The sequence below is a fragment of the Zosterops lateralis genome (genome assembly GCF_965231275.1).
Source record: "Zosterops lateralis genome assembly, chromosome: 2".
Lineage (NCBI taxonomy): Eukaryota > Metazoa > Chordata > Aves > Passeriformes > Zosteropidae > Zosterops > Zosterops lateralis.
This window is the reverse complement of record NC_139763.1, coordinates 73,709,985-73,828,196: the sequence shown is the minus strand read 5'-3', so window position 1 is coordinate 73,828,196 and position 118,212 is coordinate 73,709,985. Positions and strand designations below refer to the sequence as shown.

Genomic DNA, 118,212 nt, shown 5'->3' with positions numbered 1-118,212 from the left:
CAGTGCCCTCAAATGCTTTCCCCCCCACAGCTCCCCATGAACCTTGTATTCCTGCAGGGTCCCACTAATGCCCTGGTGGGGTTCACCCAGGAACCCTGAGCTGGCCACTCTCCTCTGGCAGTCCAAGAGAATGGGATGGGGCTCCCTTGGTGTAGGTGGAGTGACTGGGATCCTACAACCAGCATTGCCCCTTGATTCCTGTGGGGATCCTCTTGAGTCCAGGCTTCAGTCACCAGTGGGCCACTCTCCGCTTTCTTTAGAGACAGGTCACTCTGTCTTTATCAGCCCTTACTGTCAGGGCTCATTGTCTAAACTCTCCACTGGGATGGTGTAGCCTCAGCTGTGCACACTGGCAGCACATTCCTGTCCCTTCCCTCCCTGGCTGGCAGACCACCCAGCCCCCCACTCATCCCAGCCTTTGGGGCAGCAGGGAACCCTGTAGAAACTCTTAAAAGCCAAGAGGAGGAGAAGGAGGAAGAGCAGGAGAGCCTTGCCTTCAATGTTCATATCAGAATTATTGCTGAGCCTGAGAGCAGATTTGTAGCACATTGACAGAAATAGTTTGTGACATGAGAATCAAGCGCAGAGAAATAATTTCTGTACTGAAAACACCTCTCCCATGCAGGGTCACAGAATGGCTAAATTCTGAAATATTTAACTTAATGGAACTGGCAGCAGCTACCGAGTACTTGTCCTCGAGGAACTGCTGACATTTGCAGTGAAGCCACAATGAAACCGACAAAGTAGGGCCTGGAGCAAACCTACTATCAAGGAAAAATCACTACAGACTGCATTGTACATATTTATAAAACACAAATTACGTCCAAAACCTTTAGGCCTTGTGTGGCAACCATACCCTAAAAGAAATATTCAACACCTTTAACCAAAGAGTCTTCCCCTTTGGACACCAGTGGGTCAATTAGTTTAGCTTGACAGTGGCCCCAGCACAGCGACATCAGTAACTGATCTTGGGAGCAAGTGAAATCATGCGAGCATGTCTGTGAAAGGGAGAGCTGGCTGCCTTCCTCTGATGCTGCTGCCTGCTCAGCCGGCAGACATCATGCTCCAGTGCCTCTTACACTTGGCAGGAGCCAAGGACTCTTCCACTGGGAAGTGGCCTTGAGCAAATGCCAAAGATGAGGCTCGATGCAGACGCAGCCCCTCGCTCAGCCTCTTCCCACATCAGACTCTGGAGAGGGAAAAGCCCCCAGTATGGCTGGTGCCTTAGGTCTCCCTCCAGATGTGAGTGTTTGAGGATGTCCAGTGGTGTCTGGACTGAGGCTATGTCCTTAGGCATGTTCAGGTATTCCAAACGCAGGATATGGAGAGATGCTAAATACTGAGGGAAAATGTATCATAGTCTCTGCTCCTAATATAGAAGTTTATTGGGATAATCTGAAGATGGGATGCAAGACTACAGCTTTTGCTGGTTTCTTAGACCTTTTCTAGGTTATTTAAGACATCATCATTAGGGATGGTGCTGTGCAGGGCCAAGAGTTGGACTTGCCGATTCTTGTGGGTCCCTTCCAACTCAGCTTATTCTGTGATTCTTGATTCTGTAATCATTGTTCCAAAACATTATGTTTATTCAACTGTCTGAGTCATCTGCTTTTATCTAAATTTCTCCAGCTGTGATAAACATTGCTATCCCTCATCCAGTCATGAGCTACATGTCTTTGTCACAAGGGTTGAATGCTGTGTCCTGAAGCATTCTCCTGGAGCAGTCAGTCTGCTCATGGCTTGGACAGGTGAATTCTTTGCTGAGTGAAAACTTTTTGCTGGTTGGATGTGTGGGTCCAGAAAATGGATGGGAATAGAAATAAATCCAACAGGTGGCTGATCACAAGTGATGTTCCCCAGGGATGAGTTTTGCAGCCAGCTCTGTTTAATATCTTTACCAATGATCTAGGTGAAGAAATTGAGACCCCCTCAGTCAGTTCACAGATGACACCAAGTTGGGTGGGAGTGTTGATTTGCTGGAGGGCAGGAGGGCTCTGCAGAGAGATCTGGACAGGCTGGATTGATGGGTCAAGACCAACTGTATGAGGTTCAGCAAGGCCAAGTGCCAGGTCCTGCACTGAGGTCACTGCAGGCTGGGGGCAGTGGCTGGGAAGCTGCCCAATGGAAAAGGACCTGGGGGTGCTGGTCAGCAGCAGCTGAACGTGATCCAGGGTGTGCCCAGGTGGCCAAGAAGGCCGATGGCATCCTGGCCTGGATCAGCCATGGTGTGGCCAGCAGGACTTGGGCTGTGACCGTCCCCCTGTCCTGGGCACTGCTGAGGCCACACCTCAAATCCTGTGCTCAGTTCTGGGCCCCTCCCTGCAGGAAAGACATTGAGGGGCTGGAGCGTGTCCAGAGAAGGGCAGCGGAGCTGGGGAAGGGTCTGGAGCACAAGTGCTGTGAGGAGCAGCTGAGGGAGCTGGGGGTGTTTAGCCTGGAGAAAAGGAGGCTCAGGGAGAACCTTACTGCTCTCTACAGCTGCCTGACAGGAGGGTGCCTCTTCCCTCAAATAAAAATAGGGCAAGTAACAATGGCATCAAGTTGCACCAGGGGAGTTTTAGAGTGGATATTAGGAAAACATAAAGGGCTGTCTAACACTGAAAAAAGCTGTCCAGGGAAATGTTGGAGTCACTATCTCTGGAAGTACAGAAAAGATGTGTAGATGAAGTGCTTAGGGACATGGTTTAGCAGTGGACATGATGATCTTAAAGATCTTTTGCAACCTAAACAATTCTATAATTCTACATGGATGTGCAAGCCCCTGGCAAGTGGTTGAACCAGAGATTTCCTGAGGCCTCTTCCAGCCTGAATCACCCCATTCCCTAGTGTTTTTATGGATAAAAATGAGAGGAAGTTGATAGGCCCAACTCAGTGAGATTGTTTGGGATGTTTTGTAGATGCACAGGCTGATCTGCAAGACATGAAACAAATCTGTTTGCATGGGTTATGGCAGCCCCACTGTGTGCATATAGGTGTGATTGCACTTCTGCATGTGGCCCCCAAAATCACCAGCCACCTCCCAGCCCCCGTGTCTGCTGTGCTGGGGGGAACAGTTATGTTTAGGATGGGGGAAAACACCAACCACTACCCTGACCCAGCACACCAGCATACTTAGAGAAAAAACAAGTGGTGCAAAACAGGCAGCAGAGGAAGCAAACAAATTTGCCAAATATCATAGAGTAGAGCACGAGCAGAGCTGGAAATGAGATGTCAACCACCAGGTCCTGGGACCACATATGTCCCCAGAAGGAAAGGGTGTGAAACAGCAGCTATTTCACTAAATCCAGTGATTTGAAATTTTGGATAGAGAGACACCTTCAGTTTAAAGGTCATGCTTCATTTTCTGGATCTATAATCTATTTTGCTTGAACTCTACAAACTCATTTAGACAAGGATTAGATGGTACATGACTTCCTGCTTCCTGATTTGGGTAGTGCTGGAGAGAGAAAACTTGCAGGGATGAAGCAGTAGTATTCATGGGATTGATGAAGAAGAATGGAAGAGCCCCCCAAAAAAAAAAAAAAAAAAAAATCCCAAACAACCACCAAACCAAAAAATTCAAAAAACCTTCAAAGCAGGCTGAGAAGAAATTGCTCTAAATTTACATTAGAGTAATCTCTGAAATTACCTGAAAGGAATGATGGCTAGCACTTGTGAAACAGAGGCAGGATGTTCATTAACAATGAGAACATGAACCCTGTGCGACAGAAAGTTCAAGTAGTAAGGTAATTTGTCAGTTTGCTTCATTTTCTGTCTTTGACAGCAGTAGATGAGTTGTCATAGCCACTGTTTCTTCCCTAACTCAGTCATCTTTTTATGTTATTCTGTGATGTTTTGGTACTGAGCCAGGGCAGAAGAAGGGGCTCAGCACTCAGGGCCACCCTCACCCCACTGCCTTCTCACAGAATGTACTGGATTTACACGGCAAGGATTTGGTAGCGTGGGGCTACAGAACAATGAGTGTATGTGTGTGGGTGTGGGGGGGATGTGTGTGTGTGAAATGCTTCCCTGTGTCCAACAGAGCCAAAGCCAGACTGCTCCAAGATGGTCCCACTGCTGGTCATGGCTGAGTCCAGCAACTGGGATAACACAGTTAAGAAAGGTGAAAAAATGCACAGTGGTAGTTGGAGAGAGGAGAGTATGTGAAAGGGAGAGAATGTGCTCTGCAGACACCCAGCTCGGTGCAGGAGGGGCAGGAGGAGCTCCAGACACAGGAGCTGAGATTCCCCTGCAGCCCCTGGTACAGATCACAGTGAGGCAGCTGTGCCCTGCAGCCCCCAGAGAATCATGGAGATGCAGAAATCCACCTGGAGCCCATGGAGGAGACCCACAGCAGAGCCAGGGGGATGCTTACTGTGGTGCTTAGAGTTGCATCTGACACTCTAAAAGGGTTCAGTACAATCCATTTTGGATCTTACCAGCATTTAATTCCCTCACTGTGTGCTTGCAGGCCAGAGGCATTGCAGACAATGATTGTCCCCATTAGTGCTCTTTTTTGTGATTGTCACAGAACATGCCTCGTGCAGCAGCAGGGTGTAAGTCTTGTAAGACAGCAGTGCATTCCAAATTGTGTTGGGTCTACATCCAGCTTATCTGCCATGCATTTAAAGCTGAAAGCACTCTAGCATAAGCTACAGCTCAAAAGCAGACACATAACTCACTTCACATCGAAGCACACTTTGATAAACTCTTTCTTCAGACAGCAGAGATAAATGGCTTGTAGGAAGATACCGTTTGTAGGACAGAAAATTTATGTTGCAGAGACTAGAGCTTTTCTAAAGCTTTATTATTGATGCAATGAATCAGTATTTGCTACTCAATGTAATCTTGGCAGCATGGCAATACCCTTTTTACTGTTTTGAAAAGAAATGGAAATGCAGAGTAGCTGTTTTATTTCAAAATAGCATCATGTCAATCAGTCTTTTTTGTTTGTTTGTTTTGAAGGCGGTGTATATGTAGGGCTGTTAGATGACAGGCCTCAAAATGCATACAAAGTATTTTACCTTTAGAAGGTGACTGTTACAGACCAGATTCTGCATACTACTGTTTTCATTAAAATTGCTAAATATGAAAAAGAATCTGCTAATATTAAAGAAGAAATCTTGCTCTCATTCATTGGTTTATTCCTTTCCTTTCCTTGCTCCCAATCTTTGTATGTTTTATCCCACAAGATCTCTCTTCACCTCCATATTGTTGACTGAATCCCATTAACTGAAAACATCCTCCTACCACTAGATGAAGAGAAAAAGGGTAGGAATTCTTGCTTGAGAATTACTAGAATTTATGCAAGTCAACAGGATGATGGCATACTGTAGGAGCAATGCCACTCAAAGTGGAAGAAAAATGCTTCAGCCCTTTCTCACACAAGATTCACAGTGGTATCATTGGGACTTCCACTTCAGCAATACCTTGTAGAACTGACACATAAAAAAATTCAACAGAATATAAACCATATTTATGACATAACAAATAATATTTAATATATAGCATTGAATGCATACACATCAATACCAGTGCCATAACAACAAAACAGAACTTGTAAAATTAGCAGCAGTTTTTTGCAAGTACAAAAATACACATTTTTTTCAGAACATATATAATAGCAAAATTTAACAGGATATATTATACAAACTCAAAGCATTTAGATAATGCATTACTTTAATATATTATATGATGTATGACACAGACAGTGAGACCGAGTGCACCCTTGGCAGGTTGGTAGGTGACAGGAGGCTGAGAGGGGCAGCTCAGACAACAGAAGGATGAGATGCCACCCAGAGGGGCCTGGACAAACTTGAGAAGTGGGCCCATGAGAACCTCAGGAGGTTCAACAAGTCTAAGTGCAAGGTGCTACATCTTGCCCTGGGTGGGGACAGGTACAGACTGGGAGAAGAACTCTCCCTGCTGAGAAGGGCTTGGAGGTGCTGGTGGGTGAGAGGCTGGCCATGAGCTGTCAGTGTGCACTCACAGCCCAGAAAGCCAAACGTGTCCTGGGCTGCACCCAAAGCAGTGTGGGCAGCAGGGCCAGGGAGGGGATTCTGCCCCTCTGTTCTGCTCTGCTGAGACCCCACCTGCAGTGCTGCATCCAGCCCTGGGCTCCCAGCACAGGCAGGACAGGGACCTGCTGGAGTGGGTCCAGAGAAGGACCATAAAGAACATTAGAAGAATGGAAAAACTTCCGTGGGGAAATGCTGAGAGAGTTGGGATTGTTAAGCCTGGAGAAGAGGAGGTTTCAGGAAGACCTGACCTAGGCCTTCCAGTACCTTAAGGGGGCTTATAAAAAGAAGGGAGATGACTTTTTATATGGGTAGATAGTTGCAGGACAAGGGGCAAGGTTTTAAACTAAAAGAGAACGGGATTAGATTAAGAAGAATTTCTCTCAAGAGAGTGGTGAAACAATAGAACAGGTTGCCCCAAGAAGTTAAGGATGCCCTAGCCCTGGAAGATTCAAGGCTGGGTTGGATGGAGCTTTGAGCAACCTGGTCTAGTGGAAGGTGTCCCTGTCTCTATGGCAGGGGGTTGGAACTGGACGATCTCAAAGGTCCTTTCCAACCCGATCTACTCTGTGGTTTTATGGTTTGGATGTTGCATAATAAAATTACACGTGTTCTGCTTGCAATAATACATAATGCCATTTACAGCAATGTTAAGAAACTATTCACAACTTAAACATGAACAGAACAGCCAACAAAGCACAATAAATGAAACATAGAGTTGCAAGGTGTTAGTTACAAGATTCAGCATTTCCCTTTACATATTTTTGGGTTTTTTTCTTTCTTTCACAGGGTGAAAGAAATAACTACACCTATCGAACATACTGTATAAACATACAGAAAACAACACACTTACTCCTTGGAGGACAATGAAGGTAATATTTATCAGTTTCAGAACAGTAGTATAATACCACAGTTATGGAAGCTATGCTGACTTTGCACGCTACATCAAAAGCACAAAGGACTGGGACTCACATCTGCAAGGCTCAACACTTGAGTAGTCATGGAGAGAGGCCCAGCAGGCAGCCCGCTGCCCTGGCAGGGTCAGGGAACAGGACACTGGCCTTAGTTCATCCTGGGTCTCTTCTAGATTTTCAGGAGATTTCTGTTTGCTTGCTTTTCAGCATTTTTTATTATTCCTACAATGTTCTTGCAAAGCTTTATACTGGAACATTACCCAGTTTCCTATAAAAAGAAAACCTGTGAGTCCAAGGACTGCTCAATTAAATTTGAACAATCTGGATGTTAAACTTAAAATGAACACACATCAACACCAAAGGCATTTTCTTTATGGTGTTTATTTTAAGCATTAAGATTCCTCTGCAAAAAGCTTTGGTCAGTCTCTTCAAACTTTGGATTGCTGTAATGCTTTTCTAGACCTCCTCTTTGATCATGAAGTCTGTCTCTCCCAGTGACTTTCAGAGGCAATGGCTGAAGATCAGCCTTAATGAAACAGCCATCAGTAGGTTTCAGGGGTGCTGACCTGCTGCTGGGCCCCACCAAACCCCCCTCAGCCCCAGTGTCAGTAGGTTGTGGAGATGGTGGCACTGTGGTGGACGGAAGGAAACAGTCATCAGCCACAGCAGCAGCAGCGTCTTCGTGTTTCTTTAGCAACTGGAAAGTGCTATCGAAAGGGTAGGAGGTTTCACTTAAGGTTAACAGAGCTTGGTCTGAAAACTGGGAGAAAGCACTGTCCAAGGAGCAAATGGATGACACAGATGGAGATGTCCCAGAAGAAGACTGGCTAAAAGAGCTAAATCCTGAGCAAATATTTAATCCCTCTGGCGTGGGAGGCAGGAGACAATGGGACAGGTCTTTCCTTTCAACGTTTTGGTTCGTGTGGTCACTTTTACCAACGTTAATCCCTATAAACAAGCCCTGATTGCTGAGCTTTTGCCTTTCCACCTGCAACAACCGGCGCTGGAAGAAACACTCATCATCCTCACAAGACAGGACAACGTCACAGCTGGCTTTGCGCGTCGCCTTCTCCCGCCCAGCATCGGCGTGGCCGGAACTGCAGGTCTGGCCAACCGCAGGCTCGGAGGAGCGCCGCTGCCTCCTCACAGTCTTGGGAGCACCTGAGGTAGCTGCTGATGGGAAACCACTGGAGTAGGGAGACTTGTTTGAGTTTTCTTTCGAGGAAAACTTCAGGTGCACGTCAGCAGAAATTGCCAACTGCTTCAGTTTGGTTTGGCTTTGGATTTCATCCACCTCCGTCTGCTCCGAATCGCCATCGCTCAGAGTAAAGACAGACTCCCTGCTTCTGTTATCCTGACCATGGGTTTTAATCCAGTCGCTGGAGGAAGAGTCAGCTTCATCATTTGCCTCATTTTCCAGGCTGTCATAGGAAGAGTCATTCTGATGGAGAGAAGCAACATCTGCAAGGACAAACCAAGTGTTAACACATCAGTGACTGAACCACCCTCTTGACAAGCAGCTTCTCCCCTTTTTTTTTTTTTTTTTTCCTGGCAAGTATCCTTTAATTTCAGGAGCATTTGGCCTTTAAAGATTCTTCAAGCAAAAGTACTAATCATTTCATTAAAAATTACTGTCTTAATTTTGAACTGGAGAAGCTAAATTGAGTATTAAGCTACAGTTCAGTCAAGAAATACAGGATAGTGGCACAAATAAGGATTAGGGAGTTTGCTCTGTGGTTTTGCTTTGTTGTTTTTTGGGTTTTTTAATGGATAGTAGCTAATCCAGCTGTAAACAACAATTTACATACATATATTGAATTGGTGATTTGTTTAATTTTTCTTTTCATTCTTGGATATTGAAAGCAATATTTAACCTTTCTTTCCTTCTTTTAGACAAATGAAGAGAACAGGGCATACTTCTTACCTCTACTTCTTCCAGAAAATACAATATTTTTAAGAGCAACACTGTGATGTTTTAGGCTCAGTTTAAATAGCCAGCTCATTTGCACTGAGCAGTGCACACCTGGGCCCTATCCTGTATCTGCAGTAATTGGAATTACATTAAATCTCTTTTGCTCTGGGTTAGACTAATCTGCCTTATCTCACATTTGCAGCAGACACAGTTCATGCACGGGCAGTCACCATGCCTCAGTGCCTGCCTGAAAGCTCTTTCAGCTGCTGTAACCTGTCGTGGGACTGAGCTCTCCCTGCCAGCACATCCCAGCACAGCAGAACCCATGTGCTGCACTGCTGGGGAAGGGGCAGGTCAAATTTCACCCAGTCTCAGTGGAGAGCATGAGGAGTTTGAAACAGCCACACTGTCAGACATGCTGACACAAGTGCCATTATCACTTGCAGTGCAGGCTACTTGGGACAAAATTTATCTTACAAAAATGTTGCTTTAGAAATTACTTTAAGGAGAGACACAAAACTCCAGTCAAAATCAGAGGGCTGAAGAGAAAAAAAGCATTAATGATAATCTGGAAAGCTCTGTCAACTAGTCTGCCAAACAGTTTCAGTCACCAGATCCATTTTTCTGTGCTAGCAGCAAAATCTGGATGTCCCATTGAAACTCTGGAGATCTTGCTCTTTTGATAGTGAATAGACACTTTCAACCCTAATGTAATGGTGTGACAGCTGTATTATGACCATTGTTGATCACTGACCTCTTGATATTTTGGGAAAACACAGGCTCATGCAAAAAATCTCGATTTGAGAGGAAACCCTCTCCAGATTTTTTTTTTTTTTTTTTTTTAAATTTTCTTTTTTTTTTTTTTTTTTTTTTTAAATTTTCTTTTTTTTCCCCTCCCTCCTTTTTTAACCAGAGAGATTCAGATGACTGGTATAGGGGCAAGAGTATTTATGAAAGCATCTTGTGATATGATGCAGGTCTATGGTAAGTTGAATTAGTGATTATGACCAATTCTTTGGGGAATTGAATGGAAAGAGAACAGCAATATCTGGGAACACCACATGAAGAAGGAACAGCATTCTTCCGTGGAATATACCAATCTTTTGCCTGGCTGAGTTTAGCTGTCTTAATTGGATCGAAACATCAATGTGCATTACCTGAGCTGTTCTCTCTCTTGCATGTCATCAGTATTTCTCCAAAGAGGGAGGTAATTTCATCTCCAAAAATCCTGCAGCAATTCTCAATGAGGAACTGTACCAGACTAGAAATCTGCAACAAATCAATGGAAGAGAGACATCAGAACTTCTATTATTCAACTCAGGACAAGCTCACCATACAGATGTGGAACAGGAGCAAACTGTCATCCATGTCATCCATGAAGGCAGCCAGGAACTACTCTCTCAGTCTCCTGGGCCCAATAAATTGTCCTGGTATACTTCTTTGTAAACATCTTTTCCACTCTACTTTGTCCTATTTGGAGGTCACCACAACCAGAAATCTTCTTGATGAGAGAATCATTTTGCTGATACACTGGGCATTGCTTTATGGCCTCTCTCCCCTTCTTCCAGGAAGATTGTGAGAATGGATTGATGAATGTTGCTGGAGCCCTGATAAGAGGAAAAGTCCTGATCTGAAGAGGTACTGAGTGTTCTCAAGTTCCTAACCAACAGCCTGGTTGAATGAGATCAAAGTTGGTGTGGTTTTCTGCTACACCAAAGTGTTTCATACCTTTTTAATAAATTCACTTTCTATATCAGGAGTGGAGGAAACAGGAGGCCAGAGCAGGCTAGGTGCAATGCAGACAGCCAGATTAAAGGCATTCATCTGGTTCTCTTCAGACCTCATTTCTATCCCATGCAGAACTCCAAAGATGTAACGTAAGAGAACAACATTAGCTCTGGGGAGAAGCTCTATTAACCTGAAAACAGATGAAAACAGAATTCTTCACATTAATGACCACTTCCCATAGATAGATACACACAAGTCAAGATAATGGAAATGCAGAAACATGGTAACATGGTCCACTAATTAAATCAGGGAGGGTGTCAAAGAGATGTTCTTGTTTAAAAAATATAACTGTAAGTTGAATGTTTGTGATTCTGCATTCTGGGATATACATTTATAGGAAAAGAATGTAGAGAATATAAATAACTACCTTTGGATGCTTTTTATCTTCTCTTCATTATTTCCTTGATCCAGCACAGACACCCACTTATCACACAGCTGGGATGATAAAATACTGCCTGGGATGTTGCGAAGAAAATCCTTATCAAGAGAAAAGAAGAACAAAACACGTGAGCAGCTGTTTTGGGGCATGTGAGGGAGTAGGAATAAGATACACAGATACAAGAGGATGTATCCACGGGACAGCACTCCCTGGCAAGTATATTGTTACACACAACCACCAAAATCAGAAGAAAATAATCTGAGATAGAGGCACTTTAGATCATGGTTAAAGTGAATATTTTCCAGTCTTTGCATACCCTTTCCTGTCAAAACAGAGGTATTTGAATGCTTCATCTGATATTGCTAAACTAAAAAATCTGCAGCGAAACCAGTTATTTTGATGTTGCATAATGTCTGTCTTTACTTATCTGTAGTCCCTGTTTCTTCTCAGCTGACAAGCTCAAATACCTCCAGACCATAGGCACTCCAAGGCATCCCTACCTTCCTTCCCCTAATCAATGGAGTACTTAAACTAGTCATTGATAGTTTTGCTATTCCTCTTTCCTAACACCTCAACCATGGGCATGGAAACTGTTGCAGTTTAGGAAGAAGGGCCAAATCCTAGCTTCCCAAAAAATCTAGGGTGAGGGAAGCTATGATGCTTTTTTTGCACAAGGAACACTGGTTTTGACATACCAGACTGTAACAAAAGAAGATGCATGGAAAAAATAATCCAAGTATTTATGGCAACACTACAAACTCACTAGGATCTGCAGTGTAGGGTATACTGATGTGTAAAGAGACAGGTCTGCCAACGTGCCTTTTAAGGTTTCATATGCAGAGACAAAGAGAGTAACAGGACCAGGCTGCAGCAGAGACCTCAGGAAAGCGGTCAGCAAAATAAGCTGCTACTCCTCTTCCTCATCCTAATTCAGTGGAAGCATCCTTTGGAGATCCTTAGAAGGTTAAAGTGCCAGCTCATTCTTGTTAATTCACTCCACCAATTCCTCTTTGGGCATTTTCCTGGAGAAAAGCCTTCCCTGGTTGTGCACAGGATCTGTGCTGCTCTCACCCAAAAAAGGGAGACAGGAATATTCTTCATATACCTTAAACAAAGATGCTGTCACAAATATGGATTCACGGGCCAGGTCCACTTCAGTGCCTGAATCAAGCTTCTCCTTTAGCTCTTTGAATGTTTTTGCACTTCCAGAGCGTCTGAAAATACCCTTGGTGGAAGGCCCTTCTTGGTAAAGGAGGGAAAGCATGTCCTAAAAAAAAATTAAAAAGGCAAAGAGGATTTTTCATAAATATATTTTATACACTAAAATGTAGTTTTGCCATTTTTGCCACAGCTGAAAACCTTTTAGTCCTAAAAAATATCAGAATTTAAACAAAAGTCAGGGTTCACCCTCCAAAGCCCTGTTTTGGGGCTCTCATTTTGGAAAACATCCCCTCAGAAATACTGTTCTACCACTGCTAAGCACTAACTTTCAGCATGACCTTCCAGGACCCAAGCAAATTTCAGCCAAGTCGTTTAAATAAATAAATGCTGTGGCATGGGAAAAGGAGAGTGATCTATCTAATTCAAAGCTTTGCACTTGACAGTGGCCTCAGCCAGACACTAATTTGCAGGAAGATATGAGACCCTCACTGCTCATCATTGTAGTTAATATTATCACCAACCACAGGCAAAGCTCTGTTTCACTGTTGATATCAGAAAAAAAAAAAAAAAAGAGATTTTTTTTATCTAAAGTAGAAAGTGCTTTGTTTGTTAATATACATCTGCACTTCTACAGCAGATCAGAGTCAGGTTTTTACCCCCTTTGCTGCTTGTGAGTGGTATCAGACTGCAAGCAGCTAAGGGCTGTCAGCAGGACCAACTCTGAGGCAAGGTGCTTCTGCTTGGGAGGTCACTCCAAGGGGGATAAAGCTCAAATTGTGGCTTGCCTGAAGCCAACGAGGCTGCATAGGACTAAACAAGTAGGCAGCTTATTACAGAGAAGGGAAAACAAGCAGATTCCTGCCTAGCTTTTAAAATAACAGGAGGGACTGATTTTTTGTTGTTAAATAATAGAGGAAAACAAGGTGAAAAGGAAATGCTGAAACTTCTCCTGAGATAACATGCTCAGGATATTTGCCAGATGCTTAGTTCTCTGCAGTCTCCTGAGGGCCATCTTTCAGACATGCAGGTCAACTCTTGCAGGCCTGCTCCAAGCAATACAGAATTTGTCATGTTTATCTCTTTGAAAGGGGAAACACGTGCAGACAGTCTCTGGGATTATGTGTATGCATGCAGTGGCCTGAGGACCAAGTTATCAAAAATGATGGCAAGAAAAGGGACACGCAGGGGTCCTGGGTCCATCATCATTAAACTGAATTAGTGAACAGTAATGGATAAGGAATGGAGTTTGGGGACTTTCCTAGTCTGGGCTGTAAGGTAGGTCTTCCTGACACAGCAGTGCAAATAATTCTCACAGAAGCTAATACGTTTGTTTTTATCTTTTAATGTTTATTTCTCACTCCTGCAGAAGTCCAAGATCAAGAATTCATGTAAGTGCAGATGCATTGGAGGAGCATCTTCATGGCAGTAGGACTCATGCCAGCATTTTCATTCTCTTTGCAGGAATTTAGAGTTCTCCCATCAAAACAGGCTGTCCCACAGCACAGGATGTTAGCACATGAACAAACCCTTTGAAAATACATTTTGAACAAAATAGTCACAAGATAAAAATGGGAAGCCCCTATTAAACTAGCAAACCTAGATGAAACTACATGAATGAAGCTAAGGTGCAAGACAACTCAGTGTGGCAAGGGCTAGAAGAGAGCCTTTCAGCTGTGAAAGCAAGCTGGAAGCTCTGAAGCAGTTATTCAGCATGCTTGCAGCACTCATCCCTGATATTTTCTTTCTCTTGCAGGTAAATCCCATTCAGTCCCCCAGTATTCTATTCTATGGAGGTGCTGCATGAATTCGGAAGTAAGTTATATTTTGTGGTATAAACACAGTGTTTAAAATTCAAAGCACGAATTCTACCAAGCTGTGATTCTATGCTTAGTAACTCTGGGGATTTTTTCAAATAAAATTTTACTAATATTTATGTTTTGGAAAATTTTCTGAAATGCAGCATTGGCTCATCTCTTAAACAGAGAGAAGGAGGGATCAGGTGATTACAGTCATACTGAGTCCATCTCTGGAGGGCTTATTTAAATAACCTAAATAATGAAAATGCACACTTCTCCTTCAAAAGAAAACACTATTAAAAGACCTGGAAAATCCTGGCATGATTCACTATTCAGGCAGTGATAAAGCAGCACATCAAGCACCAGCTTAGGAGACAAAACATCTTTTCCTGTCAACTGGTGTGACCCTACTGATTGCAGTAGGGTTCTGGCAGTTTCTTTCAGCCAGAAGTCAGGCTGTTAGGATGAAGGGGCCAATCCTGCAGGGCTCATTCCCACTCCACAAATATTTCATCTGCTGTACGGACAACAGGGCCTTCTAATCACCAAAAATGCCACATACATGCCTTAATTATGCCTACGAATGGGCTCTAGGAAAACCCTTTTTATGGTCTTAGGCTGGCTTTGAGAGCACCCACAGCACCAGAGCTGCCTCAAGACAAGATGAAAAGATGATACTGTAGCCTCCACATTCCCACCTATTTTTTGCAGTGGTGCTGTCAGACCAAAAATGAGGACTCAAAAGTGCTTGCCTGCCCTGGAATGACTTCAAGAAAGGCTCTGAAATTGCCTAGTTATGGGCAGGTGGCATTTTTATGCATGTGTGGGCTGCCTATATGAGACAGTAGATGAGACATTTATGGATGTGGGGATTTGACAGAGATCTTGGGAGTGGTTTAAAAAGTATGTGTGAATGTGGCATTTATTTACACTGTGTAAGTGAGGATTAGGAAACCAGCCTCATAGCATGGGCTATAAAAGAGAAATACCCCAGAGCAGCAGACTGGTCACACACATTTCTCTAGCTGTTGTTAACTGGGCCTGACCACAGTATATGTTAAAACCCAAAGTTCTTCCTGGGAACCACAAATGAGGTTTCCCTATGGAAACTCTTCTGGTTCCTTTGCTTGGGAAATTTCAATGTTCCATTTACAAACACATCCTCATTTACTACACAGAGAAATTCCACCACTCTATGACCCAACTCTGAGCCTGGGACTCACCAAGAGGGGTTTGGGTAGGTTGTCATCCTCACAGATGGTTGTTAGTAAGAGGCCAAAGAGCTTCCCAGGAGCAGCAGATGTTGAGGAGAGGGGTGCATTGTCCAAGTGAGTGCCTGGGCCACGCCAAAAAGCCCAATTTATGATAGATCTTTTCCTTTTAAATGACTTTTGGCTTAAGTCTGGGGAAAGAGAAAGGTGTTTATTACGAGAAATGCATTTCAATTCTAGTTCCAGTATTTGGGTTTTGGTGGTTGCTATGGTTTCAAAGGAAAAAATGTCATGAACTCAACCAACTCCTTGCATCCAGCTAAGCCTAATCCACCATGTACATACATTCCTCTGTGTGTGTGTGTGTGTGTGTGTGTGTGTGTGTAGAATGTGTTGCCTTACTCATGCCCTGAAGAGGATAACCAGGATCTGCCCTGCTGGAGCAGTGTCAGCACTCTCCACCAAGTGCAGGATGGCAAATCTCAGCCTGCTGACTTCACATAGATCTACACTCTGCTAAACAACTCATTTTTCACCCACAGGTGCAAATCCACTGCCCTCACCTCAGCATGCTGTCCAGGGTAATCCTAGCTCTCCTGACAATGTGGGAGACTCTCCCCACAAGTAACACCAGAGAATCAACTAATGAGGCATTTTCAGGAAAAGCCTTTGCTCTCTTCTCTGCAATGCAGGAGTATCATCAGTGTCCTCACTCCAAGCATTTGCCAACCATGGCCCAGGGATGGTGCCTGCCCTTTAATCAATGCCTACCAGATGGCATTTCAGTATGCTGCCAGCACACTGATGGGCTCTGCTTGTCTGCATTGTAACAGATTTCATGAGATACAAACAGACGCACACTAACTGAAACTCTTGTTTGGAGTGTGGAGAGAAGGAAGTACTGCTATTGGGACACAAAAAGGGTTTTTTTAATATGACCTTCCTCAACATTGGCCACTGTGAAGTCTTCTTAATAGCACAGGTTACTGCTAAAGAGAAAAGGAGTGCGGTCTGTTTATGACAGAAGTGCTAACCGGGAAAATCTTTTTCTGATATATTTTGCCTTTTTTGAGGTGTTTTCAAAGCCAGTCAGCATTGATTTAGTTGCTTACCTACCTACCCCATACAAATTTTAATTCATTAGCTGGTTCTTCCAAACATTTTACTTTCTACTGTTGTGGAGGCCAGAACCAAGGCTTGCAGAATTAAGGATTGTGGTACAATACCAGATTTTTCTCTCCAATATTTTATTCTCTCCTATACTTTATTAGAATTGGGTTTTAGCTCAAAGACTGATTTTCATTATACGTCATTCCATTCCAGATCATGCTCCCTTAGGGAATGGGTGGAAGTCTTTTCATTAGATGCTTACAGGATGAAAAGTTACAGTTTAACTCAAAATGTGAACATATGAATGTGAAAGCCAGAAGTAAAATGCTTTTCATAAAAAATAATGAGGATGGATATACATTTTAGGCAGTCCAAACCTTCAAGAAATGTAGGCCTAGCAGTGTCTAAGGTTTTATTTGACACATCGTGTTTTGGGAGAGCATAACTGACCTGGAACTTTCAAAATGACATTTTTTTTCTTTCAGATGAGCTGGATATTAGCACCTGAATAAGGTTTGGTTCACAAACTAAGGTTTGCCAGCGTTCCAGTGACACAATGGCAGATACATACCAGTGGTTTTTTCTGTAAACCCCATAGGTCTCAGTGGAAGCAAAAATTAAGATGCTATTTTGCAGAACAAGGAATAGCAGAAGTGATTTAAAAAAAAAAGTCTTAAAATTAGGAACTCTTCCCTATCTCTCACTGATCGTTCCCCTCTTAACAGCCATGTCTCAAACTGAAAATGTGAACAAGGAGTCATTGCAACTAACTGCAGCTCTCTCCTGGGACAGGAAGGAAATCTTAGCCAGTGTTCTTCAGCATACCAGGACAGAAACCAACAACTGATGTGTGGCAATGAAATGCCCTGCCACTCAAAAACTAATATTCACTGAAAACCAGGGAAGCTCATCCTTTTCATACCCCCTTTTTAAGGGTGTTGAGAAGTCTTAAGCTGAAGAGGAGATGAGAAGGGCTGGATGTACACTTTTCTTTCCTTGAAGCTGTGCAAAGTTATAATACTAGGAGAAGGCCAGACTCCTCTCAGCCAAGACAGATGCCAATTATTGCTCTGCAGAAGTACTTCCATACAAAAACCTCATGGCCTTGCCCTGGTGGATTATTCTAAACCAGAATCAGAAAAAAGTAATACCACTTTGTTGGAAAATTTTGGTCAGAGCTCACAGGAGCCACCTCTTCTGCTCATATTTTACATGAAGGGAATGTCTATACATAGTTAGTGTCCTAGCCATGGAAATGGCATTTCCTCTCCTTGAAACTAATCAGAAACTTCTAAATAAATCTTCAGCTCTATTTAACAATGTGCTCATGAGCATAATTTAATGACTATGTTTAACTGGTAGGTGACCATTCTTGTTACATGCTGAAAGGCTGCAGCAGAGGCAACAGAAACACTCCATTTCTTCCACATAGAAAATTCTCCTGTACTTTTTTAACCATCCTGCCAGGACAGTTGATGCAATTACACCACTACATTTGGTGTCCACACAGCTATTTATTTGCCATGAGGGCCAGCTGTCAGTCATGCCTGCCTGTCAGCACCTACACTGCTGTCTGACTGTGGTGCACACTGGTGGAGCTGAGCAGCTCCTTGCTGCCTCCAGAAGGGACAGTATGTCCAGCACATTGTCCAGTGGCATGTCCAGTGGCATCCCACTGCAGGGAATGGATGGGAGGGAGGACAGCACAGCATGTGGCAGTGAAGTGTGGGGTTACAATACTGCTCTTTGTAAATTCACCCTGGATGTGGCAGTGTGCCCAGTGGGTACCCAACACAAATTTTGGCTTGCTGATTCAAAGATCAAAAGCCAGATTATAGCCTTGGCTTGCATGCAGATAATTTTTGCCATTTTCCAAACCCAAAACAGTCAGGAAAAAGCACAAGGAACAGTGTTGTATATGAGATAACCTGCTTTGCAAGCAATTACACCTATACATTGCTTTAACAGGTTTTGTCTGATGAAAGAGAGAAAGGCACATGGACTAAAAGCCTCTTTCTGCCATTTAGCACAGTCCCTGTGCATGACCTGCAGGCTGCCCCAGGCTTCTGCTGCCCCAAGCCAGGCTCACACAACTCCTGCAGCCTGCACAGTGCTGATGATAACACATCTGCATTAGAACTCTACAGGCATGATTTGCATTTCTATTTTCTTTTGCCAGTCAACATCAGCTGCCAAAGCAGGGCCTGTAAACCTAATTACACCCCTTTGCTAGATTGCCTCATTCTTAAAATATGCCATGAGGTAATATATGATACAAATTACTGGGAAGGGGGTGGATGAATGCATGTGGAAAGGAAATTAATTTATATAAAATGTAATCAATTTCCAGAATAATTTGCAATGGACTCTGGTATAGCTTCACTGTATTTAATTTCTAAAAACATTACAAATATATTCTATTCATATTCATATATTGTGGGAGATCTTAGGTATTGGGGAGTGCCCAAGATAACAGCATGGATGTTATTTTTTCTGTGATGCAGTTATTAATGGTGAAGTAGGGCAGAGTTCCTAATTGAGCTGAATATGCTAGTGTGTTAAGAACAACAAAAACACACCATGGGATGTATCCTTGCCCTAACTCTAATTCCCCAATCTTGTCACTATCTCCTTATTTGTTTTCTCATGAGCAGAGTGCAGTCATTGCGTTGCTAACAGACTACAAAGCAGAGAGCAGGTGCTCGTATTTTTGCAGCATCCAGGCCAAAGGCAGAAGGAAACATTACTTTCTTTGTTTTACTCAAAGAGCACTGAAATAAAGTTCTATTTACTCACCTCCTCAAGGTACCCAAGTGCCTGCCTAGACTTTGCCACTGGAGGGTCCCAGTGAGGTAGGTGTGTAGTCCAAAGTACCTTCTTGAGATGAAGGATGCTGCCAAATGTTGCATGGGAATTCTGTGCCAAAGTCAAGCCTTGACTCTTGAACCATGAAAGCACTCTGCCTTGTTACAGAGCACAGCAAGGGCTACAGAGAGAAGCTCAGCTAATAGACTCACAAAAATTGCAGGGGAGAGATCCTGTCTTTCTTTTGCTGATTTTAGAACAATCACTTGACAGGCAGCTTGTCAAAATGTAACTTACAAAGATGACACATACACAACAGCACACTCAGATCAGTGAGAGCTACACTGCAAAATCCCCTGAGCAGCTGGAAGATACACCTGCACACTCCTCTCTGCTTCCGACTGCGCCCCCAGCCCGGTACATTTGCCTTCTGTGGCAGAGCCAGGTGGCCAGGCTGCGGGGAGAGATGCTGGGGTGGGAGGACAACGTACCGTTCAGCTGCTGGCACACGGCCACCTGGCTGGGCTTCAGCACAAACTGGCACTGCAGCTCCTGGGGCAGCTGCTCCGTCAAGAAAGGGCCCTGGAGCTGCCTGGGGCAGGCACAGGGCTTTGATCCATGGGGCATAGCGTCACGAATGTGGCTCATTTTAATTCCAAAGGGATATTCATGTCCTGTTCAAAGAGAAATCGTAATAATCTCTGTTGGATTGACTGGAGACTTGCAAAACTCCATCTGCCCTGGAGAAAAAGCAGATTTTGCTTGCTGGCCCACAGCACTTTCTCAGTAATCTAAGAATTTTTGCTTTTCTCCATATTTGCACGGGCATAAATCATACACTGGCAGATAGGGAGTTACCGTGTTCGGTGTAGTTAAACAGATGTAAAAGTAAAACCAGATCTATTACAGCTGTATCACATAAAAGCCAGTCAGAAAAAAATAAAAGTGACTATTTCTGAATTCAGTGTTTATTCTTTCTACTGCTTTTATTTGGCACTGGAAGTTTAGGTACTGCTTGCTCGTGTCATTCTGGAGAGCAATGAGCTTTTCGGATCAGTCACGTCAAATTTTTGCTGAGCATGCAAAACCAAAAAATTCCAGTGTGGAAGTGATCTTCCCTCCCTTATCATGTTAAGTCCAACAGCCATCAGCTCAGTCAAATGAGACACAATTATGGTTCCTGTCTAAGGCTGAAACAGGAAGGAAACATTAATCACAGAGCTGATGCAAATGAGCTGTGCTTGGCTTTAACCAGCATCTTTGGGGACTACACAGAGGCAATTCATTTCTGGAGGAGCTTACACAAATGCCACCGGAAAGATGCTTTTCAGACTTGTCTAAAGACCTGGTGGATTAAATATATTAAATGTGGATGCAATGCTAAGATGTTTTAGTTAGACTTGAACACAAGAGAGTGGAAGAGATGTTAATTGAGATTACAGGTAGTATGAAGCTATGGCACAGTCGAACTCTGCTTCTGATGTGCACCTATGATAAAAGTTGCGCTTATCTAATAAACCTTAGCATAAATATCAAGAGCAGCATCACTTTCATATCAGATTCTTCTTTTCCAAGAATTGCAACTTGAATTTGCAGTGAGAGTCAGTCATTTCTGAATTCTCTGGTTCTATGTTTAAAGCCATAGGTGTGATTTATCTGAAGAAGATACACAATAATGGTCAGAAACCCAAAGTCTGGTATGTTTCAAGGGCAAAACAGTTTGTACTCTCTATAAGGTGCACCAGTTAGACATTTTATTATTATTAATGTTGTCTGACTCCAGTGGAGCATTTGTAGCTAAGGCTGCTTTAAGAAGGAATGCTAAGATTTACTGGGAATAGATTTGCAGGAAGAAAAAACAGAAAATCCACAGGTTTTTCTTGTTCTAATCATCTGCAAACTCATACAGCACAAGTAATACTGCGCTTCTACAGGGAAATGTTCTTACTAATGGAAAGGGGTTTGTTCTTAGTGAATCATGGGCCAAAATCAAATCACTCCATCCAATCACTTCTGAGATTTGTGTTGATTCCTGGTCTGGAAATGTTTTGAGAAGCATTTTTGAAAGTTAATAAGCACTAATTTGCTCCTAATTAGAGGGGAGCTGTCAACCAGAATGAGAAACACCGGATTGGAAAGGACCCCTTGAATCAGTTAACTTGAGTTGTGGAAGGAAAGATCATTTCTCAAAACTTTGCTGAGTTTTGCTGAGGAAGGGAATAAACAATGCTACGGAGGTAGGAAGAAATATGGGAAAGCTGGACAGCCTCCAGAAGAAGAGGTGACTGGAGAGGCCAACTCTGCAAAAACACTGGGGCTCATGCAGCTAAACTGGGGCAGAAATAAATGAACTTCTTCAACCTCTTAGTGATGACACAAGCAGACAACTGCTCTTCAAAACAAAGGATCAGCTTTTCACTAACTTCCCAGACAGGCAAACTCGCATGACAGGGAAGTAAAAGAAAAAACAGGAAAAACAAAATTAAAGAGGAAACTTCTCTCTATTTCTTGCTTCCTACAGCAGTAGTAAATGAGTGAAAATTGAAAAGCAAAACAATGGCAATAACTTACCAATAAGAGGGTAAGGAGCATGTTCTCTTCCTGAAATCACCCATAGCTTGTAGTCTTTTTCAGAGCCCTTTAAAACCAAAATTAAGAATCAGTTTGTCAGCCATTAAGGACAGGTGCTCACATAAAGCTTCTCACATTATAAGGACAATCTGCACCTTGCCAGCAGGGTCAAAGGAATCCATCCCCTTGACTTTTGCAATGCCCAAGTCTGCCACCAGCAAAATTCCTGCAGTGTGTCTGTCATGAACAATGTGGTTTATGTGACCTGGGTTCAGCTCTGAGCAGTGAGAGGTGCTGGAGCCCATCATTTCTGAAGAAAAAGGGGGAGATTTGCACCCAGTTCTTTCCCTCAGACAGGAGTGCCTCCTGGCAGCAGAGGGATGGATGTCAGAGCCCATTTCACTGCTCTGCTCCACCCTCTCCCCAGCTTTTGTACATGTCTAAGCAGAAGGAGCTCAGGCTGGTGAGCCAACAGCATCCTGTGACTGACACTGGAGTGCAGGGCAGGAGCACATTCACCTGAGACCTGAGCCCACCCCAATGGTGCCCAGGCAAGGATGGCAGCCCCAGGCTCCTGGCACTCAATGCTGCCACAAAATCTTGTTGTAGGGCTGCTGTCAGCATTTTTGTGCAGCCCTTATGCATGGAAGAGCTTGGGACTGCTGGATGGTGTTTTAAGACTACTGAACCCTCTTTAAAGTGTACAGCTGAAAGGATAAATTTACATTAAAAGAGACAATTTTCAAAAGATTGAGGAATGTCATAATTTTTGGGAAAAGCTGTGAAAACCTCTGATTTAAATCAAAACAAATTAAAGCAAATTCTAAATATTGCCTTTAGCATAAATGTATAAAAGAAAATATAAAGTGGATAAATACACTGCATTAAAAGTGATCTATTTTACCTTAAATCCCTTTTTGGTGACACTACTAAAGCAGGATAGTTAAAATCTACAAGTTTTCTGGCTATAAAAAATGATAAATACCTCAGGTCAGCATTTATTTACATCCAAAGTTAATTCCCACCTCCTTTTAAACAGACTTGCCTACTATCCTGCTTTTTCTGGACCTTCACCCACTGTTCCTAAGGCTTTTGTAACTCTTCCTACTTGCTGTATGCACCTGATGTAATGCTGATACACCCAGTGAAGGCTTTGCAGTTTGCTCTCTTGACTGCCAGAGCTTTCTGGCCCATATTAGCACTGCTGTTAAATCAGCTAGCAGGGGGCACAAGGAAAATAAATAGGCTTTAGAGACATTTCTGATGCCTCGGGGCAAGCAGCCAGGAGCAAATAAATACAGCTGAAGAGCACAAGAAAGGGTATTTGCTTTTCCTTTCACATACATATATGAAAGGGTTTGTTGTTGTGAAGGGGAAGCAGAGGAAGAGCCAGTAAGCGTGGTTCCAGGGGGCAGGCTGCTCATCCCCAACTGCAAATGCTGTCCTTTATGGCTTTATGAGGCCATTTGTCAGGATAAATGTGACTGTCCCAGAAAAGTCAGCAAGTGCACTTACAAAGCTGGGAAACCCAAGGCCCTTCCTTCTGCCCCACTTGATAATTTGGAACAGATGATCAATGTCATTTTGCACGAGCTAGCTGTCATTTTATCAGAGAAACCACAGAGGAAAAAACCCTGATGTGTTAAACCAGAGTGAACTCAGCCAAAGTAATAGCCCCATTAATCACACAATATGTGAAATGTAGTTTTTGTAATTGCCATTGAAAAGTCATGGAGCTCCTTTCAAGTGGTTCTCTGTGGATAGAAATAAAAAACCTCGATACAGCGCGTAAGGCAGAGCTTCCTTACAGCCAGAACAATCCTACCAGGGGGCTGGGTGTTTGATTGATATGCAGGCTACAGCTTAATTTATTTAGCTTGTTTGATTTTATTGCTAATCTTATGATATGCCTCTAATGAAAAAAAGGCTTTCTGCTATAAAGAAGCAGTGAAAAAATGTAGTATATTACTTGGGCAAATAATTCTGCAGGCAAGATTTTACATCTTTCAGATGGCTTTCATTCTTTTTCCACTTGAAATAAAAATGTAAAGCAGAGGAAAAGGTTGATTGTGATACGTACAAAAGAACACAATGCTGAAACCCAAGCAACTCCTCCTCCTGCTAATCTCAGACAAAGTATTCTCATTAAATACTACCATTTTCCTGTTTTTTACTGTACACTAAGTGAGGAAGTGCAAATGACACCCATAAAATGGGTAAAAATGAAGCACATCACAATAAACACTTGCAGTTATAATTGCACTTCATCTCCTGATTTTTGGTGCAGAGCAGGGGAGACAATCTACAATTAAAATCCTAATTTTAATTCACCTTTTATCCTTTTCACCTTGCAATCCCTCTATCGACTCCAGAGATTCCTTAATTAAATGGACTACTGGATTCTGAGCCAGGGCCCCAGCCCTGGTGTAAATGAGATGTCTGAGCCATAACAAGATGGGTAGACACAAATTGCTGTGCCTGGGAAATGCCAAGCTAGCAGAATAGACTCCTGCATTAAAAGCATGTATAAATTAGGGATAATGGATGCTGGGGAAGACAAACTCTGAGGTTACTCCAACTTTTGCTGTGTGTCTCCAGAAGCCCCAGGGAAGCATAACAGTGGCATTTTGCTCATTGTATTTGACTCTTCACACTCAGGGCTGTGGTAAGGAAAGATTTTCTGATTCCATGCAATGAGATCAACATATGCATTACAAGTGAAACATTTTATAAAATCCTGTTACCCAAACAGCAAGCTGTTAGACCAGTAAAAAAGCTGCCATCCAGGAGTTTCTACATGATCACTGGTTTTGGCTGGAGCAGTGCTGTGAAATACAGTGAGAGAGCCAGAATTGTCCTGGCACTGATCCTCTACTACACCTGAGGCATCACCTAGTCTGGCTTAGGGCAAAGGAAGCCAGTTGAGGCAGTACTTGATCTAGCAGGGATCACTGCATCTATCTCGTACACTACCCTGTATTATCATAAGTCCTGTAAAAGCCTTTTTCCAAAACAGTTTCAGGACACTGTTTAAATTGGGCACATTCAGATTCCATGCAATCACTTAGTCACATTCGTATCTCACATAACTCCAAAGGTCCATGGATATTTAGAGTACCTGACTGGCACACTTGAGAGCAGTGCAATCTGAGGACACAGCTGATCATGCATGCTTGCACACTCTGAAACCAATTAACAGGCAGGGCAGCAGGCTTCTTGTTCACATTGAAGTATGCAAAGGGAGCTCTATTGAACTCTCACTTCTTGTGTCAAGATATCTCCTCTTAGACATCAGCAAAAGAGATTTAAAAGCAACTTGAAACATGACTGATCCCTTACAGGGATGAGAGGCTTGCTGGAAACTTTTAAGGCACTTGATAATCTCTGGAGGTCTATATGTTAACAAGGCACTTCTGCTGCATTTCAACAACTCTGAACTACTCTGTTAAAGGATTTAACTAATGTTCATACCCTAAAACTTGGAAAAAGTGCATGGGAAGATCTGATTGTTAAAAGTAACTACAAAGAAAGACTCATTAAAACTGGTGCAAGGACTTACATTAATTCCCAGCTGCTGCAGGGCCATCAGAATTACATCATTTGCTGTATCAACATTGGTTACACTTAGGGTTTTTGACTGTGAACAGAAAAAAGGAGAAGGGGAAAGTGGCATTAAAAGTATGGATTTGCAAAGAGTATCTGAAGTGCTGTAGCTCTGCATAATTCATTGTTAGAAAAAATTAGAATATCCTGTTAAAATTTTACTTGATAAATAAATTATGCTACATAGATAAAGGTCCAGCTGAGACCAAGGTTTGATTCCTCTGCTTTGTCACATACTTTCCTTATTTGCTTCCTGCTTCCTCAACAGCTCCATCAGAAGAGAGACTATTACAATTACTGGGGATGTGACTTGCGCATTAAAATATGTACGAAGTCAGAACCACTAACTGCACTTTTAGACTCTGCATAAGGGAAGCATAATGATTTGATTAATTTAAAAGCATGGAAGTGTCCTTTGAAAAATGAAACATTTCAGGGAGTTTTTTTCAGTGAAATATCAATTGTTAATTTCTGTCCTTTTCAACTCAAGATCTCCATGGTAAGAAAGTGTTGTACACAGGCTGTTCATCCCCATAACCTTTCCCACATTCTATATAGATTTCTCAAAGCTAGATTTGGCTTAGTACCAGAAGCACTTCCTCTTGGTAACGTTCCATCCATTTAAAACACAACCTTTCCAGCATCCTCCAGAATCTGCTGATAGGAGCATGGAAAAAGCATGGAGCAGCAGAGACCTCACTTTCTAACCAGCTCTGGTGACCAGCACAAAACGCCAAGCTTTGTGTCAGCCAAAGTGCCACTTTCCACAGACAGTCTTTCCAGAGTGAGATTTCAGCACCTGCTGCCTGGCACCAGTGCAGTCCTGTACTGCTGGGCAGTGCTCTGTAGCTCAGCTCCATGGGTTGCTCCAGTGCTTGCAGCACCACAGCCACGCTGGCCTCACTTCCCAGCCAACTCCCACACACACCAAGCACAGGTCACTGAGCCTGGCTTGGCCTCCAAGTCTACACAGCTTGTGGATTGCAGCTGGTTCACAGCCAGACTAAAGCCTTGGCAGAACAAAGGCAAGCCCACTGCAACAGACCACCCAGGCCCACATGATAGCCCAAAGAAGGGAAGGTAGCAGAGCTGGGACAGGGATGTTTACTGCCAGTACCAAGACAGTTTGCCACACGCTAACACCCTTTGTAGCATGTCAGTTTGATGCTGGCCATAAGATGTTCAGGTGAAACAAACCCCTGACATTTTGCATTTAAAAAAGATCTGAGCTGTACCTTTGTGTAAGACCCTGACAATAACAAGCTGCCATGGCAATGAAAGGAAAGTTGTGGGAATACTGTGTATCTTGCTTCAGGACAGATCTGAACGTTCATACCATAAAAAATTTAACATTTGCCTGAAGCAATGACATCTGGCTCTCAGGAGTAGGTCAGCACATTTGCATAGGTTTTGCTCTTGGCTAGAATATAGTTTGTGCCTTGTGTTCAGCCTTCCCTATTGTCCAAAAATGAAATAATTCTTAGGCATCTCCAGCTGCTGGAGCACAGGAACCACAGCACCATAAGAACTATGTGCATCACAAAATTTCCATCTGCTCCTCCTCTGTTTTATTACTGATAATATCTAGACTACCATGTGTCATTCCTAGGACTGTCATTATCAAGAGACCATATATGGCACAAGAGCTAATTATAGCTAAGGAGAAAAGACACTGCAGAAAGCCCCAATAAACCCCAGTACAAGACTGCAACACCTGAGTGCATGTATGATTTATAGACTTTTACACCTGAGCAGACCTTGATCTGCAGTCCTGGATTTGAACTGTTGCAACAATTACTATTGCTTATCACCATTTGTCTTAGCAACCTGGCAATTCTATAATTGTTTACCTTAATAATGATTCTCTAGGGAAAAAAAAGAAAAAGGCAGACTCCTTTATGCTTACATTTATGCATATATAGAATTCTAAGTGAAGAGTCATTGTTGGGCAAAGACTTACAGTGAAATCTAACTTCTGTGAAAATTTCTTATGCCCTTACCCACGCTCCTTAGGATTCTGAGCTTGAAATACAGATGTCACAAGCACAGTCAGAAAGAAAAGATAAAAAGCAGAGGAAGAATGGATTGATTATCACTGAATGTTACGGTATCTCTACAGAACTGGGTATGTATAAGAATTTAGCTTAAATTGGTTAAAAATTATATAGTAAAAAAGGTAAAAATCATGCTATGGATGACCTTCCTTTACCATATATTCTTTGCCTATAAATTCACCAACATCAATTATTCAATGATTAACATGCTTAAGGCAATTTCAGGGTGTTCTGATATACTGCTTTACTGACTTAAGATCATTATAAACAATAAAACAACTGCAACTTCGCAGAATTTAATGAAGGCAGTTGTGGGGTTAGATAAGTTTTACAAGAAAAAAAAAAAAAAGGGAACATTGTACTGACATTTCTGGAGATGCTTATGCATAAATTCTGCTAGAGGTGTTTCTTGGGACTTCATACTGTACAGGCTTTAGTTCATGTGCCAGAACCCGTATTTCTTACCAAGCACCCTACCTTTAAAACAGAAATAATGTATTAAAGACAGAGAGCAAACATTTCAGGACTGTCTATCCCAAGCCTTTTCAAGGGGCTGAATCCTTAAAGGAGATTGCAAACCAAAGGAAACCTCTCAATATCCAAAGGACTTGCAGGTGAATAGCACTCATAAGTGATGTGGATTTAGACCCCTGTTTAGCTCAAGAACACTTACGTATGCAGAAGTTCCCACATCCTTTGCAATTATCGTCAGAGGAATGCTTTTAGGATTGTCCTTCTCCTTCTCTTCTCTTATTCGACTGACAAAGCAAGTACAAAACAAGTAAATCTTTAATATTGCACACATAAATAGCAAGACATAGATTTATACAGCAATCAAGCAGTAACTTGGTAAGAAGATTGTTTGTAGATGCACTGCAGTGGAAAGATCTCTGAGGACAAGAAAGCATCCAGCAGTATCTAAAAGGGATGCTGACTGGCCCCCAGTAATGCCCTCTTGTACTGAAGTTCATTGCAGAAATCAGAGTAAGCAGCAGAGAAAGAGAAGAGAAAAAAATCAAGCCAGAACTACTCATCATTGTGACACCTCAGTCCGCACTACAGACTCCTTCTGGAATCAGTTACAGCAGTACAGACTAGTTCAAAGGAGCAAACAGGAGAACAGTGAACTAGAAATCATCCCAGCAAGGATGATTTGAACAACCCAGGTACTCTGAAGAATCAGGTAAAGACACAAGCCTCAACCAGAAGAACTGGGCGACCAGAAAACAAAACCATTACTAGCAATTTTCTGTCCAAACACTGAATGAAATAAGACAGCTCTATTTATCCAAACCCTCCCACCTTACCCTCCAGCTTTGGACATGTTTTTTCAGAACAAAATACAGCCAGCCTTGAGCAGCAGACAGGTTAGAGCAGAGGTTTCTGAGCTGGACTTGCTTGAATGCCCCCACCATGGAAAGAGCTCCAGGCTCAACTCGAGCCATGGTGGCAGAGGCTCCTGCTGCTGTGTTGGGAAGGAACAATGTGTGATAGGAATTGCTCCAGTTTTCTGCTGAGCACAGAGAAGCAAATCCCTCCTTGCACAGGGATTGTTACATGAAAGCACACAACATCTTCTGAAGGAGAACACATGAGATTTTTTTTTCCTTAATATCACTTTGAAAGAGCTTATCTATCATGATGGCATGGGCGCCACAGCTTGGGAATCACTGGTCTAGACCAGGACTCTTTCCAGTGTATTTAAAGACCTTATAATAAAGTACCTTTGCAAAAAAGACAGCCATGTTTCCTTTTGTTCTGCAGACCTGAAAGAATTAAAACAGGACAAATCAGCCACCATTCTAATACCAAAATAGTCCTTCTACAAACCACAATGGAGTGAACTGTCTCTTGGTTGCAATTTCATAAATACCTACAAAAACTAAAAGGTTTATCCAGATTTTAATGAAAAGTCTGCTTCCCTGCAAAGTCAACTGAAAAGTCTACCAGAGAGATCAAAAGCCCCAGTTATCAGTTTTTGTCACAGAAGGTAAAGCTTTACCAGTGAATTTGGTAGGAAATGTGTTGACTTCTTAAAGTAATGTCCAAATAAAAGGGGAGCGCACTTTAAAAAAAGAGCTTAATTCAAAAGTTTAAAGGTATTTCCTCAGGTGCACATATTTCTTTCCACTTTTACTATTCTAATTATCTTCTTATTTGTTACTTGTTTTATTAGAACATCACAAAGTACATATAAGCCCACAGCAGTTAGTAGGGTTTAACTTCGGACATTTTGAGGCTTATGTCATCTATCTTTATCTCATGTGTATACTTGGAAGGATACAAAGCTGTCCAGGAAAACATAGCTAATAATATGACAGTTCAAGGAATCTAACATAATTTTGCTTCAACGTTTTTGATTTAAATCCTGTCTCAGCTCTAACTGCTATTCTCACTGCTCCTTTTGCAAATCAAGTTTTTCAAATTTCCACAGCAGGCATTTAGGGAACTACAAACCTACTCAACAATGCTGTGAGGGAAATGCACTTTATAAATGTTACAAATATGATTCTGATTTGGTTGTTTCAGTTCTGCTGGACAGAAATCTATGCACTCATGCATGGCACTTGAGATTTTTCTGTGTACCTCCAGACATCAAATAATTTCACTGCTGTAAAATCTCTGGCTCTTTTTGACTGAAACCATTGCTTTCCTATTCAACTACTTTCAGTTATCTATAAAGGATCACATACTGTCTTTAGATCAAAGCTCCTGTTTATTGGCAAGATTTCAATTGAAAATCAACAGGAAATTTAATCTCTGTTTCAGGACTATTAAATATAAAAAACCTACACAGCACAACCAGCTCAAGAGAGTGCAGTTTGTAGACAACATTGTCCTTAGGTACAGACAATGGGACACAGAAATTAAGCCAGATACTTCAGCTTTTGCTCTGTGTTGATAAAGAAGAAAATGCCTTTTCTAAGACTCAGGGAAATTAATGTAGCTAAGCAGCTGGCATTTCAGGGGGATGGTGCCCTCCCTCATCCAAAGTGACGAAAGAGCCTCCTGCTGAGACTAAAATTATCCTAATCACTGAAATTACCTCTACAGCCCTTATGTGTCTTACAGTCAATGCTGCAAAGACAGACCAATTTTCTTTCTCTCTCTATTAAAATTCAGAGATTCTGCTTTAAGAGGGATTTTGACATTTTCTCTGGCACAATTAAATTGAAAAAGAAATAGGACAAGGTCAGTGTTTCACTGTATGTTTCTTGCTACTTCCAGTACATGGCCTTCTGTTTAAAACTGTCTTAAGAGAGTGCCTTTGATCCTTCCATTAGCTTGACTGTTTAATATTTGTCGTTCATCTTTTTAATTAGCCAAGGTGTTTGTCAAGTTACACAAAAACCAGGTAATTTCCACTGAGCAAGCTTGCAGCACAGAAAGTGCTTTGCCAAATCACATATTTTCTCCATTTTTAAAATTATAAGCAGGATGGAAAATGAGGTATGGGGGGCAACTTGCTCTGAGCAGAAGAAATTTGTTTAATAATCAGCAAGTTCCTGCTCCCCACATTCACTGTTGCTGAAATTAATCTATGATAGTGTCATTACCTGTCAGCCTAGAAACATTTAGATAACTTGTTAAATAAAACACATCTCAATTCTTACCTGAAATTGGCCACACAGTTTGTAGTGGGCCAGCCCAAAACAAAGGACCGGTCTGGGTCTGTGCTACCTTCACAGACTTCTTCTGTACAAAATGCTGTCCACATCTCACAGAGACGTGCTTGGCACTTCAGCTTGAAATGAGAGTGTGACCTGCAGATGGAAATTCACAGGTGTGTCACACACATGAAAACGCAGAAGACAGATTTAACAACTAGAGTTTGTTTTTCCTTCAAGCACACATGAGCCTTGCACTGGAACTGATGGAAGAAGCACTTCTGCTTCAGTTAAATAAAATGTTTTATTGGTTGTATATAAAGCATATAAATTTTTCATTTAAATGGGCTCAACAAATCTCTTGTTTTTGGGATAAAAAGATTGCCTGTGGCATCCCTGGACATCCTCCTTCTCAGGGGAAAGCTGTCCATGTCTAGAGTTGCCCTCCAAATCTTGCTATGAGGCAAAGGTTGCCACTTTTATTTGACTCTCAGTGACTTTAACGCCATTGAGAAGTCCACAATACAGTTTTATTGCTTAGTCTCAGGGTCTAAAATGATGATGAGCTTTAAGTAGTGACAATTAGGCCAGGGCAAATAAGGCAAACCTGAAGAAAGAACAAGCAGAAAATTGCCGTTTGTGTTAACTACAGCACAGGTCACCACACAGCCTTCACAAACTTTCTACATGGTAACTTTAGGACCACATCACTTGGAGAATGAGCCAAGACCTTGCGCATTCTCGAAATATTTACCCATCTACAAGGAAGAGACATAATTTTCCCAATTTTAAAAAAATTTGGCCCTTCCAATGTTTTTGCTACTAAACAATTGAGAAAAGGTCAAATTTACAGAATTTCACATTTTAACTTCAACACTTTCTTTCCAATAGATTTCTCTTTATAAGTATCCTTCTTTGTAGGATTGGTGAGCACTAGTGCTATGTAAGATACAAATGAAAACTCCCAGAGCCAATCCAGTTCTGTGGCACTGCTCAGCCACTTGCTTCAAACCTTGCAGAATTACCTGGGCTGTGGTTTTCCTGGGCCAGCAGGGAAAGGCTGGAGGAAAAGCATCCTCTCCCTGAAACCAAGAGCATGTCAGCTCACCACTGTGCTGCAGATGCAGATGGGGACAGTGTTGGGCACCATGGTGATTAGTGCTCTACAAATAAATATGCCAGGTAAGCAGATTCTTAGGGCTTTGGTACACTTGGACTACCTTCTCTGAGATGAGCCTTGTTTACAAGGTATTTGATTTGGGACAGACTGAACACAGTCTGAAACATAAAAGCACTTGAACCTTGTGACTTTAAAGAGGACATAGATGAACATGTCCGGTCTGAGTTTTCCAGCTGACATTGTGCTGGGTGTGGTGGGATAGTGCAGCACATTTAGAGGAAGGCCAAGAAAGAACCATCAGTACACATCAAACCTAAGGCTATGGTGTCTCCTGATCAGCTGAACATTTCACCTCTCTACCCAATCAAAGAGAAACTTAAAGAACAGGAGCATATTTCAACATGATTGTTAGCAAATCAATTTATGATGCAACAAGTAAGGTCTTCTGTCAAGAATACAGAAATAACTGTATTCTGACTGACCATAGAACAAATTGTGAAAACGTAGATTTACAAAAAGCACAGCTATGAATTCTAATGTAGATGTTAATAAGTGGATGTCTGGTCTGACTCCACCAAATCGATCTGTTCACCTTCCCCTTCTCCTCAACCTCTTTGCGCCATTACCCAGTACATTGAACACTCTACATGCTGGTTCATTTTTTAAATATTTACAGTCCATAAATCCAGATCCCTACAGTGCCAGGAGCAGGTGTCAGCAGGGTGTTGGCAGAAACACAAGGATGTTCTCTAGTCTGTATTCTTACCCTGTTTGCCATGCCTAGTCACAGCTTTCAGCTATTATCAGTATTCAAGTGGCCTGGTTTCCAAAGGTGCTGAAACAGTAGCCTCCATTGACATCTAAAGAGCCCGAAGTATAATTTTATCCCTATCTGCCATGTCCTTTATGCAATCTATGGCTTCTCAGCATTTGTGAAACATGGGACTTCTATTTAAAGGCCAAAGCATTACCTTTAGAAATGAATGTATTGCTGACTAATGAAGAAGAATGACAGAACATTTTAAAAACGGGTACAGTAACAATCTAATGTATATTGTTTATTTTTTAAGGAAATCCCCTAGCAAATGTTACTGTAAATATCAGACAGATCTCAAATCGACTGAAATCAACAGAAAAATCATGAAGACCAATGCTGTAGATATTCACACACCCCAAGTTATGCCACCTCTGCAGAGTACACACAGTTCCTTTTGCTTACAATTGGATACCTTGCAGCCAATAATAGAGGGAAGATTAATTTCTCTCTAGATTTGCTAATCTCCTTAACTGAACCCTCTGACAAAAGCACTTATGGATCTACTGTGAAACTGCTACTGTAACTCCATATAAGCACTCAGCCATTAATTTCTATGTCTAGCCACTTTGGGAAAATACCCTTACAAGGCATCTGTATGTAAGCAGGTGCACATCACAAAGAAGGAGAAGGAAACCATTTCTCTGTGTCTCCCACACAAAAACTTACATGAAACACCTTCATCATTGAACTCACAGATCCTTGAAATATTTACTCTGCCAAATAAAAACATACACTCTCTGTAAGAAAGCTAATCAATATTAAAAAAAAATAAAAAGAGTATAACATTTTACATACTTAACTTTGGTTTAGTTAGAAAAACTCTTCCAATAAATGCATTTGTGACTTAACCCTCACATAAAGGTAGTGAAGGACAGGGCAGCAGAGGAGCACAGCATGAGAGTGTCATCCTTATTTTTTATAAACTGGTATAATACATCATAGGAAACCATAGGAATTTGTATTTCAGAAATTATTAGAAAGTACCAAAAAAAGGAATCCACAGGCCCCTTGTCCAGAGTCACATATGGAGGAGTTATGGAGAGGACTTACTTACCCCTCACAAATTCCAATGGGAGCAATGCCAGTTTGTTCCCTTTAAGCAGGAGCTCAGTGCTGTACAAGCAGTTTACTCAGCAAGCTCAGAGGACACAAGATACTTGTTCTCTTTAGGAAAGACTTGTACCCATTTGCTGGTCATACAAAGCCTGATTGTACATGAGCTCCATTTGTACAGTGACTGGTCACCTGCAGCTGAGCTCACACCCGCACGGGGCCCAGTTGGACTGAAGGTACCTCAGGGGTTCATGTGCCCCAAGCTGAAAAACTACTTAAGACAGAATTATTCACAAGGAAAAATTCTGAAGTTAAGTCAGATTCAGTTGTATCATTAATTCTCTCCTGGTCTTACTGCTTTGACTCTACCAGCTATTAAACAGTCAATAGCAATCAAGAGTCACGGCCAAATAGCAATACACACACTTGGGTTTTCCTTCTAGGAATCAGCATTGGCATTTTAGTGGGAGACAGCTTTAAAAATGCTGATTTTTAAGTAGTATTCATTAGTGACAGCTCTGATGCTTTAATTGCTGACAGGGCAGCTGTGGAGAGAACATCCCAATTAGTTCTTCAAAATACATGAAGTAAAATCACTCAAAATACTATTTTTACCATTTCTAGCAAAGACTTGCTCCCCCCCCTCCCCCCCCCCCCATTTTTCACATGCAAAAGCACAAATTGTTCTCTTCCACCTTTTTTAAACATTGTATCTCTTCACCACATTAAATCACACGCTGTAGGAGCTGTTATCACTCCCTGGGGACCAGATTTTTGTGTGGTTACACCAACTAGTGCTTTCCTATGCAAATAGTCCCACTGGGACCCAGCCAAACCTGCAGCAATCTGCAGCTCAGCCTGGGGCTGTAGCACAGCTTGTGCTCAGCAGGCTGACCAGGGAGGGGGGGCTTTAGCCCTCCTCACTGTACTCCTCTACAATTTAGGAGCTAAGCCAGTGGACAGAGAGTCTCTCAAGAGCAGGACTCCCTTCACTCACTATCAATGATCTTTCAGCACAGGTGAGTTTGCCACAGAAAGGAGCTGGTTTTGCCTCAGTGACTGTAAGAGGAACCCCGATACCTATGTAAGTTGCAAGTATTGCAGTTTACAGCTGAAATTAGGTGAGATGCATTCTACCTTCAACCAGCAACAAACAAAAATCAATACAGTAACAATGCTGTTGCTGTTAGTGCTGGTAGGATACCAAGATTTCCCCTAAATATCCTTATGTTCTCCACCCACCCATAGCAGAACATGTCTTGTGTAAAATATCCTCTGTGTTGTCACACCACATCAAGTGAGGGAGTTCAGCTGGGGGGGTTATATTTACTATGTGTGATTCAAACAGACACAGCTCGGATTTCTATGGAAAACACAGATTTCATCTGGCTTTTCCCAGAGGCCCCTGAAACAATTGCTTAAGCAAAACGACACATTGCAAAAGCCCAGGATTCACATTGAGATTGCCCACCCTGTGAAACCACAACACAGTGCCTAACAGGCAGTGAAGCTACATCAAGATTTTTTATTATTATTTCTCCATAACCCATAACAACAAGTGAAAGCACCCTCTAAAATTGCCTTAAACCACAAATGCCGCATGAAGCTGGCATGCTAGACACAGCTTGTAAATGTGATTTAATTGTGAATGGTAGAGTGAATAATCAGAGCTCAACAGCAAGCCTGATTACACATGAACACTACCCAGACTGCTCAGCATGGCTTCCCCTTCCCCATGCTCCTTCTGGCACAGGACAACCTACAGAGACAGATACCGCAGTGCTGCCTGCAATCTCTATTTTTATACAGCTGCTCATCCCTGATGTGTATCAAAGCAGCTTCCAGGTAAAACCTCTTATCCCTCTACAACACAACCACTGGTGTCATCCAAACCTCACAGGACTGAAGATGACCTGTCTAAAACAAGAAGTTGAGGGTAGTACATTGGACATAGCTGAGTGCCACTGAGTCTTTTGTGATGCTGCACTCCCAAAGTGGAAAAGATGACAGAAAACAAGAAATATATCAAAGAATATCTGGTACTTCCATAAAATGCTGCATCCTGAAATTCCTCTATGGCTATGAGGTTTTCAAAGGTCCCTGGAGAGGTCAAAATCAAACATTTCCTTATGATTTAGGAAAGATTTGCTACTAAAAAAGCATTCTGGAAATCCATGCTATGTTCCACTGAAGAAAAGGTCTGCTCTGCAGGAGCAGTGTCTGAGGGGCCATACTTACTTGGACTTGGCAACAACCAGAAGGTCTGTGAAGAGGAAAAGGTGTCGCTCCTGGGTTTGCAGACTCGTCTTCAGCTGCACGTGGCCATCCAGGATGAACGTCCGGTTGTGGCATATGAAAGACTGCACAAGGGGCCATGCCTCTGGGCTGATGGGGGACAAGCAACCTTCCCTGCAAAAGGACATAAAATAAATGGAATAAAGGAAAGCAAATCAGCTAATTGCCTGTGAGTGAGAACCAGGCAGTGACTTCCCGTACCTGCTGCCAAAAAGTAATTTATTTGACCACATTCCAGTGAAAGATGAGAGGCGCTTACAAGATAATTCAGAAGTCAGATTCTCACACAAAATCTGCTAGGGACAGTCCTCACTGAACTTTTACAGCCCAAGATCTAAAAGCTGTAGCATTTAGCATGAGTAGCATTTAGCAAAGGACAATAATATAGACACAGCCCTCCCCGTTTTTGCTATTCGTATTTGTTTCTCTTGGTACTGAAGTCTTAGAGAAAATATTTCATCTCCTGTAGGCCACATATGCATGATGAACAGACAACTGCACACCCATCTTAATCAGAAAAGGACTCACACTCAGGGTTAAAAGCCATTTATAGAAATTATTCAGAAACAATGACAAATATAAGGTGTTACTGAACCTTGCTAGAGACACACCATGTACTAGATGCAACATAAGAAGGCTGCTCAGCCTTTCTCTCTCCCAGCACACAGCCCACAAGCACTGAAATAAGCTCCTGCTACAGGAGGTTGTGTGTTTGGTTGTGTGGCTGGAGCACAGCTCTGCTCATCTGAGGCTGCTGGGTAATCCAAACCGAAGTCTGTGGGGGAAAGGAAATAGCAGGCTCTCTCCTAGGAGACACTGATCTTTTCTAAGGAAGTATTGAATAAGTTGCAGCCCAAGGTGGAGACATGATTCTCTCAAACTCTGCTGATCTAACTGTTCTACATAAAGCAGCTGAATAGTTATTGAAACAGAAGTAGATTTTCTCTAGCATGATGGTCAGCTTACTTACCTCGACAGAATACCCCTACTTTCTGAGCCTTGCTCTAACAAATGAGTATCTATATGGAGCCAAACCAAATGAATGTGAGGGTCTGAGATGAGAACACTCCTTCTTTAGGATTCCCTAGAAGCTAGTACCAGGTCAGGCTCTCCTTGGAAAGCCAGAGGCACAGCCTCAAGTTCTCACACAAAGCTGAGAGAACTGAACCTAGGTCTCCTATACTCTGGTGTACCTTAAATAATGAATTTCTGGATTAAATCCAGGAACCATCAGTATCTTTACTCATGATTTTAAAATCCAACTTTTCAATTATTTGCTTTCCCAAGACATGCCTCCAAATGAACCATTTCCCTCTGGCAAAACAAATCAGTTCAATTTTTATTCAAATGTATTTACTTTATTTTTTCTTGTTAAAAAAAATTAAGCCAGCACTTATCAGGCAGGATCAGGTTGGCAAGGGCAAACTGAAGGGAGCAGATTTGCAATTCCAGTTTATTCCTGATCCCACTGGAATAGATGACAAACACCTAATGACTTTTCTGGGAGAAAAAATTGAGCTTATATGGTGAAAGACACAAAACAAACGGGGGGAATGAAAGACAACAAGAGCAAGCACAGGAAACCTTCAAAGAAGGTCACAAACCTTGTACATCTCTTAAAGCCTGGATGACTCATGACCCTTCTCTCCTTGATACTAGTGGCTGGATTATGCAGAAAGTTATTTAGGAAATCCTGACAGCTGGGAGAGAAAGGATAAGCTCTAAGATTGGCCTACATTAGCAGGACACACTTTCACTGATGTATAAGGAGCTGGTGAGGACCTCTACCTGCTGGGAAGGGCCTTGGATTTGGCCTTGCATTCCCCTTTCTGGTTGGGCATCTTCAGTTCTTAAAAGAATTCCTTAATTTACTTTGTCTTAGACTCTGTCTTAATCTTGTCTTTCATTACCTACCCCTGCAGGTAAGACAGAAATAAGAGGAATGACTTACAGAATGAATAATGCAAGCCTAAGTTATTTGATCATTCCTATGCAGAAGGGGTGTCCAGGAGTATGGAGGTTAAAGCAGAGGGAGGAGTTTTGGTCCAGCATAAAAGGGTTACACACTGTGTGCCCAGCAACAGGAGCCAGGGGAACAAGAAGCACCTCTCCTACCCTGTCACTCCCATGGGACTAGAAATTGCCACCTCACCAGTTCATTGGTGTGCGTTGGATAACTGGGACTCCATTTCATTAACTCTCTAGCAGCACTTGGCACAGAAACTTAAGCAGAATTCAGGAATGCTGATGAGTCCACCTGTGTGAAAACCATCCACGGCCTTTGCCTCAAAGATTAAATCAGGGATATGCTCACCTGTACTTGAACCCAGTAACAAGAATTGTGAGGGAAATCCTTTCCATGTTACACTGCTGTAAGCATTCTTACAATCATAAGGTTTGGATTTTATGTCTCCATATAGGCAATTCTGTTTGATCATTCCTATTTGTACGTTTTCTACAGCATGATTCATAACCCCAGGAGCCTCTCAAATTAAACTAAGCAAAATCTCTGCCAAGTTGGTACACAAATGAAGGTGTAGTAAGGTTTAATAATGCCAGCAGGGTCAAGCAAATTGAACTGTCTTTTGAGTCAGTGCCTTTCAAATACATCTGCCAGCTGAACTATAATAAGCACTCTTACATACACTAATATTAGACCTTACCTGATAAGCCTTATTGAAAAAAAAGAAAAAGTAGAAGTGCCAATATTTTCTTCAAAGTGAAAAAAAAATCAAAGCCATTAATTTAGCCAGAATCTTTTAATGCCCCAGGAACAAGGAACATGGAGGAAATTCATGTCAGCAGTGACAAAAATGTCTTTTGGAAAGCAGGCTTTTGATCCTCTCAATTAATGTTTCTTTGTTACAAGACATGAATGAAACCCAAGTGTTGTTACATTGAAGAAAATGCAGATCAGCAATATCCTCAGGCATAGGGATTTACATGACAGAGGTATTTTTTCAGCTCAGTTTTTAATGGCTCAATGATTTTTCTGACCATTAGATGGGTCTAATTTTGAAAAAGTGCTAACTATATAAATACTGATTCTTTGAAAATTCCTTTCAATAAAATTAGGCAAAACTCAGGTCAACATGATTTCTGATATAAATAAAAAATGAAAGTCAGTGATGTAGGGCTCTCCCTGCCTTTCCTGTGTTTCTCTTAAAATCATTTTATGATTAACACATGTAAAAATCCCACACAGTAACATCATTCCATTTTGGCAGGAAAAAAAAGTTGTCATCCAGGTTTGTTTAGAAGGAACTGTGAACTGGTGCCTGAAAGATGAGGTTAGATGAGGATCTGTAGAGCCAGAAATCAGTCATGTTCCATTCTGTGAGGAAGCAAGGCTGACACTGATGTTTCAATGGCATTGCCATTATAAACCTCTAGTATTAAGTGAACACTTTTTTCTAAAAGTACTATTTTGGCGGTCTGAAATTTCCATGTGGGATTTTAACTAAGGAGAAAATTTCATAATTTGAGGGTATCTACAGAGGTATTCTTGAGCTCTTCATGAAAAGACTAAAATCATTGTGCTGGATTAAATCAGTAGAAAGATAATTGAAGATTTCTCTCTAGATGTTTCCAGAACATAATTTTTTATACCTCTTACTTTTCAAATTAATCAAAATAGTCATTCTGTGCCTATTCAAAAGGCATTATGATTTAAAAGACCACTTCAATTTTGTAGGTGAAACATATGAGGATGAAACCTACATGAGTCAGCCAAATACTGAAAAACACATCTTGATTGCATTCAGTGTGAAAGCTAACATCAGAGCTCACCTAATTGGTCCTGTATCTACCAGAAACCACAGAAACACAAAAAATACTTCTCTCCCCTGAAGAGCTTCTTTGGGGTTTCCAATAAAACTAATACCTGAATGGCATTGCCCACAAAATGTTTATTCTTTGTGTTAATGGAGACGTCAGCTTTATTGTCTGTTTATAGTGAAAACAATGAAAGAAAATAAACTTTTTGAAGGAGAATTTACCAATCCATGCTAAGTGGTTATTAAACCCATGATCCAAATGTCATTTATTCCAATAGGAAGCTTTCCCCTGATTTCAGTTGATGATGACTTCAGCCTATGACTGATTAGATTTAGGTTTAGATTAAGCTCTAAGATGCCTTAGGGGGAACAACCTGTTCCAAGGTAGATAAGCTGGAATGAGCTTCTGCAGGTACCTCAGCTATATGACATCCCTCTCACAGACAGCTCATGCTCCATCCTAAACCTCACTCCATTGTTTTGGTTGTTCTCTGCCAGAACTTTTCTCCACTGATGATCTCTGCAGCCACAGAAGTCGATTTCCTCTTAAGATGCAGCACCAGTGCTCTCCGCACAACTGATACCTATAGAAATAAAATGCCATTTCTCTTTTTAAGCTCTGAAGTTCTTCTCAAGATATAGGTGAGAAATTCACCTTTTCATCGGCAGAGCAATAAAATGACAGCTATCCAAAAGGCTGAAACCTGAACCAGCCCAGCCACGTGTGAGGCTGCACTTGGTCTGCCAAACACATACGTAATACCTTTCCACATTCCTCTTATAGTGAACAACTTGGCCCATACTCATTTCACAAATAGGTATAAATCCTGCATGCCTCCACTAGTGCCAAAGCTCAAGTAAGGAAGGACCAGAGGTTCTTTCCAGTTTTCATACAATCAATCATAGAAACATAAAATATCCTGAGGCAGAAGGGACTCATGAGAATGATTCAATCAGAGTCTCAGAATAGCCTGGGTTGGAAGGGACATTTAAAGGTCATTGGGTCCAACACCCCTGCAAAGAGCAAGGACACCTTCCTCTACATCAGGTTGTTCAGCATCCTGACCAACCTGACCTTGAATCTTTCCAGGCATGAGGTATCTTAACACCTCTCAAGGAAACCTATCTTGCAGGCCACCTTTAGGTACTGGAAGGCTGCTCTAAGGTTGCTCCACAGAGCTCTTCTCCAGGCTGAACAGTTTCAATTCTGTCAGCCTTTCCTCTTATGAGAGGTGTTCCATCCTTCTAGTAATCTTCATGGCTTTCCTCTCCCAGCTCCAATAGGTTCACATTCTTTCTGTGCTGGGGATCCCAGAACTGAACACAGAACTCCAGGTGGGATCTCATCAGAGTGGAGCAGAGGGAGAGAATCCCTTTCCTCGACCTGCTGCCCACACTGCTTTTGATGCACCCCAGGACACGCCTGGTCCTCCTGGCTGCCAGGGCACTGCAGACTCATACTCAACTTGTCACTGAGCAGGACTCCCAGATCCATTTCCCCTGAGCTGCTTTCCAGCACCTCACTCCCCAGGCAGTCTGTACATCCACGGTTGCCCCATCCCAGGTGCAGAATCCAGCACCTGCCCTGGTTAAACTTCATGCAGTTGGTGTTTCTAATTTCCTATGTCTCTTTGCAAGGCCTCTCTGCCTTCCAGGGAGTCAACAGTTCCAGTTTGGTGTCATCACAGACTGATGTAAGTGTACCTTCAAGTCCTGTGTCCAAGTCCTTTATGAAGACAGCAAAGAGGATCTGCCTACGGGCATAGAGCTTGCAGCTTGCAGCATAAATCTAACCTTGTTTTGGCTACAGGCTAGAGAGGCCACCAAGCAGAGCACCTGCTAACCTTCCTCACGGTGTTCAGAGACATCAGACTTACTTCGTATTATCTCAAAGGCCAGTTTTAGATGGCTCTAAAGAATAAGCAATTTATCTCTTAGGAATAATAAAGGCAATGAACTTTCAACTTCAGCATCTCTCAGTAAAGCATGTACTTTACCATTGCTGAATCACAGCTTTGGGCTAGAGCATCCCACTGAGAGAAGCAGGAGCTATTCACATCCTTTCAAGGCTAGTGAAAACAGCAGCTATCTGCACCATAAGAAATGTCTACAGTTCAGCCCACATTACAGATTTTTGCCAAAATGGATTATCAGCCAGGGAAAATACGTCATTTGTGACCAGCAAAGATATCCCAATAAGCAAGCAAAATCTACAAGGTAAGTTCCTCCACTTTCTTAATAGAGCTTATATTGAAAATCAGGTAACAATACTTGCACTTTTTTCTGTGCCTCCTACTCCAACCCTTAAGCTCCTAAAGAGTCCTGTGAGAAGGAACTTCAATAGGAGCTTAATAGATGGTTTCCTTGTTTTTTTGCTAATGAGGCAGGAGCCGCTAACTGGAGCTTGGAAGCCAAGATGGTTTACTGCTGGAAATCCATTACCACTCAGACATATTACCCATACTGTGGCTAGAGGGTGTTTTGCATTCAAGGTAATTAACTTAATAAGGTAGTGAGAACAATTCTTTAACCAAAAGCAAATAGTTCCAATTTGGTGTGCAAGAACTCATCAAATAAGATGAGGTGAGGTGGAACAAAAACCCCAACCAAATCTGTAACTCAGCAGTGAGTACTAACTCACCTTGCAGCACTCCTTGTAGTGCACCAAAGGGCAATGTCAAGACTTCAGGACTTCAACACATAGTGAATTTCATCATAAATGGTCATCTGGATGTGACTTGAACTGTACTCTAGCCAACTTGACAAAATCATCACAGACTTTGCCAAAACAATCACACAAAACAGATCATTGGGTTCTGTACACTAAAGGAGTAGAATGAAAAACTAAATGAAAGAGCTTTTCTCGTACACTGGAAACAACTGCCCGTGCTCGGGCCTGAACACAGGACAATGGAAACAGTTCTGTTCATGCTCCCAATAATTTAGTTTCTGTTATGCTGGCAGCTTATTAAAGTGTAAGGCTTGAAGAATCACAGGCTAGAACAGCCATTAAGAGAAAGGAGGCTACAACTGCACTACACCCATTTACAGACCTACCTCCAGAATCTGTCAGCAAGGGGCTTTGTCTTTGAAAAACAGCTGAGGAACAAGCAACGCCCTGTGTAAGTTCTTGATCATTCCCTCAAACCAGCTGTAGATGGAAAAGGGAAGAAACAGGGAGATACAACACATTATTCCTCAATAATGCTATCTATCCGGAGATGTCCTTGTGATGGCTTCTGGCTTGGCACAAACTATCTATAAATGGAGTAAGGAGCTGAAAAAAGGGACGCCAACAGCCATGCCCATTTCCCATGACTTGCTCAGTCCAGCCTGCTCCATCATCTCCACTGCCTGTTCAGCACCACCATGCAAACCCTGCTGGCCTCAGGAACGAGCATTCACAGCTCCCACTGCCATGAACAAGGTAACTCAGACAAGGCTCACCCACACAGAGCAATCTGCAGCTCAGAGCCCTACTTAGACAGGCAGATATTTATAGCTATAGATATATATAGAAATAGAGATATAAAAACCTCTAAATTTTTAAAGGTGCTAACTGCTCCTTTCTGTCACTGCCTCCAAACCACAACCAGTGCCCTCAGCAAGTCACCCACACGCTCAGGATCTACCCACTTCAAATCACTGTGATCCTCAATATGCACTTCATCTACATTTGTACTTTATTGCAATAAATAACAATTATACTTGGAAGGCAAAAGAAAGCACAAAAAGTATGAGCTTGAAGGTAGGAGTGTTTTCCAGGAAGGTGATAGGTAAGACGTGGGCCGGCACAAAGTCAGTACGCAGTTGTAAACTTACACGGAGTATTTATAGAAGGGACTTTAATAAACAAGCATAAAACTCCCTTAATCACATGGGCTGCCAACCCATTTCTGAAAATCTGCTGTCAATTGATCCCTGCTATGCCAAGGGAGCTTCGTTCTGAGGATGCTGGGCATGTTTGCATGCTGTTATCTTTGGCAAATCTTATGCAGTTGAAGCAGCACTTTGTGAAAACAGTGCAGCATTCCAGAAATAGCAGGTCTATTTTCTGCAGCACTCCTTTAAAGTCCCCTAGGCTATTACCGTTGTGGGTATGGTAGCTTTTGTACCATGAAACAAGTGAGATCTGCTTGGTTTTCAAAGAGCACTAGTTGCAAAGTTTTACAATGCCTGATTCTACTTTACAAGTGTCCTTTACTGGCTGCAACTTCTTTTTTACAAGTAATGTATTTGAACAAATAGGGAGCAGCCACCTCTCACCCTGCATTTTCCCTTATGGACTGTGCCCTTGGATCTCATAGGGAGTTCCTCTGACCCGGGGCACGGATCAGCCTCAGTTCACAGGACTGTCCTCACTCTACACAGGCAAACAGCTGGACCTCAGAAAATTATACCCAAGGTCAAGCAGTGAGCCCCAACAGGGTCACAAAGACTTCAAACCAAAATGTGCTGCAACTCATTCTCCAGCACTGCAAGGGCAAGCACAAGCCTGGACAATGAAAGGAAGAGGTATATTAATTGAGATTGGGAGCAAGTTTTACTCAAATAAATATGACAAATGGACATTTAGGGCAGAAATCATGGCTAAAACTTATATTTATGAAATTGGATATCACTCCTCTGCTTCTAAAACTCAGTGTGCAGATTTTAATGCAATATATCTTGAGAAAAATATTCCAACTTAAATTATAATAGGATTCTAAAAACTGTCTTGTGTCATCTCTGCATGATGTCAAAACCTTATGAAACATAATAAAAATAATTATGAAGAATAAGGTGGTTTGCACTAAATGTTTCAGGTGCTGAGGCACATAACAGACTACTTTTCTGTAGTCTGGCAGTAAAATATCACATAGCTGTAGGGTAAAATGCATCATTAAAACAAAATCTTCACAGTTTTCAGGATGGAAGCTTGGCAGCTTAACTGTAAACAAAGCTGCACTTAAGTAATTTTTACATAGCCAAAAGGACAATATTCTCTGCAGAGCAAGCATGCACTATAGCGTGGAGGCTGGAGACAGGAAACACGCTTGTGGCTTGGTTTGCTTCCAAAGCTTTTTGTTTTAATTTAACAAACAGCTGCAAGGTGTTTCTCTGAAAATTTAACACAAGGGAAAAATTCTCTACTGGTATAAATTAGCACCACACGTTTTGGTCATATTTTGCCTATTTCCACCACAAAACAATTTAGGCCAAGTTATTTAAATCCCGTTGAAAAGCTCTTGCAGTGTGGGTGTTCTCCAGTCAGCCGACAAGTTCAAGGGGTTTTGGTCCAAGGCCCCTTGAACAAGGGAGACGTTTGGGAGAGGACACATTCACATGCAGAAGTCAATAAAAGCTTTTTGGCCTTTGGAAGAATCAATCCTCTGTTCACCACTGCAGTTCCCACTTATTTTTACTGACTGACATAGCAGCACCACCTTGAGTTACTCTCTCTTTACAGTTGCACCAGGGAAATGCCATTCCAGGCACTGTCTACCCAAACAGGGACTTCATTGTTCAGACAAAAAAAAAGAAAAAAAAAATTCACCAAAAAAGTGACCTTTGAGGGGATGGGGGAAAAAAAAAGAAAGACAATAAAGAAAAACCACAGGAAAAAAAGCAGAATTAACTGAGGGGAAAGAAAAGCCCAAAACTTGACACCCCAGCTCTGCAGTTCTGCACCATAGTTGCCTGGGCTTTTTGGAGCTTCTCGTGGCCTACAAGAAGCCTGGATGTACAGGCTACCTTTGCTACTACCAACCAATCTTCTTCCTACACATTCTGAGGAGGCATACAGAGAGCACTCGGGGATCTCAGTCCCACTAGGAGACCCAGTATTATTTTAGTCAGCTGAAGGGATAAGGTTTTTGCCCTACCTTAACATTTTTGAGAAGTGGTAGTTGCAATTAGGAGAATTAATCCCACTTAATCATAACTGGAACATTTAAAAGCCTGACTCAACTCCATTGACTTTGACTTACCTCATGGATGAAACTGGCCTTTTATTTAAAAGGGGTTTTCATACATCTTCTTGTAAAGTCTATAGCAAGAGTTCAGCACAGGTCATAAAACAGCCAGGAATTCTGGGTTACCAAAAAATAGCTAGGACATTCTGCAGATCTCTACAGAAACAGTTAATTTAAAGCTGATGTGCACATGAGGTAAAAAGACTGGTGTGGACATCTTTAGAAATCCCTTCTGGACCATCATGAATGGCTGTCAGTGAGCCTACATGTTTCTGCTGACCCAAACATCTCCAGCTATATGTCACACAGGCTGTAGATGGGCAAGAGTAAGGCACTTGTGTGACCATGTCCTTTCAACAGGAAAATGGCTTTATCTAGTTGATTGCTTGGGTTTACTGCCTGCTCAATTATTGGGTAATACCAGTGGGACTGCTCTCAAAGTTTCACTGCTCAATAGTCCTTCCCCTTTAGGCTCCGATGTTCCCATTATTGAAGAAGCAATTCAGATAGGTAGGTTTATATTAGATCCTAGGAAGAATTCTATACTGTGATTGTGGTGAGGCACTGGCACAAGTTGTCCAGAGAGGCTGGAGATACTCCATCCCTGGAAGTGTTCAAGGCCAGACTGGATGGGGCCCTGAGCAACCTGGTCTAGTGGAAGGTGTCCCGGTCCATGGCAGGGAGCTTAGAACTGGATGATCTTCAAGGTCTCTTCCAACACAAGCCATCCTATGATTCTATGAACTGCGGGACACAGTGGGGTGAACTCCACAAGGTCCCACCACAGACATGAAGAGAGGATCTGCTCAGCCCCTGTATTGGCTACAGTTTGTAAGGACCACTTCTCTAAAGAGGGATGACCAATATGGGCACCAACATGGAAGACAGGACTGTCACTTCACCTGTCCAGCTGCAACAGGAACAAATCTGGCTTTGCTTTGCCTCCAGGGCTTTGAATTATATCTTGATACTTGTACTACAGCACAGGAACTATCCTATTACAGTGAAGTGATTATTGATGTGCCTGCTGCTGCCAGCTATGGCAAGTGTAGTGACCCAGATTCCTTATGAACATGCATGGAGCCACAGGCACCTGTTTGCTCTCCCATAACTAACTGCCCACATATTTATTCAATGAGTTTTTCACATAGCCACTTGGGCAGGTTAGTCAGAGGTTCCTACTCCACTAGTGATCTGAGCTGGGAAAAAAAGCTGATAGAAGGTCATCTATATCTCTATGCCTTATGATGATAATTACCTGTTCAGTGGTGCCAACAGTTATGCTGTACTGGGATGTGCAAAAGCAAAACTCCAGGTGTGTGGTAAGCTCTCTGGTCAGCAGGACAGTGTCTAAGGAACAGAGGCACTTGAGAGGTCAGGAAGCCTCTGAGATTTTCTTTCTGTCATGGATTTAGAGTCTTGCCCTTGAGGCTTATTATCCTTTATTGGATCTAGTCCCCAGTACACAAACACTAAAGAATGGGCACAGAAGATACCCTGTTACTCCCATGATGTGATTAAAGCCCCTCACCAGCAGCTTTGTGCACCACGAAGATGCAGCTGGACGAGGAGAAGCAACATGGTATCAGCCCTCAGGAGAGTCCAATGGATATTTAACGTTGGCCCTTGTCAGAGGTGAGAGCATCAGAGGCTGCACACCAACCTGCACATCATTGGAGCTTTTCTGCTTGTTTACACAAGATAAATGATCACAAAGCAGACAGAGCAAGTTGGTCTGTGATTTCCTCAGGTATGCTGTTGCCCAAACTGCTTGGCCAGACTGTCACTTGGCAGAGATTCTACTGTCTAAAATCAGCAATACACAATGGCTGGACAACAGCTGCATTCTGCCAGACCTCAAGGCCTAATCCAAAAAGTCCTTTAAATGGGCTGCAGCCAAAAGCCAGTGTGGACACTGAGACATCTGGACAAGCAGAGCATCCTCAATCCTGATGAGCACTGCCCCTCACTGTCTTCATACTGCCACAACTCTTTCCAAAAAGGAATCGGCTTAAGGTGCTGGTGTTAAACTATTACTCATTTATTGTAAAATTAATCCCTTATTTCAACTCCAATCCCTCCAAAACCCTGCTTCCAAGCCTTCCTTCTTCTTACCTCTAGTCCTTTCCTTTTAATAAAAAAGCAGCATATCTCCAAAAGCCAGAGCTCATTTCAATCTCCAGATGTACAAACATCACTAAAAGCCAGTTTGTAGGTCGTAAATGAAGAACTGAGGGGTTTTATCAAAAACAAACATATGCACACATACACTCACACAAAACAAAACAGAAAAAACACAGCAGAGGGGCAGGATTGCTCATCTCTGAGTTAAAAGGCCATCTGAGGCTTCATAAAGTTCACCTTGTTAACAGTTAATAAAATTTTATCCTCAGCTATTATTATGTAAAAGTAACTTTTGTGTTCAAACACATGGTTTAAGGAAGTAATACTCCAGTATTATAATTAGCTTTAATCAAGCATGAATTAGATATACTAGAAATTGTCAACTTGTAGAACATCATCACAAGTTGTTTTAATTACGCGTAATTCCATTAAAAAGGAAGAGCATTAAATACAAAATAGCAATTTTAAAAAAATTACTATTTTTCTACAAATTCATATATGCTTACCTTACATAAGGAATACATGACATATTGAGGGGAGAAATCCAGGGCAGTTTTCATACAGAGATTTCCGCTCATTCTGATTAAGCATAAAATGTTAAAACATCAACATGTTTTCATGAAATAAAAAAACTCGAAAAAAAAATCCTGATTTAAAGATTAGACCCAGAAGCAAAGAAAACTTCATTTGCTTTGCTGACTGAGTGTCTAGGAATAGGATTTTCCCTCCCTTTTGACGACCAGCTGGAGGCAGCTGGGCTGATACCTGTCCATGCCGACTCCCTCCCCGGTCCCGAGCGCTGCTCTCCCCGCCGGCGGCGTGCAGCTGCTCCGGAGGCAAATCCTCACTGACCACATGTAGAAGGCACACCTGGAAACCGGCACATACACACACGGCATGGCCTTTGCCCCTCACAGCCCTGAAAACCCACGGGCAAAGCACAGCCTGCCTGCGCCACTCCAGGGCTGACCCCAAGCCATGTCCCACTAGCAGCGGCACCATCGCCCCACCAGCCATGGCAGCCCTGGCCCAAGTGCCACTCCTCTGCCTGGCAGCCTGTACCAGGGAAGTGCCACCCACTCCAGCCAATGCTGCCAGGGTGCCCTGGGGCCGTGCAGGAGCAGCACCCACCTGGGCATGGGCGGGCAGGAGAGCAGGCAGCAGAGCCTCTGCACTGGGCCTTGTCCTGAGCCAGCAGGTAAAAACGGCCACGGCACGCGGCCCCGGGGCCTGCGCTCCCCCGCCATCGCCTCGCCACCAAACACACCTCACAGAGAGGACACTGTGAGGCAAAACTATTCACCAGCATGGATATGACTGCAGAACAAGCAGAATTATCGCAGCTGAAATACCTATCTAACAAGCTGGTTGGTTACTTGTAATGGACTTTCATCCCCTTCCTCCCTGCCATCGGTTTTGCCTGAAGCGCCAACTACTCATCTTCCCCTTGAAAAAGAGACAGTTAAGGCCTTCTGGCAACCTACGTTTATTAAAAGTCCCTATTTTTGTCTTCTTCTAGTCACACAGCTTGGATCATCCACATATCTTCTGACTAAAACCCTGAAAACACAATGTCCAGGACTCTGGGAACAGTCTGTATTTGACTCGTGCCAAGTGGAATGTATTACTAGATTACACATATGATCTTCGTTATCTGGGATATTTAGCCTTTGGCACAGGACCCCTAGAAGATGACACGCCAGAATCACTGTGCACTGGAAGAAGAAAAAACAGCCTCTCTGTGAATGGCATAACATTATTTCTATGCAAAAAAGGGGAGAAAATACCTTGGAAACTTGTGAAATCTTCAGTTTTTACCTTCCACTTCTTCAACCATAAAAGCCACACAACAAAATTGGACAGGGGTAACATTTTAGGAACTTCCTTTTTAGGTTCTTTGGGGATTTATTAATAACACTTTCTAAAAAATATCCTTTGGGTATTTTTTTTAAAACAGCCTGTGCTTCCAGCTTACACCAAAATAACATCATAAACACTCTTCATACTGTAAAAAAAGAGTTGTTACATTTTCAGTATTTTACACCTTTAATGTGTAGACACACAGATCTTTAAATAGTCTTCCAGACTCAGAAACTGTGAGATTATATTACTTAGTTTCAGCATGTAAAAATATCACTTTCAAAGATCTGTTGAGGTGTGCAATAGAAAAGGGGAAGCTGCTGGCAACTGCAGCACAGAGTTTGGCTGTCCCTGTGAAACACTAGAGATGCAACCAGAAGACCACCAATGCAGAGCAAAAACTTGGGGTTTGTCATGTGTGAAAATTGTTTTGAAGGACAGCAGAACAAAAGCTGAAAATTTGACTTGAAACAAGCCTTTATTATTCTGTATCAATTATTTGAGATGACAATACCTGATGCTTTAAATCCAGGCCTCAGACATTTCTGTTTCAAGCATGTAATTTGTTTTGCACTGAACTGTATCATTAAGTTGTACAGGTTTCACTAAAAGATACCAAGAAAAAGTAAGAGGAAAATTACAACTGCAGAACAAGTCCGGGAACAAACATAACTAACCCAAATCCTTTGCAGATTTTATACACATTAACGGAGTTAACAATCAAATTTATTTTTTCCGCACCTGAATATGAGCCAAGAAAAATACCAGAAGCTTATTTCTCCAATTTATTTCTACAATAACCTTGCTCACAGTGCTTCCAAAGAGTACATCTGATGATGTGGAACAGTCTTTACCTGGCTATTCATCACAATTTTGTGAGGAAAAAGAGGCTGTACAGAAAAAAAAGGAGAAGAAACAAAACCAGGTGGGAATGGTGGTCTACATATTTTCATCTCTTGGCCCAAATTCCACTATAATATCTGTACTATTTACTGTGTTTCTCTTTTGCCTGCCGGTAGAAGTCAAGTGAGGCATGGATTACAGCACAGTTTTCCTTCTGCACACCAGCATGCCATACAGCCATCCCAGAATTCTTCTATGATTCTTCTATCATGTAACTCCTTCTGTATGATTGACAGGGCAAGGCAAGATTTGTAAAAAAAAGCTGACTGTTCATTAAACCAAATGATATAGCTGGAGAAAAAGACTACAAGCTTTTAAGCACCCAAGACTTACTTTTCTTTCAGGATGGGATAAGAGGACAATGGCACGAACAAGCATCTGTTTTTTCCAGCTAGATCATCTTGTCTTGCTCACATCCTTGTGTCATCACAGCTGAGATAACACCACCATCAAAAACCTTAGTCCTCTGAAAGCTAAATAGCCATCTCCAGATGTCACCATGGTTTCTTTGAATAAATAGCATTAATAAACTTTAAAATGCCCCAGAGTAAGTCTGTCCAAAGTGCCACTACATTTTATGAAAGTGCCCTGTATATAAACCAGGGGCACCTGACATATAAAGTGGTATAAAAATACAAACTGACTTGGCTTCTAAGTATTTCCTGCCCTTTTAAACTTTGCACTTGTTCATTAATTTCAACAAATATTGAGGTGAGCCAGCTGCTGAGGTGAGAGTATTCAAATAAATCCCTCACAGATGTTTGTTAACTTCAGATAGGAGCTTTATTATCTACAACTCATTAATCAACCATTAACAAGTAAGTGTTATGGAGTCCCAGTATTAAGGTTCACTGCCAGAGAAGAATAATAGATTTTGCAGACTGGCTGTGTCTCTAAGAACTAAGAGCAGAGACAGGTCTGAGGTAAAACATTTGGAGGAGATTAGAAAACATGAGAAGTCATTTTGTTGCTCTTCAGCTCTCCTTCAGAGAAAGCACTTCACCAGAGTTAAGCATTTACACAACAAACTGAGTGGAAAGATCAAACTCATCCATCACTTTGCTGATGAAGAGGAATGTGCTTTGCACAGTCCAACAAAGAAGTCAGGCACAGGTGAGAACTGCTGCTCCTGTGAACAGTAACAAACACCATCCAAAGTGTCACCCTCTAAACTGGAAGACTCTGAAGCTACAAAATCACCTGCTCTGACTCCAGCATCCTCAAACTTCCCTAAGACTTCTCACAAAGGCCACAGACTTCAGCTCAAAACAACAGTGGCAGCTAAATTTTGCATGCCACAAGCAGAGGACAGACATGACTGAGGCAGCATCCATCAGTTGTGAAAACAGCATCATTTGTTGTGTTGGATAAGCATTGCTTACTGTGGAACAAGGAGATGCATTCCCCTCTTTGGTCCTCCCCACCAGACAGTTTCTGCCAACTGGCCTTACAAAAGAATCTTTTCATACAGTAGATTTGGAAATCATTTTGACGCGGGCTATTCAAGCAAGACACTCAAGAAAGCAGGAAATTCTTAGGTGAAAATGCAGTGTGTATTACACTCATTGTCTCTCCAGCTATTTCTGATTTCTGATACTTATGGAGCAGGCAATAAAGTAAACTGAAAAAGCAGAATTGAAGAAAAATATTCATGTCTGAATGCCAGCAGGTGAATTAATTTTGACTTTCCTATTTTACAACTCTGATTTTTTCACAGAATACTTTCACAAGTTTCTGAAATACTGTGGAATTCTGCATGATGTCAAACCAGGTATTAACTAGATCAAAGACAAAAAACTTTCCAAAGCTCACGTACTGATTACTTAACACACCACAGAGTAGGAAAAAATCCTTACAAAGCCATACTTTTATTTCCCTCAATAACATTTCTTCATAAAGAGCAATACACAGCTGGAAGCATTAACAGCCTACCAGATGGTTTACTTCTTGATAAACACATTTTGTAAGTTTAAAGTCTAATGAACTGTAGTGCAGGGAGAAAAAAGTTATGTATGCAGAGCAGTTCAAATGGCAGGTCAGGGCTGGGGCTGGACAGGGAACTAGCTCTACAGAAACTTCAGTTTCTATGGCAGGTTTACATTGGAGGAAGGAGAGGGAGGGAGGGAGGGAGGATAGCTGATTCTGGCAGAAGACAAGGACAAAAAAGGCTGAATGCTTAACATCAACATATTCAGCATCACAAGTGCTAATATGGGACAGAGGAAGGCTGCGATCACCAGCCCACAGCATTGTCCTAAATCAGCAGGTGCTTCCAGAGCCCTGGAGAGCCTTTACCATGCAGCAGGCAATGATGGAAGAATCTCAGCTTAAATTCAATTGTGCAATTCTACAATGAACAATCCTGAGTTACGCCTGACACTGCGGAAGTGTCCAAGGCAACAAGCATTCATCTTCTTCTGCCCATGCTGCCTCTACAGCAGGCAATCACAGCCAGTCACAAACTGCTCACAGCTGAGCAGCTCAAATGTCCCATGCCCGGTTAGGAGCTGCAGAGCAGCCCGGCCCACCCAGTCAGGTAGAAACAGCTCCATGTGGCAGCACTGGGGAAACCCCCTCTAGGAGCTCAGCCCTGTGCCCGGGCTGGTTCTGTCACATCTTTCAGCAGGCTTTACAGCTGTGCAGCTACCAAGGAGCCTGAACTGTGTTCAAAAACCTGGTGTGGACAATAGTTCAAAAACATTTGAAGTTTAGGGCTGAGAAACTGCCAAAACAGTACAGCCAGCAAAACTCACTGACTTACCTTGAGGCCGATCTAGATCTGCTGAGTGCTTTGACAAAGATCAAAGATGGTGCAGACTGGCGTCTTTGGGCCAAACTCTTCATTTTCTGATTGGAAAGAGAAACAAAATGAAATCACAGGTGAGATTCAGAACAGTAACTGCATGTATAGACTGGTCACAGCCAGACTCCAATTTCAGACCATGGGAAAAAGACTAAGTTACTGCCCTCAGCAACCCTGGAGGGGGAAAATATCACATGGTAAGAAAAGCAGGAGTATTACCAGAAAGCCGGTGTAAAGAAAAGTTGAAAATTAGTGTCTATACACAGATACTTGAGGTACCCTGCACACAAAAAGTAAACACCTAGAGCTGGTCCTCAACCACTTTTCTTTCCTTCAGTAATTTATTGTACTTTAAATTTATCAAATATCCAGGCAGTGGTTTAAATTTCAAATGCTTCATACATTTCTGTGTCAGACCTGACATCTACCATTAATTAAGGTTTGGATTCTACCCACCTGACCTTACATGCTGCATTAGGCTACTCTTTTTAACACATCTTCAGAGATGAGGGCATTTTCCTTCCCTAGTAATCTATCTGGAGCACTATATCTTGCTCCTCAGTAGTCAACAATGACATTTTTTCCATTCCTGATTATGTATGAGGAAAATAAAATAGGGAGAGGCAGGACAGTTGTTAGCACAAAACTAGGAAGAAGATGAGAAAAAGGAGACACTCAAAGACAGAGAACACCGCAGGGAAAAAGAAGAAAAAGCACAAGGAAGAGATTAAAATGTCAGTAGCTAACAAGGGAGCATGGATTTCTAGTCAGTGAAGTTGAATACTACAATAAAAATACTGAGTAAATAAACACCACCATTTTCCCCAGAGGCAGAAATTTTCAAAAGCACCCAGAAGATTCAAAAACACACATTTCCCTGAACGCAAATGTATCCACCACGATGCATTCAGTCTTCTCTTCCTCCTGCAGCCAGAAGCAGGATTGAGTAGTCCTGGCCCTAACCCTGGAGGGCTGTCTTGAACCGGTTGTGCAGCCTGCTGCCACGGTGCACGACCTTTCCTCTCACTGACCTTCCACCAGACGGGTGGCTGTTACCTTTTTTAGCTCAAATACTTTTCAGAATAAACTGCTGAACAAAAGAACCAGGGTCAAACTCTTCCTGAGGCCCTGACAGGAGAATATCCAAGGATGCAGTGGTACCTTACACCGCCCTGGCCACCACTGAAAGCCCACAAACAGGTGAACCTCTGACAGCCCTGAAGTCTCTGTTGTCAGCTAATCACAAAGCATTACTCTCTTCCTTTGTACCAAAAATAACCACTGACTACCAGGACAAATATGTCAGGACAGTCGGAACAACTGATTCTTCTGCCAGTATATGCTGGATGTGGGATACATTTTGTTTGGGCAGATGCACAGGGTGCTCCCCCTGGAGAAATTGAACTCTATGTATTTTACTCACTTGTACTCAGTGCAGTCCATCTGTTATTGTGCCACTTTTTTGGTTCTCTCTTTATTGATGTAGAGCACGCTTGTTTGTTTTGTCACTCAGTTACAGCTATTGTGCAGTAATTGTTACGAAATCAACTGTGTAATTTCAATTCACCTTTAAAAATTATCCCCTCCTCCCTATTTTATAAAAAATAACCTTCTCAAGACTGCTAAATTAAGTCTGGGAACATTTAGCTGTCTCCAGTTGGACTATAACTGGATAATAAAAGATGACTAATAAAAGAGATGCTCACTTCTAATAGTGGGATTTTTAAATAAATAAATAAGATAAATTGTTCCAGTGAATTAAATCTGTTTGTCTAACTGCTAGCAAATCTGAAAAGCTATTAGAAGTTTTAAAAGTAGCATACCTGCAAACACGAAGGCAAAAAGAGACCTGTGTAACAATGCAGTGTAATATGCTACAGAGGACCAGCCACATGTATCACACAACAGGCAGATTTTAGGAGTTTATATAAAGCATCAACTCCCAGTGGGAAATTTACTGCAATTTACTCATTACTGGGCAGGTGGCTTTGGGGGGTAAAAACTGGAGCATCTCAGCTCCTGCAAATGCAGTGGAAGTCTGGTTATGTTTTCAAAGAGATCTTCAGGTCTAAAAAGAAAGCCACTGGAAAAAATTGCAGTATTTTAAAATCTATGGCAATTACAGCTTTTTTTTTTTCATGCTTGGGTTAGCAGCGCTGAATAGCACCTGTGCCAGTGAGATTCTAGTCTTGACTCAAATGTCTGAAGACCAAAGTGAAGTCTAGACTACAGCAAGTTTAGTAAGAGCTCAAATAACTGGCAGAAATAATCCTGGTCAGAGGGGATCCCAGCAGGTCTGTGATCCAGCCTCTCTGAACCTGCTGACACCCAGACCCATTCAGCCAGGCCACTGTGGGCCACCCCTAGTCCAGGTCTGTGTTATCTCCAAGGATGAGATTCCACAGCCTCTCTGGGCAAACTTTTAGCACAGCTACTAAGCAAATCTTAGCAGAAAAAAAATAGCCTCAAAACATAAAAAGAGCACTGATGAGAAAAGGAAAATTTTCACAGCACTCAAGTGAGTCAGGTCAGCTCTATGCAAATAAACACATTACGCAGAGACATTGATTACAGACAGAAAGGGGTGGGGTTTTTTATTTTGCTATGTACAGAGTTTGGGAAGAGAAAATAAGTGACCATCATGACAACTTGAATTGATTCACTTGAGAAGGCAGACAATAAATTCACTTTTCGTTAAGTTGGATTCAGTTGCCTGCTATCCTCATTTTTACTGCTTTTATTATGTGCAAGAATGGCAATGTGGAGGAGATATATATCCTGAACAGCTGTAGTGAGAGCAGATGTTTGGGAGGAAAAGGAGATGCACTGACCAATTATCTAAGCATGGAACACAGAGAAGCATTTCTCAACATGTGTCCCACATCATTACCTCCTATTTTTTTCATGTAAATATTAGAAAGGTCAACACAGACAGAAATTCTCATACTTGCTGCCTGAGTCACACCCATGTGAAATGTATCATAAAATCAGTATCTATAATGAATGTTTACAGTGTGCCAGATGCAAAGATGATAATCTTGTGTCAGTCAGAACAAACTAGAGTTATTTCTGTCTTCCTCATATTCAAAAGCTTGAGTTCCTGCCTCCTCTCCTCCAATTCAGGTTTAACTTCATACTTTCTGCATTTCTGGTCATGGTTGTCTCGACTTTTTAACAGAAACAAAAAGGTTTTGCATTTTCAGTTGTTGGACTGGTGATAGTATTTGACCAGTTTCTCATCTGGTATAAAAATGTCATAGGCCTGTAGACTGGAAAATAATGAATTTACACCAGCTATTGATCAGACCTACAAGCTGACACACTGTTCTGTAAACTGTGATGGTAGGTGGTTTATAAGCAGATCAGCCCACCATGCTGAGGACAGAAAGCTTGCAAACCATCACTGAAAATACGCTGTCTCTCCTCAGGAATCACAACCCTTATGGATTACAGTAAAACTTGCACAAGTATCTTACAAGTCATCAGCTGGAGGAAAACTCTATTCCTGGATGCCAGCATTCAACTAATTTTGCCTCGCAGTTGAAGTGGATGACGGTATTATAAGAAATTTATATAAATTAATATATTGCCCAGTTACAATATTGATTGCCACTGTGGAAAAGATAACACATGGTAAGATCAAAAAAAATGGAACTGTTCCTGCACTTTATGTGTATCACTTTACTATATTGCGCTTCTAAAGAGAATGGCAGAGCGTGAATTAAATAAAGAATGTATGAAAAAAGTAATGATACTTACTATTTACTTTGTCATGACAAGTAACTTAAGTAATGCAAACAGAGTATTTATAATATTTTCAAGTATCTAGAGAAGTTAAAAACCTATGCAGTGAGTGGACATGCTGCTGCAGCTCTTGCAGATGCGCTGGAGGTCAGAGTAGGCAGGTTCAGACAGAGACTGTGCATGGTGATTCCCTGGGAACACACTGCCCACACTGCCAGGTTGTGCTGCCTGACCCATGCCATGTTCAGACACACAGAGGAAGACTCCTCTCCCCAGCCTCTGACTCACACACCTGAGCTGTTTGCCCTGTGCTCCTTTTATAGCTATCAGAGAGAAAAGGACAATTTAGGGCACAGTTCATCATGTCTGAAGAAGTTTTCCTCCACTGACTGTAAAAGAAAAGTAGGGTGACCAAGAAAATAGAGTTCATCCTCATCAACCCTCTTCTTGCTATCTGAGCAAAGGACAGGGAACAGAAAAATATATGTGCCCAGTAACACAGGGAAAAACTGTCTTCTTGCAGTGCTTTGAGCTTAAGATGAGAAAACAATGTTATCTGATGTCTGTTTAAGAGATTCATACAAAACAGTGGAAAAATTTATTTAGTTCCTGAGTGACAGGTAAACACAGCAGAAATGCCTCCTCAGCAATGTGCAGATAACCCTGTTAAAGCTTCCTCAGACACTGAAGGATTTCAGGCTCCTGATTTACAGGCTCACTCCAAAAATGGGTCAAGGCTGGGACATCTGCCTGGGTCATTTAACTGGGTGACAGGGACAACCCTCAGATCTGCCAATGCCTCGAGCTGAGGATTGCTTTCAAGTGGCTAAGCTCTTCCTTTCACTGCTTTATTTTCCTAATAAAAGGAAGTCTGATTTTAACAAATCCTACTCTCTAAATACATTTAAGTTAATAACTGTGAGGGATTTCACCCATGCAAACTCTGCTCTTGTTGTCTGAGCAACAAAACATACCTGTGGCACATGCTCCTGGTTTAGCTAGATATGAACCAAAGCACAGACAACAAATCCTTACCAAAATGTGGGAGGCAAAGTTCAGCCTGACAATGAAAGAGTCAAAACAACCCCCAGCATATAGCAGTTAATTTTCCAGGGCAAATGAGCATCACTCTTACCCCTGTATCACTGGGCCACTAATGAGAGGCAATAGATTATATTTTCCTACATACTATAATCCAGTATTTGTCAGACTTACAGACTAGAGTTATTAAAAAGTACCAAAAATAACTATAATCTCTTATATTTTGTTAAAGCAAGAAATGGACCTGTGCTGGCCTATAACATTCTTGAGCTCTCATAAACAGGGTGAGAAGATGACTGCATTTGAACTGCTGGCTCAAGCAGCAGAGATGTAGGTCCCACAGAGAGACCATTTACTATAAAGGCAGAGCAGGTGACAAAACTATGTGCTTTTGTTTATGCTGGCAGAATACTTTTACTTACAAGGACCTTCCTAGAAAGAAAGCCATTTTTGGATGGGTAATTGTGGAGAAAACAATTGCAGGAGCACAAGAGAAAAGAGCTATCAACACAGTGGAACCAAAACCACATCATCATAGAACAGCAGCTGCTAGAGAGCACAGCAAAGACTGAAGGCCATCTCAGAGCAAAAAGAAAAATGGATAAAAGGAGTTAAGAGCAAAACATGTTTCACCAACTACTTCCTGAAGGATATAAATCTTTGGAAGCACTGATATGGATGTCTTCAAAAGATGCAATTCATCTACACCACAAGATGAAGATGTGAAAGATTAGTAGAAACATCATAAAGAAGGGGAACATCAAGTATGTTTCTTATGGGTCCTAAGGTGAGTCAGGGCACTGCTCAGACCAGTGACTCTGTTTGTGGTGCTCTTGTTGAAGGCCAGTGTTTTTCTTTTCAAGCCTGCCACAAAGCAGGAAGGTTAATACATGGATAAAATTCTGCCCCATTTTCTATACATAAAGGCTTTCTCAGGAGAAGTTTACAGATGACAGAGAGAGGACATTCCTCCATTCCACATCCATACTTCAAACAACATTAAGTAAAGAGGCAATAATTTGTTATTTGCGGTTCTTGAGTATTAGATCCCACATGACCTATTGTGCCCCTCTCTTCCCTACTACCATCACCAGGGGCAAACAAAAATCACAGGAATAGGAAACTCAATAACTAGAACACACTGTTTTCTGCATCATTTTCAGTTTCTCTCATGGACCGAGAAATGAAGGATTGCTAACACTAATTTGTAAGTAATTACAGCAGCACCAAGAGGCACATCACAAGAGTAAGTTACCATAAGCCAGCACAGGCTACCAAGGTGATTTTAACCTAAGGACCCACTTAACGGGTGATTTCATTAAAGTAGGGGCTTTTTCAGAACTCATCGGAGACAAAATAGCTACAGGATATGTCTGCAGGATGATAGGAATTGTTCATCACTTCACTAAACAGTGCCAGAAGTGCTCCTATGTGTCTGAAATTTCCAGCACTACCAGGTGTGATTTTAGAAACGACCCACCAGATCCTCAGCCAGGACCATAGTAAACAGGACAGAGTCTCGAAGGAAGAAGAAATCTCTGCTTAAGGAAATTTATGTTAAAAAAACCATACATATATTGGCATGAGATCAAGGTATCATAAAATACAATGGCAAATACATACTTGATTCATCTTTTCAGAGTAAAACAAGGAATGAAGGTTATGCATGATTACTCTTCCAATGCCATTAATTTGCTTGAATTTATCCATTTAATACACTGTTGAGGAACACTACAAATCTCTTTTCCCTGCCAGTAAACTGTTGCTGCATTTGTGATCAGAATCACAAAGAAACACATATTTGTGGTGATGGAATTGCCAGATTTCAAGTCTCATACCATAAATGCTACAATTTTTCACACTTTGTAGGTGTAAATATAAAAAATTGCTGAGCCTCCAAAACATTTTAAGCAGTTATTAAAGATCTTCAAGGAGGCAGCAAAAATCCTAGGAGTGACTCCTTGTGCTACCAGATATTGTTTTGTGTAAAATATTCAGGGTTGGTTGGAATCTAGCCCCTCTGAAAACAGAGAAGTGAAACACCAGGAACTTATAAATATAGTTTAAATGACCCAGCTGCTGCCACTGACACAGTTACATTGGCATAAAAGACACCTCTGCTGCATAGCTTGTTTTGACAAATTTGTAGAGATAAGCTCTATCACTATAATCACTTTCACTAGTGCTACTTCAGTCCACTTCAGAATTGCATCAATTTACTGGTATTGGTTGCTAAGCTAACAATCAATACAGAACTTCCCTGTAGGTCAATCACACATAGTGACTCCAGTAAGTCCAGTAAGTCCAGTAAAGGAGGGAAACTAGCCCAGAAATTTCCAAAAGCATTAACTAAAACACTGTGCTTCAATGTCACCTTTTAGCAGAGTGTCTTGAGTGCCTTGTAAGCATTTAACAGAGAGAACCTCCCACAGACTGAGGTAGGTTAGCAGCGCAAATTACTTTGCATGCCAAGAATAGGCAAAGAAACGTTTCCAGGATATTAGTTTAAATGGTCACATAAAATACATGAAAAAAGCCCCAGACATTTTCTGTCCCTGTTCTGGTTCTGTGGTGTGATCAAGCACATGATCCTTCACCTTTGTTTTGACAGCCAAGCCGATGATGAAGTAGGAGTTCAGAAAAACCACAGAACAATGCAGCAAAATTCAGCTAATTTGAGAAAATATATGATAATAAAAAGGGAGAAAGGTTCAGTGGTCACCTAGCATCACATATTTAGGGGTAGCTTTTGCCAGAAAGTAAAACAGTGGATGTTAAATACATATTTGCAACAAAACTGTTTAATTTGACATGCTGTGTCACCAGTATCAAAACTGATTTCTTGCCAACATATTCTTCCATTTCACTATATGTCACCAATACAAACAAGGCAATCTCCCTGGTACCAAAAAAAGATTTTCTGTATTGTGAAAAAAATTATGCTTTGGCACAGACCAGAAGAAAACAACGATATATATATATATACAGTCCAAAGGACCAAATAGTAAAAGAAAAATTTGAACTGTCACTGACATCCAGCTTCAGCCAAAATTAGGAATACTCCTCTCCTGTACATGGATAAAGGTAGGAATCTTCTTCCTCAGAGAGGCAAAAAGAGGTGGCATGCTAGTAGTCTCAAGGAAGCACCACAAGCATGGACAAGCAGCTGAGCTGTTGGCTGGATGTTGGTGGCTGCCTGTGTTGGCTGTGCATGGTGTACAAAGCTGCCATATGCTGCAGGGCCCAGCCAGGGTCTCAAGCTGCTTCTCCACAGGAGGATCTCCATCTGTACCCCCACTGCATGTGCCTCCACGCTGAGGAATTCCAAAAGGGCTGCCAAGATCCGTAAAAAGTAATATCCCTGCTCTCTTGTCAGCGTTGGCAAAAACAAGGTCTGCATTCCTTTGACTGTGGGCTCTTTGGAGCAGGAATAGGAAACACAAGTGCTACCATTAATATTTGTCCTCAGAATGCTGAATAATGAAGTGAAACTTGCACAATAAGAACGTTCTTGAACATAACTTCTCATTTCAGGTGGGTGCCTAGCATCAGGGCCAGGTTGGAAGGTACATGGTCTTCAGCAAAAATGAAATAAACATTTGATAAAAATCAAAGCTGCACATGTAGCCATCTCGAATTAGATCACAGTACTTGGAGAGGGTATCTACTCCAACATTTTGTTCAGCTGGGCAGCAGAAGGTACTCCACCACCCTGTGTAGGTGTATCACATGCCCAGCTCAGAAACCAATCAGGTATTAACTGCAGCAAAGTGTAGTAGAAATCTTGGCCAAACTCTCTCCAGGCAACCACTCCACCACTGACAGCAGCTGCCATAAGAAGAGGTTCCCCAGGGCTGCAGACAGGCTGGAGCACTATGTGGCTTGGTGGGACACAACCCATGAAAACACACAGCATCACCTCCCAGCCCCAAAAGACACATCCTCAGGACTTCCCTCTGCACTGCTGTGCCACGGCCAGCAAAATCCCAGTGACTGCTTAGCCACAGGACTGGACACGAGCTCAGACTTTATCACCATCATCAATTGTCACCAGGTGGGCAGATTTACTTAGGGACACTGAAACCTGGCCAGTCATTCTAATCCTGCCAGCCTATTTAGCAGTCGCCTGAAGTGCACCTCTAACGACAAGGCAGTGAATAGATTTAAATGCCATTGTGAAGCAAAATGTGCAAGGCAGCAAGGTACCAGCTCTACTTTGGATAGAAAAACACTACAGCACTTGCTAAACCCAAGAGAAAAAAAGAATTCCTGTTTTATACAGCAGGAGGAATCTGGTTATTACAGCTAACTAGAAGGCAGAAACAAGTGCTCGGCTGAGTGCAGAAGGGAGCATTCTGCACTGGGTTGTGTCACACGCTGAACAGCAATCTGAGACACCGAACAGATTTTACAACCAGTTCTGAAGATGAAACGAGACTCTTCCGCTACCAGTTGTACACACTTTGCACAAGGTGTTTCTTCAGGAAGCTCCTTATATTTATCTTTCACAGAGCACGTGCGGGAGCAGCCACCAAACACCCCCATCCCTACCAAACCCTTCCCTGGCTCTCTCCGGGCACACATGCGGCAGATCCGGGATAACCACTCTGCAAACCCTTCCCCAGCTCTCTCCGACACCCACCGAGCAAAACCTCCAGAAATCCATCCAGCAAAACGCCCTTTATGTTTCCCCACGATATCCATGCAGCGATCCCCCTTATCGCTCCGGCACATCCATGCAGCAGCACCCTCGGCGGCGGATAACCGGGAAATCCCTGCAGCAAACCCTGTGGCTGCACCGAACAGCATCCAGCGAACCCTTCCCGGGCTGCCCGGGACAGCGGCGCTCCTTTACCCACCCCGGACACCCGGCAGGAGCCTCCCAGCGCTCCCGGGACGTGCCTGCACCGCCCGCCGGGGTGCCCGGGCTATCCACCCGCCAGGAGCCCCTCGGCCCCACCGCCACCGCCGCAGCTCCCCGGGGAGCCCGTGAGCGAACCCCTCCCGCCGCCAGCCAGCGGCTCCCCCGACCCCCGTGCAGGACCCGGGGAGACGGCGCGACGGGGCCGCGCTGACCTGCGGTGCCCACCGCGGGAACCTCCGGGCCGGGGGACGCTTTCCCGTGCGGTCTCACCTTCTTGCTGTCGGCGGCGGCGAAGCCCCTGCTCTCGCCGCTGACCGAGGACGAGCGGCCCGGGCCGAGGTGCTCCTGTTGCGGGGACATCACGTCCATACAGCCCCGCGCCGCCGCCCGCGCTCCCGCCGCGCCGACACCCGCACCATGGACAGGGCGCGCCGCGCCACGCCCCCCGCGCGCGGGGCACGCCCTCAGGGACACGCCCACCGAAGCCCCGCCCCCTCGGCCGCCCCGCGCCCCTCTCGGTGCAAGGGGGGGGGTCTGGCAGCGGGAGGGCGGCAGCGCGCATGCGCGGCCTCTGGGGGGCGCGGGGGGACGGGCAGGGCGGGGGGCGGCGGTGCGCGCGCTCGCGGCCCGCGCCTGCGCTCGGTGCGGAGTTGGGGGCGCGCGGGGGCCTCAGGGTCCCGGGAATGGCGGGGCTGTGCCAGGGGCAGGGCAGTGCTGGGGCTGTGCCGGGGCGGGGCAGGGCCGGGCCTGTTGGGGAGTCACACTGCTGGGGTGCGTGTTGCAGGGTCCCGGAGCTGGCAGAGTCCGGGAGTTGTAGGGTCAGAGCACTGCTGTGCAGGGACAGGGCACTGGGGAGCTGTTGTAGGGTCCCATGAGGGGGGCGGGTGTTGCGCTGCGCCAGAGCCCTGGTCGGGGGACCAGTGTGTCCCTGCAGCACCAGTTCAGCACGGGCACGGCTCTCCCCAGAGCTCTGGTCCCCCGTATGTCCCTGCAGCACCAGTTCTGCGGGCCTGGGGGTCCCCAGGGCAGAGGAGAAGTGACCGGGGCACCGCAGGCCCCAGCGCGCTGGGGGAGGCCGGGGATGCCATCGTGCTCCAGAAAGCCGTGAGCAATAAGGAGGAGGAACCGCTAGTTCCCCTAATGGATGGCGTTGGCTCAAGAACAAATGGTTGTAAGTAGGCTATAAATAAATCTCAGCTGGAGAAGGGAAGAAAGCGTACTGATCGTGCTGATCCTAAGAGGAAGAGGTTTGTGGAGGATCACTGCCAGCCAGGAGCAGAAGGTGTAGCTCTGAACGGTGGTGATCAGATATAGCTGTCATGTTGGTACATTACTGTATACCCTCATTAAACACGGTGTCTTCAACAGTGAGGGGCTACTCCTGATCACCCAGGAGGTTCTTTCTGACCCTTCCTACACTTTGAGAGGGATATTTTTATCTCCAGCCTTTCTAGCTGTTACAGACTCTACATGCATTTTCTCCTGCGTTGATCACAAAAAGCAAAAAAAAGAGAGATGCTACCATCTCATGTGCAGCTTTTCAAAACCACCACTTTCCTTCTGCAAGAAGAGTTTTTACATCCCCGTGGTGAATTGGATTGGGGATAGATTTGGCTTTAACAAGGTTACTTTTCATCTGGAGAACCTAAGCTGGTTCTCCTCCTGGAAGCACAAATGGATGTGCTGCTTCTGCAGTTTGGTAGCCGTGGCTCTTGCCATAACGACTAAAATAGTAGTAAATGATGAATTTGGTTCCATGTAATGTAGCTACCCTGGATGCATTATTTAGGCTCAGCATGTCCAGGTAACAGTGCTTCAGTGATCTCTTTGTTGAGATTGATGTGGGCATCTGCCCTCTCCTTGTACCCTCATTTTTGCAAGTCAGTGGAATAATGTAAGAAAGAAAAGATTAAATATTTAAGTCTAGAATGCAGTATGAGTTCTTCTGCCTCCTCAGAAGCCCTGGGGTTTTGTGGATCTGACCTGACTTTTTCACCCGACTGTACAACTGACCAATAAAAAGAAAATCATTGGTATCTGTGACCACCAGGAAATTGCCCTTGGATGACACTGTGTCTGCTTTCAGAAAGCCCAGCAGGCTGCCCCAATATCTTTGGGAAAGCAGTGGATGGTTAGGGCAGAGGTTTGTATGCAGTGTGTGTATGTTAATGTGTCATGAGTTGCACCATTTCCTCTTCATTGCACGTGTAAGGTCTTTCCACTGAAGTGCAAAACCTTGAAATGATGCATTCTTGGTATCTGTACTAATTTACAGACAGATGGCTGGCCATTCATCGCTGAGGCAGAATAGTATATAAAAAAGCCTTCTGAATTTTTAAAGCATGATTCTCTGAAAACCATTATGTCAGCTGATTTCTGCACATCTGGGCCTTGGCGCGGGCCAGGCGTCAGGCCAGCTGTGAGCACCCATCCCCGCACGCAGCGCAGACCTTGTGCTGGTGCTCTCACAGCTTCTCCTGGCCTTCCACTCCCATCCTTTTGGTCACGTCCCTGTTTCTCCTCCTTCATCCTCTTCCACCATCCTCTTCCAGCAAGGGGGGAGCAAGCAGGGCCATAGGCTTCCCCTGGCATAGCACCCAGCTCTATAACAAGCACCCAATGCAGCAGGACACCATCCCCAGGCAGGTCTTTGAGTTTCTATGGGAGAGCTAAGAAAAGATTTATCAGGATAGAAAGGAAACGGTACGAAATGCCTATTCAAAGCACAGAATATATTTAGCAATTTGGCAACCTCCTTTCCAAAAACATTTGCAAGTGATATTCTCAGTGACATTTTGGAAACAGGGCTGTACGTATATGTTTATTTGAAAAGGAAATGTTGCATAAGCTTTCCGAAATGCTTGCACGTGCATAGACGTATTCTTTTATCTACTACCATGAGCGCGTTTTCTACACTCTTCATTGAATTCTGACCCTTTCACCTACTCACAGAGGCAAATAGATCAAAATCTTGCTGTTTTGTGACCAAGATGGAGAAGCTTTCTTCTCTTCGAAGCACAAGTATGTTTACATATGCAAACATAGGACCAACATCATTTTATTAGCTTCAGTTCTTCTCTGGAGTCAATGTTTCCATACCTTTCCTGGTGGAAAAAGGGACAAGAAGTTTAGTGCAGGAGGTGTGAAGTGGCAGGAGTGACTGGGAGGGAGCAGGATTTTACAAGCATCCCTTCTCCTTGCTGGAGCACAAATGACCAGGAGGAAGCATGCAGAGTACAGAAGAAATCTACAGGCAGCCTGGAGCACCTTGCCTGGTACACGAGCAGCAAATGGGTCTCATGCCTTACAGTGATTAATCTCGAAGGGTAAAAATTAATGAACCCGCTAAGAACTGCCAAAAATGGGAGAAATAGGGTTTCCCAAAAGACTGTTCAGAGTTTAACCAACAGTTTCTTTCTGGCAGATCAGGACTTTGTTGGTTTTCATTTGGATTTTGAGAGAACCTTGAAAATTGGAGGTGTCATCAAGGCTGGGAACAGGATGCGATTGCAGCCTGTGCAGAATTCTCAGAACTGCCTCTGCTTCATGGTTAACCTGCCTCTGTGCAGAGATTCCCAGTGGAAGAATCACCAGCTCTCACTCAGTGTGTGTCCAAGGATGAAGAAAATCCCACATGGGCTGGTGTGAGGCCCTGAGGACAGGGCTGTTGCTGCCTAAGCCACCCCAGTCCCTGCCACCCCATAGTACAAAGCAGGCACACTGTGACATTGCCCAGACTGTGGGGCACCTACTGGCTGCTGCTTCTCATGCTGTCAGAGTTTTAGCATCAGCCTGGGTATTTCTGGCCTGTGTTGGTCTGAAGAATGAAAGGACAAGGTGTATAATTACACCAAATAATCCTTAAAATGCACTAATATCACCACCAGTTAAAATCCTGCTTGAGCCCTATCCCCTCAAAATAAACATAGAAGGCTCAGAAAATAACATGTATGTTCATAGAAAGATTTTCTTTCTGTTGCCTTGACCACAGTGTGGTGTGAAGAAAAATACCAGAGAGACGGGGAGAACTGGGACAGAGAAATATATGGGTGTTGTAGGAAAATAACATTTGTACACAAGACAGGAGAATTATTCATGGGCAAACCCATCCAGGTGGAAATATGATCTCTATAAATCTGCCACATCAGAGGAACCCACAGTGAACTGTTAGCAAATGCAAGATACAAAGGCTGATGCTACCTCTGGATTTTATGAGCTTTCCAGCACATTAGCACTAGCAGACATTCCCTCCCAAGAAAATTATGATATCTGAGGAACTATATGAGGCTATAAATGAATGAACAGTACTTAATCTGCACTAAAACCCCACAGTTCTATCAAATCTGCCCCAAAAGGGCACAGTTGCCTGAACACTAATTTTATGAATCTCACATGTGCCCCATGCAATTAAAGACATGAAGTTGATCTGAATTGGAAACTCCAGGGGCAGTTGTATTTCAGTGAGATCTGATGCAATGACTTTCTGTTTTAATATCCCAGTACCTAGAATCTTATGCTGCTCGTGCACTGTGAATAGCTAAAAATAAGACCTGGACAGATTTGAGCTACTCAGATGGAGAAAAGCTGAGCTGAAATGAAAGCTTGGAGGAGGAAACAGGATTAATGGAATGGATGCTGGAACTCAGCACAGGAGCTTTCACAGGCAGGTATTTACCCTACAGTGTGAATCCTTCATTACTTATCTTCATGGTGTTTACTGCTGCTCCTTTCCCAATGTTGTGGTAAGCTGACAGCATCCTCTCTGCTCTGGTCTCAAAGGGTTTGGGTAGAAGGTGGGCCAGGTACCAAGTCCTGCCCTTCTGTTTTGATAGCAAACTGCTAATAAAACTGCTAAATGCTATGTGAGTAGCTGCTAAGTGGAATTCATGAACATCCTGGGATTCAGGCCACAGCAGTTATTAATGTTTTGAGCAGAGAGTATCACATTAACAAGAAGCACCCCATTCTGTCCCTTCCCAAGCAATAAAGTTTGCAGGGCCTTTTGTGCCAGACACTCCGCCTCAGAGGCTCTTTAAGGGCTGGGAAACACCTCACTTGGGCTGTTCTGCTAAAGCTTGTCAAACAAACAGAGACCTACCCTCTCTCTACCCCAGAAATACAGGTGGTCCCATCCAAGTTTGCAGCACATGATGTGTTTCTAGCAGCAGGGACGAGTGTGCCCTCTGAATGAGGAGTCCAGCTGACACCTCAGCTGTAGAAACAGGGCCGTACAGGGAGAGTCTGAGCTCTGGGTGCTCCACACGGGACCTCCACTGTGACCATCTAGAGCCATCCTCCCATGGATACACCTGCTGCCCCGATACGAGGGAAGACTTTTATATCCCAGCCTTATGGATGAACCAGCCAACGATTCTACCAATTCTTAATATCCCCTTCAGCCTTATTACATATGCTCTGTGAAATTCAGTCCAGCACTTCAAAGGGGAATTTTGCCTTTGAAGGCTGCATGCTTTCTGCATGCAAACATTGCTCTGATTTAATTAAGTTTGATTTTTCAATCAGTGTAGTTAAACCAGTACTATGCTTGTGAGCAAATATGGCTGGCACAAGTATCTCAATGTGTATATGGCCTAATATCAACGCCTCCCAAAAGCAAGTGACATTTGAATTTTCCTACCATGCACATTTTCCCCGTTTTTCCTATATCTTCCTTCTCATTTTTATGCCTTACTTCTTTCGTTCACACTCATGCACTCATGAGATTGTTTATTTTTGGTTTCTCTGCACTGAAGATTTTCTTACTGTCCTTGTCCAGAGTTCAGTCTTTCAATTGCAAATTGCGAGGGAAAGTTGAAAGTCAGTAACGGGATATTCATTCACAGAGACCTCACAGAGGAGCTAAGAATTACACATGAAAGGATAGCATTTCATTTAAGATAAAGCCTAATCTCTTCCCTTTGTGTGCAACATTTCCAAACTTAATCTGAGCACTTGTGCCTGGAGCAGTTTAACTTTGCTCTCAGGTAGGTGGGTAGTGGGTGGGATCACGCAGAACTGAAACTGCAGCTTAATCCTGAGTACAAAAGGTCGGTGCCATTAAGAGAAGGAGGCTGACCTCAGGAAACATCTACTAAGTGCTCAAATATGGGCAGAACACACATGTCTTCGTTATAAGCTTGAACCTTATTGGATCTCAATGTACCCTGGAAAACCCACGGTCCTCAGCACCCACACAGTACTCAGCATCAGGGTTTGTTTCTAGTCATATTCAACATATTCTTGAGAAAGGCATTCCATCACCTAAACTTTGATGGGGGAGGGTGTTTTCAGAGGTTGGTCCCAAAATTACAGTTGAGAAACAGGGTTATCAGCATACAGATCATAAATAACCTGCACTATTTTTTGTGTTACAGCCAGGTGTTGCCAACAGACTCCCTGGAGCTCCACAAAGCACTGGCCACATAGACAGCCAAATCCTCACTTCAGTGGTTTGAGGCACAGAGTGATAAATTAGGTAACATGAGTTAGGTTGGCATACAAGAGACTGGTGAGAATTATACATTCATAACAGAAACGTTTATAGTAACCAGAATAAGAAGTTACCGAGGTTGAACTAAGAATAGGGCACCTTTGTTTTATGGCTGATGGGACTTAAATTTATTGCAAGGAGAAAGTGGACTGTTGACATTGGCTCTTTAGGAAACATGAAGGAAGCTCCCATGAACAGGGGACCCTTTGGAGTGTAACATACACTCATCCATAAAAGTTGTCGTATTATCTTCCTTGCTCTGTATCCATTTCAGGCATCACTTTCTCTGTCTCTCTAATTCACAAACCAGACAGTTTTTACTGTGAGTGTGTTTAAGAACCCTGAGGGCAGTATTTTTTGTCAGTTTGTGTCTTTAACATGCTGATGGATTGTATTGTATTTCTGATCTCACCCTGGATTTACTATTTTCCATTCACCATAGAGGACTCCCTTTTCCTAATAGCTGGTGAGACTGTCAAGCTGTGCATGGAAGACTAAAAAAAAAAAAAAGATGGACAAGATTTTTAGTTGTCCTTTCATAACACACTGCAAAAATTTTCACTGCAAGACTAGGGATGCTTTCAAAAGTGATTCAGATGAATAAAAAATGAACTAGACATCCTCCCACTCACTTGGGATCCAAAAGGAAACAGCTCTATTTTTCTTAAAGAGCGTTGAATTACTCCATATAACCTGATGTACATGTCTTCAGCCTCTGTAAGCCAAGGTGGGAGCCCAGACTTCACTGCATTCCATTGAGCAGGGACTTGGCTTTCCTGCCTGTCTTGGCCATAACAGCACCCCCAGCATTTTAGAGATTAAATGGTCTATTACACGAGTGTGATGGGGTGACCCTGGTTGGATGCTAAGTGCTTACAGAGCCACTCCATTACTCTTTTCTTTCACTGATTGGCTCATCCTTGGCCAGTGGTGGGTCTGTCTTGGAGCCTGCTGGCATTGGTTCTGTTGGAAATGGGAGAAGTTTCTGGCAGCTTCTCACAGAGGCCACCCCTGTAGCCTCCACACACATGCCACCAAAACCTTGGCACAGAAACAAAATACCGTGAGGGCTGAAATTCCTGGATCTTCTCTCTGATGTGGACGATGAGGACCGTCGACCTCCAAATGTAGTTTGGCTTTTACTGCAGTGTAAGAAGGTGTAATTTCTAGAAAGGGGAGGCCAGCAGGGGCAAGGCAGCAGAGGTGTGCTCAAAGTCTCTGCCAGGCTCCTACCACAGTCACTCTGCCTCACAACTGCTACTTAGAGCATCCTAATGTTTTAAGGAAAAAAAACAATAGCTTGGGAGTGTATCCAAGCTATTCCCGAGTCCAACACAGAAATTGCAAGAAGCAGACTTAGGAAGGACTTAAGGAGATCACCTAACCTCATCACCAGGCAGCTTTCCCTCAATCTTTCCTCAATTACTTGTTCTTAGAAATGAGGGGTGATGGGGATGTGCAGCCTCCCTCGTGAGCCTGAGAACCATCTCCTCCTCAGTTAAGCCTATGACAACATGTCCTAACCCCAGGGGATATGAGCAGAGTTTATTCTTTCCTCCTTAGAGCTACCTTCTACATATTTGGACACTATGTCCCCACAATTCTTATTTCTAGACTAAACAATACCAAATCCTTCAGCTTTCCTTGCAGTCCATGATTCCTGATCCTCCAATCCATCTTGTTTTCTGAATTCTTTCCATTTTGGTACATTTCCTTTCTAAATCATCATTTCCAAAGCAGGATGTGTTTTGTTTGTAAGGATGATGTGCACATGTTTCTCTTCCTTTCACACCCCACTTCCAACCCAAATGTTTCCTTGCTTTTTTATTAACTCAAGACAGGTGTAGCTGTGGGGAGAGGTATGAGGACGTTGGCGGTCCATCCTTAATATTTTACAAAAATATTTGTTATTTTCCATGATATGGAAAGCCATTTAGCAAAGTAAAATACATTCATTTTACATTTCCTAAGCAGTATTATAAATGTTGAACTCAGAAAATATACACAGAGCTATTGAAATATTTGGTTAATTTAAGTTTAGATGAGATTCTGGCAGATAGTCCTATCACACTTATTTCTCAATATGAAAACTATGACCCAGCATTTCTCCTGAATCAGCAGGATATGGGCTCTGGTTATCAAGCAAAGCTAAATGGTTATTGCTTTTAAATTCTGTTAATTTAATTGACAGAAAGATTATTGCTACTGAGGTGCACACATTTGGGTGGAAAGCTAAGCTGTAAGACAAATAGTGGGCTTGAATTATTTTAGGAGTCAAGCTTGAGGGGAAAAAGGGTTGTTACTATAATCATAGAACCATAGAATGATTTGGGCTGGGAGAGACCCTACAGGTAATTTGATTTCAATGTCTCCACCATAAATACCAGGTCCTTCAAAACAAAAGACTGCTTCGTAAACTTTGTTAAAAATTAAACTTTTTAGATCACAAAGTCAGAAAACCAAAATATAAAAAAGTGGTTGACACAGTGTGGAAGAAAGATTCCTTCAGGTAGCTGGAAGAGAGAAAATGTTCATTGCCATCAATGCAGAAGATTTGGGCCAGAGTAACAGCAGAGAGGACTGGAAGGGGTGGAAGGAGATGGGGAGGAAGAAGAGACTCAGAGCTGGCAGCCACAGAGCTGCTGAGTCAAGAAATGCCACATGCAACAAGAGGGGACACTGGAGGCATCAGGGGCATTGCATTTTCAAATTATTTCACTGAAACCCATGATTTTTCTTAAGGGAGCTTGACTTTTTATCCCCATGACTTTTTAAAATGTTGCACTTAGATGATCTAGTTCTCCTGGGGGGGTTTCTCTCATGGGAGCTCTCTGACATGGAGTTGGGCAGCATCAGCAGCACAGCAGTGCCACACATTACAACATTTTGCACACAGCTTCAGTACGGAAACACCTTATAATTATTTTAATGTAACTGGGATATAAGCTAATGACATTCCTGAGAAATAAAGCATGTTAGATGCTCCTGGACCATCTTCATGGAACATGGGCAACATGGCAAACCTACCACCTTTACATCTTATGTATTTGCAGTTGTCAAAACATGCCTGTGGGAATGTGTACTTGGTCATGAAAATAAAAAATAAACTAAAAAATGCCAGCTTAAAATTATTGTCAAGGAGAGTACTGGCATTTATTAAAAAGAAATCTGAAGTAGTTATCACAGGACTATCATTTTGATTCTGCTGCTGTTCAAAGTTCACAGAATAATTTCTGCACTGAAGAGATTTTCTCTTGGCTCAAAGACTTACAGGTCAGTGGAAACTGTTGATCCTGAGAGGCCTGTCAAGAAAAATGAGTGAATTACGGGATTTGGCTAAGTCTTGTGATTACCAGGCCAATTTTAGTAAAGAAGACAGCAAAAAAATCTGTTTCAATTGAACTGAAATTAAAATGTGTAAAAATGTACGCCTAAGTTCTGCAGGATTTCCAGTGTTTTGCAGTAGGATATGATGACACATATTTTTGTGTTCCCAGGACAATTCTGCTGGCTTCAAAAGATTGAGCTGACACTGATGTCATGTGATCCACTTATTCTACAATATATTCTGGCTTTGTGCTTTGTTTAATGCTTTGCAATTTTCTTTGGATGCTCTAATTTTACAATTAACTCACTGGATCAATGAGGAAAAGTAAAAAGCTGCTAGAGGGAGCTTATTTCACCCACAAATTCATCAGCAGTCCAGGCCTTTCCTAGCTTCCTTTTCCTTCTCCTGCACCTGAATGCAAATCCATTAAGAACAGTCCAGGAAACCTTCACCTCTGCATTCACACTCAAGATGTTCATAAATCATGTTTCTTTAACAGGGGTTTATAATCTGATGTTAATGAAACCTCAGGCGTAGCACTGTGTCTGAGAAGGAGCTGGTGCCATAAAGGAGGTTGTTATATGGTTACAAATCATCAGTGTTATCAGTGGAAACTCTTGGAATTACATCAGTCCAAGAACTCTCCCTTTCTCTTTACTTCAGAAGTTTCCATAGGCAGAATAATAAAAATCCTGCATGGCACCTCATGCACAATTTACACAGCAAATTGAGGAGCCCTGGCTGCTCCACCACAGGGGTCCCAAAGCATCACAGCCCTGCTGCTTCCCATCTGCTGCCAGCCCCTCCAGACCACTCCACTTGTGTGAAAGGCTTTGTACTCCCCCCAAAAGATGCCTTTCGTTTAAGATCCCTTCCCAGAGCTGGGCCAGTGGGAGGAGGCTGGCACTTAGATGCAAAGCTGTGCTGCAGCCTTACAGGACTTTGCTGGGAAATGTGGGTGCTTTGCCAAGTAGTGGGATGGCACACAGGGAGTAGGAGCTGCCTGTGCCTCCTAAATCTGGACCTGAAGGTATAATATCAGTTCTTTAAAAAAAAAAAAACAGACTCTTAAACCACAGCCCCTCACACTGTCCATCAGATTGATGTCATTTGGAGACTCATTAACCTGCTAAATGACAGAGATATTCCAGAATATTGCAGCTGCCTGCCTCTTCCTCTTTCAAACTCTGACAACAGAGCACTGCTGGTGGCATTTCACCCCACCAGACAGCCCTGGCCATCCCACAACACCAGCATGCTCCATCCTTGTCTCCCCTTGCGTCCATCTCCTCTGGTCTGGGATGGCTACCCTGCATTTCTCGCTACAGACCAACTGGCACTCAGTGAAGAGGATGAGTGTTTTCAGCTCTGCCTCCAGCTGCTGCCTACCCCAACCTAAAATAAGTATTTCTTCAAGCTCCATGTCTTAAAGACTGCAGGAAATAAAGTGAGCTTGACTGTGGCTTTGGCTGCTTTATTACCTAGTGGGCATATTTGAAGTGTAATTGTTATAAGAGCATTAGATAATGAGTTATGAGCATGGCAATGGGGATAACAAATGGTTTGCTCTTCCAGAGTGTCACACCAGAAAGCTAACAGCTCACTGAGAGCTCCTTTTACTTAGGGCTTTGAATACTATAAAATCTGTCTGTAAAATAAATACAATGTTAGGGAATAGTAATACCCTGCTGCTAAATTAATATCTAAATGACCTATGGAAGGATTTTCATTATAAAAGTTATTTTCTTTCTGGCCCATGTATTGATCAGTGTGGAGTATCATTTTGTCTACTAGTTGTTGCTGTTCTCAAGTGGGAATTAATCTGAACCAGGAGCTTTCTTGGCTCACAAGCCACTCAGCTCTCTGCATAAAGCACTGTAATTTTACACAGTCCCTGTAAACTGGAGCATTATATCAGCTGTGATGAGCATTTTCATATGATGCTTACCAGTAAAGTGGTAATGTTCATTTATGAGTGGGACCGTAGAGTTACTGGACCAAAATACTCCCACAGTACTGTAGAAAATTTCACAGGATGGCAATGAGCATAAAATGGCAATTGAAGTGCAGCTCAGAAGAACAATTGTGGCTGATAAAAAGTCACTGGTGTCCTAGCTGCCCTGCATGAGTGATGACAAGGACTCCAAGAACTCTTCATTTGCCTGATCTCAAAGTTAAAATTTTCTTGCGACAACATCACTTCTCCCTCTTTGTTTTCTACAGTTACCTACAGCAAGGAAATTTTTCCTGGGCGTAAACTAAATTGTTTTCCCTTGTTTCACCCCTGTTTGTTGTTTGTTCATCTTTCTGAATAACTGCTGGCATTAATCATTTGTTCTCAGTGGTGCTCACATGCTGCCTGTGTCTGGGGGACTTTGAGGCTAGCTGGCAGCAGAAAGCAGGCTGCAGGCCAGGGACTTTGTTCGGAGCTGTACATCGCCCTGACCTGCAGGTTGGCTACCACTGATCCTGGCTGTTAGACCCTGCTTTTCTGCAAAATGAATTGAAGGCCAGCTGATCATGAAGCTTCTCTACTAAATGTCTTGTTATGCTTCATAGCTCTGTGTCTGTAGCTTTCCAGCCAGTTTTTAATCCATGTGACAATGTTCATTTCCAAGCCAGTTTTGATTATTATTCTTTGGTGTGAGATACCCTATCATTTGCTTCCCTAAAATCCCAGAATATTTCCTTTACGTCATTGCATTTGTCCAGTAATAGTGAAACTCCATCATAAAATGTAATCAAGACTGTTTGGCAAGATCTTTCATTTAGAAACACATGTGGCTTATTGCACATAATTGCACTGCCCTCTTGATGTTTCATGATCATATTTTCAGTCTTAATGTTGTATTAATGTAGAGGGAAGGGAGGGACACACACACACAAACACATTTGTTTCATACCTGACTAATCATTTTTTTATGTGTTTACACTTCCCATAATGTAGAGCACATATGCAAGTGAGCTATGTTATTTTTCCATGTGGTTTAGGCTGTTTGTTTATTTTGTCATTAGTTCTCAGTGAGAAGGTCATCCTTTCCCCCAGATGTTTATTACTTTCCAAACTGAAAAAGATTTCTCTCATAGCTTGCATTGCAGACCTAATACTTGTAAAATGCACGAACGATGCCAACACAGTAATGGTTTCAAGAACTTTCTATACACAGAGCTGGTTTACCACCACGCCATGGCTCATCACAATTTAATAAAGAGCTGTAGCTTTTAATTAGTAAACCAAGTCTTGGCCAATTTGAAAACACAATGTATGGGATGTGAGAAGGGGGCATGTGTGAGAGATTTGTGAGAGATGTGATGCACTGTTTTCTCTCAGTTTTCCTGTATTCTTCAATTCTTTAAGTTATTATCACATATTAACTACAAGAAGAAAAGAAGGGTGATGAATAGGAAACTTTTGGATATTGACACAGTGGAAAAGTCTAGTCCAAATTTGATAACTCCATTTTCAACCTTAACTTTATACCTTTCTGGTCCTTTTTAAATACATATACATCTCTGAAAATGTAGAGTACATAAGCATGGAGGTTCCTGAGGTTTAAATATATTATCTCTACTGAAGAATTTTCTCTTTGCAGATTTTGTGATTACTGTGGGTGTACTCAGCTACTTCTGCATAGGTTGTTACTGACTGCAAGGAGAGCAGGCTTCAAAATTACCTCATATACACATTATAAAGAACCGACTAGGACAAGTTAATGCATTGCAGTTTCAGGTATCTATGAGCCTGAGGGTGTATATATCTATATGTTTTTTGCCTTTGGAAATCTTACAGATATGTTTCCTTGAGGAAATTAAAGATGTGTATTCAGTATATAATATAAAAATGAACTGGTTGTTTGAAAGGGGGTGGTTCAAATTTCTGATGTGTCTGAAGTTGAATTTCTTCATATAGAATCTCTATTTTTGCCTTGATAGCATGAGAACACTGGTGGGACTTGTTAGAAGAGTTTATTTTGCTAGCCAAAAGCTGACTAGGCATCTCTGAGCAGCAGGTTGTAAGGACAAGAGATAGGTTGAACTAAATCACCATAGAGAACAGAGTTTGATTTAAGGAGAAAGAAATTGTTTTAATGACACCAAATTCCACTGGTGACTTTCTCCTCAGCAGAGGCAAGCTGTAACTACTTTATGTTGAGCAAAATATAAATCTTTTGATCTGGTACTGTAATAGCCAAAATGTCAGAGATAATGTTACTTGATTTAGAGTTTGTGGCATCCACTTGATAAGGAAAGGTGAGAACCATGTTGTAGAGCATTGCAGCAATAATCATACCAAATGTCAGGACAGAAACTGTTTCTTTTCCTCATGGTGGGATTTTTGCTACAGACACATCCTGAACCAGTATTTTATGTCAGTTGTCCTGAGGGCAAGGTTAGCAGCGATCTGCAATTCAGCATTTTTATAAGTTTGTCCCAGAAATATTTTTGACTGAGTCTGCTGCACTTGCACAGAAGCCAAGTGTCACACTGATCACTGTGCCACGTGCCTGGACAGGCAGACTTTGGGCTTGGCTGAGACGTGCAGTGAGTCACCTGTGAGAGAGACTTTTCTACACTTTGGGGATGGAGAACTCAGGTCCTGTCTCTAAATTAGGTTATCCTCTAGAAAACTGCTGAGTCAGCCTCTAAATTAACTCAATACTATTTTCTGTTCTGAAATCATAGCGCTTAGATAAGTTAGTTCAGCTCACATGTTACCATCAGAAGCAGCCAAATGGGAAACAGTGATGCCCGCCTGAAAATGGAAGGGGCAATGTCCAGGGGAGGAGAAGCAATTGGGGATAATCAGGCTCAAGTTTGAGGGAAATCTGTCTCACTAAATTCATTATTAAAAATGTAAAAAACCCTCAAACAAACAAAGGTTTAAAATGTTTCAGATTCTGACCATCACTTAAAAAAATACTGAAATACAGCCTAATTCATAAAATACAGCTACATGGGTAGAAGCTGTAAAAATCCATGCACCTTCTGACACATTGCCTTGGCTGGTAATCAGAAAGAGTCAAGTCATCAAGTATTCTGGTAAAGTATCTCACAAGCACTGCCTTAGATGGGAGTCACAACTGTCCTTTGCACCTCCCCACCACCACTGTGGTCACCATCTCTGGAGTCCTGCAGGAACAGCCCAAACTAGGGATGCTGTGGGTGTGCCCCTTCCCACCTTAGTGATGATTGGGGGAAATAATCTCACGAGCTAACAACCAAAATGTATTTCTAGAAAACTGATACTCTGGAAATTTTTTTATTAAATAAGACTGTGACTCAAACAAACAAAAAAAAACCCAAACCAAACCAAACCAAAACAAAACAAAACAAAAAAATTCCATGCCCTTCCACAAGTTTTCTGCTGCTTAAGCTGTCTTTGGAAAAGGTGATTATTATTGACAGTTTAGCTTCTTATGTAAAAACAAAGAATTTTGAGAGACAGTTTCTTTTCTATCTGTTAAATTGTGTATGAAAGGATTTGGAATGAATATGCAAATGTACAAAAGAAAATAGGCAGTAATTGTGTGGAAAATAGACAGTAATTGTGTGTAAGCCTAAAGAAATACATATTTTCCGTTTGTTTATGATTGTTGTCGTCCACGGGCAAGGTGATTGCAAATGACATCTGTCTGTGCCTGTCTGTGGTGAGCTTCCCACCTCCCACTATCAGAAAAGACAGGAATGCTTCCCTTGTCCTTTCTAGGTGTGACTGCTCCTTAGCACAGTGTGTTCATGTTTTGCTCTCTTCATCTGTCAAAACACAGTATCACACTATACCAGCTCAGGCTTTCTGGATCAAAAGAGTGGCAGATCAACAATTTTTTACCTTGATTGCCATAAAACAGTAATATAATGTTTCTTTCCCTCATGACATAATGGGAAGGTCTCCTTTAGAGTAAATCAAATAAAGGCAGTATAATCTGTCCTGTTTGTCCTGGAAGGTTTGCTTCTATGCATTTCTGGCTCTGCACTTTCCTCAGCCTCTCACATGTACACACATTCATGTGCACAGACACCTAGATGGAGTCATCATTTTCTTGTCCATTATTCTCCTGCCTGCTCTGGTTTTATCCTGCATTTTTCAGCCAAGGACTATGGCCACCTGTGGGGCAGCATTGTCCAGTGTGCAAGTCCTTGCCCCACCCTCTCAGCAAGCTCATGCGTGTTCTTCCTGCTCAGCCTCTCCATAGGCAGCTGCAACAAGAGCCAAGCAGGTGATCTCTGCTTTCAGCTGGGAAGAGAGCATGCATCCTGCCTCCTGCAGCTGGAGGGAGAGGAGATGTCTGCAGTCATAAAATCCAAACTGTATGATCTCCATAAATCCACACAACTTTTTCTCCACAGGACAGATGAGTGCAGCACATGAGTTGGTAGAAGCAGGAGAGCAGCTCCACTGGGAAAGTGCTGCTGCAGTCCCCAGGTAAGGGTGAGCATCCTGAAGATCCAACCTGGAACTGTGCTTTTTGTGCTGGACTTGCGGGCTGGATGGATGTTGTTATTTACTGCATCTGTTATTTACTGTTATTTACATCCAGAAAGGATCCCTGGCACTAATGACTGTGACCTCTGCTTTGAAACTGGGTAATTGCCATTTGCTCAGAGCACACATGGTGTTGTACTGCAGTCATAGTAGCTCCAGAGAAGTAGCACGTCCACATTGCTTTCCAAGAAATCATTTCAGTTCTGCTGCCCAGAGTTCAGCTTTGCACAGCGCATGAAGACCCCATCACTTGGGAGTGTGCCAAAATCCCTCAAATGCCTGTCCCTGAGCTCAGAGGATACCTGGGAGGAGAACTCTGCTTCTCACTGTGCCTTTGCTGGTGATGGCAACAGAAAAGAACCAGCCACCAGTTCACAACTCTGCTGCATACCGGGTCATTGCTGGCAAGAGATTTTGTGGCTTGGCCTCTGAAGACAGGATTTGTCTGCAGATGTTTCTGAATTATGTGGACAAGATGGAAGCTATAAACTGCTGAAAGTGAAGACATTTGCAAAAGAGGCCAGATAAGGCAAACCAGTCCTTTTTCATGTCTCCACTGACATCCATCCCTGTGTTGGCGTGTCAAGCAGAGATGAATATTTCCTAAGTAAGAAATCATAGGTTGATCTGGCTAATAAATTGCCAGAGCCATTCTGTGAAGTGCTTCAGACACTAAATCTGAAATCAATTCTCTTTTCTCACCCTGAATCCTGCTTTTTTACATCCACAGTTAATCATTCCTGCTTTTCACATTGTGTGTCATGACCTGAGCCTCACCTTGGGATCATAACAAGGTTGCCCCTCACCTCTTCCATTCCCTTGCGCCTCTTGTATTACCTGCCTCTGGTGAGAGGCTGCCCACACACTGGCACTTTTGCATCCCTGCAAATATGCCTTGTATTTCTCTGTGAATCTGTCTGCTGACTCAAAAGGCTATCATTTACTTCACACAGCTACTTCTCCATGCAAAGGGTCCAGTTCCTCTGTTGTGCAATCTGTCTATTTGATCTTCTGATAGAAAAAAAAGAGACATTTGCTATTTCCTCAGCATGCAAGAGACAATCATCCCTTCTATGGGGTAATGACTTGACAGAAATAACGTACAGTCCCTTTCCTATTCTTAGAATAAAACTGTAGCATGTAATTCACTCTGAAAATTGTCACTGCACTGCCTGCACATGTATTCCCAATAGGTTTTTGAGATGCCTATAGTTATAAAAAAGGTGGGAATTCTGGCTTCTCTCTGGAATTGTACTGCTGGACGTCAGCTAATTAACAAATCAGAGCAACTAGCTGCATGCTGGGTGAGTGAAGTTAGGCACCTTTTTTGAAACTCTGTCTCATTTAAATTCCAGCAAGTGATCTAATCTGCTGTTTCATTACAACTCAAGTTATTGATACTTTGCCCCTTAAAGTGGTCTCCAGTGCTGCCTTTCCAGTTTGTCCTGCCCAGCTGGGCTGGCTCCTGGTGCTGGAGGGCCTGGAGGCGGAGGGCCCGTGATGCACAGTCACCAGGGCTCACACGCTGTGTCCCATGGGTTTTGTGACCGCAGCCAGATCCTGCACCGCGGGCCATGAGCTTTGGTTCACCCAGCCTGTGGTCCAGCCAGCCCGTGGGGTATCTTTCAGACAGTCCTTGCACACTTCCTCCCCAGTACTTTTCCACTTGCTCACTGATTTACGTAACCTTATTTCTGAGGTTTGTTAAACATGCAGCCAGCTTCAAGCAAACCACGGAACCCAAACAAAAGAAAACTCATTCCTCATTTTCCTGACCAGACCCAAACAACATCTATAGCACTTCCCCAATTTAAACATGTGAGATTTGCCTGCCAGCCACTGGAAAAAAAAATAAACAAACAAATCATCCTCTTTGGGAAACAGTAGTCAGGCTGAGATACAGCACTGCCCCTCATGTACCCTGCGTCCACTCTTGGGTATCCAGATCTTGGATCAGCCCCTTGCACCCTTGGATATCCAATGACTTGCAGCTAAAATCTTTTTCACCTCTTGAGTATGTTTTTTAACACTATGCTCTGGATTTACTTCTGATGTGGAGAGCTATTTCTGGTAGGTCCTGTGGCACTGTGGCCTCTTCTTGATGCTCTCTGTGTAAAAGGCACCCATTGTCCTGGTGAACCTGCAGTCCCCTAGGCACTGTCTGCCAGAGAGTTCTTGTCACTTGGGCTCAAAAAAAATGAACCCACTGTATCCTTTGATTACCTCAGAAGAGTAAATTTCCTTGCTTTTAGGTAGCATATTGTTTTAAAATGGGGTATTCTGCAAATAGGTCTGCTGCAAGCAAAACAGAAAGCCTTGGACCAGCAATCCCAGCCAACAGCTCATGAAAGTGAAATGAGTATAAATGACTGTGCACAAGGTCACCTTTTTTAGATATCTGTGGAAATCCATTCCTTCTATGCAATTTCCTTTTTGCTGCAGTCCTCAGAATAAGATGGACTGGCAAACCATAGGCTGTTTCTATTCTAGGGTAGCCTGTAAGAAATATCCATGAGGTTCAGCAAAACAACAGCAGCCTCTGGAGACAGAGAACATCAGCAGCACTGCTCTCCAGTGCCCTTCGCCCTTTGTAGGCACTTAACGCCCAAAAATGCTGCTGGCTTCCCTCCTCCTCCATGCAAAACTTTGTTCCTTCCTCTTTCTTCACCCTCACACATTTGCCATTCTCTTCTGTTTCCCTCCATATTGTGGTGCTTTTGCACTGGCCAACCTGTCTGGTTTTATTCTCTCATCCTTCTCTCAGGACACTGCTGCTCCAGTGGCTCAGCATCTCTGGCTGTCCCAGAAAGCCACCTTTTCCTTGTCTGACCCTCTGAGAACTCTTCCACTTGCCTTGGAAAAGTGCTCACATCCTGCCCAGCTGCTGAGAGTCCCTCAGCCATATTCCACCATATGGCACCGCATCCCCCCACTTTATCTCATGGAAAATATCAAGATAATCAGACCTGCCTCCCTGTGATTCATGTAACCATCTGTCTGGGCTTCCCACTGCTCGAGTGCTCTGATACCCACCCTGCTAGCCAGAATATAAGTGGGCTTTTACTGTCCAAATTTCTTAATCTAAACAAACATGAAAGGCCAAATTCTGCTCTGGGCTCCGTTTGCACAAATCCCATTTGTGACATTAAATGGGGCTGTTTGAATCGGTGTGAACATGGAGTTTAGCCCAGAGCTTTCCAGCTGATTTATGGTGTCCATCTGGCTGCTCTTAATCAAGATGAGCCTGGCCTGAGCACAGTGTTTAAACAACACCATTGTACAGAAAGCTCATCTATGGCCACAGCCATGCTTGATACCAGGAATGGTGATGCAGCTCTGTCCTCCCTGCGTCACTTTCCCTTGTCTCCTGAGCTTTCAGACACTGCCTGTCTGCTCAAGTTGCACCCTTATGTAAACCCTCTGAAATGGGGATGATGAAATTTTGGAGAAAGCTTGGCTCTGGCCAGTTGAACTGCCAGTGGGACTGCTTCTGTAAAGCACTCTTCACTGTGGGTTATCGCCCGTGTCTTCAGCCGTAGAGAAGAAGCTGGGAGATAAAGTGGTTGTCTCCCAGCTCTGCTTAAAACCCAAGGTGTTGGTTGCAATTAGCAGGACCTTGAGCAGACCTAGTCTCCTGAAATGTATGCTGCAGCATCAGTGCTCCTGACATCCCTTTCCCCAAAGCCATGCAGAGCTTTAGTCCTCTGCCCCAGGAACCAGTGCTGCAAGGGGGTCCAGCTCCCGTGATGTGCTATCGGCACCACATGGCATCATCTTCCCTGGGGAGTCCAGCTCTCCCTGGGATCCATCTGCTGGCCCCATCTGGATAGACACTGTGAGAGTCCAGCCCTGGCTTGCAGGAAGTGTTCAACCAAGATGTGGAGTAGGATGGAGGTGGAAACACCCCTTGTACCCAAACAAATGGGGCACCATCCCAGTGTGTATGACAAGCAGCGACAGGTATACCTGAATCAGACCATTTCCATAATTAATAATTTAAATCCTCCAGGATGCAACCCTTAAAAAATCATGTTGTGGCCTGCTTTTCCAACCAGGCTGTCCACCTTGCGCCACTGGCCTAGTGAAAGCCCAACAACACAGTCAGTCCAATTTCTGATGGGAATGTCTTAGCACTGCAAAAGGAAATTTTTGAAACTGAAATCTGTGTATTTTCTTCATATTGAAAATAAATTACTCCTACAGTTCCTTACAGCCTTTGTGACATGCCCAACATAAGCACTATTTTAAGACTACTGCTCTTGAAACCCAGTGAACATTGGAGAATCTCAGCTTACCTTTGAGAATTGGAAAAGCTCTTTTTCCTTGATTTTTCAGAAAAAAATCCTTGTATCAAAATGAAGGAGCCTGCAGTGTAGAGGTTACAGAGGTAAATCAGTCAAAAAGCAAATAGAAGTGATGTGAGCCTGTTAATTTTAAAATCTCAAAATTTCTGAATGCTAGGAATTGGTGACACAAAATTTCCATACAGACAATTAAGTGAGTCTTCTAATCAGTCAGCATGATAGAAAGTCTTTTGGATGCTACCCACAGGATTTGTTATTTTTATAACTCTTGGCTCATTTAAGTTATTTTTTAAATTATTCTATCTCATTACAGTTTGATGTTAATTAGCATATAGCTGAAAAAAGAAAATGTGTTAAATCTGAAAACCAGGAAGGAGTAGAAAAAAAAAAAAAGCCCAAAGTTTTCAAAAGCAATGCCATTGCAGCCATGTTTCCTAATCATTTCATGAAGAAATTAATCTGAAAGTGATGCCAAGAACCTACACTTTCACCTTTTTGCCTCAAGCCAAGAAGGTCTCAAAGAGGGCTACAGCTCAGGCATGTTCAAAGTGATTCATTATAACCAATTTTTCAAAGACTCTTACAAAGCAGAGGGTCTAGAGCTGTGTAGGGTCGTTCTGCAGGGTCTCCCCATGTACCAGCACTTCAGCATTGCTTGGCCTGGCCATGCAAGTGGCAAAGACAAGCTCTTGAGCATCACTGGGAGAAAGATTTATCTGTTTGGTGAATTGAAACCCAGGACTTAAATATCTTTTTTTTTTTCAAACAACAGGGGACGTCAGGGAGAAGATGTGAAAGCAAAGGGGGAAAACTCAGTCCTGCTGTGTGTGCAAGCAGAAGCCTGGGTTCCCACACAAGCAGACTGACTCCCCTGCTCATCAACTTCTGCTTTTTGGGTCCAATCTGAATCTGATGTAAACTGGTACCCAGTTCCTGAGGACAGAAAGGAGAATGCTAGAAGGCACCTCATCTCTGCATTGCATCCTTTGCCATCCTCCCAGGCTAGACCATCCTCCTGCTTCACTGTTTTTCAAGTATCTTCCTCAAGAGAACTGGCACAAAAAAAGAGAGGCATACGATAATAAAGATAACTGCTTAAAATTTTTCTCATTAATGACTTTGCCTTTTCTCTGCCCTTAAGACATTTTTTAATCTCTTTGAGCATTTTCTTTCCTATTCTATGGCATGCTTTCTGACCTCACAAATCAATCTGTTGTGCAATGCAGTATTAAATGCACCCCTGACAGCTGGATGAACTGTACTGTTTCCCCCTTGTCCACTAATCCAGTAAGCAAATTCATCAGGTCTGACCCACATCCCTCCTTGGGGAGCAACAGTATTTCACACAAGAGCCTCTCACAAGGCTAGAAAACAGAAGCACGCAGCCCAAATGCTTTACTGAAGACAGTAACATTCTTCAGTCATCATCCATAACCCAGCTCCAGCACAAAGTGGGAGTAAAATTAATGTCAGTGAGGTGACACCTGAGTGGTTCTGCAAGGATGGGAAGGCACTCGGCTCTGCAACTTAAAATGCAAGATTATATTTGCTTTTAATATTCTCACACCTGGAGAGGCTTCTGTCTTCCCTGTCAGCAAAAGCTTCACACAGCACAGCTGGTGGGTGAGAGGCAGGGTGCTGCATCCGGAGCTGAGCCGGCTGCAGCCGTCCAACCGTTCCAAGCAGAAGGTGTGAAAGCAGAGGGCTGCAAAGTGCCTTGGGACATCACACAGCCCAAACCCCACACTGAGACAGCCTGCAAGACATCCAGACTGTCCCTGACGGATGTTTCTCTGACCTTGTCTTAAAAAATTTTTAATTATCCTTCTAATTAGAAAGTTGTAAAATTAAATGTCTCTGGCTGCAAAATTTAGCTGACTACCATTTGTGTGCCAGTCTGATCCCCAGGGAGGTAATGTAACAATGGATAAGAAGAGTTCTGAGAGCTCACTGGTATTTTATAGGGGTTCAGGGTCAAAATCCAGGCCAAAGTAAGTATTTCATTACTGCTCTACTAGTGAAACTGTTATTGACATGGTCACATTTTTTGGAGGATAAGAATAGATGGGAAAACAAATGAGCATCTCAGAGCATGAAGGTGAGCAGTGCTGCTCTACTCATCTCTCCCCAAGGGCCCAGGAGAGGAGTGTGCTTTTCTAGCCTGCCCTGGGCATGTCCCTTATATATTTTGTGGTCATGACTATTTGATGCGATGTCCCTATAGAGAAAGAAAAAAAATGTGAATTTTAAGTAGCAAAACTCAGCTTTTAATCCATTTTCCTCCAAAACACATGATGAGTAAAGTATTACAAAACACAAAATGTTTCCATTTTTTTCCATTTGTTTGCTTGAGTTTTCTCACAGTCTCTGCTCTCATTTCTGCCCCTTGCAAACCAAGGAGTTGGCTTGGGAATTGCACTGCAAGTTCCCTCTCTAACCTCAAAGTATTTCCAAGTTCTCTTTTCTACTTTCTCCCACTTTTTTTCACATGTGAACACCAAAACTCCCATTCATGTACAAGTGTAGCTATTAGCCTCTAACCTGATAGAAGCTTGACCAGAAATTGGTAGTTTCACCAAGCTCTATTAATGGAAATATTAAATAATGTGTCAGGTGGAGCAGGTTTCAAACTCCTACGAGACACTAACATGGTCTCACATCTCCTTGGAAACACTGCAGCGTGGGGGTTTGGCAGAGCATGTCAGTGATACTACAGACTGTGTAGTGTGGGACTACTGTAGCTGCTGGCCACTGCAACTGTGCGTCCAGTCCTTCAAGGCTTTCTATGCCCTGCCTGCTAAAGACATCTATGCAGAAACCAATTTCTAAAGCTAAAAACTGATCTGTGTTTCCGGGTTTTTTAGACTCAAGCAGCAAGGACACAAAAGGCACTTATTCCCAAATTATGCAAGTTTTCAGAAGGGTTTCAGCACATCCTGATGTTTTTCAATAGACATCTGTAGAGACTGGAAGCCAAGAATGTCTTTTGATGAATCGTGACCCACATTCAATATTTAACTTGAACAAACTGGCTTTCTAGTACCAAAGATACTTAGGGGAATGTTGTGCTTAGGCAGTAAAGAAAAGCTTTACTTTCTGGTTGCTTTGGCATGAATAACCCATTTTTATCATATTTCCTTTTTAATTTTAGGTAAAGCCACAGATGCATTCATACACAGCAAAATGAGATAATCTGAGAGAAATATGTCAGGACAGATTGTGAAAAGAGGTGATATTTAGAGTGGATGCAGCAACCCACAATATCAGATGCTGGTAATGTACCAGATAACATGGAGAAAAAAAAAAAAAAAAAAAAAAAAAAAAAAAAAAAAAAAAAAAAAAAAAGGGACAAAGCAAGGTTTTTTTATCCTTCCTTCAGAGGAATCACTTTCAGGCAAGCCTCAGGAATTAACCTGTGATCTGTTGTGCCCCCTTCTCACCCCTCCTACTGCAGCAAGTAAAGTTTTCTCAGAAAGCTTCCCCAGTCCTGGCTGCTGCCCTGTACAGCTCCAGAGACTGCTGAAGCAGGTGTAGCTCCACAGGAACAATAAAGATGTAGCAGATTGGCCCAGAACAGGGCTTTTGGAAGCAGGTGAAAGCTCTCCTTTGGTGGTGGGGAAGGTGGACTCTCTGGGATGCAGCCATGTCCAGTGGGAGATCAGCTGGGCTGAGCTGGGCTGGGCTGTCACTCCTGCAATGCTGGATGCAAATCCTGCATGGAGGCTCTTGGGGCAGGTTGTTCTCTGTGCAGCAAAACCATCCCTGGGGAGCTCCAGCAGGGCCTGCACAGGCTTGGGGCAGCACACAGGGGTTCAGCATCACCACACAGTGTGCAACATGCCCTGCTGTCTGCCAGCCACAGTCCTGCTGTCTGCCAGCCACAATCCTGCTTCTGCACAGACACATGCACCCTTAATCCTCTCAAAGAATCATAGAATGGTTTGGGTTGCAAGGGACCTAAAAGATCATCTAGTTCCAACCCCCTGCCATGGACAAGGACACCTTACACTAGACCAGGTTGCTCAGAGACTCCCTCATCCAACCCAGCCTTGAACACTTCCAGGGGTGGGGCATCCACAACTTCTCTGGGCAACCTGTGCCTCACCATTCTCACAGTAATGAATTTCTTCCTAATATCTAAACCTACTCTCTTTCAGTTTGAAGCCATTTCCTCTTTTCCTGTCACTACACACGCATGTCAATCTCCTCTCTCCATCTTTCTTGTAAGCCCCCTTTAGGTACTGGAAGGCTACAATGAGGTCTACCCACAGCCTTCTCTATTCCAGGCTGAATAACTCCAATTTTCTCAGCCTTTCCTCATAGGAAAGGTGCTCCATCTCTCTAACCATCTCGGTGGCCTATGCATGATGAGTAATTCCCTTGGTTTTGTATGCATGGGATGAATTTGGATGTGGTTCTCTGTAGAAAGTCTCTGTAGAGACTTATGTGTCATTATTATTAACATAAACATGTGCTCAGCATCAACATAAAGCTGTTCCAGCCACAACCACTGAAATTCAGCCATTCTGTCCTTGCTCCTTGCTAGTGTATTTCAGAACAGGTTAAAATGCAAGGCAAATCAGTCTGCACAGAAATGGCTAAAACTGGAAAGACTGGGAAGGTTAGCCATGTATCACTTTTTCCTGTTTATTGGGGAAGGGAGGCTAGAGAGCTCATGATACTCAGTAGCACAGATGACAGCAAGGGCAGGACATTGTGTGGCAGTGTCTTTCTCATCTAACACACACACACAGGCTATTTATTTCTACATATTATTAATGTGATTTTTCAGAATGAAGGCACTGAAGAATGACATCTTCTGTTCCTGCAGGGTGGAACAAGTCAGTAAAAAGGGAAGACATAAGACCTTGGTGCTAACCATATTCTAATAAAATCCTGTATATAGGGGTGAATTTAATCCACCCAGCACAGCAGTGCAAACTTCCCCAGCCATAGCATGCTCCAGAGCTGCTTGACCCTGACCTGGGGAATTCCATCTCTGGGGCTGAGAAACAGGATGGTATTCTGGTTTTCAACTCTCTTTTGCTGTAGTGAACTATTTCCAGTAAAAATAGGAGCTGTTCAATGTGTGGCTCAAACATTTGCTGAATGACAGCAGCCCTGGGACTTTGCAGTTTAGAAAATTCCTTGTTCACCCTTATGCGATGTGTGAGATCATGGAAAGACAGAGCAATTCACCTTCTGCCAGCCAAACACCCGATCACCATTTAAAAATTTTACAGCATCCCTTGGTGGATATATATTAGCACCATTTAACTACTTGCAGATATTTTTCAGAGAAATCAAATTAGAAGTGTGAAAAATAAGAGATAAACAGGACAGCCATTTTAGCAAGAGGAAGCCACAAAAGGAGGGCAAGTGAGTCTTGGGAAACTATTCTTCTCAAATGGGCAAAGAAGTGCCTTTTTAGGTAAGTACATGTTCATTTATTATGTGATGCTACCACAACTTAAAGAAACATGAATCTTTTTGGGGCAGTAACAGCAGAGAACATTTTCCTGGTTAATCTGCATGCTGTCAGATAAGTCCTCAAGTGTCTCTTGCTGTTGACAACATGGTCAAACAAGTGCTGTGGAATCCATCCTTGTGCCTGCCTGAGTCACCGGTCCCAGGAGGAGAAGCTGGCAGAAGTCAGGGATGGAGAAGCTCTGTGTGGCAGCTTCATGTGCAGGAGATGACCCCGGGACAATGGAGGAGCTATGAACACGGCTCTGGAGGTTGGTGGCTCGTGTCCAGCACACAGGTGGCTGCACTGAGAAGGCAGGGAAGCACTGCTGTGATTATGTGGATCAGCTGGCCAGGCACACGGACAGCCCTGCACCACGGGCTGGGAAAAGTGCCCACGCGCTAATGAGTACAGAGACATGGCAATTAGCTCGTAAGCGCTTTGGATTAGGACCATCTGTGCCACGCTCATACAAAACCTGCTGCCACGGGCCCGCAGCCCGCCTGGCTGAAACACTCCGGCAGGACACACACCCAGAGCAAGGAGCTCACACTTTTCCTGGTATCACTGCCTGTCTTCTCAGACAAAGCAGGGAAAACAATTATCTTTCAAAAGAACATTGTGTTATAACAATGAGCATTATAAGCAGTTAGAACTGCTCAGACCAAGTTAGTCCTGAACTCGGTAACACTTTCCAGCCGAAGAGCACAGCAGAAACATATGCAGGTTTTTGGATAGGAAGGGACAAGATGGACTGAATACAATTCTGTGGAAGATTCAAGTACAGTTCCAGGAAAAGAGAAATGATTCATCACACTTCTAATAGCGGCTAAAGCCCCAACTGCAAAAGCAGTAGCACAGCACAACAGGTCAGATTAATTAAGAAGGGGCAGAGTGACATCAATTCTGAAAATCAGAGAGATGAGAAGAGTTCTGGTGAAGTATCTTCAGGGGACATGCTGAAACTTTCCAGCACGCAATCACCAAATCAGAATTTAGAGCTCAAAACCTGCATAAAAGAACAACCAGGAGAGATGTGCTGAAAACCATGAGGGTCCAGTCCAGCACTAGGGGAGCTGATCATGACCTCTGTTCCCAATATCAAATGTTCTATTCATTGTACCTTATAGTCTAACACTTCATGGTAGAAAATATTACCAAATTTAAAAAAAAAAAAAATTTCCTGGGAAAGCGTTCATCTACTTGGAGTTTTTTTGTGAGACAGCCCACGGTTTATGGGGAAAGGACATGTGTAACTAGTTTTCAATCTGCCAGGAAGAAACTCTATCCATTATCTGCCAAATTTATTTGATCATTCAACCTATCGGTAATAAAATGGCAGTGATTTTGAGAGAGAATAATAAGAGAGGAGTCTGGCATGGTGCGTGATGCATCTGAGGATATACATTATAAGGTTAGCTGTATTAACATGGATGTGCTGCAGGATCAGCTTTGACACCTGGCATTGTACCATCCTATAGGTAGGATGCTACATCCTGTAGGCACTGCAGGATTTTCTCTTCACAAATCCAGCTGTGCTTTTAAAATCCAACATCAATTAAGAAAATCATGCAATTGCTGTGTATGATATATCTACCTATGCTTTAGGATCCACTTTATGCAGAGGAACTGGTTATTACTGATCTTGCTGGATAAGTCCTTGGTTCCAATGAAATCTTAAATAGAAGCTCCTAGAAGCTTCAGTGAAGCTAATGGTTAATGCCTTTTCCTACTGAGTTTAAAGTCTCATTTCTGAGCATGGAGCAGAATCTAAGAAAGGTCCAATGATTTAGTCATACTTGAGTCTTCAGTATTTCCCTGCACTAAGTGCCCTACCCTTTGAGAGATTCTTCAGTGTCTTGTGATGATGATACAGGATCCCTGTCCCCATTTCTCAAATGAGGCTGATGCTTCCTCACCAGAACAGACAAGTGTGTGGAGGATGGCATGGAGGTCAAGCACACAATGGCAGCAGGACAAAGAACTCTAGGTCCAGGCTGAGTCCAGAAGGGCTCTCACAGAGGATGGACAAAATCCCATATGCATTGAAACCACTGCAAGCAGAGGGACTGGGCAGCAGAACAGAGTGGGTCCTTTCCTGTAGGTTCATCTGAGCTGTAATGAAACAGGGGGAAGGAGCAGTGATCTCATGGTAGGAACTCTGCTAGGTTGTCTGCTGCTCCTTTCCAGAGCACGATTCCTTCCACAGTACACACCTTGCTGATGTACCTTGTTCAGTCCCCAAGGACATGTCTCCTAATGTCTGTAGCAGAGACCCATGTAATCTTAAACAGTAGAATGATACCAAATACTATCAAGAGTATCAAACTCTACAACCAGTGTGTACTGTAATAGTTCAATTCCCTCTCCTCACACAGAGATGGTCTGTGTACATGACTCTCAGCTTACTGAGAGCGCCTTATTGAAGCCTGTGACAGGGAAGCCATGTCACATTTGGCCAATGTTTCTTTCCAGGACTGATCCATGTTCTGAAACATGGAGTCTCCCAGTCAGCTGGATATAGGGGTTCAGGCAGATTTTGGTTACCCAAGCAACTCACATGTTATGATTCCTAAACAACTGAGATGTTGGAAAGCTGAGGACACTTGAGGGAAATGATTATGGAAAACAGAAACAGTTTTCCAGCCATACAGCCACACTGTGGTAAGATCTGCATATTGATATGTTTTCAACTCCTCATAATTTTCTGCATGGCCAACAGATTACCAAATATCAGACCAGATATTTTATTTTCCTGTTTTCCCTTATGAAATTCAGACACCAGCAGGAGAAGAACCTGCCTAGGAAGAGTACAAGGCCATCAGCCCAGATGGTAAAATAAGATAATGAAGATTACTGAAGGTCAGGGCATCAGATCTTGATGGAACACCAGTCGGCATTGCTCCAGGGACACAGACACTGTAACTCAGTTCACTGGACACCAATGATAACTGTTTGCAGACCATCCTCATCATCACATTTTAAAATTCTATTTGTTTGCCTGGAAAAACTGTTCTAACTGGCAAAGTGATGTACTTGGATCTCAAACACCAGGCTGATTTCCAGCCTCCAGTGATGAACAGTTTCCACTGCAAATCAGCACCCGTAACCCCAATAACCTTCATTTAGTTTCACAGCTCCTGACCTGAATCAGTCCCTCAGTCATTTAATTTGAGGCTCATGATTAATTAGGTAGGTAGCTCATGTTAATCAGCCATTTGTTAACTGTCAAAATGCCCCCCACCTCATGCAAGACTGTGTTTCTCTAGCACAAGATGTCCTGACAAGGAGGAGCACGACAAGGAGCTGGTCAGGCAGATCAGTAGGTTTGTGTCAGCTTCTGTTGTGTATTTCAGCTTTGGCAAAATTAGTCCAAATTCTTTTTCCTCTCTACCTGCCCTGAACTGTGTTTGTAAAGGTTAGCTGGCACTCACAGCATATAGCATTAGCAGAAATGCTGCCAATTACTTGAGATGTCCTATCGAAATATTTTCAAGGCAGGTATTTTGCAAGTACAACATGAGTCACGTCTAAAGTCAGCCCCAAAGTAGCAGCCACTGTGATAAGCAGGATAAATCAAATCAATTGGTTTGACTCACATTTCTTATTCATCAGCTTTGCAGTGATTTGTCTCTTCTGACAACAGCTACTTGGCTGTACACCTTTCAGAGGCAAATTCAGAGAGAAATGCAGATGGAGAGGTCTGCTAAGCAGCCCTATGCAGAAGCAAAAGGAGTAAGGGTCACAGGACAGAAGAAAATGTCATCTATGTCATAGACATAATAAAAATGATCTTACCCAGCTGACCTCTCACCATGGATAGGTAAAGAAACCATTGTCTGAGCAGAGACCATTCAGCTCTGAATATTCAGCCCATTGCCATGTGCCAGCTGACAAGTTAAGCTAAGAGACTGCAAGCCCCTTCAGATAAAAATGGACCATAACACCTTCTGCAGCAGTCCAAGATACCTAGTGACCAAAACCAATATAATAAAAAAGCTTTCAGATTCAGACAAATAATCACAATTTGAAGCGTGACTGCCTCTGGCTACCAAAAATACAGATAGTTGAATTTGAAAGTTGTAAAGCACTCAAAGCAGCCAACTCCAAACAAGCTCATGCCATTCCCCGAGAGTTTTCATCCAGCTCTGGAGCTAAGCAACATACTGAGTTTGGAATAGCACAAGCCAACTGAGATTTGAAAATTAGCATAACAGCCTAAATTCCTTTTGATTAATTTTTCTTGGTGATGAACTCATATTTAACTTAGGATATCAATTCATAATATTCTGCAACATTAACCAAATGACAGGATTTCAAAATTATGGTTGTTCCTTGAGTAGTTTATTCTGAATTAAAATATTCACCCTTTTGTGCACCTAGTCCCCTGTTCTTAAGTGAAGGTCAGTGTTGAAGCTAAATCAAGGGAAAAAACAAGGACTATCATATTTGTAATAAATTTAGCATCTGTAAAGAACATTCATACTCTGGAGTTTTAAGCTCACAACTGTTTTGGAAACTGCTCTTTCTAGGCAACATGCCATCACTAAGAGAACTCTTTTGTACCAGGAGTTCCTCATCATTCATTTCACTGATGAGATGTTTTGGGATGAATCATGCATTGCTAGAGTTCATTTTGAGGTTTGTCTTGTACTCATCCCAGTGTGAAACATCCAGTTCTACCATGAAAAATTAGTCTGGTGCCCTGAGACATGGAGGTGACAAGCAGATATATCCCTTGATGATGAAAGAATGGAAATCTTTTAAGTTGTGTAGTTGGCATCATCACTTTTGAGAAGACTTTACATGTGGAAAACCCCTGTTGAAGCTATTAAACTCCAGGTACACTCTTTCACCCACTGGAATCAGCAGCAATGCACCACTAGACCAATATATTTTACTTTTAAGCCCCTCTTTATTAAAAAAAATAATAATTAAAATAATAATAATAATAATAAATAAGTAAATAAATAAATAAATTAAACAAAAAAAAAAAAAAAAGCAAAACCAGCTAATAAACATTCTGTAATTCAGAAGAATTGTGTCTGTTAGTATATTAATCTCCAGGAACAGGAGAGGCAAGTTTCTCTTGCTGGCTAACAAACATGACCCATCCCCAAGATCAAGATTTCATTAGGATCTCTTACCTCAAACTAGCCTGTTTTTAAATTGTTCTATCTGAAAACAAAAAGGCAAGTTCCCTGTATTTCAGGCAGGGATGTCCAGAGAAGGGCTCACTGCATGCTTGTGCCGTCCTTTGTGAGAAAACCTTGTGTGACAAACAGACCTGAGAGGTTGTAAATGCCCTGTCCCTGGAAACTTTGAAGGTGATGTTGGATTGGGTTCCAAAGAACCTGACCTATTCTGGGGGGATGGGACTAGCTGGCCTTAAAAGGTTCCTTCCAACCCAAATTATTCTGTGATTACCAACATATCTTGAAGCAGTGATGAATAGTTTAAATCTCTGATAGTGGTAGGTGGGTCCCTTCAAGCAGTGATAATTCAGCATCATACATCCTTCTAGAGACTTGTGCATTTTTTTAAGAACCTAGTAGCAGCTTAAAAAAATAAGGAGTTAAAACTTGCAGCCTTTTCCCACTGATATTAATTGGTCAGGCACTCCATGGACCTGTATGTAATGGAATAATTTTGGGGAAAAAAGCACATTTTCCATACTAAGTATGTGTGATGTCGTCACTGCCAAATGAAAATATTACAAGTATTGCAGTAAATTTTGCCACAGACAGAAGTGGACTTTATTTCTACTAATAACCATCACGCTGTATTACCAAGCTGTGTGTATGCTGAAGTATAAAACCTGTTAATAGCCCAGCAGCCCTTCCTGCTCTGCTCCTCCGTGTTCCCCTCTCTCACAGCAAGGAGGAGACTGTGATGGGGCCAGGGGGCCAGACTGTCCCTCTTGTCACAGGTTGCTCTGACTCAGCCAGAGCACAAAGCCACAGCCTCACCCTGTACCTTGACTTTCACAGAAATACCCTCCTTTTCCCTGGAAATGCAGAGCCTCACAAGCAGAGACTGTGTGCATGTGTGTGTCTGTATGGAGGGACAGACTGATGGTGTCCCTTTGCATAGTAATGATGCTCATACGCAGAATAAGGAATTGCCAACTTCCCCAGTGACAATGTGTGGACACCATCCTTCAGTGGGTCCTCACTTAGCACCAGCAGCAACGTGGAGATGTTTCCCAAGTGCTGTGCAAGCTTCACTACCTTTGTTGCAAGTGGGAGATTTTTTTTTTCCAGGTTGTCATCCCTGCCCCTTATCCATCACCTCACCTTGGGCCAGCTGAGGAGAAAGTTGAGGTCTAAACTGCAGGTAAGCAAGTTTGCTTCTATGGCCTTATATTCCCAAGCAAGATGTGGCTTAAGAAACAAATACTGGGAAATGCTTGTGAGAGAGAGTTACAAAAAAGTAGGTGAACAGAATCCCTTTGGCAAAGGATTTATTTTATTGTTTCTTTTATTTCTTGTATTGTTTCTTATATTCTCTGGTTGCTTCTTCTCATCATGTGCAATCAAAAAAGGCCATGCTCCTCCCACTTAAGTTAATCAACATTTGCAGTGACAGTGAGTAGAACTCAGGATAAGTAGACACTCTAAAATATGTCCTTATTAACCTCTGTAATCCTCCCTGTGCTTGTTAAAGGTGATGGCAATTTAATATGTATTATTCTGTTCTATTTAATATTTTTCTTCACATACCACTTCAGTTTCTGTCTGTTCTACTAGCAGAGAGGGGTAAAGGCAGCCATTCTGCCCTTCACTTGGCAAGGAACAGGATAGAACCCAGAAGTCTGGGAGAATAGCAAAAAGCCATATTTACAAAAAATTCACCTCCTTTCTCTTGACTTGTCCAGAATAGATTTATTAGAAACACAAGTGAGTACTCGCAAGGGCACTGTCAATTTGAAAATTACTGCATCTCTGCCTGTAAAGTACTTACTGTCCCTTGCCACAAATAAAGCCGTAGCTCAATATAAATGGAAGCAAAGAAGAGGTAAAAGTCTCTGTTATTTTGCTTCCCCCACCCCAGTTCGTGCATTCACACAGCCCTCTCTATCTCTTTGCAGAAATCTATTGCCTCTTTGTATCTACAATCATTCTCCCTCTTCAGAGGTTTGTCATACAGTTGCAAAAGAGAAGAAAAGATTTTCATTTTTAAAAAAGGTATCAGGAGGTGGGAAGAAGACAGAGACCTTTCCTGCATTTGTAAGCCAACTGAATGCAAATTGAAAGGTAAAACATAAATGAAAAGAGCTTAATTTTTTTGTCTTGCTACTATTTCTAGTAATGAGTTCATTGCTTGTCATTTGTTGCTGTGCACCTTAATCCCTTATTTTTGTTAATTGCTCCTAAACATTCATCTCTAGAAAGGAAGAGAGCCTGTTGGGGTAGGGCAGAAGTATCCACAGGGCCAGGAGTGGTGCAGGCTGCCCTGTGCCCTGCTCCCAGCCCCAGCTGTCCAAACAGCCTGGATCTGCTGCCCAGCCACAGGCTGGCTCTAAGTGTCATAAAACTTATGAATAGCAGGTTCTTGTTCCTGCCTTCTGGTGTTTGACCCTCTGCAGGTCACATTTTCCAGATAATCAGTGCTCTTGGAAATCTGCTGTTTGGAAGAAGTGAGATGAAAATCGCCATTCTCCTGGCCATGGTTGTGCAGGAGATGGCACATCCCAGCCCAGGGCCACCACAGCCACCTTCCATGCTCCCAGTGTTTCTGGCTGAGGGATCTTCTGCTGTGTGCTACAGCCCTTTCTGGCAACTAGCCCCAGGGGAATTTGTTTAGTGGGCAATGCCGAGAGGATTGACCCCACCACGGCTTCCCCTGCAGCCCCACAGTACAGCTGGGTGCCCTATTTATTTAACTCCACAGGTAAGCATGTCCCTAAGAACCCCATAAAGGTCCTGTCTAAGCAGAATCAGGCATCATACAGGAGTCTCCTGCCCACCACTGCAGAATGAGGTACCACCACTCCTTGTCCTGTAACAACACAGAGAGACAGCAAAAGTGTCTGCAAAATTCCAGCAAGATCATTCATGATGAAGTCAAACTTTTTTTCTGGCATTAAATTTTACCTCAAAATCTTCCTATCTCCACCCCCATCTGACACCCAAACTGTTGGAAACACACCACCTACCTGGTGTGAGGATGTTGGGCTGCAGAGACTCTGCAACTTTGTTCATTGGAAAATTTTCTGCCTTCCCCTTTGGAGACAAAACCAACATGGGAGTGCTGTGGCTGTGACAGCTCTGACAGCTCTGCCAGGTCTCTGAAGTGAGGTCTCCAGCTGGAACACTCTGCCTCTTGCACTGGACACCCACAAGTTCTCCATACCTCTCTTTGGAACAACTAGGGGAGCCCCACAGCTTGTAGCAGAAGATCAGTGGAGATCTTTCAGGAGCAAAGAAAAGCTTAATTCATCCTCTCTTCCCCCAAGCACTCTGCTCTGTTTGTCTTCTCTGAATTTGGGGGAACAGTCCTCCACAAGTAAAGTATAAAAATCAGGGAACAGTTATTACTGTAGCATATTGCTTCCAGCATACAGATTATATCAAAAAATGCTGGAAGAGCCCTGTCATGGCCCTTAGGAGAAATTTTGAAGTGTTTCATAATGAGTATGCTTTCCAAATCTTCTGTAAGCTTAGCTTCCAGTTATGCTATAAGTTTTGTCTGAATTCAAATCATTTTTACATTCAGAAAAAAAAGGCAAATATTTGTTGAACCCATAATAAATTCAGGATGGATGGATACTAAGAGCAGAATAGTCTATTCTTAGAAATATGTAGATGGGATTTAAATAGAATTTCTCACAAAGCTTGTGCAGAGAGATAATGGGAGGATTACATTTCTAATGTACCAAGCTATTTTGAATTCTGGATGAGCTCTTTCTCTGAAAATTATTTTTTTCCCAATGCTACCAAAAAAAACTCAATAAAAATTGTATTTTAATCAAATGCTAAGTTTATTCAGGTTAGTTTTAAAATATCTAGAAGCTGCTTTGGAATGAGGTTGCACTAGGGGCTGATTCAACAAAAGCAAACCACAATTTCCAGCTTGTACATCAGTTTTCTGGGGTCTTGGCAAGGCAAACATGAGGCCCCATTCTCTTCCAGCAAGTACCACAAGTGGTACTTTTTGAGACAATTCCTCCATGTTCTGAAGGATGCTCTAGGGAAGGGGTGGCAAACAGGTGCTTTCACACACTTCCACAGGTACCCTCAGGTCAGCAGAGTGATGCTGAACACTCCTGTGGGATTTTGAGCCGAATGGCTTCTGTTCCTGCAAATGGCTGCTTGGCCTTTGTCCCCTCCTGTGGGCCTTGTGCTAGATGCACACAGCCATCCCAGTGCTCTGATGCGAAAACGTCCCTCTTACAGCTTCCCAAGCAAATCTGCAAGCACTGTAGAGTCAGCTCCTCATGGGTTATCCAGAATGAACTGTATGTACACTCCCCATATTGCTTAAAGGCCTTTTATGAAGCAGTGCACCCTGGGGAACATTGCTGTCCAGCAATCCACCGCTCGTTTCTTTTGCCCCACTAGCTTGAATATTTATGAGGTGGCGTGTGATTTGATGGTACTGGTTCCACATGTAATGATGATGTCATATGTTTTAGATTTAAAATGCCAGTTTCATTTTGTAGTGCATAATAATTTGTTTCTTTGGCAGTCCATAAAGAATTGCACCGAGTCTTGGCATGCCTGGCTGCAACGATGTGGAAGGGGACACAGGACTTAATGCGCACAAAGGCTTGTACCAAGAGTGGTGCAGTTCATGTTTTCTGCCAAAAACATCATCTGACATCAAGATATGTCTATGCATGCCTGGAACACTTGCTCCTCCAAGTGCTTTGCCAGCAGCGATGAACAAAGTCCTGGAGCATCCGGGCAATGCATGTTTGATGTTAAGTCCTACCCAGCAAGGTGCAGTGTAAAGATGGGAAAGTGAGGCAAAGCATCCTACTAAGTTTCAAAACCCATGTGTGAGAGGCAAACCATCTTGCACAACTCCCATACCTTCACTGGAACCATCATTCCTCCCCAGATACAGGCTTCATCAGATTTTGGGCATATCTCCCCTAAGTGCTGTTCTGGTTAGAAGCAGCCCACACCTTCAAACCTGTATTCAATTTCTTTTCCTGAAATGAGAGCCCTGGGTGTAATTTAACTATCAAACCTCCTACCTAGTTTTCAACCAGTTTCCAGTGCAGAACAAGAGGGATACATTTGGGAAACAGGTGCTCAAAGAAAGAGGCAAGTTTGATAAAGAAATAGGAAACCAATGTCTTTTTTATTGGCCTAAAACACTGATGGACAGAACTTACATCTCTAAGGGAATAGTAACAGGAACCAACAAGGCATGCAATTTCTGCTTCAGTAAATAAAAGTACTGCCATCAGATATACACACATATGAAATTTCATGGGTGTTTACATAGGAAACAAAGTCCTTCCAGTAATTTCTGCTGCTCAGAGGAACCTGTGCCCTGCTGGAAGTTCCCAACCAGTAGGATGAATGCTGCTTGCCAGATGATGGGTGTTAGCACAGTCCCACAGGCATTGCTCCATCACTGCACCAGAGGCAGTATTTCTGAAAGAACTGTAACTTTGTAATGCTCTAAGCAAATTCATTCAAAGGAGGATCACTTCCTGGCCAGGACTGTGTAAAGAGCACCCTGCTAGTGCATATCCAGCAGTATACATGCTGGACCTACAGCAGGTGGGTCCAGACTCTCTCCTGTCTTTGCTGTGTGTTCTGCCCAGATAAAATAATTTATCCTTGTCAAAGCACACCTGCCTGCACAGGGTGTGTATGAATTTTCATTACTATCTCAGCTGCATCAGTCTGGGGCAAGACTTTCCAACATAACTGTGCTGGCAGGGACAAGCTGTGGCTGAAGGTGGCATCTGCCATTTACTGGCATCTAGTTGGCATGGTGGTGTAAGTGCACTACATTACACTGCACTATAATGGTGTATTTTATTATTACATTTACATGAGTACAGCTGTACCCAGATTAAAGCTCCTGCTGATCTCCTAATACCTCATCCTAACATTCATGTCTGAATCAGTAAGAAAAACTGTGCAGATAAAGTCTAAGGAAAAGCTGAAAGAGAAAAATTAAACACCCTAAGAACTGACAACAAGAAGAGGAATTCTTAATGGAATTGTTTGCACAAGCTAACAGAACAAGCTGGTTACTGAAATAAACCCATCTATTACTCCCAGTGCAAGCTCCCATGGATGTGGGTGCTTGGTGGGATGGCTCAGGGAGGCAGACAGCTGTCACTGCTGCCTGCAGACATGAGACAGCTTCCTCAAAGACAGGCAGGATGGGGTGGGCATCCTGAAGCCCACACTGGGGTGCTCCTCATTCAGGAGTGTGTGGGTGCATGGCAGAGTTTGACCCCAGACTCATGGAACACATTGGAACCAGTTCTGCATCGTGGGCTGACATACCCAGCAAGACCCTGCATGAGCTACACCAAGTGCTCCATAAACCCTGAATTTCCTTGCTGGTGAGGCTGCCCTCTGCCAGCTGTAAAGAGCAGCCTGCTGCTATCTAGAAGGTGAAGAGCTCTGCAAGAAGAGGCATGGTGCAAAATCACAGTGTAACAAGTCAAGCCAGTGAACAGCATACTGCTGTATATTGTGACTTTAATCTCCTGTTCCTCTCTATGCCTCTGTCTGATCTCTGTCCTGAAGGATCTTCCCCTTCTGAGGCAAATTTAGGCAACACTAATAGCATCTCTACATGGATGGACACAGCTGAAGAAGACAAGCCTTGAAAAAACCAGAGCTTTCTTTAGGACTGGCACAGCAAAGGAATACAATACAGGTCCAAAGAACTGTTCGGTGTAGTCTGACTATGCTGATCTGTCAGACAGTTAGAAAAAAGTACCTGGGAGAGCAGAAGGTGTCACCAGAGAAAAGATGGGAAGACCCTGGCCCCATTTCAGCTCCAAGGGGTGACCCATCCAGATTTCATAATATCTATCTATAGGTCTAATAAAAGATATTGTCTCTTCCAATATATCCTGCCCTGCACTCTGAGACTCTCCTGGTAATTATTTTCTCAGCCAGAGCACTCTAATACCAGGGTGTAATAAGCACAGCACATCCCTTGGCAGGTTGACTAGATAAGGTTATATACAGTATGACAGAGTTTTTAAATTATTACTGACCAGGCCCAAAGCTCAGTAAGAACTGAACATCTTGTTCTCGTGACATATTGAACCTCTTCTCCAGACCAGGGAACTCTGAATAAATTTCAGCAGGCAGCAAACACTTAGATGTACTTCAGACTCTCCACTCTGACACTGCTCTTTAGAAGAGGCCCAGGGGAATGCATTTGTGATACAATGACTTCAGATTTTCCCTGTCAGAAATCATTTATCAAAACAGAGAAGTGACAGATCTCCATCACCCAACAATGGAGATGTCAAGCTCACCAGAGGGTGGTCAGGACACAACTAACACACATGCACACGTGTTAGTGAACTGCAAGGAAAAAGCTGCAAATAGATTGCTGTTCAAAAATACTTAAATAATTAGTATGGAAATTTCAGCATACAGCCTGCTTTGGTTTCCAAGTGATGGGAGGAATTGTCTTATGGTTGTGCTATGTGTTAGTCTTGCTCAGGCTCCTGATATATTTTGCAGAATTTCAGACTTCTATTACTTTAAACTAAATGTCTCCAGCCAGCAGTTAGTCCTTTGGAGATGAGCCTTGCGTCATTGAGATGCATGTGACCTGCATGTAGACATCTGTGAATCCTGCACGCCTGGAAACACAACTGTGATTGGTACAACTTCAGAACCAGAAGTAAGGACAGTATCATTCCAAAAGTGTGGAAAAGAAACATGGTGTCACTGCTGGCAGAAAGACTCAAAGAACAATAATTTGGCTGCCTTTTTTTTCTTTTTCCCTGTTAATAGCATAAATGGGATCTGGTACAGTTTAAGGGAAGAGTTGAACGGAAGACACTACAGCATTTTACATCTCATATCATGTTTCCAGTTCTGCAATCCTTAATAAAATCAAACATACTTATTTACTTAAGTAGACATATTTATTACCCACAGCTGAATGGCGCCAGTGGAGAAGACATATTAGTGATCTTAGAAACATTGTTTTCTGGATCCCATGAGTTATTTTATAGAGATATATTTTCTGGGTATCTGTAGGCTCTGCCTCCTGCTAGATCATCCCACTTGCCCTAGGAGAGCAACCATGGCTCCCAATATATTCCTCTGACCTGTTTAGTTCATTACTTCCAGCAATGTAGAAGCCAGTGCCTCCCTGGGCAGCCTAGTCCTCTGCTCACTGCCCATGCCATTAGACACTGTATCTGGGGGTCCAGAGTGCCCCCAATGCCTTTCAAGGCATCAGGACTTCTTGTCCTGCCCCTGTGGGTGTGCATACCCTTCCAGCCTGAGAAGCTTCTTCAGAGCAAAACTGTCATGGCATTTCCCAGCACTGAGAGTGAACAGAAGTGCAAGTTTTGGTAAGGTGTCAGCAATCTGCTGTTTCTCTCCACTCCAGTCCCAAGAAAACCAACCAGTCAACACAGCCAGTTGTGCACAGTGGTGTCACTGTTCTGTCTTGCCCACCACAGCTCCTTCACACAGCCCTGTGCAGCAGCAGGATGCAATTAAAAGTCATCCAGCTCCTCCTTCTCCATCAGTTGCATCAGACAAATGGATGCAGAACCCATCTCCTCTGGGGCCCTAGGAACCAGCAGCCATCAGGAGAGCATGGTGCAGGGCATGATTTTGAATATGCTTATGCTTTCAAAGAAAGACATGAAGGAAGAGTGTTTGAAGAAATATGTGAACTATCTGGACTTAAAAATTTGGTGAACACCAACTCCATAAAACTGGTGGGCTAAGTTAAATTCAGTCAGTTCTCTATGTGCCCCAGCAAAGCCCATCAGTAAAACTGGCCTCCTGAGCTGGACAAAAGCAGCAGCTCATTTCCTCTAAATCTGGCCACAGAGGCTGCCTGCAGCATTGGGCCAGGGCAAACCACTGGTCATCGTGGTTTTATCAACAGCTGGAAATAGTTTGTACACAGGACATTCATCACCCCTTTGCTGCGACAGCGTATCATAAAATGTGAAGTTAAAAGGAATGTAATCTCACATCTCATCAAAGAGAAGAAATTTCTTGTGTGTTGGTTTTTCTTTTCTTTTCTTTTCAAAGACAGAAAGAAAGATTATCTCCTAAAAACTTTCTAACCCAAATCAACCTCAAGTGGGAAAGTCTGATGCCCTATTTATGGCTCAGTACCTTTGTGTAACCATGCTTAAAACTTCTGCAGTGATTGTGGTCTCAGAGCCTCTCATTCTCAGCTTAATGTAAATATTAACTCTTTAGGGCTTGAAGTATTTTTGTCTGAGCTAAACACATCAACGGACATTTCTCTCTTCTAATGTGAACTGACAAAAGTTAGCTTCCTCTTTAGTAAAGGCAACTTTAAGACAATTATTTAATTAATATTAAGATAATTAATTTAAATATAAACTCCCAAGATAATGAGGAATTTGTAAAGAGCAAACTCCTCTCTGCTTCATGTGGGTGGGTTGTGTGGGGAACCTGCAGCACCACCCTCATTACAGCAGGGCAAGAGACATGGGATGTGTATTTTGGATTGCTAAGGATGAGACACCTTCATCAGGCTGAGCCTCTGATGCTTAGGCTCATTTTACATCACCCTTTCATGCACAGTTGTTTGAACACATCACTGCCTCCCCCTGCCCCCCACTGCGGTCACAGCTGAGTGTCTTTCATGTGAAATTAAACACAAAAGGTGAGCAGACCTCATGGAGTCCTTGACATATCTCCAGGATATGTTTTCTGGATAGGATTCCTCTTTTGGCCATAGTCATTTGCTCTGCCATTATTCTAGAGAGGGATTTTTCTGACAGGGCACTGGAACAATTTGGCATGGGGTAGACAAGTATGTTGGTATGGTAAGGAAGGTGTTGCAGGTTTTTCCTAAGGGCAGAAAGACTTTTAATTTACTTAAGCTCCTTTTAAAGTGTATACTGCAGTCAGATCCCTTAGAATAAAATTGCTGTCTCCTGCTTTACTGGGGGCAGCTGGGGCACCGTGCTCAGGCTGTCTCTCACATCTAAGGATTTTCATTTCTTATGCTAAGTGAGAACAATATTGTAATCAAGCATTTCTTTCTGAAAAAATAACTATGTTGCAAGCACAGCTGTGCCATCCCTGCTCCAGAAGGCCACGGGGTCTCTCCCCAGAACACTTTCTTTATCCTCTGAGCGAGGGTAGAGAGTGCAGGTAGGGCTGGAGGTGCAGTGTGTACCATGTCAGCCCTCACCAGGGACCATGCCAACCCTCCTCAGGGCTGACAGAGCTTCGCCACTTGTCACTGAATTACCAGCACACGATTTATGACCACACTGAATTTAGTGCTACCCATATCACTGGAATAAAACCCATGAAAGAGAATTGCAGCTTGAGTCAGTGGCCATAAATCAACCAATCCCCAAACCTCCAGTATGTCAGGGGATGAGAAATGCATGCACTTGTAAGCACTCCTAGACTCACACAGTGGGCTCTTTGGAAAGCAGATCTGCATCTCATTTGATTTGTCCCATTAATAATAGATACAGCACAATACATAGTGTATTGTCTCCATTTTTGCTTTGTTAAAAATACCTCCACTCTCTCCCCATTCCCTGTTTTCTCTTCTCTTATTCATAACATTTATTTTTTAATATGCTCCTAGCATTTCAGTTTTGTATTAATAGGAAGTAACATTTAGCCCCCATCACAAATTGTCTCACAGATTAAAATGAAATGCATTTCCACATCAGGAAAGAAATCTCACAAAGGCTGAAAAGAATTTTCCTGTATGGATTAGACCAGGAAACTTAGATTTTCACAACTTGGGTGCCAAAAATTAGACCCTTAAATTCACAGTAGTTTCACAATTCATATCAACAGTACTTAAATTGGCTTTCTGGGATGCTTGGTAACAGCCAGCTCAGAAGAAGCTTTTCTGGGTCACATACTCAGATGTTTAAATATGAAATTGGAAGTTTGGGTTTAGGTACCTGTCTTTCCCACGTCACTGCTAGCTACTGGCTGCATGGGTGGTTGATTCCAAACCAGCAGTGGTGCTGGGACCCCAAGTCACCCCTCCAAGGGTGTATCACACACGGGTGTGTATCACTTGTCAGGGTGCACAATGTCTGTCACCTCCCCAGTGCCCTCTCACTTGGTCTTTCATTCGGCTTTCATCTAAAAATGAACATCCCCTTCCCATTCCTGCAGTGGTGTCACTGTCTGGGGAGTGGGCTGAGGGGACCCTGCAGACCCAGGTCACTGCCCCCAGCCCCATGAGCTCCAGGCCAGTCTGCTTCTCCCATCCCTTTTATAGACTGGTGCCTTTGGGCATCCCTCTGGGATGCACCCACAGCTCCAGCTGCCAAGTTAAAAATACTCCCCTGTCCCTCATTATTCACCCCTGCAGGTCAAGGCAGGACTTTGATCTGAAAGGCATTTCCAGGGATATGGTTACATGAAACACATTCTATAAAGGCTCCTCACCATCAGACTTTATCTTTACTGAGTAAGTTTTAATGATATGCACATGATGAGGGCACTGTGGGGACAAAGCAAGCCTGTAGTAGGACCCTGTTTGATTTAATAAACCTAAAAACTGTAACCAAAATGGGACCGTTCCTTGTCTTCTTCCTTGGCTGTTTTCTGGTGAGAACACACCTACCTTGGTATTTGTTTTCAATCAAAGCAGCTTATGCTTACCCAGCGCACAAAAAATGTGTATCTGAGACAGTATCTCTGCTCCTGGAGTGCTGTGTGCTCCTGGTAATGTTGTAGAACAGGAGAAACCAGCTCTTTTGCTGTTTGGCATTTTGGCAACCACCTGTCCCTGTGGACTCTGGGTGGGGGATTTTTCTGGATCCCCAAGTTGTCTCCTGCTCAACATGGAGGAAAGGTTTGTGGCCAACTCTGGGTGACTTCATCAACTCCAGTCTGTTTCTGTGTGTCAGTTTATATTAGACAAAAATATAATAGGCTATCTTTCAGTAACTATTGTATCAGTGAGGGTTTTTTACCAACCGTATTCATGAAACAAGGAAAGGAAAGATTTTTAAAACAGCTTAAGTAAAGTTTATGTAGCTATTAGAGCTGGAACTTTGTTTCTTTTGGGCAGGTTACTCAGGGCTTTATGCCAATTATTTAGGTCAGTTCTGTGTGAGAGTTCTGCCTAAGATGTTTGGTTTAAAGCCTGCTCTTTCAGTGGTGGCAGCTGTGGGTGTGCCAAAGATTTTGGGTATTTCTTTTTTGTGGGGTGGAGGACAGGAAGTGTGCTTGTAGCTTTTTCTGCCATTCAAGCAGCTAAGGTTTTATTTTTTATTGATTATTTTTGGAACAGGTTGGGGAATTGAGGAGGTACAATCAGTTTCCATAGGAAAAGATTCATCAACTGATACAGCTGGTCATCACCAGCACCAAGCTGCAGTTCATCTCAGCCAGAGGATTTGCTGCACAGACTCCAGTGCCTAGGGCAGATTACAGCCAGTGAAGAAATAAAGACATACTAACTCTGTTCCACCAACAGGGCTGTAAATCTGGATGCTCTCCATGCAAGTCAGCAGTGTCACACAGGTGTGAAAAGTGACTCACTGCAGCCAGCTGTGCTTACCCCGCTGTGATCCCAGCAGTTGTTTTTCACATGGGCGTCATTGCTTTGCCCATTAAAACTTGCTGGGTGAATGAAGAGATGATTTTCCCTGAGAGAGATGCCAAGGAAGTAGAGCTCTGCTGGCTTTCCTCATGCACTCTGGCTGAGCAGGGCCTCGTGTGGCAGCTGCTCAGTGGCTGCCCTGCATCTGAGTGCAGCTTCCTGCAGGCACCTCATATCTGCATGAGGCAGTGCTGAGGAAAGAGAAGATTAAAGTAGAGGAGGTACCAAACAGGCTGTCAGGAGCCCACCTCCAGCCAAAACTGCTGTCTGGCCCCAAGCTGCCATCAGGAATTCAATAAAGCAGCCCTGATACAGGTGTAAGTAAGAGAAAACCCCTTTAAAGCCAAGATTAGCAATTATCTTCCCAGTGGCCATCCCTTGTCCTGCACTGAGGGTTTGAAGGCCACCAGGGCAGTTCTTCCACACCTCCCTGCTTGTGCTTGCTCTGGTTGGGTGTTGCCCACACCAAGGGTGAGCACATCATCCAGGTCACCCTGAGAGTTCCCTGCCTTACACCCCACAGCCAGCTGGCCATGGGCAGGGCTCAAATCCCTCAGGCTGCAGGAGGTCTCTAAATACACACTGTGTGTTTTGGAGGAACGTGATGATCCCTGGGATGCAAGAGACAAAGTGGCATCTCGCCCTCTGAATACAGAAGTCCTAACCAGACAAATATTTTTCCATGTGGAGTCCCCTAGTGAATTTACTTTATGCTTAATTACAGGATAATGTGGGGTCATACTTTCTGGCAAATTTACTGTTTGTCAGAACTGCATTTTTAAAATAACTTATCATCACAATACTGACAGATTGAAGGAAAAAAAATGAAAAAAACTCCAGGGTCTGTCACTGACCTGTCATTCTTGACATCCCAAGGGGCAGGACTTTGAGAGACTAAGTTTGTAAAATGCTACAGAAGAGGTTTTGATCTGTATCATCAGGCAGATGATGGTATGGTGAACATACAGCCAGCAGCTCCTTCTCCAGGGCCTGTGTGCCTCCAGCTCACAGACCCAAGCAGAAGCAAAGATGATCCAGGAATCAGGATTGGCACCTTTTTTCCTAAGCCAAAGAAGAGTTGCAGATAACAAGAAAATGGAAAAATCAAATGGTACATGGAGCTTTCAAGGCTGATGCCTGTCTCAGGGTCAGGAGATATAAACATGCTCTTATTTCATTGCAGTTTCCACATGCAGAAATAATATGTTCACTGAAGCTGATGTCAACAAAAGTGATTTCAGATAACTCCATGGGGCTTTGTTTGAAGAATGGCACCTCTCATCAAAAACAAAAGCATGAGAACATGCTCCTAAGTTAACATGCCATGAAAAATGAGCTGGGTGTCATCAAGACTGTGAAAGGGCTCACCAGTCTGGAGATAGGAGCCCTGACCAGCAAAGACCTAGAGACAGCCCAGTTCAGTTCTCTGCTCCCAGCTGCAGAGGTACAGGAAACTGCTGCTTCCTGTTGCTTATGGGCTTTATTATCAGAATATTCCTTACATCTGCTGGGAAAAGTTAGATAACTGCCTGCATTTTGCAGTAAGGTTGCCCTTGCCCCAGAGTCATCTCACCTACATTTAAGTACTTAATTTGGACACCTGAAATTAGGTGTTTAATCACTTTAGACTTCCCTACCCATCTTTGACATTGGTGGGCAGGCAGAGGGGGAACCATTCCTGGGGGTGTCCCAGCAGATCCATGAGCACCTTTTTCAGGTTTTCAGAAAGGTCTATCCTGTATCTTTCCCTCCCTGGAGCACACCTGTGTCTCACAACTTTCAGGACTGAACTGATCCCAGCCATGAGGGTACATGGTATTGTACTGGCAAGGTCTGGAAAATTCTGTCCCCATCATAAACTGTTTCTTACCTGTTCCAGTTCATGAAGCAACACCTGAGGGCCATTCCAAACTGGAGTACATGTTCTTTAAGGGCACCTTCTGCTTCTTCTTTTGTTAGCAGCTTGCTACCAGGCTGCCTGCTGAGGTTATCTGAAACACACAGTTGTGGTCTTCAGCCACATGTCATTTAGAAGCCACTTGGTCCTTGCCTCTAGAGAACATCATGGTAACTCCTGTGCACTCTGTGCCTGTGTCACACTGGGATGTGGCACCACAGGACATAAACCACAGCTACTGCAGAGCCTGCACAGATTCCTTACAATATGTGTAATGGAAACACGTGACATTTAAACAGTACACTTAAGTACTTTTCTAGTTCCCATTAGGGTTTCCTAGCTCTCCTTTATTTAAAGAATAAATTTCTGACACTTAAAAGAAGGTAAACAGCTGTGTTTGAAAGCTTTAACATAAAACAGCCTCAACTCTGCTTTTTCTCTTGAGAAAATTGTTCAAATCACTATTAAAATATCTCCGTTGAGAATATGGAAATGTTTGGATTAATCATTATATTTACTTTCTAAAATGGATGCAAAGAACAAAACAGAATCCAAATATACAAACATGTGGAAAATGCACACATGCACAAAAGCAGTCAAGAAACAATGGATGATGTAACAAATGTTTGGAAAGAAGTTAGTATCAGGGTCATCCGGTAAAGAACACCCTCCAAAATACGGAACTTAGGGCACTTTAGCTGATATGGCACTACCAGTATACTGCAGTCCATGTTAACAAACACAAGTGAAATCAAGAGGACTGAAATAGTTATGGATCCCCTTGGATCCATTACAAACCCTGAAAACTGTAATAACTTCTTACATCCTTGTTTTGCTAAGTAAGGGGACAGGTCCTGAGTGATTAATAGGGCTGATGATTTGAGAGAGAAGCTATTTTGCCTGTGTGATTTTTCCCTGGTATTTCTGTGTTCCTTACTGTGTGCTTGGAGCCTGCAGGGAGGAGGTGGGTATTCCATCATTTTGTACAAGAGGCATGTAGTGCTAGCAAAGCTGTCTGGCTATTTATCTCCCCCTTGTAAAAACCGCTCCAGCCTCATCCTTAGGGCTGTACACTGGAACCTGTCTTAGTGTCAAAGATTTACTCCAGAGTAACATCTGCCCTACCAGTGCCAGTGCACCTCAATCTTTTGGATATAAAATGTACTGACTAGATTTTTAATCTGTTAGCAGTTGCTGTTTAGCATCCCTTTCAATTAATGCTGGACAGAAAATAATTCCTTATCACTATGTGGTGGTAAATATCACCTAAATGCAGCCCAGCATGAGCATCCTGTCTGAGTTGTTACTGATCCTGTGTTCCAGATGTCCAGCACTGCACTGAGGTGTTCCTTGAAGCATTTTTAAGTTTAAGATGGATGACAGGACCACTCAGGTGGGAAGGGAGGGCATTCTCCTTGTTATCCTCACTGGACACCAATTTCTCACTGGTCTCTTCTGCTTCTCTTGGTGTTTTTCTCACTGCTTATATCTTCACTTCTATAACCTCCCTACTTAACCATTGAATGTTGTGAGAGTTGTGAGAGAGCCAGCTGGGTGCCCAACTGGGGCCTCTAATTTGCAGTGAATGGATAAACCCTCCTGAAGAAGGTGTCTATGTGTCTCTCCCACTCAGCAGTGAGAAATAGGTTGATTCAAGGAATGCTTTACTGTTATTTGCCAACAATCAGATGTCTAAATTAGGTAGATCAACTTTCATCCTCCTGTGTTTATTCTCTTTCTCCTCCTTTGTACACCTCATGGCTTTTTTAACCTACATCTATAGGTTCCTAATGTGTTTGTGGCATAATGGTTTTAGGACCACATGGTAACGTGGGGGGTTTTTTACCACACGGTGAAGTGGTTTTAACTTCCAAATATTACTCACATTTATCTTTGCCAATTTTCCTTACAGTCAATTTTTCTCATAAATGTTTTCAGCCTTGAGAAATTTGCCCTATTTTGAAAGTTGATTGTCCCTTTCTTCTTTTGTCAGGGTGCAATAAGAAACCAAGACTGTGTTCAGCTGTTGCTCAAATAAAAGGCTGCATGGGGTTACCTGGTGGTCCAGAGTCCAGCCGTGCTCAGGCTGCTGTTCAGCCTGATGGATAAGAGCCTTGCACCACAGCACTCAGCACAAAGGTCCCCAGGAAACTCACATCTGCAGCAGACAGACTCTTAGACATCCCTGAACATCACAGAGTTAATGCACTCCTTCGTCCAGACACTTAATTATTTCCATTTTGCAAGTCAGGCCGCGTATGTTTAGGTTTGGTGATTTGTCAATTTAATTTTGGAGCCAAGGGCAGGAGGCAGGGCGGTGACAGCTGAGAGCATGCTGGCACAAGCCCCAGCAGTGCAGAAGTGTTGCTGCAGCAGCAGCAGAGAGGCAGGGTTGCAGAGAGGGAGGGCTGCTCCGCCACTCTCCGGCACGTTCCCAGTGCGCACCCCCGGTGTGAGAACAGGCTTTGTGATTGCATTCACACTCTCCTGCTGATGTCAAGCAGACTTGACATTGGTATAAAATGTTCCTGCAACATGGGATTTTTCAAGCTGTACCAAATCTAGATCCATATTTCCGAAGTCTGTTTTCAAAGTCACTCTCTGAATTCAAGGGCAAATCTGGTGATCTGGTTGTGTCACACATGTGTGAAGCCAATGGACTGAGTGCATGTATCTTTCCATCACAAGTTAGTTATCTCAGCTGCTGAGGAAAAAAAAAGAGACTGAGCCAAATAGAAAGCAGAAATAGTCCTTCTTATTGTGTTACTTCTTTTTTGTCCATCAGTGACAACAAACACCATGTAAAACTCCATAGGAGCCTGTGTAACCCCACTCAGGTGGGGAGAGAAAAGCAAATAAAGGGTGTTTTTCAAGAAATGGGAATTGCCTTAAAAACAAAGCAGGATTTACAGCTCCATGTAGCATAGTCACATTATTTATACTCTGCTTTCTGGTGGCAGCATTTCTAAGGGAAGCCCAACAAACCTCTAACAACTTCTACACTGCTGAGAAGATGGAGACAGGCAATATGACCAGTGAAATCATCAGCACTCCAACTGATGAACTCTAGGACCCATTTTCTATAGTATCTTCCTGTTAAAATCTTGAAACTTCCCTCTTTGCTGGAAGAACTCTTGCTCCACCACCAAGCACCCAAAGCAAGGTCGCAGGATGTTCCCCAGATGAGTTTTGAACCCTCCCAAGGATGGTGATCTCAGTGCCTCTCTCAGCCTCTCATCTGATCTTTACCTTCACTCAGAAGATTTTCTCCTTATGCAGGAGAAATTACCTGTTTTGCTTCTTGTCTCCACTGGCTTTTGCCTTTCTCTGTTCACCTTCAAAGAAAAGTCCAACTCCATCTTTCCTGCAACTCCCACTATGTAACAAACAATTCAGCTAGGTCCCCCTTGAGCTTCTCTTCCAGGGGCTGAACAAGCCCAGCTCCCTCAGCCTCTCCTCACAGCCCCTTCTGGACTCACTCATAGGTGTCCATGTCTCACTAATACTGAGGAGCCCAGAAATGGATCCAGCGCTCTGGATGAGTCACAACAGCACTGAGTAGAGGGGAAGGATCACCTCTCTTGACCTGCTGGCAGCACTTTGCCTAATTCAACCCAGGATGCTGTTGGACTTATTTGCCGCAAAGACACAGTGCTGGCATGTGTCCAATTTTTTGACCCCAGGATCCTCAGGTTCTCCTCTGCAAAGCTGCTTTCCAGCCAGTGGGCCCCCAGCCTGCACTGTGATAGGGGGTTATTCTTTCCTTCCAGCTATTTTCCTTTTGTCATTACTGAATTTCATGAGGTCTCTGCCGCCCCATGTCTCTGGGCTGCTGAGATCTGCCTAAACTCTCCAGCAACTCCCTCCTGACCACAGAGTTTTCACCATAGAAAGCAACCAGTTTGGCCAGACACAATTTCCTCTTGTTAAGTCCAGGGGGCTGGATCCCCATCATCTTCTTTTCCTTCAGATGATAATTATGGCTTCCAGGAGGATTTGCTCCATTATCTTCTCAGGAGCTGTAGCAAGGCTGACCAGCCTTCAGCGTCCTCCCTGCCCTTCCTGAAGAAGGGAGTGATGTCTGCCTTTTTGCAGTCTGTCCATCTCATGACGTCCATAGCCACTGTGTTGTGCTCTCTTTTTCTAAGGACTCAGGTCTGCTGAAAAAAATCATGTCCTTGAGCTCTTAGAGGGTATCAGAGACATCTGCTACAAAACATTCAGCTGCACCACAGGGACAGGGTGGATGTTGTGTTGGGATTTTGTTTTGAATTCATTTTGTTTGCCAAGAGAAGAACTGTCATTGGGGGAAAATCAGCTGTCATAAATTAACTTGCTCTCCTTCTGGGAAGGAGCATCCACTGCTTTTCTTAAGGAGCAGCTAGACTATGCTCAGGCTCTCAGTCCACCTCCAGCAGTGTTTGTAGTCACAGTTTTCACACTGACATAGCTGTCACTTCAGACACCAACTTTCCCAGTTTAGAATGGTTTTAAACCTTAACAGAACTGCACCTGCATGTGTAAATATGAGACATATTTTGTTTCACTATTAAAAAAAAACCAAATTTACCCATTGGAGTGTTAAAGCAGATCTGAAGTGTTAGAACTGGGATTGCCTCCAATGTGCTGGCCACAAACATTGTGATTTGTCAGCAAGAGGCATTACCAGCTGTAATTCAAACATACAAGTGCAAGTATCTGCCTCAGCCAGAATCTCCCTGTAAAGGATGAACCTCTGTACCTGTAAAAGGTATCCTACACATTGCCTCTTACCCACAGCATCCTCAGAGACAGTGGAGAGCATGTCCACTTCTGGGCTGGTCTCAAGTCATTGGCCATGGGGCATGGAGAGAGCCTCCAGAAAACTCTCTCTTTGTTACCACATTACAAACTGGTTGTGTGGTCACATCCAGAGAGTAGTGGTCAACAGCTCAGTTTCCAGATGAAAATTGGAGACAAGTGGTGTTCCTCAGGGGTCTGTATTGGAACCACAGTGTTTATTGTCTTCATCAATGACAGAGATAGTGGGATCAAGCAAGTTTTCAGACATCACCAAGCTGAGTGGCATAGCTGACACACCTGAAGGGTGGGACACTGTCCAGAGGGACCTGCACAAGCTCAAGAAGTGGGTCCATAAGAACCTCACAAGATTTAACAAGGCCAAATCCAACATGCACCTGGGTCAGGGCAGCCCCTAGTATCAATACAGGATGGACGGGAGATGAAGAGATTGAGCAGCCCTGCCAAGAAGGGCTATTCATTCCCATGTATTTGCTTGCTGGGAAGATTTATACCACAGTAGATGCTAGACAACTTATGGGAGAGAGGAAATTCTCTGCTCCAAAAGCTTTCCAAGTAAGTGAAAGCTATGAAACACCCTAATGTTCTTACATCTTGTGATGCCTTTTAAGGGCTATTCAAAGCCCACAGTCAAGAAGCTGATTTTTATCTGAGGAGCTGGCACACTGAGCTGGCTGGAGCAACGTGAGCATTCTCTGGCCTTGTGAGCTTCAGGAGAAAATAGCTTTTCCCACCAGCCCTGTCTATCATCTGCCCAGTCCTGCTGTGATACGAGGCAGTACATGCAGAACTATCTTTGTAGTGCCAGAAAAATCATTGCTCATTTCCCTGCTGACATTTTGGGACGTGACACCTTCACAGGGCGGATCACGCCGGGGTTTCCTGCAGAGCTGCAGGAAGTGCTTTGTTTCAGCCAAGGCACCATCTAAGCAGAGTAACAAGCTCAGCCTCCAGCAGGGCTGGGCAAGGCTTTAATCAGCCATTTATCCAGCTTATTAAAGCATCTATGAGCAGCAGCAGATTTGCTGGATCTCCCCCATGTGAGCAATGTACATTTCCCAAGTCCCTGAGAGTTTGGCAGCTGCACCAGGGCTCCCTTGCACAGGGGAAACCAGAGGGCTGGTATGGAGCCTGAGTACCATCTTGGTACCATATAAACAGTGTTTTAAGGTGAAGCACAACACACAGGGCCTTATTCTGGCACACAGCTGTGCCAAAACCATTTAAGGCTGGGAACACCCTGTGTAGGGAGTGAGAGAAGAGGGCCTAGGACATTAATTTAAGTGGAGAATTCTAGCCTACATTAAGGTTGACTTTGCAAAATCTATCTGCTTATTTGCACTCTGCTGATATTTCCTGTCCTTCTCCAAGCACAGGGTAAATTAGTCATTCAGATTCTATGAGTTATTTGGGCAAGATTGAAAAATAAATTACACTTCACCTCCTTCTATGAGGTTGAGTTATTTGAGAAGCAGTGCTGTTTGTGTCTGACATAAGCTTTGCTGTGAGAAATGATGGAGGAGGAGAGAAGAGATATTATCAACTGAAATGGAAAAATTCCTAAGCTCATTGCATTGGAGTTTTCCAGGAGTATCTCAGGGCTTCCAGCATGTGAAGAATGGATGAGCCTCATCAACTGAAAATCAGGAATGATAAGACTAAGTCACACGTAAAGCCAGCAACAAGATCTTTATTTTGGGTAACCCTTCTTTTTAAACCATGTGATCAACAGCAAAAATGCTTCTAAGCGCAAGCCCTCTGGATAAAAGAGAAGAATGGAAAAAAAGTCATCAAGCAGATGGTCTAACAGGGTGATAATAACTTGAAAGGAACTATTTCACTATCTGTCTTGTCAACTACAGAAAAGGGAGGGCTTGGACCAGAAGCTGTAGATAGTTGTGCATTACTCAGATTTGATCCAGGCTGTACAAGCCTCCCTGCACATTTGCCCCACTAAGTCCCTCTGAGACCCCTCAGTACACCTCAGAGACCAAAGACACCAGTGGTGTGGCATGCAGGCCATGACAGCATCCCTCTGCAGACACCTCCCAAAACTCATGATCCTGAGCTCACTGCTGCTGAGGTGACAGGAGTTTGTGCGAACAAATTCTGTAATCCAGCACAATGCAATCATGGGCAGAAGCTTGGAGAATTTCATGTTTATTTACGACAAACTATATTAAAACCATTCCCAGTGGCTCCTGACAGCTCCAGGTGGAATAGCCAGTGTGAGTTGGGTGGGTTGATGGTCTTGTACTTGTGTGTCCAACCCTCCATCTCCTCAGTCTAACATCTTCTAGCCGAGATCCTCTTCAAGGAGTGTTGGATGAGCACATACCAGAAGCCACCAAACATGGTTTGGGGCAGCTGTAGTATCACTGGTTAGTGCCATGCCAGGGTATGCCCTGGGTGTATCCTCCATGAGTGTTCAGGTCTTTTCCCCAGAACCTTCGTTTTATTGTATGTAAAGCTCTATCCATCCACCTTTGGAATTATATTCTGGAGTTAAGAAATGTGCTTGTCTGGGAAATTCAAGTGCCGTTTGTCATTCCAGCCATAACGGTGTCATTGACAGTATCCTTCCTTCATGCTGTGATTAGTTACCACAGTCATGTCCTTTTCCACATTTCTGAGTTTCCTGAGACATGGAATCTTTTCTTACGTGGCTTACCTAACTTCTTGCATAGTCTTCCCAAGTCTCCTTCATGCAAAAATAATGCATTTTATTTATTAATTATGTCTTTCAAACTATAGATACACTTTGACTGTAAAGCTGGTCAGAAAAAAAAGTGGAGTGTTCCTTTTGTGGGAGCAGCTTGCTTTCTTTCACCTGTCAGAAGGAAACTGCATTTCACACACCTACATTTTGTTTGACACAGGACTATCGGGTTTTGCCTTGCCTTTATTTTCCTGCTATACCATTTGCTTCAGAATCTGACAGAGCTCTTTTGGGATAAGAATGCTTTCAGATGTAGAAAACAAAATCTGTACAAAAATCTTTTAAAAAGTAGTTGTACATGTCTCTTCCTCTGCCAGCATATTTTTAATAGTGTAGCAAAAACTTATTCCAAATATGCTCATCATATCATCATTGCAAATCTTGTGCAGTCAAATAACTGGCAGCTGTTGAGCCAACTGTTTCCCATTAAAAAAAAAAACAAAACAAAACAAAAAAAACCCACCAAAATTTATTTATAAAAGAAAATGTCCAGTCAGACATTCTTCCCTTTCTGTTCCACAGATGTCTGTTTAAATAAAACCTGTTTGCATTACTCATCGATGGAGTCCTCTCTACTCTGCTCAAGATTTAATTACAACATTGTCAGAAGTGAGACATAGTAAATAACAACACGTGGTGGATCTGGGTACTGGGGTTTAAGAGCCTAATTTCAAGCTCTTGCCTTCTGTCATTATATCATGCAGTCATTTTCCTTCTTCCCCCCAGGCCTATGTGTTCTTCCCACAGGCAGGTTGTTTCTTCTTCAGCACTCAAAAGTTCATTTTTGGATAGTCACTTGCTCACACATACATGCCAAATGATCTGCTGCCTGTCAGTGTTCATAGTTTAAGATATTTTTTTCATCTATAACAACTTTCAATAACATGTTCTTCCAGAGAATGGAAGTTAGCTACTATGACATTTGTTCACTTTAATCTCATTCTCTCTGATGAAATGGCTCATCCCAACTATTGATATTTTCTATGGATGATATGCACATTCATATGTCAAGTACCAATGTAAGCAAGTTGCTTTTTTCTGTGTTAGAAAAGATGTTACACAAGTTTCTATTCCAAAGCAGATTGTATGAGGAGATAGTTGAAGCACTACACTGAAGGAAAATGCATGGAAAAGATGTAGGAAAAACCCATGGGTTTATGCCTTTGACATATTGTCCAAAAGCAACAATCTGCATGAACTTCTTCAGTGCAAGTTTTTAACTTGAGCACAGTTCAGGAGTGCTGAGACATTTAAGACAACTTGAGAAAAGATTCTGCAGTTGATGCAAGATGTAAGGACCTCCTACTACAGCACCTGTAAGAAATGGAAGCTATTAGTGATGCTTGTCTGGGAGGGGCTCAGCCTTTATCAGCTGTTTGTGGCAAAAGTTTGGAAATAAAAACTACCTCTCAAGCCAAAGGTGAGCACCAGGCTGAAGCCAGAGAAACCAGTGATGGATCTAATGAGCACAGCTAAAGGCTGGGGTGAAAGTCAAGAAACTGGAAAACACATGGCCTGCCAGATATCGGGTGCAGGACTTGATTGTCGGGTAGCTACCAAGAAAAGCTTGGCAGCCTATGCTATTCAAATGAAGAAGCAATTTTCATTTGTTAAATTCAGCTGGTTTCCCAGCAGTTGAATACTTTCCCACCCCCCCAGTGAGAGGCTCATTCCCATTCTTTCAGGGATGCCTATTGC

At 43.0% G+C, this 118,212-nt stretch overlaps 1 protein-coding gene across 1 annotated transcript; it reads right to left on the bottom strand.

The window, feature by feature from the left end:
• Window positions 1-6,069: 6,069 nt before the first annotated feature.
• Window positions 6,070-63,636, bottom strand: ARHGAP20 (Rho GTPase activating protein 20). The gene is made up of 15 exons (XM_083855187.1): window positions 63,533-63,636; window positions 53,572-53,657; window positions 36,137-36,307; window positions 30,915-31,064; window positions 29,025-29,066; window positions 27,974-28,058; window positions 25,203-25,280; window positions 21,644-21,710; window positions 19,564-19,746; window positions 15,170-15,348; window positions 12,095-12,256; window positions 10,978-11,087; window positions 10,551-10,740; window positions 9,980-10,091; window positions 6,070-8,371 (listed from the first exon to the last, which is right to left on the bottom strand). The coding sequence occupies exons 1-15, from the start codon at window positions 63,629-63,631 to the stop codon at window positions 7,296-7,298; spliced, it is 2,790 nt and encodes a 929-aa protein (XP_083711313.1). The 5' UTR covers window positions 63,632-63,636; the 3' UTR covers window positions 6,070-7,295.
• Between the last annotated feature and the right edge of the window lie 54,576 nt (window positions 63,637-118,212).

What these genes read in the sequence shown, in the direction of transcription:
- ARHGAP20 (XM_083855187.1), bottom strand. Translation starts at nt 63,631, where the DNA reads ATGGACGTGATGTCCCCGCAACAGGAGCACCTCGGCCCGGGCCGCTCG. An exon ending in TGGCTGTCTTTTTTGCAAAG is followed by an intron (nt 28,059 to 29,024) that starts GTACTTTATTAT and finishes TTGCTTTGTCAG; the next exon opens with TCGAATAAGAGAAGAGAAGG. An exon ending in ACCTACCCAAACCCCTCTTG is followed by an intron (nt 12,257 to 15,169) that starts GTGAGTCCCAGG and finishes ATTTTTTTTTAG; the next exon opens with GACATGCTTTCCCTCCTTTA.